This window comes from Nymphalis io, chromosome 2, assembly GCF_905147045.1.
Source record: "Nymphalis io chromosome 2, ilAglIoxx1.1, whole genome shotgun sequence".
Taxonomy (NCBI): domain Eukaryota; kingdom Metazoa; phylum Arthropoda; class Insecta; order Lepidoptera; family Nymphalidae; genus Nymphalis; species Nymphalis io.
Genome location: NC_065889.1, coordinates 14,350,121 through 14,494,299, shown reverse-complemented (window position 1 = coordinate 14,494,299; position 144,179 = coordinate 14,350,121). Strand labels below are relative to the sequence as shown.

Genomic DNA, 144,179 nt, shown 5'->3' with positions numbered 1-144,179 from the left:
ACAACATTAATATTTAGATCCTTAATTTATTCTTCATTATAATTAGATCTCTTCGAAATGTCAAGTCTTTTCGTTAGGTATTTTAAACTCGGGGTTAGAAGTCATTGCTTTTCATGCAATAATATCGCATTGCAAAAATGACAATCGCCGAACACAGTAGATATACTCATCCAGCACGCGATGTTTTCGCTATATTATCGAAGAAAAACAAATTACATAAATCAAAATTGGTCATAGCTGGCTACATATTACGTAAAGTAAAACATGCTTAATACGTAATAATATGAGATTATTAGCTAAAATTATCGCCAGACATGTAAGTACTACATGTTATAATAATAATAATAAGCTAATCATTTGTCGCAACTTTAAATAATAGTAAAATAATGTTAGTAAATTTATAGAGTATGAATAAGTACTGAAATCAATTGTGTTGAAGTTGTTAAACTAAGATAAACATATCGTTGAGTTTACATCTGTAACAGAAAAAGGTATTTTAAGATCAGTCAAAAATATTAAACTATTATTACATGAACAGATTAGCCTCCTATTTAGCGTTTATTTGTCTTCACTTTTTAGTATTAATTAAAATAAATATTCAACTGCCGGCCGCTGAGTTAGATCTTCTCTCTCTCCTCTTGAGGCGACGAGGAGTTTGTCCAACACGAATTTTAAATTTGCAGTTCTGCCAATCCCATTGTGCTTATACTTTGCTCACAGTTTCGGATCGATAATATTACTGTAATTAATTGCCGTGAAATTATATAAAAAACGTATGATATTTATATACAATTCATTTCTAATATTGATTAATAAAAAGAATGTCAGTCAAAAAAAAAAACAATTTGTATAAACAAACTCAGTGCAAACTCTCTCGAAAAGTCTGTGAGGAAGAAATTAATGAATAAAAAGAAACTATTTCAAAGTTATTTCAGCTTAGTACGATGGAATATAAAATATTTTTTTACAGGATTTTCGAAATTAAACTTATTGAATGTATAATACTATTGTAATGTAAATATATGATTTTTTCTAGGTTTCCCAAAAATTAAATGCTTGGACCAAAAATATATGTCTTCGTATATTGTATCTTTGAAATTGTCATTGATATAAAAGTATTGGCCTCTAAAGCGATTCTTATATATGTGGTATATAAATATAGATCTTGACCTGAATATAAATGCGTTCAGACGAATGCCAAAAGATCATTTTATCCTGCAGATAGAGAGGTATTCTCGTTAAGGTCTCACGAACTCGTGGGCGTTGTATCGAATCTTATGAGATCGATATGGAATTATAATATATTTTGGTATAGTTATTATTATTTTGTAATCGCTTACTAAACTAATAAAACGCTCATTGTATACATATTAATGTATTCAATAATACACCAATATACAATAATAATAATATACAATAATAATATGGTGGTAGAGCTATGTGCAAGCTCGTCTGGGTAGGTACCACCCACTCATCAGATATTCTACCGCAAAACAGCAGTACTTGGTATTGTTGTGTTCCGGTTTGAAGGGTGAGTGAGCCAGTGTAATTACAGGCACAAGGGACATAACATCTTAGTTCCCAAGGTTAGTGGCGCATTGGTGATGTAAGCGATGTTTAACATTTCTTACAATGCCAATGTCTAAGGGCGTTTGGTGACCACTTACCATCAGGTGGCCCATATGCTCGTCCGTCTTCCTATTCTATAACCTATTGTTCATAAAAAAGAAGAGATATAAGAGATATCAATACAAAACGAAATTAACTTTTTAACTACTCTTACTGAATGACAAGGAACTGAGATAAAAATGAGATGACTGTCTAAAAGTATTTTAAAATACAGAGAAACAAATTAAAACAAGTACGTTCAAACGTCAGTGAACTCGGCTTACGATATTTAAGGACGTCGTTAACTTTTGAAATGCGTTTGATTCCAACTCTCAACGTCCCATTGGAATACTGAGAACTGATGGAAATGTTTGAACAGACCACTTGTAATTGAACTTTATGCACAAATTTTGTGATTTATATCTTGTTAATGGAAGTTTTACCCTTTACTTTAATTCAAAGTTTCTCTAGTACGAGTAGAAATTAGATTAATGGTAGCTAGTTATTTATAAACTGTAACTAATTCGTCCATACCTCTATAGCCTTTTTTTAACGCAGCAAAAACGGGGTTATGTGGGGCTCGCCGGTGTCCAAGGTGCCGAGTGCGTCCGGAACATCGGAATACCCACTAAAAAACCAGCGGTACCCTTTCCGTCTTAACGAGGAGCGCCACGGGATCGCTTTCGCACGCTACCGTGACGCTCTGATACCTCTTTAGCCTGATTCAACCACAAGAGGACTATAGGCAAATAAACAATTTTGACATCATATTGACACGATATCAGTGTAAGTAACCTACAATATTCATTATGGATTCGTTAAAAAAATGACCTTTTAAATGTCGTCGAAGTTGTTATCGGAACTTTGAAAGTCAAATTAAAGTGAATATAAGTAATTTAGTGGAACAATATTGTATATTTATCACGGTTTCTTGTGCATTGTATAGCAGAGATGTTAGCAAATCGCGTGGAATATGTAAATCTAAGATTTGTTTATTTTTACTTCTTCGATTGGAATATCGAGTAAGTATGTGCGTGTCAGTTCTATCGCCTTATCGATGTTTGTTTGGATGCGCGTCCTTGCTACGGGCATCGACACACATACCGTCCACGCTTCACTGATTAGGGCTATCGTCACACTGGGCGTTGAACGCACTAACGTTGCAGTTCATTGGGCACGATTGCGTTAAGCATAGCGGTTTTCTTTTCCTTCATTTATATGCAAAAGTTAATAATTTTTTGTAATTTGATTATTGTGTAAATTTTTCATATGAATATATTTCGCTTTAACGTCTTATTTGGCATATATATTGTTGGAAGACGGTTACAAATATATAAAATATATTAATCTATTTATTAATTTATAATACTTAGTAGTACGGAGCTCACTTTATCTACTATAATTAAATAAAGATTAATTTTATTTACAGATACATTGATAAGACTCTCGACTACAAGTGGCTCCTTGTGTCAAGAGATAATATATAGATTACGAAGAGTTATAAAGTTAAAATTCATCATTTTTAATCTATATTTTTTCCAATAGCTCAGTTTAGTCATACACTTATTTATTGTAAAAATTTACCGCCCGTTCGGAAAGAAATACCTCAGAACTGAGAGCATCTTGCAAAAAAAACTCAGCGGGTTTTTTTCTACAATTGATGTTTACGGTAAAATTATTAACTTTTTATATTTTATTTGAAAATGCCCGTAATAGTTTCACTCTCAAGGATTTATCATATAAAAAATAATAATCTTTTAACATATACATTTAGCATAAACGTTCGTTAACAATTATCTTTAGTATTACGTACGTCAATACTTTAATTAATTTAATAATTTCAGTAATTAATCTATCAAACGTAGAACAGTATATTATGTGAATATTGTAAATTGGGATTAATTTATAATATAGATTAATTTATGTTTTATATTTAATAAGTTTTATGTAACTCCTGTTAAGAACCTTCGTATAAGAGGGGGTCCAAGGAACATTTTCTTCTACTCACTAGAATTTTTTTTTTTTATAGAATAGGAAGGTGGACGAGCATATGGGCCACCTGATGGTAAGTGGTCACCAAACGCCCTTAGACATTGGCATTGTAAGAAATGTCAACCATCGCTTATAGCCAATGCGCCACCAACCTTGGGAACTAAGATTTTATGTCCCTTGTGTCTGTAATTACACTGGCTCACTCACCCTTCAAACCGGAACACAACAATATCAAGTATTGCTGTTTTGCGGTAGAATATCTGATGAGTGGGTGGTACCTACCCAGACGAGCTTGCACAAAGCCCTACCACCAGAAAATATAAAGAATAAATATTTTTCATTTTTTTTTATAATAATTAAATCCTATGCTAGGTGTTGCCTCTAAAGCCCGATAGACTTTTACATAGTGGAGAGTATATAAAGTGAAAGTTATGTTTTCAAAGAATACCTCAAAAATATGTTTAACTTAAATATTTCGAGGTGCGACAGTCAATATTATTATTACCTATTCGAATGACTCTGTGCTATATTCTAAATGTTGTTTTATTTAAATTATCTCTAAATGGTTTTGTTTAAATTATTGATAACTTTAAATTTACCGTTTGCAAAATTTAATACGTTATTACAGTTCTTGCTTAATTAACCTTCATATAAATGCAACACTGCAAACTAGTGTTTCGCAAGTGAACAATATTTAATAAACATTATATTATGTAGTAAATGGGAATACAAGATACGAAAGTCATACAAATCAATTATAATATTTTATACCGTAATTGTGTTATATTTAGCACTACACTGCTGAAGAGCCGTGTAGCAAAATATCATCCAACATATGTGTTCTTTTACCGCTTAGTACGTAATAATTTTTATATAAGTTGAAATGAAAAAAATTAACAATCAGTTGGGCTGGCCTGGATTTAAAGCCGCAAACTTCGGTTAAGATTGACAACTTCTATCCACTGGGTCACAACATTTACAAAAATATATGTAAAGCTTCCCTGTATTGCATATATAACTCATGCCTGCATTACTATGAAAAGATATAGTTTGGAAATACATATAATGCACAGCCGCGCTGTATGAAGAGAGCCTTACAACATTCGCGCCTTTATGCTTTGCTCCGCAATGAGATTAACGAGGTCACTGAATTCGTATGCATCACTTAAACAAAATGTATCTTCTTAATATATTTTTATTAAAACTCGTGTGACCCGGTGCTTTTGCATGAATTCTAGAATATACTACAATATAAGTAGTACGTCCGAACTTGTTCTTTATAACACCGTACGAACGACGTTAATGTTTGTCATTAGTTGTATCTTATTTGTTAACAGTTTATATTTCCTTCGTTACTTAGGTTATATTGTCAAATGACTTGACACCTCTAAAGGTGTTTGTAAAGGCCTTGAATCAAGTGCGTTTCGATTTTATCGATACTTAATTATAACAAACCCGTAAAATATTAAGACTAGTCTGGATATTATTAGCAATTTCAGATAAGATATTTTGAATTTATTACTGCGATAAATTGTAAAATGTTTTCAAACAGTCGCAACTAGTACATCGGAATGCTGCGTCCTGCACAGGCGTACTTTCACTCGCATCTCGACATGACGTTGTAACGCCAACTGCGCTTGAATACAGATAAAAAAATCGCGGAACAGCAGCGTAAAAACTCAGTTCCTATATCAGTTCACCGTCATATATACGCTACTTTTATGTGAACTTATATTGAACTAATTAATTTTCTAAGCAACATATATTTAACATTGTAATCTGACAACACAGCTCAGTCTATTATATATAATATATACTTTTTATAGCAAGTAAACAAAGAGAATATATATTACTCATCCGTATTAATTTCAATATAATGACACGTGAAATTGCGGTAAGGCACATGTTTTATTAAGATAGCAAGATCATTAATTAACATCGTCCTTCTTAAAATGCAGTTATAATATCATTAATGAAACATTTTATGTGCATTAAGCTTGTCCTACTTCTTAAATGTTCAAAATGACACTTTCGCTACCAATAAAGCTACTAAAAGTAAACAAGATTTGTTCGCGACTTCGCTTGTGTTTATTGTTTAAATGAACATTATTTCGCAGTGAAAACAACTAAATGTGCGTGGGTTATTGGTTTGTAAAACAGTTGAATATCACTGTTAAATCATCATTAGAGTTCAGATGGTCCAGTGGCAATATTACGTAATTCCGCAGCCTCTATTTCCGTCCGAGTCTGAGAGGGTCATACAAAGGGTTTTTGTGGGTAAGAATTCTCTATACCAGGCATGGAGGAAACCAAATATATTTTCAAATATTTATCCTGAGCAACATAAAAGCTAATGTGGATCTTAAGATAAGGTCGAGAGATCTGTTTAATTTATGTACTGATAACCTATCTCGTGTTTAGCAGTAAAGAAAAATATCATAAGGATTCTAATTCCCAGTGGAGAAGCATTGTGAAAGAAGATCCATGATTTGAACCTAAACCTAGCAGGATTTTCACGAGCTCTTACTACAATTACTGTCATTACACTAACGTTTGTGATATTAATCTACTTTGAGTTTCTAGACGTATTCACGCCAGCGTTTTAAATAAAACTTTCATGTGACATAAGTCTGTCGCTCTCAGCTTATAAATCAGCCATTTGTTAACGCTTTCAAATTCACGCATGCATATTCATATACCTTAATTATAGTTCAGCTGATTTCTATTGAAAAATGTTATTCTTAACGGTATTTCAAATAAAAAATACAATAGCGCATAGAAGTTCGAGGCAAGTTTATCAAATTCTTAAGGCATTTTCGGGGTCATGTTTTGTCTCTAATGAAGCGCGAAGGAACGAGTCCCACAAGAGTACAACGAGCAAGGTCGGAGTGACAAGCACAATTTATTTCATTCGACGACAAGGACGTAAGGACATTTTTTGCAAAACCAATACTTTTTACGTCATTGGTGGGCTACCAATGACGTAAAAATGCCACTCGCCGGTGTCGAAGTGCGCCGAGTGCGCTCCGACCATCGGAATTGGTGGGCTACCAATGACGTAAAAATGCCACTCGCCGGTGTCGAAGTGCGCCGAGTGCGCTCCGACCATCGGAATTGGGTATTCCGGATGGCTAAAAAACTAGCGGTACCCTTTCCGTCTTAACGAGGAGCGCCACGGGATTGCTTTTGTATGCTACCGTAAACAACTTTCTGCACTGCCTTTACCTATGATGTTAGCCATATCTTCTATCTATTATATATTTTTGTGTATCTTTATTATTCTTTATTGTATGTCTTTATAATGAAAGGTTCCAAGTCTCTTTATATTTCCTTGAAATATTTACATCATCAGCTGTTATATCTGCTATGTATTTTTATTTCAATTTATTTATCAAAGTATAAGTGAAAGTACAGAATAGTGTAACTTAGCATTGCTTGTCAAAGTTCAAGTGAAAGTCCTCACTAAAGAACGCTAACTTGTTTATTCCTTTTGGGTTTAAAGGGTAAGATTTTCACTTGCGAATTATTCAAACAACTTTCCATTTACAACGATATATTTTACGGACTACCAAGGAGATATGGACTGCAAATGGCAATCCATAATAAAGATAACCCGACCATGGAAATATTAGCCGAATACACTCGCATAGGGATCCAAAATACCAGGAAAATCAATAACATCCCATCTGATACACATCTGACATCTGGAAGATATCTGGCACACAACCATTTGGGCCAATGATGACGTCATCGTTGTAAAGTCGTACTATAATTTGTATAGTCGTCAAATAAGCTTGAAAAAAAATCAGGCACATCAAAGATTACGTAAATCCAAATAATAGAAATGATAAACACGCACGGGCCCCCCTCTGTGGAGATAAGATATATAAATACTTCTTCCGTACTATTTGTACGTAATCTATTCTAATATTATAAATGAGAAAGTAATTCTATCTGTCTCTCTCTGTTAGGCTTTCAAGGCTAAATTACTAAACTGATGATGATGAAATATGTGGAGCAAACTTGAACCGCAAAGAAGGACATATAGTTTTTTTATACTTAACACCTGCCCAAACCCTGACTCGTGGGCAAAGCCGGGGCCGAAAACTAGTCTTTAGTAATGATAGTAAATCCTTCGACCGGCAATTTATTGATGCTACAAATAAGCTATAACAGGCACACCAAGTTCTTTGACCTCTATGGCAATTAGTAGATACTAATGAATGCATTTAGTTACGATATGATATTATTATTATTATTATCATACACATCCACACATGCACACTAAAACGCATAGATACACAAGTATACACTACTACACGTGTATGCGCGCACATAAACAAGAACTTACGTAATCAAATAAACATAATTTCTGTTACATTACAGAAATATCGTATTCATAAATAATTCAACTACGTCACAATGTTAAAAATACATAATAACCGATAACATTATAAAGTCTTTTCTCTGCCAAATATTACTGAGGATAATGTTTTACAAAATTGTAAACAAATTTATTTTGGATAGTTGAAATATGAATCAAAATTTCGCGTATGTAACGGCCCTCCGCGGCGACTTAGTGCGTGCAACGCCGTTTACTTTCGGTGTAGACCTTACATTCTGCGTGTTTTTGACCAAAATATAATAGTTTTATACTATTTATTATCTTATTTAATTAACATTTAAATATTAAGTAACATTTATAAATTGCATAATTATTATTATAATTATTTATTTTATTATGTAAGTATAATTATAATAATGTATATAATATTTTATAAACAATCTTAGCTGAACGCATACTTATGTAAATTTATCCATTCAAATTCTCTTGAGTATTGAAATTGCAAATATTCCAGTGAACGTCGGAGTGTGTACGCCAGTATAGCTTGCAGGAATTCGTTCCCGTTACCCTAACGGGAGCGGAACATAGCATTAACCACTTAATCGGTGGGCCCAGAACAGGGACGCTATTAGAAAAGGTATCAAATATATGTGGTTCGACACGTAACGGCCTCTTAATGTCCCACTGGGCTTAGGCCTCCTGTTCCTGTTGAGGCTCTTGAAGGCTTGGAGCTTATTCCACCACGCAGCTCTAGGACTTTATACTCAAGTGGCAGGTTTGCATACACAAGAAAGTTTCCTCTGAAGATGTTTTCTTTAACCGCCGAGCACGAGATGAATTATAAACACAAAGTTAGCAGTTGAATATACAGTGGTGCCTTGTTTAAAATCGCAATCTTCGGATAAAATTCACGTGTTCTTCCACGGGTCATTTCGACTTAAGAGTTCGACACAAGCGTCTTTAATTAGTTCATACATTTATAACTTATAAGATTAATGTGATTTATAAATTATCGTCCTGGGAAATTGTGTCCTATCTTAGCTATTATTTTTTGTACTGAAAATTTGTAAACAGTTACAAGATATGATAAAAAAAAACAAAAACAAAGCTGCTGCGTTTCTTTCACCTGTTCTTCTCAAGGAAAATACCCTGAGTATTCTATTTTGACAATCAATAAGTAACCCTTACTTACACTACGTTCTATGTTATTGTGAGAAATTTGATTTGATTCGAAAAACAGAATCTCCAACTTTGTTAGTTATATCCCAACGAAACCATTTCCACCCTTCCTTGTTCAGAGCGCAAGTTTTGTAGAACGCATTGGGTTAATACAAAGATTAACTTTACATAGAATGCTCGCATTTACATTTATGCGCAAATACTTAAACTCTAACCTCGATCTAGGATTCCATGTAAGTCATTGAACTCGGAGAGAATTATTTATTCCTATTCGTATTACGTCGCTATGATATTATAATGTTAGTATTATCTGTGAGTAATAACCGTATTTATGTATAACATTTGCTGACAAGTTGAAAGTGATTAATTGCGAATATTGTACTCGTCAACTCACGAGCTTGAAATATTAAAAAAAAAATTAAAACTGACAATTTAAAAAAAAATCAATTTTCATAAACATAACTATTTTACGAGTCGTTTCAATGTATATACAACGACTGGTAAAACAAGCTCGTGTATCATTAATTTAATTATTAGTTGATGAGGAAATATGAATAAATTATAAATAATCGTTTTATATATTGGGTTATATTTCATATTAATTTGTATATAGCAATGACGTAAAACATGTTCTAATAATTGGCCAGGCATTGACTGTCGCTAATTCGCCAATAATATCTATCTGGCGATTCGCGATGAAAATACATTTACATAGAAATTTTATTGAGAAAAATGTTTTTATATCATAAAAAATAGTTTTTGAAAATAATTCCGTAAATAAATTATAATTCTGATTAGTTCTGTATCTTTTAAGAAAATATAGGTATATTATTATAAAATCTGAACTATATACAAAAACTATATACATATTGTAAATAGATAATAAGAAAGGTTTACTTCAAATAGATGACAATAGATAAAAAAATGGCATCGAGTCGTACGAGAAGGTCGGTGGACATTGTGAATGACGGTAAACAGGTTTTAATGAAACATGTTGTTAGACCACTTCACAGCGGATTTTCATCCGTACGGTAGAATGGGGTGAGGTGACCGGCAAATCTCCCAGTGTTTCAAACGCAGTTTATCTCAACAGTTAACTTACACACTGCATGTGCACTAAATTTTATATAGTTTAAAAACGTTTTTATATAAATGTGCTATTTAATGTAAATGCTTATATTTTTGAGTTATATCGAGAGAATTTTCGTACCATTTTTTTATTATTATTTTTATTATCAGTTCTTAAAATTTACGACAAATTGCAAATTATTCAGGAGTCAGGAAATGGGTGATAATTGAGTTCCACAATTTCATTACATTCTTACAAACATGTACTTATATAGGTGTATCGTGTAAAAAAACGTTTGACATCGCGGGTAAACAGATCATTTTAGGTGGGAGGTACCGCTAGAGACATTGATATTGCTAAAGGTAGGCTTGAAGACGATACGGCGTTTAAAATTCCTTCGATCATTAGTGTTCGAAGCGTTTATTCAACTTTAAGGGTCAATGTTTCGTATCTTTGTTAATTTGTCATTATAAGTAATATAAAAATAAGTGCTTGCTTTTGTTTATATTCTATGCGTAATTATTACTGGCATTTGCTTGAAGATTTCTGACATACTAAGATCATACAATATGCGACGCGTGAGTCGAGTCGGAAAAAAGGCACTTGAGTAAAAAAAAATGAATTATTTATTTTTTATTATTACAACTGAAACAGAAAGTGCAGATATACATTGAAATTCTATCGATGTATCTCTGCACTGTAGCGACGTGCTGGAATAAGCTGAGAAACCTTTTTCTTAAGGGACGAAGACACCTTTGTCTACAGTCACTAGTAATTTAATACTAAAATTCGTGTTATTAATATTTTTAAGAACAGGTTAGGCTTTTTTTCCGTAAATAAAAATGTCGAACAACGTCCATGTCGCCGTCTCTCTTCCTATCAAATTATCATAACAGGAATTGTGACAACTATTGTTTAGGGTAAAATAATTACGTAAAAATGTGGTTTCGAATTAAAACACAAAAACTAAAAACGAATACGAAAACACATTATCAAGTAGAAGTAGAAGTAGAAGTAGAAGTACGGCGTAGTTCAAAGAATGTTTTTCAATTTTATATGTAAGTAAACCGAGACATACAGACACACCGTACATAGTAAATAGAGACACAGGACTTGAAAGAATTTTGTGTTTGATATTCATCTCGCGTATCCGCAGTATATAGTAAGAAAAACATGTCGAGAAAACGTACTTGTACGTTAGATTTTAAGAGAGTAACTGCTAATGGAATAATTTACTTTATTTCTCAGAATACATTTCCTAATAGGAATTAGTTTCTTTTTCTAGCAGCTTATAAAATTTAATAGCTTCTATTTGTCTCAGAATCCCGTGTAAAATGATTCATACTATTTTGTCAATTGAATACTTTAACAATACACAAATTTTCCGTGTGTACATAAGAGTATATGACATAAGTAATATTTATCGCAAACACATTTTTAATAAATGAATATTAATGAAAAATAACAAAAGATGAATATTTATAACTAATATATTTGAGTGACGTCATATTTCTATAATATTACAAAATATTATGAAACAATATTACCATTGAATTATTTAACCATTAATGTAAGCCACTTTCTATACGATATTATTATTTTTATAATACGACTACGTTAAATAGTTAAATATCTGCACAGCATCATATTTGTTCGTATTACCATATTATGTAATTATTGGTATTTTTTCCATTTTTGAAATTAAATGTCATAATCACAATTGCGTGTAACGGCAAAATTGTTAGGCGTATTTGCCGTTAAATTGATTGCGAATTGATCTTAGTGACTTTATCGAACAAGTTTTAGAACCAACATACCAGTTATATAATACGTAGGTATACTAAATTGCTACGTTACAACTTTTAATCTGTGATGGAATTAATCTACCTATAAAAATAAATTGAAGTGTATGTCTGCAATTTCAAAATAAATGCCTCTTTTTAAGTTAATAAGCCTATTTGCAAATTACCAAAACATATATTTTTATTTTAGCTTATTTATTTGAATCTCCAACAGTAGTAGATAAGACACACTCAAATCACTTTTTACATTAACAAACAAACAAAAGGGTTGTAACAAAGTAAATTTTTAAACAAATCAACAGTTTATACTACAGAAGAAACATCACATTTTTTTATGAACGATGAGAGCCCGTCTCAACCTTATAAGCTTACCACTGCTTTTTTTTATATTTCCGGGAGGGCAAATGACTACTCCACCTGATGGTAAGTGGTAGCAGAGTCCAACGTGACGACGGCCAGTACAGTCGGGTATTTGATAACTTAAATATTTTTTATCATGTATAATTCGAATAGGCGTTATGTACGTTATAATGGCAGATATTAAAGGATTTTCACCACAAACTGAATTCCGGGTTTGGGCTTAAATAAAGACGTAGAGTAAGACGATAATTTCAGACACATTGTTAAAAAAGATCACACTAAAATTGTCAAATTAAGGGCACTAAGGTCATTAATAACTCGTACAAGAGAAACATTAATTTAATTTCAACATTGTTTGGATTGAATTTAAATTCAACGAAATTAAAATTAAAAACAACTAGTTATGAAAAACCCACCAATGTGGAAGATAAAACAAGAAATGCAGAAAATAATTAAAATAATACTTTATAAGGAGATTCGAGGCCTATCAATCATTATCGAGCCTCAATATGGAACGTTGAAATCAAATATTTTTTTTTATTTTTTATTATTTAATTATGAATAATAATAATAATTCTCAAGGTTTTCAAAGATAAATATAAATAACTGTCGAAATTGCAGAGTAATAGTAATAAGGTTTTCTATCGTTGTCTTATCATTGTATTTTGTGCACAATGCTTGAATAAATTTTGATAGCGTGAAAAAAAATCACAGATGAAGAAGCAGATGATAGTACAGTGCATGGTGGATACCACGGACGCGCAGTGGCTGGGCGGGCGGAAACTGAGGAGAGGCGGGAGAATCTTGTCATTGAACTCGATAGGACGTTAGAGCTCATCGCCAAATGGGGTTCTGATAATCTTGTTGAGTTTAATGCCAAGAAAACACAGGTATGCGCTCTCACAGCGAAAAAGTCACCATTTTACCCTCATCCCTCCCTCTGTGGCACACCGCTGATGATACAAAGCAAAATCGCCATGCTGGGGATGGACGTTCGCTGCGACCTTAGTCCAAGAGATTACATCGAGGCTATTATAAAAACAGCCTCACGGAAACTCGGAGTTCTGAACAAGGTGGGGCGTTTTTTCACGCCACAACAACTGTGCCTGTTATACAAAACACAGGTACGGTCTTGCGTTGAATATTGCTCGCACCTTTGGGATGGCTCCGCTAAGTACCTACTGGAGGCCTTGGACCGGTTGCAGCCACGTACAGTACGCATTATTGGCGACGTAAAGGTCACAATCACCCTTGAACCTTTACAATTGCGTCGCGAGATAGCAGCACTGAGCGCTTTCTATCGACTGTATCACGGCGAGTGCTCTGAGGAATTATTCTCTCTAATTCCTGCTTCCCCATTCCTTCTTAAGTCCACGCGAGCTGGTTCTCGATGTCACCGCCTAACTGGGACATCAATTCCATCGCGCACAAAGAAATTTGGCAACTCCTTTCTTTGTCGCACTACCAAAAAATGGAATTCCTTACCAGCTCACGTGTTCCCCTCCTCTTACAACCCGGGTTCCTTCAAACGAGGCGTGAAGAGGCATCTTGCGGGCCGGCAAGGCGGGAACCGCTAGTACAGAACATTCTTCCCGACTGTACTGGCCGTCGTCTCGTTTGGACTCTACTACCACTTACCATCAGGTGGAGTAGAGTCATTTGCCATCCCGGGGCATAAAAAAAAAAAAAGTATACGTATCTTCATAAGTAAATGCGATGTCGATTGAGATTAATCCTTATATCTACTGATATAATAAGAAATTTGAAAATCATAAAAAGTATATATTTCCCAGTTAGACGTACCTACGTAATCCGTAGCTACGTAATCCGGGGTACGCTATTATGAGATTTGTTAGTAATAAAACCGAAACAGCGCTTATTTTATTTTGCTAATAAATCGTTCTCATTGGTTGGAAAGATATATGTTGACCGTAACCGTCAGATGAAACCCCTGCTGGCAGCTTTGTGCACATTTTAGCGGTACACCTTGCCGCGTTCAATTATAAAGGCACCGTCACATTACTAATAATAAACGCTGTTTACTCCTATCTACGCCTTTTATTGGTCAAGGAAATTTTATGAGTATTGAATTAGAGACTATAAATAAAATACAATGGACATTAGACGATTGTCTCAACAGTTCTATGTAGAAAAAAACTGATATCATAAAATATGATATAATAAAAAACAGTGATTTCTTACGTATGAGCACATTTAGTGTGCTCATATGTAATATTTTGCTTAAATATACTGTCAGTTGTATTTATGTAGGCAGACTAACAATGACATATTATGATGGAATAACATTTAATTACATTTGAACGATGAATCTTATATATATATAAATTAATATTTTTGTTTTGCATGTAGAATTATTAAGTTCGTGTATTGTTGATTTGTATCAGTTGATAATTTGTTGTCATTGTTGTAAAGTTTTGAGAGAATACGAAGTTGGAGAGTTTAATACTCAATTTAATCATGTAACATGATATGTTCCCAACGTTAACAGCCTAAGAAGAAGAAGAATATTTTGATTTTATATGTCGGCTTCTTTTGTGTATTGATTTAGATATACCGATTCTAAATTTTTCATAATTGCAACTTCATTATGCAATTCAATAACAACAAAATTTCTTATTAAAACGTATGAGATTTCTGATTTATTTTTATCGCTCTTAACAGCTCGGCTAAGAGCCGGGATTAACGTCCTACTCAAATTATTATTATTAATAATATTATATCTTTATTCATAATAGAGATTGAACATGTTAGTTAAATTTTACAATTTGGTTTGTACAAATTAATTTAATTCCAATCAGGTGGGTATTTTGGGTTACCTGATATATGCAGGTCAATAATTAAAAAACAAACATACATAAATATTAAAGGCAAAAAATAAACTTTATATGTTTAGTTGACCACTATTTCGCATTTGATGAATCGGCTGAATATCAAATATTTTAATTCAGCCAATTAACCTATGACTATATCTACGGCTCGGTTCGTAAACAGGAAATTTTAATAATGAAATGAAACATTTATATTCGTTACTACAATCAAATCAGTCAAACAAAAATGAATTATTATACAGTTTTATTATGAGAGTGAATCAGACTGAGTCGGCGGCTGGACAAGTTTTGCCGAACAGTTTGGCCAAATTCGGTATAAAATCTCAGCATATTGTTTTATATCAGAAAAATATCAGAGAGTAAACGTTGCAGCTTTAGAGCTGTAGAGAAGATTAGTATTTACTTATTAAAAGAGAAGTCGGTAATGAGTCGACCACTTGTGGTACGTGTCGGCCGTGACCGCGACTCGTCCTCTTACAGTCATACACCTTGTAACGAGTTCTGCTATAAAACCAGCGCTACATTAATAGCAAATAACAGTTTCGCCTTTTTTTTGTTTTAAGTTGTCTAAATCGTATAAATATTTGTGTTATATTTGTGTGTGTCCAGCCCATACATCTAACATATGTATATAACTTATCCCGGAGTGCAGATTTGACGGATTAAGTCAAATATTAAGATGGGCCAAGACCTGAGAAAGCACTCCATCACTGTAAACCTTCATTAAAAAATAGAATATCTGTATAGAATATTTTAAGCTGTGCCTCAAGTTCGTTGTCAAAATAACGATTATTTAAATAAATAATAAACAAAGTTTCTATTTTCACGGTGCAAATGTGGAGTCGGTCGTGGCTCGTTCTGGAACGTAGGAAATGATGCGAATATTTCCTTGTCCACGACTTGTAACTACATACATGCACAATTTCAAGGCGCTCTATAGGCGTAGTTGACAACTAACCATCAATACAGAAACACACACACACCCAGACCCAAATGTCTTAATTATATTTTAAACGAAATTTATAAACGCTATCAATGTGTTAACGCTCTATAATATCCAGTTGGTGCACTGCCAAGATCAGAACATCTGGCGTCTGTTTAAAACCTTTCAGAGCTCTCCATTCATTACTATCGTGAGGTAAACAAGTAAAGTCATTGAGAACAAACATTACGATATATTATAAGATACAATATAAATGTTTATATTCATTTGATTTGTTAAATACAGTAATAGCATCGTGCTTAAAAATTTATGATGGAATCGTACTAGTCAAATTCCAGCCACGGGATCTATTTTCCAATTGCACAGCAAAGATATCACTGCACATTTTATGCGCTTTAGTAAAAGTGTAATAATCAGCCGGCCATGACGACGAAGTCTTCCCGAAACTTGTCGGACATTCCTCGGAAAATATCCTAAGTTAAACCGGATATTATCATGTTATGTTTAATAAAAATACATTTTAAAGAGAAATAATAATAGTTAAAGGCTTTAATTAATTATGTAAGATTAAACAATGTGAACGATGTATTGTCGAACATTCAAGGAATGTTCAACTATTGTCGTGCGTGTACACAAATTGTGTCACCACTCGCTTCGGTTTTGTTTGATTTTAGGAGTTTTTACAATAATTATATGATGATGTCAAAAATGATGATGTACGTCCAAAATAATTTCGTGACATAACATCTTAACTAAGATTTTTAATTTACATAACTAACGAAGACAAAATATTGACGAATTCATATCGAATATTTACTTCGTCTCGTGCAAAACATTCTAGAATTGATTTGTAAACTTCGGTCAAATTAAACCGTGAGACGACATTTTAAAGGCGCATCGAATCGAAGTATTCAGATAACAGGAAACGTTTGAGCTAAAAACTATTTTACAGCAGTATTTCATCTTTTTTTCAATAGTAGACTTAATTAACAATCTTTGTTTACAAAAAAACTCACATATATTTGTATATAGATTGAATTAATATATATCTGTAGTATTCATTTGATTACATTATTATGAATACTAAAAAAAGTAATTTCATCAAATATCTGCTTTATATTCTTGCTTGTACCTGCGATATTTTAATATTAATTAACGTTTTATTGGACACTAAATTTAAAACCGAAAAGATAATCTAATGGATAATGATACTAATTTTTATTATACTCAGTGCAATTTAACAAGTTATATTAAAGTATAGCCGTGCGTTAAAATGTCCTAATCATATTTCGTACCGTATAGTTTTGAATGAATGCTGATTATTTTATAAAGAATAATATAAAAAGTATAGAGATGAATAGGAACCGAGGTGGCTTGGTAAACAAACATCCGAAAGTCGATCAAGAGTTTGATTCTTAGCAAGTACTGACTTTTTATGTGCTTTATGTTTGTTCATGATTCTATTCTTGTACTGAAGTTGTTAAACATTTCAGGCCACTTTTGTACTTACTTGTGTTTCAGTTTTACGGGTGTCAGTGTAACAACAAGCACAAATGTTACTTCTTAGTTTCCAACATTGGTAGCGCATTGACGATGTAAGGAATGCTTAATATTTCTTTCAATGTTAGCTGGTCCGTTTATAAGCCTATCTTATTTCTCTGCCCACCTATTGAAAAAATCTTAAATTGAAAAAAGGTTAACAAATCTGTCCAAGTGTATTAATGAACTGAATAATATTAAGACATCCAAACAAATACACTTGAAGATATTCCTGTAATATAAACACATGAAATATTTCGTTCGAATTTTCTCAGAATGTTCTCGCTATTTCTGCGAGGTGCGTCGAATCAAAATATTGCTTTATTTGAACTGGCCCGAGGATTAGAAAACATGAATAATTAACTGCCTCAAACGCGATATGTCGTCAAGTGTGATCACAGCTTTTAATAGCTTCATACATCAAATTATATAAGCATTTTTTATTTAATTAATGCAGTTTTGTATTGAAACTGTATTTATATAATATCGTATAACATCATCGCCTATTTACAAGTACATAAAAAGGCACGAGCTTAAATTTTTGTTATGTTTTGCTTGGGGAACATAATACATTATGCTTAAATTACGTCGGCTTTACCTAGCTATTGCTTTACCTTGTTTCCCGTTTGTGCAAAAGATTGACGGAGTACGTGAAAATTATATACATCACAGGAACACTTGTTTATTAGACTTGAGTAAATATATATTGAGTATATATATACGTATATGTATATATATGTCAATAAATATGACATACATATGTATCAACTGTCTGACTTGTCGTGTTTTGTTTAAAATTGGAACATTTCATACGACCTTTTTTTACTTCAATGCATTGCGCATTGACAGTGGATTTACTGGTAGGTGGGTAAATACCAGACAGTCAGCAAAGGCATGACCTAACACGTTATTTAAAAAAAATAAGATAAACAGTTAACTGCTATTTCGAATTGTTTTGTTTCAAAATTGCGCAGCAATGAGATCATCGGCGATAAAGAAAACATTCACATATAAATACAGATAATATCCGAATAGATATTTCTAGAGGATATTAAAAAAAATAATCGGTAACTTTGCCGTGTGAAATATGTATTAATAGTGATACAAAGTTTGTCCGTCCGTCCTCTACGAAAAATTACGTGACGTATTGCGCTACGTTAACATATAGTGTTCCTGAGTCAATATTTAAGTAAATTGTTCAAGCTCCTAGGATGTATATATTTTTGTCAATATATTTCAGAAAGACAGAAGACGAATTAAATAAAAATCCACGGTTAAGACATAAATACGCCGCCAACCGGTAGCTACAAATCGAAACAAAGCAGAAGGGCCTATATAAACCACTGCCACTTATAAAAAAAATTGTTTTGTTTTACAATTTTTCGGCTCCTATTGCAATAGATCGTGTGCTATAATATAATAATATAATATAATAATCTTTAAACAATCAAAGGCCGAATTTTACTAATTTATGTCGACTACGATACGTTCCCGATTCAATTCCGATTCAACTTTGAATCATCTGTATTTATTCGGGACCGAACCGATAATATGTTAACATATACCGTTGCGTCAAAACCAAACTTATTTCTTAACTCTTATAACAATAGTCGATAGTTAAATTAAATAACAGGAAAACGGAAAAACGGCAACATTTTGATTCGATTGCGATAAAGTGACAATTTGTTAGTAGAATTTATTTATTAATTTTCAGATTAAACATTCAATGTATTAACGGAGTCAAAAGTTGTATGAAATAAAAACATATGTCATATTTAATGTATATAAAGGGTACTACTTACCATCAGGTGATTCACGTTTACCTTCTAACAATAAATAAATAAAAAAAAAACGAACACAAATGCATATCGTCCATCTTGAAATCATTTATTTAAAAGAGTAAATTTATAATCATATATCCAAATGTTTCGCGTTGAAGTTAATAATTAAACATATGTACATATTAAATGGTGGTAGGGCTTTGTGCAAGCTCGTCTGGTTAGGTACCATTCACTCATCAGATATTCTACCGCAAAACACCAGTACTTGGTATTTTTATGTTCCGGTTTGAAGGGTGAGTGAGCCGGTGTAATTACAGGCACAAGGGACATAACATCTTAGTTCCCAAGGTTGGTGGCGAATTGGCGATGTAAGCGATGGTTAACATTTATTACAATGCCAATGTCAATAGGTGTTAGTGACCAGTTACCATCAGGTGGCCCACATGCACATGCATGTACATATTGTTTTATGAGGTAAACATGATACTTATATGAACACACGAGTTTTACTTGTAGTCATTTAATATTGAAGTTCGTAATAATTCAAGCGCGGAGCTCGTTTTGTAAGAGGATGCGGGCACTTAGTTGCTTGATATGCGTATCTGCTATACTACATATTTCTAAGGTATGAAATGTACGTATAATAAAACAATGATGATGATAGCGTGTCGCTTACGAGTATTTTTGTAATCTTAGCAAGTTGTGCAAACAAAAAGCGTAATATAAAAAAATATTTCCGTCTCTTTCTTATGCTGTGACCTGTGTTAAATGCATATAGATATTGACTAGAGACATTTATATTAAATTGATTATATCTTTTGTTTTCATTTGGCGGTAGGACTTTGTGTATACCCATCCGGGTAGTTACCGTAAATTGGTTTGAAAAGACTGAATATTTGCTTTGAATTTAATTAATACAAGGCCTTGAAACTCTTTCAGAATAATCAAATTTCGAACACTAAAACACATGTAACACACTGGATCGATTGCAATTTTTGTATCGCAAAATAAACAACGAACTTAATGCACTTGTAACTTATAGGAAATACCACAGAATTATATCCCACAACAATATAATGATAGATGTACTCACTTTGAATCACTTACGTGCGCTCAAAGGCTATTTAATTTGTTCCTATGTACATTATACTTTTATCGTATTAACTATTCTATGTTGTTCGCCACCATTGCTAGTCAATCGTGGTTGACAATCACGCGCTGGTCCGGAAGCTAATGGCGCCTCACCTTCCGTGCCTTTTGTAAGTAAATAATGGGTGTCGAGAATTTGTTTATTGTTTAACTCCTACGCTGTCACAAAACGTGACCTTCTCCTTCAGTACATGAATTTAAAGTAACGAGTAAGGCACACAGAAACGCTTACACACGCATGCAACTTTGAAATAATGATACATTTTATCTCCTGGGTTATTCTTATTAGCTCTTAAATTATAATCTACCATCGGTTTTTTGCTTTTATGATTAATTAAAAAGAGTTCTTTATATGATTTTATCTTGTAAAAAGTATTTATTCCTGCTTCCCCCTTCCTTCTTAAGTCTACGCGAGCTGGTTCTCGATGTCACCGCCTAAGTGTGACATCAATTCCATCGCGCACAAAGAAATTTGGCAACTCCTTTCTTTGTCGCACTTCCAAAAAATGAAATTCCTTACCAGCTCACGTGTTCCCCTCCTCTTACAACCCGGGTTCCTTCAAACGAGACGTGAAGAGGCATCTTGCGGGCCGGCAAGGCGAAGGCGGCTAGTGCAGAACGTTTTTCCCGTCTGTACTGGCCGTCGTCGCGTTTGGACTCTACTACCACTTACCATCAGGTGGAGTAGAGACATTTGCCCTCCCGGCGAATATAAAAAAAAATCTACAATATATTTAAAAATCTTATATAACTTAACCACCAACATTAGGTCTATTCCATAAGAACAGACTCGAAACTCACGATGCTGGAATGTAAGAAGGTAATAAGCGACATTGAATTTAATGATTGTATTTAAAGAATACACGCATCTTAAATCAGAATAGCGTATCATAAGTCGGCTTTCAACATTTCACGAGTGAGATACGAAGTGAATTCGTACAGAATAGCACTGCAGGTTTTAATAATGTCGTAAAATTAATTATATTATAAGATTTGTCCTTGTATTTAATTTTATCATTATTACCCGCTAATAAAATCGTCGACGCTTATATTGAGTTTACTGTTAGGGTACTCTAAGTAATCGACGATATAAAACGACTTCCGTTTCACATTTCTCTTCAAAACTTTCGACAAGAGCATTGTTATTTTCGTGTAGTTGGCGAGGAAAGTACAAATTTGGCTTGCAGATACGGAGATTCCGTACTCGTGACTGGAATGCGAATGATCGTTACCGGAATCGAGATCCGAAGGTCGACTGCGAAACTAATCTTGTACATGAGAACCATACTAAAATCTTTTATCGGACTGAGGCGTAGTTTAGAAATTACTCAAACATTCTGAATATTAATAACTATTTATTTTAAATCTTATTCAAGAAATTCAATAAATGTGCGAGATATTTTTAGATGTTTGTTACACAATCGTACAAAAACGGCTAAATAGGTTTGGATCAAATTTAGAATAGAGATAGTAATAGTAGATATAGTCATTAGAACAATTTATTTAATGTAAACATATGATTACAATTTTATATATTTAAGTTTTTATTGCACACAATTTACAATTATAAAATATGAAAATTCAACCATATCGCTTACAGCGATATATTCCAGGCAACAAAAAGCAGAGGAAGGAACAGAAAGCATAGTATGCAAATAAAAATAACTTAAGTAAGAACTTGAGAATAAGATGTAATATTTTATTAGCCCTAGTAAATTCTTATTTAACATTCAGTATTACAATCATCACTCAACAGCGACCGTATTCATAACACCGAAATGCTCTAAAAATCTTTTGCAATGATAATTCTCATTGACCTCCTGAACTCAACCTTGGTTGGACAATTTAGTGTAATTAACGCAAGTGCACAAATGATTATGATTCATGCCTTCCGAGACACGAAGGATACATTGTATGATGAGGTCCAATTGATGCATCCGTAGTTCATCTCGAATGGACCTTTGTAGGAGGGAATTTCTTGTTCGTTTTGTAAGCTTTTCTAATTGAAGTAAAATACTTGAATATATAACTAAAAACGTGAACAGAGAGAGAGAATATCCTACATTGTAATGGATTTAAAACCCGTTAGATAAATCTAATCAAATTGCGTTTTAACTTTAAATTAATTTTAAATGTGCATCTAAAACTGTAGATTTTAATAAAACTTAAAAGTTACTGATAGATTCACAAGGTTTTTTATACACGAAATGTTGAAATTATGATAAATAAATCAAATCTATATTACAAATCTATGCATATATTAAAAGTTTAATAAATTATATTTCTATCGAACTTATATTATGTATTGCCGAAACAATGAAATAAGGAATGGACAACTCCATTCGTTTGAAAAGATTTCCAAAGGATCGCAACTATCTACTATCAAGGATGGATTCTCTAATGCCTCATACAATATCATAAGTCCCAACTTGCTAACTAATATTATTGTTCAAGATCAAAATACATTATGCCAAATGTCATTTTAATTGATCTTTTCATCAATAGATGGCGTTAGATGTATTATACATCGCGCTATAACAATGTTTTTTTGTTAGTACTTAATAAATTTTGTTAAGTTATATAGAGAGAGACCAATTACACTATTTGACTAGCAGTACATACTCGGTGGTTTTATTTTAAAGTCACACAGTACCAATAAATGCGAAATAATTTCGTTTATTTATTGCGCTTTTACGTGATTATATACTACTCCACTGATTATTATGATATTTTGCATACACGTTCCAAGGGATAAAGAAAAGGGCAGGGTGCCTACCATCTACCCTCCTCCTCACACGAGGGCGAAACCGGCGAATCGGACGAAAACTAGTTATTTTATAAAAACAAGTCTTGTTTTTACATTCGTCTATAAATTGTTATTCAATCTGAGTTATATAACGATTAGGCAATGAGCAAAACGCCCAATAAGGCCGCGTCACCACTGACCCGGTTCACTTTCTCAATAAGTCAAACCGGCCGTTACGGAGATGTTTAGTTTAAGCTACTCGACACATCTTCGTTCTATCTATCACGTTTATGAAAAAATAAGTCAATGTTTTTTTCAAAAAAAAGTCGTAAAATTGGATGTGTTGTATTTATTTACGGTTTTATTTGTCTTATTTTTAATAGCGCTGTTATTATTATAATAATATGATGGAGGATCAAAAGTTATTTATCATTAGCATTTATGGATTTACGCTGTTCATAGTGTGTGACATGAGTGTGAGTTGAAAGAGCCTGTTGTAGTAGATACTTTATTATAGATTTCGAAGTTCATGAACTCGATTATACAAAGCATAATTTTTAATAAGTAAAAGTAGCCTATATTATTCCTTGGGGTATAAGCTTTTTTTATACCGAATTTCATCAAAATCGGTTCAGTGACATATCAACATCCATATATAAACATATTCACATTTACAATATTTTTATTATAATACCTTACACTTATACCTAGTATAGAAAATCTTTTCCAATAAATGGATTATCTAATACAAAATAATTGAAATAATTAAATGGCATAAAATTTGAACTTGCGTGTTCTGCTTATCCTGAACAATGACTAACTTTATGAGTAATTTGAATTCGGTTAAATGTTTGTCTTCTATAATAGTGTCTATTATATTCATTGTTGGTACATATGGAAATAAAACTGTAATAGGGCCGTGGACAAACATGACGTAGGTTGTTGATGTTGTGACCAATAAATCTTATGAAAATATTTTCTTACGCTGATTGGTTAAAATATAGAATAAATTCGTCTCGTCAATTTCATGATATTTAGGGATTATTGAGAACCGACCGAACCGAAGATTGCGGTTTCAAACCCAGCCAGGCAAGCACCACTGAATTTACATGTGATTTATAAAGTGGCACTGGCTTGTATTAGATGCAATTCTACCATATCATGTATGATTCGTATTGGAATAGCGTGGTAAAATAAAATGTTCGAAATTTTCTCTTCTTCAAAAAGATTTCGCATGACCAAATTCTTTATTAAGAATTTCACAACATCTTAAATATTATAGTGTTCCATCTTTCGGTCACAAGATGGCGCTACATGTATTTCAAATATTTTTTATAACTTATAAATATATAAGTTCGTTGGCTGTATTATCCTACAAAGTACTATTGTATTTAATATTATTGGTCCAAATAGGTCGTTTTATTAACATATAATAATAATATATTGCCGATTTAGACTCGAAGTATTGAATGCGACTCACTTCAATAGACTTAAATATAACACGCGAACCCACGCCGGAAATGATACCAGATCCCTCAATATCGAGGCTCACATTCAATTTGGTTATTTTAAGAACTAAATAGGATCATTACGACCTAACGTTTTTCCTTAATTTATTACTGCAATAACTGCTATGTAATAAACGAGTTTAACTGGATAACAAAATTATAAATACGATTCTTGACGAGGAACTGTTCTCGTAATGGAGCAATGAAAAAAAAGATCAGAATGTTGCAATAACATTAGATATTTCAATAACCTTTGTGTGTTTTATAAATTTTAATATTCAAATTGCCAACGGCTATAATTATTGGTTCTATTACGCGATGAAAAGAATAAAAATTTAAGTTATTATAGAAAAGCAGACGAGGACCTCGGACCATTCTTGGACCATTATGATAAGTGATCGCTAGCACTTTCCATCTACAAAGATTTTATTACACCGACAATGGGCTGCTAATCATTAGGTCTAAGCCGTTATGTGCCTGTAACTACGCTCGCTCCTCATTTAAACCGGAACACCACAATAAAAGGTATTGCTGTTTGGCTGTAGAATATATGTAGAATGAGTGGTAACGCACCTGGTGGGCAGGCAAATAGCCCTACCACTACTGATAAAACTACGCACTGACGTACATTACATCACTCTCTAAATTAGCCAAATCAAATATCACGTAGATTCGTTTTTCCGTTGCTTTGTAAAAAAAAGAAAAGTCAAAAGCCTGTCAGTTTCCCATTGCTGTTCAAAGGCCTTTCCTTTTGAGAACTTTTTCCACCACGATGCTCAAATAATTGGGTGGTGGATACACATGTGGCAATGTCTTAGCGTTTTCCTTCACCGCCGTGCAAGAGATGAATAAATACAAATTAAGCACATTTAAGACAACCTTCGTTCAAGCTTCATGTGTTCTATCTGAGCCATCTCGGCTCGAAGAAGGAACAACCAACACGCAAACTTCGGCATTTATAATATTAGAAGAAATTGTATTTGAAGTTATTTGATTTTTGTATCAAATTACCGATTTTTAAATCTAATTAATTGAATTGAAATGAATGGTTAGAAAATTTAAATTTTCTACGATATGTTTGGCAGTTAATTTATATGTCTCGCCTTACTATCGATCGACTTTGCACCGAATTGCCAAATATGAGATATTGCGAAGATTTTGAAACGCACGGTGTCGGGTTATTGACCTGGCAGTACGGCAAAAGTGTGCTAACAATCAGTTCACTTTTGCTTGTATCTTTTTTTTATATATATAAAAAGTTAGGTTCTAAAAACTTAAATCTTAATTGGCTTAGAAAATTTAGTATTCATAAAATATGAATAAGATAAAACATAATTAAATTCGAATAATTTATGATATAAAATGTAATAATTATGATTTATTAAAAATGTTTTTAGTTATAAAATTCGATAAAAAATATCTGAAATTAAGTCGATTTTTTAAATAATCGGTATACTGTTTATCGTTCGAATATAATTTAGTTTCTCAACACACAAATTAATATAATATAAGTTATATTATAATGATAATAATTGTTTTCTTTTTTACAATAAATTTATAAAATATTATTATTATTTAATAATTATATTATTATCACTATAATATTCAAAATTATTATCGCATTAATGATAAATGTCCTACCTTTCGAAGTAACGTCGTAAATCCGAATCTCTTTGCCAGAGAGTATAATAGAAAATGACAAATTGCTTAAAAAAAATTGCAATGATTACTCTCATATATTATTGATACTCTTAGAGTAAATATTTAAAACAACACGATTTTAAACAATAACTATCTCACATGCACCTTAAATGAAATATACATAAATATATATTATCCTATTTTATGTACTTGTCTTTATTACAAGGTTTCATTGTCCCCGTAGTTACGGGCTCGTATAAGTCTACTATCGAGAGCATTGCCAATAAAATCCTTAACTTAAATCTGTTTACTTAGTCGCGACGTTTATAACTCGTTAAGAGAATCTTCATAAAACTTTGTCAGGCGTTGGAACTGTTATTGGGTTGTAAATGTTTTAATGTCAAATCACGCCAGTTCTACACTGACGGCCAATACACGAACGCGATTAAACGTTTTTATCGAAATGAAAATTTGGTCAAACGATGGCCAATTTATTGACCAAATTTTGAAGACGAAGTACAATTGTTACAAAACAACTAAAATGTTATTCGTGATTTTATTTGTAAAAACCAGTTTATAAAAGTTCGTTGATCTTTCAAATACCTTCGATTCGGTCGATTACCCGCCACGGGAGCTGTGTCAACCCAAATCACAACCGAGCTAACGCACCCGAATCACCCTCAATGGGATTGGATGCTTTGATATTGAACGCTCGTGTGGAGCGAGCTTTTAACTTGTATACCTACAACATATACAGTTAATATATGAATGTAGGTAGCATTCTGATATTCGAATATTAAAAATACCGTTCAGGATAGGATAGCTTCCTTCCATATATTTGTTATATTTATTTGAATGGAGTGTATTTTATTGAAATGTACAATATTATAACCATAAACTCAGTCCCACTTATGTAAAGTAAGATAACAAATGTCTCTGATCGGCAAAGGCCTCCTTAAGGAGAAGACTTGCAGATGCTCCGATTCGATCTGGGGTGTGTATTCCGTTTTCCTCGTGATGTCAGATTAACGATACTTAATAGTGCTTACCCAGCTTTGAACTCATTGTCTTCGGTTAAGATTTACGTAAATCCAGTAACAATATTGCTTTCTTACGGCTCACATAAAACCTGATGAATATTTTTAATAAAACAGACGTGCTTACTCTATTTTTGTAGTAAAAATTTTTATTAACTTAAAAAAGTAGCGAACTACACAGCGAACACTTTTCAATTATAGAATGTGAAGAAGTTTATGTATTTATGTAGCTAATTTCTGTATCTCAGAGACGTAAATGTACAAATATATAACAAGATACGCGCTAATAAAATAAATAAGTAATTGCAGAAATTATTTTATTTATGCGACTAGTTCCTTAAAAATACTATATACATTTCTATTATATAAGTTAGATAAAAAATAAATTATTATGTGCACATTGCAATTAATACGTTCTATAGTTACCGTTTTTGTATTTTATATTATTTTTAAGGCAATTCATAATCTACAAATATTTTCAAGTCAAAAGTAAAATAAATTCTAATATCAAATTTAGTTGAGTTCAAGTTGCAGCTACACCAACTGAACCAAACTCAAAATAATTATCCAAATTGGTTAATAAACAATCAAATTATACCCAAACACAATATACATACGTAAACATAAATTAAACAAAATATATATATTCAAGTTCAAGCCAATTTAGCATTGTTTGGCGATCGTATATACAATGTTTCGTAACCTTATAATTTAATTGCAATATACATGCGTTGCATAACACGCTCATCCGCTTCATACGAATAACGAGTATATGTTAATAATTCAACAACTTTTATGCAATTTCTAATTTATGACTATTCTGTTTTTCAGGTAAATATTCATTGTCCTTGGGTTACTTCAGTAAGCAATTACTTGGTAAGTATTCTTTAGATGTTTACTTGTTTATTTATATAAAGTATTATATAATAAGAATATAAATATATTATGATAAGATTACGAAAATAACATACACAGTAATATTATCCAATATAGATGTGTACAATAAGTATACATAACTTGCATCAATATAGTTAGTATACTTAAATTATATATATATATATTTTACGATAAAGATAAAAAAATACATACATACTTACCACAAATACACATAAGATGTACACACACATATACTATTATATATACTATTATATAGTATATTTCCTTTTACAGTTGTATTTAATAATTAAATATATGATATAAAATACGTCTTTTATACGTCCTAATCGACTAATATATCAATTTTAAATCACTCGAGTCGTTTGAGTGTAATTAAGTAACAAACATACGAATACATATATAATTTAATTAAGATACAGTTATGTTGAAGTATTATAACTAAAATATACTTCGGTTCATTCTTTCATTTAAGGTATTTGATAGGAATAACAAGGATAAACATATTTTATTGTTAGAGTTTAACAATAAAATATGTTTATCTTGACGGACCGGTTGGCGTGGTTGGTAGATACTTGTCTTTCATGCCGAAGGCTGTGGATTCGATTCCCACCCAGGACAGACATTTGTGTGCATGAACATGTCTGTTTGTCCTGAGTCTGGGTGTAATTATCTACATAAGTATGTATTTACAAAAGAAAAGTAGTTTATGTAGTATATCAGTTGTCTGGTTTCTATAGTACAAACTCTGCTTAATTTGGGATCAGATGAACGTGTGTGAATAATGACCCAGGATATTATTATTATTATTATTATTATTATTATTATAATGCTTTTCAAATTCTAAACGTATTAAAGAAATAAGATTCGAAATTCAAATTGAATTAAACTCAATCCCTAATAACGTAAACTTTATAATTCCATCTTAGAACATAGTATGTGTTTCAACGCCGCTCGTACGCCATATTAGGTTCACCTGTCGGTATGCATCGTTTGGTATGGACCAGTCGCTATTGTCCATAAGCACCATTGTCCATTCACGTGTATAAATTCCAACTGCGGCGTTCTAGTGTTTAAATGGCGATCTAACGTATCGGTATTTGGTGAGTGTTGTTACAGAGAATTGATTTACTTAATTATTCTTAATCAGATAACTAGAACTAGCTTTATAGATCCGTTTCCCATTTAGTCGTTTCTTTGTGCACTTAAATGTGCAGCTTTATTGTAATCGAACGCAAAATCTTGAAAAAATAATTTTTAAAAATCGCAACCTTTATTTCTGTCGATGCATGAGGTCTTTACAAGATATATAAAGTAAAATGACAGCCTGAAAATGGCCTACTGCTTGGATAAACGGCACTCAAGTTGATGGCAACATACTTGCCATCATGTAACATGTTACACAAGATTCCTCACGAATTTCCTTCATCAATGCATTAATTAATTTTGAGTTCAAGCACAAACCTCATTCCTAAAGTACGCACTAGATTTGAACCTGCTATATTCGATTACAGTTCGCATTTCATGTATAAAAACGATACTTTCTGATATTTAATCAAATTAAGAATCGTGGAAACAAAGGGCAGCAATAAAGTCGTTAGACGCTGATGAGATCAATTCATACAATGCGTGTCGTTGACACGAGACGCCCGCGCAGCGCGTTCCATTACCGAGATTTTATAGCGACATAGATTGGCGATGTTGAATTGAGCTTTGATTTTTATTGGAGCTCTCTGTCAAAAGATTTAGTATGATGATTATGACTAAAGAAATATAAAAAGTTGGAACGAATATCAACGTTTTTACGTTGTTACCATATACTGCCTGACGCCAATGCTAGGTGCGTTTATTCTTGATAACTAGGATATTCTTTGTGCCTTTTCTATTGTAATTCAATATTTAAACCTAAATACATTAAGAGTATTTTAGTTTTTAAGTAGAATTAATAATGGTTGGCTTAAACCTATGTAGACGGATTGATACAAAGCCTTACTACCAAGAAAAATATGTTTTCACTTTTATCATGTTGTTACTAAATTTGTATACCTCAGTTTAACTGCCTTTTTAATGATTACTTTGTAAGGCTGCAGATTCCTAGATTCCAATCATAGAAAACCATTGGTATTCTCTGACCCCAGTTTGTGACATCCGTCCAATCCGATGGTGACACTGCTAGAATTAATATTAAATGTTTATATAAATAAATAACTTAGTTACAATGAATACATAATATGTTAATATTTTGAATGTTTATTATTATAATCCATTAAATATTGGGGACATTACGTTGTTTTCAAATGGGAGTGCTATAACTTTTACACAATAAAATATGTTTGCATAATTTTGTTTTATATCGAAGTCCAGTCACGGTTAACACTTGAACGCGACCCATACTATAGGGACAGAAGCATGTGTATTAAAATGACTTTTATGCGTAATACGATAAAGTTTAAAATGCTTTAAATGTTTTATATCAATTTTAGAACACAAATCTGTACTAACGCGACATATAGATGACATAAAGGTCATCGTACCCATTACCATATGGCATTCCTCAATGCTTTAATGTTTTTGTGAATTAGGTGATGGTTTTGTTCGCAAACAGATTATAAGCTTAAGTAAATGTTTGAATATAAAAGTAACATCTGTTATCGACCATCTTCTCTGTGTATACTTAGGATCGTTAGTAAATTTCGAATATAATTCAAGTTGTTTATATTTCTTAAGTGACTTCTATATCATACCATATTAGATCTGTACAGCCGTTAAACGTGTTTAAATAATTTATACAGTAAATTATATGTATACATTAGTCTTTTTACGAAAATTAATAAGCAGACAATACCTCAGATTTCATGTGGAAATACATATAGAATTGCTCGAAGTTGAATTGAAATTTGGCTCTCATCGTTCCCGAAGAAGTTTTACTAAAAACATTGCATATTTTTATAAAGACAATAAACCTTAACATAGCCTCACCCTCACCTTCAGCCCGGCTTTAATGGACATAAACTCCATATTATTTATTAAATCCATCACCATCCATTCCCTTATTAATATAATATATATAATGTATTAACGCGTGTGGACACTATCGCAAAGAAAATCTTTATATACTCCGAAATATGTCTTGCCGGGACTACGTAACGGAATTACATTTTTGATTATTACAATAAGGTATAGTAAAATACGACAGGCCACAACGAATGCACGTAAATATTAAAAATAAAATATCACAAAGCTGTTTTCCATTTAAACATAAAATAGCCGTTAATAACAAAGTAAATAAAAGCAGTACTTTACTTACCCAAAACTATATACTTTAAACATTTAGCCCACATTGTTACTTCGTGGTGGGGCTTCACTCACCTCATATTCTACCGCCATGCAGCAATACTTAGCATTGTTTTCTATCGGTTCGAAGGTCGAAGGTTGGTTGAGTGAGTGTAATTACAGGAACAAGTGACATAATATCTTAGTTCCCAAAGTTGTTGGGGCTTTGGTCACTGCTGCTGGATAGTTAACATATGTATCTGTGTCAATATGGGCGGTAGTCATTTACCATCAGGTTGCCATATAACAGTTAATCTACCTATTCCTCATACAATAAAAACTATATCTTAAATACATTCAAGACAGATATATTTATATCTCGAATGAGAACTTGTAACAATATTAACAAAACTAAAGATGAAAGGAACGTCTGATGTGCTGGGGCCGAATTCTACTAATCTATATCAATGTTAAGCCGAGATGGCGTAGTGGTTAGAACGCGTGAATCTTAACCGATGACCGTGGGTTCAAACCCGGGCAAGCACCACTGAATTTTCACGTGCTTAATTTGTAATTATAATTCATCTCGTGCTTGACGGTGAAGGAAAATATCGTGAGGAAACCTGCATGTGTCTAATTTCATTGAAGTTATGTCCCATGTGTATTCTACCAACCCGCATTCAAGCAGCGTGGCGGAATAAGCTCTAAACCTTCTCCTCAAAAAGGGTGAGGAGGCCTTAGCCCAGCAGTGGGACATTAACAGGCTGTTACTGTTACTGTTTATATCGATTACGATACGTTCCCGATTCAATTCCGATCCAACTTTGAATAATCTATATTTATTCGAATCGGAACCGAACAGATAATATGTTAACTTTTATGGCAATAGTCGGTAATTAAATTAAAGAATAGGAAAACGGATAAATGGCAACTTATCATAGTTGGCCCCCTGTATACTTTCCCATCGGTGATGATTTTATGAGAATTTAAACATAGATAAAATGATCTTTTTCATTTCATTGAATTATTCCTTTGCAATTAAAGCCGTGAACAGCTTTTAGTTTATACACCACCCACCTATCGTGCAAATGTCAAGCTGTAGGTGTTACATTTTTGGCGCTGTACACATTTTTTATATATATAATCCAATACATTAATTTCGAATAATATTATACAAGATTCAATTGCACGACATTGAAATTGTCAATGACTGCGATAAGTGGATTAAAAATCTCTAGAACATTAATTTCTTAATTATTTCTACGTTTACTGTTACGTACTTCTCGTAGGTTATATTCATCCTCGTTATCCCACACATCCATCTTAAGTTTCTTTTGTATGGAAGAGGATGGAAGGATCTTCACTTCTATATAGTTAGAATCACCTTACTTTTTTTATAGAATAGGAAGGCGGACGAGCATATGGGCCACCTGATGGTAAGTGGTCACCAACGCCCATAGACATTGGCAAGTAAGAAACGTTAACCATAGCTTACATCACCAATGCGCCACCAACCTTGGGAACTAAGATGTTATGTCCCTTGTGCCTGTAATTACACTGGCTCACTCACCCTTCAAACCGGAACACAACAATAACCAAGTACTGCTGTTTTGCGGTAGAATATCTGATGAGTGGGTGGTACCTACCCAGACGAGCATGCACAAAGCTCTACCACCAGTGAACTTACTTGCCTGTTGATTGTCAAAAATCTACTACCGGTTCGGAAGAAAACCCTCAGATGAGAAGAACCGGCAGAAGTAAGATTATATTTTGCTTATCAACATTCTTTTAACAATAATGAAACAGTTAAATTTATTAAATAAAACGGTCTGGAGTTCATCGTACCTGTCCAAAGGTGTGCTATCTCTGAAAAATCGATTTTGATTAATAAAATGTTGTAATCATGAATCATTATTAAAAGTAGGTCATGTTTGTGAAGATTGAAGTACACTTGAGTCCCGTTCCCTATCACTATTATCTGCAACTATAAAATGAGCTGCTTTTTTAGAACAATAGACTCTTTATCTGACCTAAAAACCCGTTATAAGAAGAGCAGACTGTTGAATTTATTTATAGCCTTTTTTTATAAATAAATAATATATATTATTAATGTTTTTGTATTTGATAAAAAAATGTTTTGATTAGTAATACTTTATTAATAGTATTTTGATTAATATTTTATTTTATTTTATTAAGAACATCAGCAGTCACTACACTTACTCATGTAATAATAAAAACAAATTTACTTAACATAAAATGTGCGACTCTTCAAGATGGTCACAAAATGCATTTTAAGGTACAATACACATTTTTTTTGTATTACTTATAACAGATTTCATATTTTAGTAAGTCGAGATGGCATAGTGGTTAGAATGCGTGAATCTTAACCGATAATCGTGGGTTCAAACCCGGGCAAGCACCACTGAATTTTCATGTGCTTAATTTGTGTTTATAATTCATCTCGTGCTTGACGGTGAAGAAAAACATCGTGAGGAAACCTGCATGTGTCTGATTTCATTGAAATTCTGCCACATGTGTATTCTACCAACCCGCATTCGAGCAGCGTGGTGGAATAAGCTCCAAACCTTCTCCTCAAAAGGGAGAGGAGGACTTAGCCCAGCAGTGGGACATTAACGGGCTTTTACTGTTACTGTATAACAGATTTTAACATAAACATTATGTTTACAGTATTAACTATTATTATTGTAAACTGCGTAATAAAAACTTTTTCCATTATTGTGTTGTGTATACATTTATGTAAAAATTGTTATAAATTAAGTCAATGAGAAGAAATTGCGCAAAAACAAAAATGGACGTTACCAGAATATATATTTTATAAGATTGTGTAAGACTCGGTGGCTTACATAAACAGGTGACGATATTAATATTTTACTTTAGACTTAAAAATAATTTATCAAAGCTAGAGCGAGACGGACTGATATTTGTTTGAGTGTATTGTACCAAAGGAGTCGTCGACCGTACACAAACAACTTCATACGAAACTGTTCTTAGCACCTAATAATTATACCGCTGATTATTATTTTCTATCTCCTGACATTTTCTTTTTTCTTTCCTTAAAATTAGAAGAGATATAACTTAGCGATAAGCCCGTTTCTGGTACATAATGAGTGTACAGTATAGAGTGTATGGCATTGTCTCATACAAGTAAGTGTTCCAATCAGAACGGTCAGTGAGTTAATATACGCTTGTTCAATGGGTACGACCACTTAACGTAATAATAAAAAGTAAGGAGTTTCTAAGACAATTAAATAGCGATCGACAGTAAAATATTTATTATTCACACATCCATATATGTTTACATCCACGCACACAAACATTCATAATTGCACGTGTAACTGCTTGATGTTTTTTTTTAATATTTATTTTCTGTACTTTAGTTACATATAGAATAATACTTATGTACTTTTGTCCATTGAACTGTAATTATTTACATAGTAGTCATTAATTTTTGGTCATAATGATATTGGTTAGTGTAATGTATGTTAATATTGTCGGTAATAGCAAATAATAATTATATTTGACATGACTTTAGAATAGGACACTTTGGGATCAAAATGTTTATGGCGAATTATTATTATTTTTTCTAAATACAACAGTTAGTAATAAAGAGATAGATATATACAGCGTACGATAGCTAATGCAACTCTCAAAATATCGACTAGATCACAATTTGCCTATTTACTTGTATAAATAAAAGACAAGGTAGCTTAGCTTACTTAGTTACTAGTTCTTTAACTAAGCAAACGAAATCTTGTTGATATTACACGCTTATTTAAAAAGACAAAATGTCCTTGGCGAGATTGACTTATTTATATTATAATCTGTGTTATATATATTTTGTTGGCTTAAAAAAGATAATATCGAAATTATGTTGGGAATTATATTTTTAAGGTCTTTTATCAGGTAAAGACAAGTAGGAAACAATTATAAATATTTGTTTAATTAGGTATTTCATTTTGAAAGTTACTATAAGGAAGCGCTTTATTCATCCAATCTATATTACGAATATATGAATAATAAAATACAAGGAAACAAAAATTTTGTTCACACATGACGTGTTTTTTTATACAAAATTGCACATTTAATTCAAGTTTATTGTTTACGTAAACAAAAGAAATTAGCACGCGCGTCTTAATCTAAATGTATAATAAGTAAGGTTACACTTATTTTTTCTCTTAAATTCATTTAATTATAAAATAAACAAAATACTCTAAAAGTGGCTACTACCACACATTTTCATCGTCCATGCGCTACCAATCACGGCAAAAAGGCAAGGTATTGTTATTTGGCGTTAAAGGAAGGGATAAGGGTGGTAGCATCCTTAACAAGCATAGACACACAATATCGAACAAATATTTTAATATTCTATAGATACAGAATCATTCAAAAAACCAATGTTATTAATTATAACTATTAATTAATTATATGTATAATGTTTATGAAGTGTAATCGTAAGCGTAGCGTACATACTTACAAGGTGAACATTCCGTCATTAAATTTTTTCCAATATATGTTTCAATAGGTCAACATCCAATTAACAATTCACAGCTTTATACAGTTATTTTTTTATCGAATTATATATATATATATATTATATATATATATATATATGTTATAAACATAGTGGGTGATAGAGAAACCTCTATAAAAATACGTAAGGTCCTCTAGAATGATTTCGGCCACGGCCCCCAATCTGCGCCAAACTCTTAGCCAACTGCGCAGGACATATTATAGTACACGAGTATGCGACATATTATAGTACTCTTTTATTGGCCCGAAACCCAATTTTTTTTTTATTAAAAACACATATGTACCAACTTACATGGTAATCAGTTCAACATTACATACATTTTACATAAACAGATGTTGAATTGATTTAAATAATGTCAGATTATAATATTGGTGGTATTTTACTGGTGGTAGGGCTTTGTGCAAGCTCGTCTGGGTAGGTACCACCCACTCATCAGATATTCTACCGCAAAACAGCAATACTTGATATTGTTGTGTTCCGGTTTGAAGGGTGAGTGAGCCAGTGTAATTACAGGCACAAGGGACATAAAATCTTAGTTCCCAAGGTTGGTGGCGCATTGGATATGTAAGCGATGGTTGACATTTCTTACAATGCCAATGTCTAAGAGCGTTGGTGACCACTTACCATCAGGTGGCCCATATGCTCGTCCGCCTTCCTTTTCTATAAAAAAAAAAAAAAAAAAAAAAAAAAAAAAAAAAAAAAAAAAAAAAAAAAAAAAAATTGGCTCGACTAACCGTGAACAGTCGCGTTATATAGTAAGTTTTGCATTAATATAACGATCATGTTTTGCACACGAGAGCGACTTTAACAATGACTAACGTAACGGAACAGCTCAGGTCTAACGCTCAATGTTTTTAATGAATAGAGTAAAGGACCTAAATGTATGTATTTAGTAATTTTTTTTAATCGTTAAATTTTAAAACCTGATTTACGGTGATATACGATTTTGATGCGTTGTTATTTTAAGTTATATACATATATAATAATTATTATAGTGAATTTTGGAAAAACGCATTACGCGTTTCCCCCAAGAGAATTGCTTGCGCATGCTACCACGACGCTCTGACGAACGTAGGGATAAACGAACGTAGGGAACAATTTTGAGAATTTCTAATTCAACTAGCGTCTGTCGTATAGGATTTATTTAAAAATGAATTCGTAGTAAATAAATTGCAATTTTGTAAAACCTTTTTGGTATTAGTTTGTATTTGAATATTTTTATTTCAATTTTTAGTTGCATTATAGACTTTAAAAATAAAATAAACAATGAATACGAGTTTATTTAAATATGCGTATTTTATGTAAATAAACTCGTACACATTGTTTGTTGACGTAAATTTACAAGTCTTTGTATATATTTTTTATTTTTTTTAATAGGAACTCCAACAAGGAATACCCATCACGAGCTTTAAACACAATACACGAGTTATAAGTCTATGTGCTCCCTCAGTTGTAGGAAACCACAGCATCCATCTTAATAACTAAGTAACAGCTAATACAATCAAATTAAAATTAATGACTTTACAAATTAAAAATGATTCTTAAAGAACTGAAATAAAATGCTTTTGGAATCACATTTTTATGGGTTCACAAAACTGCAAAAAAAATGTTTGATGACGTAGTTGTAGGCGTTTAAAGTTTGACGTTCACGTCACAAATTGTCCCACATTGGAAATTAAAAGTACAGTACAGTAACAGCATGTGAATGGCTAAGGATTCCTCTCCCTTTTGAGGAGAAAGCTTGGAGCTTATTCACAAATTAAGCACATGAAAATTCTGTGGCGTTTGTCCGGGTTTGAACCCACGATCGTCAGTTAAGATTCACGCCGCCTAGGCCATTTCGGCTTATATTAAAATTAAAAGTACAATTAATAATTCATTTTATGTATATTGTGTTTATACATAATCCTACTTATTACTTATAGTATAAATGTTGAAGTGAGGACTTAAATATATTACCGATCACAGTCGGACTAGGAAGGCTTGATATTAAGTTTACGAAGCGATACATAAGTGTACTATATATTCGAAATACATACATTTCTTCTTATAATTCACGATCAAGTTACATAGAAAATCCTATAAATATATATTTTAATAAGTTGATGCGTTTTATAAAGTTTAGAGTTTATTTCCTTTTTTAGAGTATTTAAATAAATGCTCGTTTTTAAAAATGTTTTTTTTTTACTATTAATTTATTTTTAATAAATAGGCTCGGAATTCCGTCATCCAACATGGCAAGACCCCGGAAACGTGGAGCGGGAGTGAGGTGGTACTGTTTTTCAAGAAAGGTGATAAAACCCTCTTGAAAAACTACAGACCAATCTCCCTCCTGAGTCACGTGTATAAGCTGTTCTCAAGAGTCGTCACGAACCGTCTCGCCAGACGACTTGACGAGTTCCAGCCCCCAGAGCAAGCCGGCTTTCGATCAGGCTACAGCACCGTGGACCACATCTATACTGTTCGGCAGATTGTGCAGAAGACCGAAGAGTACAATCAGCCGCTGTGTATGGCATTTGTGGACTACTAGAAAGCCTTCGACTCCATCGAAACCTGGGCAGTGCTCGACTCATTGCAGAGATGTCATATCGATTGGAGATATATCGAGGTACTGAGATGTCTGTACAACGCCGCTACAATGACTGTCCACATCCAGGACTGTAAGACGAAGGCGATCCAACTGCGCAGAGGGGTGAGACAGGGGGATGTAATATCCCCGAAACTGTTCACCAACGCGTTGGAAGACGTTTTCAAAACGCTGGATTGGACTAGGTATGGAGTCAATGTAAACGGCGAGTACATCTCATACCTTCGATTTGCCGACGATATCGTCATCATAGCAGAGTCGCTGGAACAACTCACCGAAATGCTGCGTAGCTTTAGCTTAGGCGAGTCTTCCCGGCGTGTCGGTCTCGGTATGAACTTGGACAAGACCAAGGTCATGTTCAATAGGCATGTCGTGCCGGGACCGATATACGTCGAGGGGAAACCTCTCGAAGTTGTTAGTGAATATACCTACCTAGGACAGATAATACAAGTCGGTAGGAACAACTTCGAGAAGGAAGCCGATCGAAGAATTCGCTTGGGATGGGCAGCATTTGGCAACCTTCGTCAAGTCCTCAAGTCGTCAATACCGCAGTGTTTGAAGACGAAAGTCTTCAACCAATGCGTCTTACCTGCCATGACATACGGTGCCGAAACGTGGACACTAACTGCGGGACTAGTCCACAAATTCAAAGTCGCTCAGCGTGCTATGGAGCGAGCTATGCTCGGAGTATCTTTGAAGGATAAGACCAGAAATGAGATTATCCGGAAAAGAACCGGAGTCACCGACATAGCTTGCAAAATTAGCAGGCTGAAGTGGCAGTGGGCTGGTCACGTATGTCGTAGGACCGATGGCCGTTGGAGCAGACGAGTCCTAGAGTGGAGACCGCGAATCGGCAAGCGCAGCGTAGGGCGCCCTCCAGCCAGGTGGACCGACGACCTTTAAGACGAAGGTGGCGGGCACCAACTGGATGCGGAAGGCGGAGGACAGGGAGCTTTGGCGCACCTTGGGAGAGGCCTATGTTCAGCAGTGGACAACGATTGGCTGTTGATTTTGATTGAAATAGGCTCTGTTAAAAAAATATAACATCATACACATTGAATATATTTTATGAATCCGTGTACTATATTAAGAAGTTAAGTTTATAGTTAACTTGTAAGCCTTTACAATGAAACATTTCTTCAATATTTAGAAATAAGAGCGTGTATTTACAATTTACATATTGTATCAAATTTATTTATGTTCTAACTAACGCTATCTCTCTAATTTTTGTATGTAAATTAAATATGACGTAGTGAAGCGTGCTGTTTACTGTATACACATCTGATTGTATATATTTACATAACATGTTATGATTATTACACATTAACTATTATACAAGTGTAAATTTTACTTAATTTATATTTAATATTTATTTATTTATTTGTATTTAGCTATATGCTTACATTATATACATAATGTTACATAAGCTATTGACAAATGTCTGCTATATAATAATAAATAATGACCGCAAACCGCAGTGAAGTCATATCTCATTGTATATAAAATTTTTGCTAGCTGCTACCTGCAGCTTCACTCATCATTCAGAATTGAATTAAATTTAAAAAAAAAAAATAATAAAATGTAGTTTTGCTTTTTCATTTTGTTTTTTTTTTTGTTATAGTATAGGTAAGTGGATGAGCATATGGGCCACCTGATGGTAAGTGGTCACCAATGCCCATAGACATTGGCATTGTAAGAAATGTTAACCATCGCTTTCATCGCCAATGCGCCTCTAACCTTGGGAACTATGATGTTATGTCACTTGTGCCTGTAATTACACTGGCTCACTCACTCTTCAAACCGGAATACAACAATAACAAGTACAGCTATTTTGCGGCAGAATATCTGATGAGTGGGTGGTACCTACCCAGACGAGCCATAGCCCTACCACCAGTAAAATTATAGACAACTAATAAATTAATGTTAAGGATCACTTAACCTTCGACATCGAGTTAAAAAAACACGAATCAATTTATAGAATATGTCTTATGTCAGGGAATATAAGAATTCCTACTGAAACAATGTTAACACTAAAGTCTACCAAAAGAAACATTATTAAAAATAAATCCACTAATTTCCATATTACCTTCAAATATTTTCTTCAAATAACTGTTTGGTTTTATGAAAATTAAGTGCGATTTAAAGAACAATGGGCGTCACGAAGCTCAGAATTATTATTCTGTACGTATAGCACACGCCTCTTTGTAATAATATTTTTAAATCAATACAATCAATGGCTGATATTCTTGACCTGATTAAATAACTTGTTATAAAACTCCTCCTTTTATGTAACGAGAATGCGAGCCGATTGCTTTTAATGTCAAGTGGTAAATTCATCCAACACTCTTATAGATTACTACCACTGCTCGTAGCGGCTTTGCCCGTGAAAGTGTAACAAAACATTACAAAATAGATCGTTTCAACGCGACACGTGTCAAAAGCTACCGTATGTATATTAACTGATCGCAATCACAGATTAAAAAAAACAATATATTATTTTAATTATCTCAGTTTTCATTTTTACTTTTAAAATATTTTTAAAAGTTAAAATGAAAACAAAAAAAAAAATTAAAAAAAAAAGAAATCAACGACACAGTTACTATTTATAGTTGGTTATGTATTATTTTTTTGCGTGAATGTAAATATCTATAGATTGGCACGGTGAAAGCGCTTCACCCACTTACACACATGCGTATGCGCCGGTCGAGCAGCCCTTTACTTTAGGCTGATCGTTCATAAATATATAGCATGAAATAGCGCGACTTAGAGAGAATTTCTGGTAAAAAAGTAACAGCCTGTGAATGTCCCACTGCTGGGTTTAGGCCTCCTCTCCCTTTTTGAGGAGCAGGTTGGGAGCTTATTCCACCAAGTTGCTCCTTGCGGATTGGTGGAATACACATGTGGCAGAATTTCAGTGAAATTAGACACATGCAGGTTTCCTCACGATGTTTTCCTTCACCATGAAGCACGAGATGAATTAAGTCATGGCCAAACATCAAATACATATTTATAATGATAGGATATTATATACGTGTGAATAAAAAAAAATTATAGTCAAAATATACTTTATTCAATTAGTCTCTTAAGAGATAGTCAGAATTGTCTTTTTACAAGATTAATTGAAATGGTAAATTACCAAAATTTTATTATATAAAAAACAAATTAGCAATTGCTTATTTTAAGCGTAAAGCTTGTGTTAGCAGGGACGACAGTAGCCCAAGGATCGAAGGGATCGAACGTGCGACAAATTTTTAGTAACATAATATTTAATAATGTTATGAATTATATTCAGTATGGGCTTTCGTATTTCTGTATCAACACAATAAAGGATATACATATAAAAATAGGTCTTTTTTAATTTTAAGTTTTTTATGTAAGTATATATTTGTCTATTTATTGTTAAACAATTGGTGTGAGTTCTACGAGATTATATTATGATCATATACTAGTATATATTTACGTTTCACTTATCTCAATTTCATCTTAACGTTTAGAGATATGTTATGCTATATTGTATGGACGGTGAGCTCTAAACACGACCTAATTATCAACTTGTTTGACTCCAGAAATTGTCATAAGTCTTAATGATTTCAAAGTAGTTCAGCGAACTACTTCCTGGTACTTTTTATATTGTTACCGCTATCTGCGAGCTTGTTCATACACTCGACTCAATAACACTGACAGTGATAAGCACATTTGATTCAGGATAGATATTGTCTATATATTATGTAAAATTTTACTTTCGAGAATCTGCATTTCTTTTTCTGGTCATTTATTTGTACTGTATTTTATCATAACATTACATTTGTCAATAAGATTAACACGATACGATTAGATTGTCTACCCTTTTTTACTATGTGAAATTTCTTAAATTGCTCTTTAAGTAAATAAAAATCTTTAAACTGAAATAATAACTGACTGACTGACCGATTTAAATTGACAGCCCAAATTACTGGAAAACCGACAAAAGTACCAGCGTTATCGTCTCCATTTGTTCGGGTCACGAGATCGCTTGCGATTGCTGCGATTTAAATCTATAACCATCGTTTACGAATCCCGTGAACTTACCACTGAGCCATCTCGGCTTACATATCGAGCTACAATAACTTATGTACGATAAGTTTTTTGCGTATAAGTTCGCGAAACTATTATGGTATTTAAAATACACATTGTTCTTATGGAAAATTAGCTAAAACCATATTATTTTAAGAATGCAAAAAAAGTTTTTTATTTGTAACTCGATTAAAATGCGAATCAGGAAAATCATGTATTTATAATTGCTATAAAACTTCATTGCCTAAAACTTTTTAAATATTAATATGTTCGGAATGTTTAAATAACAAGTTGAATCATATGTTGACGATTAATTTTTCTCAAACATTGTCATTACAAAATACGAATCAAATCGAGAAAAAGTTTTATTAGTAAACTTTGCAACCCGAGAGCCGTGGTCAAGAGTTCTTTGAACCGCGTCAAAATACACTTAGCAATGAAAGTGAAAGCGTAAACGTCTGACCATTGTTGTTCTCGTAATTACCTAATATATAACGAACTCCTTCGTACCGCGTTCGTATTATATTTGAAAAGAAACGAAACTTCGCTAGCATGATTTAGAAATTTTGAATAAAGCTTCACAGGGCACACTTTCCTCGTATCTGTTCCCAAAAACTGGAAAGGCAACGTAAATGTCAAACGAGTTTTGTACTTATTTATAATATAATACCTAAAATATATACAGTAACAGTAAAAGTATGTGAATATGTGACGCGAAAACAACTGGATGGATTATATTTTAATGAAACATGGAACATTTCGTTTTGGTCTGTGGAATTGTTTTGTTCCTTACTGGGTGAGCATCAACTATGTATTACGCTACGTGTACAAGGGGCACACTCGACACAATCCTGTATGCTACTTGTTCCAGTATCTATAACCGAAGTTGTCCAATTAGCATCAGGTGTTCCATTTACTTCCAGATATAACTAAGAATATAGTCAAAACGACAGCATGCATATTATGCAATATCATTCAAATAATTTCATGGCGAGTTTTTTATAGTTCCGCTTGCCAAACTACTTTTTATTTTAAATCTCGGTAGAATATTTGATTGATTCTTCGAAAAAAGGACAATTATTATATTATATATTACGATAATAATTACGACATTGTTAGTATATAAAGTCGTGTTATATAATAATAAGTTTGCTTAAAATATTCCACTGACAATTTTCACCACAGATAAAATATATCTTAATCTTGTCCGCTACAAGGATAAAATCCAAGTATAAATCGAAGATTCTAAATTAAAATATTTATAAATAATAATAATAATGATGATAATAATAATTAATATTTTATTGACCACAAAAATACAATTACATACAGGAAAAGAAAAGGACATAAATAATATAACATCTCGCAATATAGCACCAATGTATCGGATTTATTTATTTACCATTTTACGACCTGCCGTGTAATCTGCCTAACCTTTTCCATGTAGTTTCAAAAAGCAAAACACTGATGACGCTAATAAATATCAATAATATCAATAAAGGTAATATATCCAGTTTTTTTCAGGCGTGTAAGCCTTAAATTGACAGAAAACTATTACACAAGCGTCATCACGTGATGTAACGTGCTTCAAACGTTAGAAGGGTGACCAAACCCATTGAAATAAATCCAGATAGAAAGTATACCGAACCAATCACTTTTTTCTTCAATTACGTATGTAAAGTAGATGCCACGGGTGAACAAAATAAGTTTTAAACTGCAACCTCTTTGGGCGCGGTGGGAGAAAAATTCAATTTCAGTGCAACGAACTATTTATAATGTTGGAGTATTTTTCTTTTCTGTCACGTATTTCATTTGCAGAAAGCAAATAATGTACGGAATACGTTAATATATGACATATGAAAAAATAAAAACAAATTGATTATAGAAGGCAATCTTGGGACTCATCCCAAGCTGTTTAGCAGACAAGGTATTGTTAAATAATGAGATTCATTATGCATTTGTATGTCATGCTTTGTATGTAATATAAATCTGTAATTATTGAATTAAATTTTTTATTCAATTGAATTTAAATTTGAACATAAAAAAAATATTTTTAATTATATAATATAATATTCATGTATTCACTTATATATTTGTCTTGATTCGTCGTATATTAAATCAATAAAATATATCAAGTGGTGCCATAGTATGGTCACCCTTATATACAGGTGTATGTGCGTAATTTCTTTATGTAATACACAATAAGGCCACGTGTGTGACGGATATGATTGTTTCTTCCTTGTATTGAACGAATTGATTTTCTAATCAATGAGAGTTTTAGAATGATTATATTTATCTACCAAAAAGAACATACCAGATATTGTACCACCTTCATAAGCCAATGTTGAAATATTTCAAGTGTTTCTATAGTATGGTCACCATTATATACTGATTTAGATTTATTGTACAACATTCATAAGACAATGTAGCAGAGACATACCAATATTGATTTCATGGTAGATACCGCATTGTACGTACTATTCAGGTACGCCTTCCTCATTGATAAGGACCAGTTTCCGCCCGCGGTTTCGCTCGCATGGCACGTATCGGTACCCTGTGTCCTTTTCTGTATCCCTTGCGACGTGTATGCAAAATTTCATGATTATCGAATCACTATCGGATTTATAATATTAGTATTCCGAGATGGCCCAGTGGTAAGAACGCGTGAATCTTAACCGATGATCGTGGTTTCAAATTTGTGATTATAATTGATCTCGTGTTTGACGGTGAAGGAAAACATCTGCATGTGTCTAATTTCACTGGAATTCTGCCACATGTGTATTCCACCAACCCACATTGGAGCGGAGTGGTGGAATAAGCAACAATCATTCTCCTCAAACAGGGAAAGGAGGCAGCCCAGTAGGTGGTCATTCACAGGCTTTTACTTAATATTAGTAAGGTTATATTAGATTAAAAGTGATTACGTTTTTTAGAATAACAATTGTTCAGTCTTATAAACGATATAAGATTTTGTATTTTAAAAGCAAAATTATAATATAGTTAATATATGAAAATCTTAAGGTATAAGAGATAAAGTAATGATTTAATATACGAATTAAAATCTCACCCTTCGTCACGTGACGTCTTTGTACGACTGATAGAAATGAGTTTCGTAGCAACGACCTCAAAACGACAGCTTGATTTAAGATAAATCAACTAAAACATATTAGGTCTATAATCGTATAATAAGCAATTTATCGAACAAAATATTGAATGAGAATCGAAAAATAGCTTTGTTTTTGGTTTCGAAGGCGTTAATTAAACACTCAATTATTTAAAAAAAAAAACAGATTGTTTACTGAAATAATAATAGATCGTTAATAAACATTTAACAAGATATTACGACTATAAATCAGTGCGAAGTACGTCATGTGTTTTGTATGTCATGTGTTTTGTATGTCATGCCATGTCGTTTTTAAGTCCCCTTTTGTTATCTTAAGCATAGTAAGTACTCACTATTAGCTCGTTAATGAGCAAGGTCTCCTTCCCATGTTAGGGAAAATAATACAATATTCATTTATGCATTTTTTTATTAATTGTGTGATAATATTATATTTATACTAAATTATATTTAAAGCTTAGTAATACAAATCACACTTACTGATTACTTTCCATTCATTTTCTTGTTACTATTATACTCATTTCGTTGTACTAATGCCCCTACTAAGGGCATAAAAATATAGTAACAAAAAGGTGAAATAAATGTGAAGTAGTTTCTAGGTATGTAAAGGTTTTTCTAAGAGTATTTTTCACTAAGCAGAGGTGGAATATAAAAACAAATTTGTAATAAAGTCCTCGGAGGTTTTATTTTTTGATTCCGCCCAGATATACATATATATACCTATTTATTCAAATACCTATTTTTTCAAATATACACTTATATGTGTATATTTGAAAAAATAGGTATAATCTATAATGTATGATAATGTAGTCAAATATTTGTGCACGTTTTGAAATCAAAGGGAGTAAACCAACCAGCCGCACCATAACACGATATCAATCGGTTAATGTCACAAGATGTTTGCCTCGAGCCTCGATCATACACAAACACAATTGTGTAGATTGATTTAAGATCAGTTTGATAGCGACTGATGATATATAACATGTAGGCGTTCGCGTCACCCACGCGGATACTTGGCCTAAATATTTCATAAACAAATTTAAATATTAACACATAATTACAATATTAAGACGGGTGACAAATGTAATAACATCTTGAATTGAAACATTTCCTTTTTCTTGTTTGCAGGTGAGAGTTGCATAGAGAAGCCACTTGCTACATTATGGCGAAATTATCAACAGTCTACGAAGCCCGACGTGGTGATGAAACTGTCCGTCACCAATTCCGGGCTCAAAGGTTTCACCAAAGAACACGGCCTCACTGAGTACTGGTCCCACCGCATCACGTATTGCGCTAGTCCACCGCACTACCCCAAGCTATTCTGCTGGGTGTACCGCCATGAGGGTAAGAAACTGAAACACGAACTCCGTTGTCACGCTGTCCTTTGCACCAAAGAAACTGTATCAAAGAAAATAACCGATGAACTACAAATCAAACTCAAACAGGCCTTAGTTGAGTTTAAGAAGGATAGAATCTCCAAACAGAATGCAAGGCTGAGCCTCGCTAACAGCGTCTACGAGAATCCCAGTATGCCGCGTAGGAAGATACTACTTAGTGTAGGAGCCATGAACTACAGACCGCCTCTTGAAAGATCAAAATCCGCTCCTAAGCTTGGTGCCATCGAAGAACTCTGTTCTGAGGAAGATGAAGAAGAAGCAGAAATGAATGCAAAGAAGGAATGCCAATTCACAATGGGTCTTACTACATCTCAATCTTTAGATAGACGACGACAAGAGATAAAATCTCCACGTAAGCTGTCATGCCCCGAAGGCGTAATGGACAGAATGCGATTAGATTCCGAAGAAAGTAAAGAAGAATCGACCGATAAATTAATTGACTTACTTGTTCAAGAAAGTAAATTAAATAAGGAATCGGAATCTCAAAGCGAAACTAGTCAACATGATAACGAAAAAGAGGAATCGAGATTAATAACACTGGAGTCTATTGAAGAGACGATCGAATTGAACAATGCTGCTATGTGTCAGGGGAGGAAGAATTTAATTTTAGCTCAGAGTAACTACCTCGTCACTGATAGCGACGATGGCTCGGTTTCTTCAGGGTGCGAGACGGCGAGCACGGTCACCTCATCTGACGCAGAGCCGTCATCGCTTCCTTCACATTTCTCTCAGGAGGAACACAAGGAAACGGATAGTGACGAAGAGAGAGTACCAGTATTTGAGAGAATACGCAATTTCGAAAGTGCGTCGATGAGAAACCACAGGAGCTACACGAACTCCATTCATGCTATTAACGAAGGTAGTGATGCAACGAGTACAGTTACTTCAGATGAAGTAAGTCATGTGCCGATCGGTGAGAAGAACGCTTTCCGTCGACGATCTACGTATCCACCCCTGAGAGCTGACTCCGGTATACTTGATAACTTTGAGGGCAAATTTGATACACTCATCGACAATCTAACCGATGTTGATAGTTTGAACTCGAGCACCGAGACAGAGGTTTTTAAAAACACCGGCGATAACGACAGCGCTTGCAGCGATGAATCTGGCTATTCTGAACTTCTTGATGGCAAAGAGAGTATTATCGGTAACACGATCATGGTTTAAGCGTCTCAGATGAACTTTTCATCGCTTTTAGCAACATTAATGCACGGTTATACTAATTTTATACTAAGATCTAGCATACACTTACTTTGTATTTGTAAATAACAGGGTACGAATGTACTTTATCTAGTTGATATATTATTGATTTAGATATTTGTATATATTGTAATATAGAATATAAAACTTTTATTTTAAGGATATTAAAATATAGGGGGTTTATGTATTAATATTTCTTTATATTTATCTTGGATGACCATTATGTCTTATTCTTCAGATACGCATTTGTAGAATGTTGTTAAATTAAGATGAAATTTTCAATGTATGTAGTTGTTTTATATATAAAAGATTATTAGGTACTTACACATTCCATCATTATACACTTCCCATTTATTATTCGGGTCATTCATTTGTCTGTAGTGCAGAAAATATTAAAACATAATAAATATTACGAAATATATTTTTTGTTTCATTTCCTTATCAGCTAATCTTCTAATTAAAGTTTTATTTTTATGATAGGTATTTAATTTCATAAATGAAGTCTTATATGTTCTAAAGTATTGTATGTTAGGTGATTAAATAAATTGATTGATATTTAATATTTTGTTGAATCTTGATAATAGATCTTGGATTATTTCTTTAATAAATATGCAAGTTTTAACAGCTCCAAGTAAGATTTGTATAAGGAAAATAGATAGTTAAATAAAACATTAATTAATATTTGTTAATAACAGGATGTATAATGATACATATAAAAATGATTAATATGCCTTTATTTATAAATTTAAATAATAGAAAGCGCAGACACTAGACAACTGTTCGTATTAGTAAAATAATAACACAAATTTACTCACCAGAAAGAGCAATGACAAATTGAATGATGTCTTTAATAGTGTTGTGACGCAAATAAGTAAACCACTCAATAGGTCGGGTGTGTCACACTGAATTTCAGTGGTACCCTGCGGTTGATAATGACAAGTAAAATAATAATAACGAAATTAGAATAGGTAAATAATATACGGAATAAACTTGGATAACGTTTGAATTATTGAATAGAAGCACTTGAAAAATAACAGAAACATTATGAGTAACTTACGCGACAGCTTTAAACAAATAAATATCGCATAAGCATTTGATTAATTCAATCATATAGAAGAAAAAAAAATATCTTCCAAACCGGTTTTGGCCACGGTGGTCAATCTCAAGAGAGATTAGCCAACTGCGCAGATATTATATTGCACAAGTGTGTGCGCAAACACAGCTGCACTCTTTATTCCTTAACTCTCTTAATCCGATGGGCACTCAATCCGACACGACTGTAAAGAGTTCAGGCGCATGACCAACCCAATTCCAATTTCCAGACCCCGGTCTGCTATTGAGAATTTTCTGATAGAAACACTCAATAACTTTTTATTGGCTCGACCTGGGAACTGAACCCAGGACCTCCGGGTCAGCGGCTTTATGTCTAGCGACTAGACCAACGAGGCAGTCATAATTTAATGATGTACACAACTGTATTTGTTTGAGTTACGACTTTATTGTCTAATGTCTGCGCGTTATTAGACAACAACCGACATTATACTCAGAATACCTAATGCATTTAACGCATTAATATTCAAACGGAACAGGTTTAGTTCGAATAGTATGAGTATGGGAGAGTAGGACTTTGGACGAGGTTGATATATCTATGTATCACCCGACTGTTGATGCAATTAAGCTAACTTAAAATGAGTCTTTTTAAAATGTTCGCTTACATAAAACAAAATGAAGACAAAATTACAATAAAAAAAAACAGTCCAAAAATATATTTTTTGACCGTGATATTAGGAGTCGAACCACAACAACTTCAGCCTTAAGCCATTAGACCAACGAGACATTGAAACTATGTATCTATAAATGTTAATCGAATATAATTGTTTTGTATTTCTATAAGTGTTATTCGAATATTACACACAACTCGCTAACCAAACCCAAAGATGATACTCGTATAACTATCTATAACCTGCCGGTGACCATTTGATCACGTGTCGGTATATCGTAGTCGTATCGACCGTATATCGTGATATCATGTTATGGTTCTCAACTACATGGCAAAACAGAAATATAACATGCAAGTGCTTGAAATATATGACATGAAACATGTCATATCAATAAATTATGAAAGTAGTAATGGTAGAATCATTTGTTAACTTCGAAAAGATCGCCATTCTGCTGATATTTTTTAAATTTCTGTTTACGTATTATTCATATTATGTACTTCACTAAATGGTAGGACTTTATGCAAGTCCGTTTGGGTAGGTACCATTCCCTTATCAGAAATTCTATCGCTTAACAGCAATACTTAGTACTGTAGGTTTGAAGGGTGAGTGAGCCAGTGGAACTACGGGCATAATGCACTTTAAATCTTTGGTCCCAAGGTTGGTGGTGCACTTTATATCTTTGCCGATTGAAAACACATTTTAATAATTATATTTTTATTGAAAACGCCAAAACTCAAGTGTGTGACTTAATATTTCGCCATTTTCTTCTTTAACCATTTATTTTTAATTCTGGTGCTTTTTGATATGTTTTTTTTTTCAATGTATAAAATAATCACCATAAATTTGATATATTACCTTTTTAATTTTTTCTTCAATGACAATGATATTTTGTAATTACTTTGTTTAAAGTGTGTGTGTATAAATCAGCGGCGTGGCGGAGGGTGCGCTGCGCATTGGGCGGCACTTCCACGAGTGCGGCTTTTCGAAGGTAGCGATAAAAAAATAACTTTTTTAGATATCAATTGTCATAAAATGACATATTCACTTATCAAGTTAAGTGTTATTCAATAAGAGTGCTCTTTGCAATGCCTCAAGTTTATTATACTCAATTGCAAGCAAAAATAATAGGCCGGCAAATTTGGGACCAGCATCGGGTGCCAGTGACCTGTGCTACATCACTGGAATAAATATAGCAATTATATGTAATAATTACATGATGATACATTACACTTATTGCGGAAAACAAAAGAGTTCCCAATTAACTTCATTCTTTGCTCGATAATGGTTTCCGTTTACGAACTGTAAATGTTATGATGTCAAGTTAAAATGTTTAACTATGTTTATCGGCCTTCAGCAGTTTATTGACACTCGTAAGCCTTTGCTTGAATTTAAGCAAATGATTAAAGATTTAGTTAGTGAGATTTTACAACGCCCTGTTAGTTACGACCGGTCTTAAATAAACTTAATTAGAATTATAATAACCTTGATGAAGACAATTGATAAAGCGCTGCAGCTCAGTTATGTATTCAAGCAAATTTTATGATAAATATAATTTTAAACATACATTGGATAGAATGTTCAAATCTAAAAATATTCGGTTTTATCACATAAAGTTCTGGCGTTTTAATTTTTTTAATAACGTGTAATTCCCGTGATGTTTAATGATATCATACGCTTAGATCCAAATCTCATCATCCGAGATAACTGTGGATATGTTTTTTATATAAAGAAGTTATATAAAATATTGAATAATATACGACATCGTTTACAGTATACATATATGTTACCTAAGGCAAAGACCTAAGACAAAACATTGTCTGAAATAATCTGTGCAAGATATGCACTAAGGTATTTTGATACGTATTCCTAAATAATTACAATTATAATATAAATTCGTTATACTTTGGTATTTTATTATTGATGAGTAATAAAAGTTTCTAGTTCTAGTTTCTGGTTCTGGAGTGGAGACCACGCCTTGGCAAACGTAGCGTAGGACGCCCTCCAGCTAGGTGGAGTGACGATATACGCAAGGTGGCTGGCAGCGGTTGGAGATTAAGAGCTGAAAATCGAGCTCAGTGGCGTGCCATTGGAGAGAACTATGTCCAGCAGTGGACGCGAAAAGGGTGATGATGATGAAAAGTTTCGGTGTTAAAACAAATATCGCCTTAGAAATTTAATTCAATTAAAATTTATTGATGATTATTATTACTAGCCGGGATGGCCCAGTGGTAAGAACGCGTGAATCTTAACCGACGATCGTGGATCCAAACCCGAGCAAGTACCACTGAATTTTCATGTGTTTAATTTGTGTTATAATTCATCTCGTGCTTGAAGGTGAAGGAAAACATCGTGAGGAAACCTGCATGTGTGTAATTTCACTGAAATTCTGTCACGTGTGTATTCCACCAGCCCGCATTGGAGCAGCGTGGGGAATAAGCTCCAACACCTTTTCCTTAAAAAAAGGAGAGGAGGCCTTAGCCCAGCTGTGGGACATTCACAGGCTGTTACTACTACTACTAAATTTATTGTTGCCATACATGTAAATGAAGATCGATGAAGGAGAATTCACACGTATTATCTATCCGCACAAAACTTTTACAAAATATAAAGAATGGCAACATTATTATCGGGGCGGCGACTGCCCATACATGTTAATACAATTACAAAAAAAACTATAATTCCATGCAAAATTTCATGAAGTATTTAGACATGGTGATTGCATAAAGGTATCCAGACTCAATAATTAATACCTTATTAAAAAAAAAATTAGTATATCTGTTTCAAATCTATATATAATATGTATGTTTTTATACTTTATAGTAATTTGCCACTAGACATATCAACATTTATAAGGTTCAACGATTCGCCATGACACTTAGTCACAGGCTGGTCAACGTCTGCCGGATTATATCAAATATGAATATTTACATAAGATATCAGTGATTATGAAAATGTTTTTTTTGCATTATTCAAAAATACAAAAGGTGATAAGTGATAATACTGAAACATTTCTGCGTCAGAACGCTACATATGTAAACGTTGCATATAAATTTGACTTTAAATTTTTTCTATCATCATGCTTAAAAAATACTCACTTAAAAACTGTATTTTTGTATCTATTGCCAATTGTTATGTACACAAATAATCTCGAGTACAAGTGTCGAGTGCAGGTTAATTCACAGCAAAATGTGCTTTAATAACTGTAACCGAAATGACATCTGCCGCCAGTTTTAAGTGAATGGGCGACACGCAAGCGGGCCTGCGTGACCCCTTTTAAAATTTGAATATAACAACCATTTTGTAACGAAAGAAGTCTACAAAACAAAATATTATTTTATAATACGAAACAAACATCGATAATTGTCAGGTAGGCACGGTTTTTCCCAATTTTCGAAATAATGGTGTATTGTCCGTGAAATAAAACATACCATCTGGAAATTTACTTTAAAAAAATAACATTTTTATAAAATCAAATACGCACAAACATTTAACATCATCTTTTTTATCACAAATACACTCTATTACCTCTCACACTCCGATGTAATAGAAATCTGATACGATTAGATAGAGAGATCATGTGATCAGCAGTTCTTACAGAATAAAAACTTGGGTACTTCATTATTTAGACGTGTAATATTAAAAACCGATCTTGATATACTATTCTGATGCTTGTATTCTTCAAATGTTATTGTTATTATGATCAACGTCGCATATCACTTTTTGATATTATACGACCGATTTCTGCGGTGTGTCTCGAGTTTGTTCTTAAAGTATATAGAGTATTGCTTTACGTTCTTTCCGAAAAATGTAAATTTAGTAAAGAATTTTTTAAGAGAAAAAACTTGTATTACCTAGTAATTAAGCCCGCTAGATCTTCGGACAGTTATCTAAAAAAACAAAATAAAAACTATCTGAATATTAAATTTAATTTAAATAAAAACCTAAGGATAATGCAATGTGTAGACAATCAAAAAAGAAATTTCAGTACCAAAATAAAACACGTTTGCGATTCCAAAACCAGTCCTCGAAAATCAAATTTAATAAATACAAGTTTAAAACATCCAGTTTAAAAGATATTTTTGAATTTACTTAAAATTTTGTAACACTTACAACGAGTTCTGACTTTGTACTAATACAGTTAAAGTTTGACATTTATATTATTTCTTAAACGAAAAGATAATGTAAAAAAAATTGTATACTATCAAATGTCTATTTGACGCTCTTAGATACAACTATTTTTATTTTAACTAGGACAGCAGATGAGATCACAAAATGTAAAGTGATCATTACCACCATAAACATTGGCACTAAGAAATATTACTAATTCCTTAAACTTTTAATGCACTAAATTACCGAAACACAACCATACAACAATAACTGATGTTTGATATATAGCTGATAAATAGGTGACTTAAGTGAGTCAGCAAAAATCATCCACTGGTATGCCAAAAATAATGCTCATTATTTAATTACGCTTCGCATCAACTTATTCACAAACACACACATGTACATTTAATAATAATGCTCTGTGTAAATATGGAGTGCACTGAATATAATTATTATACAAATTGATCCAAAGGATTGGTCATACAAATTTTACCAACTTATATAAACCTCGCCTTGTTACGTCACGTTGCTTTATTTTATGGGAATATAGGTAAGAGTTCAGGAAATATATCTGACTGTCAATATACTTACTATAAATTTCTTGATGGGTATTTTCCAATAGTCAATTTTACAAAAGGACATTTCGGTTTTTTCTCTATCTTCCTTGTTAACTACTTTAGGCTCACCATGTTTAGGCTCACATGTTTTTGTCAAAGTTGGGGTTTTTTGGTCAAGATAATGTCAGCGGCATCCTTAATATAGGAATTTTCTAGTGTTACTCTCATGTTGTTGGTCCTGCCCATGATATCTTTGATCTCATGTCATCGGACTATGAAAGTGAAGGATAGATGCATCTATGTTTTCGCTTGTCACTTGAGCACAAAACTCGGTTGGTCGGTATCCATTGAGTATAGCGTGGCTGATATCAGCCTGGAATACATCATCATCACCTACCAGAAAAAGTTTCTCGACGTTCAACAACTGCGTTTAAAATTTACAAAAAATATCCATAAATAATGAATCGTTCACCTTTTGCCAAGAGAATACATTTTTTACGTCGGATATGAACTTTACGAAGAGTTCAATTATTTATAATGAAATGACATTTTGGAGTCCTCTGCGGGATTCTTATTCCCATGTATACATTGAACCTTGTCAGAATAAAAAAAAGGTCGGTGGGGTAAACGGCCGAAAGGTTACTTTAATTTAAACCAACGATTAAATATCAGTTAAAAGATAATTGGCATTCAATTTCCGATGTAATTTTTAAGAAATCGACGTTAAATTACCTTCATCCTTGGTCCTGACGGTATAATAGCTTTACATACGGAGTAATGAGCTCAAAACAATAAACAGCAATATGACTCTTATTATCACTACCGTCTTCAGACGAAATCTTGGAATGTCATTATTTTTCTTTACATATTTCTTGTACACAAATGTTCTATTAATAAATTTATGTACAAAAATCGTTGTCCTAACCAAAGTATTTATGTTAATGTGAGTTTATTTATTTACTATGATTTTTGGCTTTAAGACATTTATTTCCTTAAAAAGAACAAAGTCCACGTAAACTAAGGAAGTAACATTAAATATAAAGTTCTATACCATAAATTATAAGTCTACATTTTATGCCAGTAAATAACTTTTTAATCTTTTTTTAATATATTAATTGAATTTGCATTTGGTAATGAATTTTTAAACTGTGCCACTTCAAATAATATAGTTTTTGTGCCATACTTGGTTCGGAATTTACTCAACCGATCCTTATGGAATTTTGTATACACAGTGCATGGAAAGACATCAGGTATCTCACACGTTGGCAAAGCCAAGGGCGGAGAGTATCTCGTAATTAAAAAATATAACAACAGAGTAATTGTTAAAAATAATTTATCTAATTGAGTTTTCTGACGAGCGTGTCGGTGCCAGGAATAGATTTATTATAATTATATTGTCTGTTTTAGTTTAATTTATTTGAGTTGTTATGTTAAATTATATTAGTAGTAAGTCTGTTAAAAATGTTTTTGTAAATGTTGTTGTTTTAGTAGTAAATTTTCTGTTAAAAAATGTGTTTTGCTTATTAAACCTCGCTGTTTTACTATGGTGGATGCTCATGTGCAGAATTTCATCTAATAAATTCGTTTGTTTGACAATATTTTCACGTTGTTAATAATCAAATTACTGAACAATCTCGAAAATAATATAATTTTTTTATAATTCCCTATTAACTCTTAGTATATAAAACCCTTGCTTAAATCTCTCATTGGTCTAGTGGTTAACATGTATACAGATATGAGATTCGAGGTTCGATCCTGGATTGGACCAATAAATGCTATTTATATATTTTTTATAACAATATTATAAGTTTCTTTCTCTTTCGTGTCTCGTTAAACACGTAAAGCATTTAGTCCTGCATTTTATCAATTAGCATTTTATCCACAAGCTGATTAGGAGAATGACGGAATAGAGAACGCAGATATGTTTGCGTGAATAATGTTGCAGTCGAATATCTTCTGCCAACAATGATTGTATTTGGTAAGAATTGTCGCCTAAGCCTCGATGGTATTGCATTGAATAGATTGGATGTCAACTTTCGTCATCATCATTATTACATCAAACACGAGTAAAACATGCTGCAAGTATTTTCCTTAAAATATAAAATATAAATTGTAAATCGTGCAAGGAAAACTTAAATGATTCCTTAGAATTGTTCTTATATTACTTATTTCGAATCGATTTATTTGCGCTCCGACGCTTCGAGAAACTTCAACGAGCTTCAGAGTCGAACGAATAAGTTTCTTTTTAAAGCAAGGAAAAGTTCTTATAAAATGTTATCTAAGACATCGGTGTGAGCTAACTTCGAAATGAGGTTGAATATTGATAGTAAAGTTGTATGTTGTACTCTGTTCCTGATTTTTTTTATGTTATATGTAGGCAGACGAGCATATGGTGGTTTACTGGTGGTAGAGCTTTGTGCAAGCTCGTCTGGGTAGGTACCACCCACTCATCAGATATTCTACCGCAAAACAGCAATACTTGATATTGTTGTGTTCCGGTTTGAAGGGTGAGTGAGCCAGTGTAATTACAGGCACAAGGGACATAAAATCTTAGTTCCCAAGGTTGGTGGCGCATTGGATATGTAAGCGATGGTTGACATTTCTTACAATGCCAATGTCTAAGAGCGTTGGTGACCACTTACCATCAGGTGGCCCATATGCTCGTCCGCCTTCCTATTCAATAAAAAAAAAAAAATATGGGCCACACGATCATAAGTGGTCACCAACGCCCATAGACATTGACACTGTAAGCAATGTTAACCATCGCTTACATTGCCAATGCGCCATCAACCTTGGGAACTAAGATGTTATGTCCCTTGTATCTGTAATAACACTGGCTCACTTACCCTTCAAATCGGAACACAACAACATTGATATTGTATATTGGTATGCATATGTACTGGTGTTTTGCTGTAGAATATCTGATGAGTGGGTGGTACCTACCTGAATATCATAGACCCAACTATATAATGATATCGGTCACTAGATAAGAGCCGACAATCTTCAAACAGCTGAACAGATTCTTTAATTATAGCTAGAAACCCTCTCAGTCAAAGCACCTTTTAAAACAAAAACTAAATCAAAATCGGTTCATCCGCTTAGGAACTACGATATCAAAGATAGACACACACACGTTAAACTTATAACAACACTCTATTTACGTCGACGTTAAAAAATAATCTCACAAATAATGACCGCGTGGAATGGTGGCATCAAAAAAAATAACCTTTATACAGACAGGCTTTTGAATCATCAATAAATAAAATTAACTTGATTTTAACGTTATGTAATTAAAAAAAAAAAGTAAGGAGTTACATGCGAAAGTAACTCCGTCTATGTTTTTTTTTTTTTTTATAGAATAGGAAGGCGGACGAGCATATGGGCCACCTGATGGTAAGTGGTCACCAACGCTCTTAGACATTAGCATTGTAAGAAATGTCAACCATCGCTTACATATCCAATGCGCCACCAACCTTGGGAACTAAGATTTTATGTCCCTTGTGCCTGTAATTACACTGGCTCACTCACCCTTCAAACCGGAACACAACAATATCAAGTATTGCTGTTTTGCGGTAGAATATCTGATGAGTGGGTGGTACCTACCCAGACGAGCTTGCACAAAGCCCTACCACCAGTAAATGTGTGTTATGAATCACTCATTAGATGTTCTACTACTAAATAGCAGAACTTAGTATTGTTGCGTTCCGGTTTGAACGGTTAGTGAGCCAGTGTAACTATAGGCACAAAGGTTCCATTAGTTTCCAAGGTCGATGGTGCAAGTTGATAATGCGCCAATTTCCGCCTAACTTTAAGATACAAAAAAAAAACTCATTTTGCTTTGCACCATTTCTCCATGGATCGCAATTTTGTTTAAACTAACTAAACGACTGTTTAAATAAGCGTGGTTTGTAGAACAATTACATTAAGGAAGATTGATCACTCAATATAATTATTAAGTTACCTAAATAATTGATTTTATTATTTAGTTTATATATATTTAACAGTATATTGTTTGTGATAAAATTAATTATATATTTAGCAACGTTAAGTAATTAAGAGAAGTGTAGGCAAAACCGAGGAGAAGATGGGCTGATGACCTCGCGGAAATAGCAGGGAGCGACTGGCGGAAGGTAGCAGTTCACATGGAAAATTGGAAGAAGCTGAAGAAGGCCTTCAGCCGCGAAGGGGAATACCGCAAAGAAATAATAATAATCAATTAATTATTAATTTAAATTAATAATTTAAAAATATCATGTATAGTGTTATGGGAATTAAAGGCTTTACTATTATTATAAGTACTTAAATAAAAATTCTGTAAAGGTTTCACTACTAGGTGTTTCCTAGCCGTAGAAGAGTATTTGCATACATTTCCGAAAAGGCTTGGAGCTCATTCCAACACGATGCTCCAATAAGGCTCGGTGGTTACAAATGTGGAAGATATTCATGATATACACAGATAACTTAAGAACATCAATTATTAAGCATACAAAATTCACTGATGCTTGCTGAATTTGAACACGTTATCTTCGGTTAAAATTCACGGGATTTCACTACAGGGTTATATCGACATAATTAATGCGATTAATTCCTAAAAAGTACTTGCCATTTCAGAATTGTAATTATCAGCTTGGGGACCAAATATTATTACCTCGATTTCCCCCCTAAGTCAAGCGGTGTGTGACTAGACGGAATTTCCAGGTCGGTTATTATAGGTAAAAAACCTATACGACTTGTCTCATAGAATATTTAAAAAAAATACTACTAGCATGGTAACACAAGTTTTTCGCGATTATTTAGTTTCGGTGTTTAATAAAAAATCGGTTATTAAATAAGGTTATTAAAATTAAGGACATATGTAGAGTTTAGATATAATAACTAGCTTCCCCGCGGCTACGCCCGCGAATAAAGGGGGCAGGTATTGAGTATATATTAAGGGGGTATAAGCTATATCTATTCCAAATTTCATCAAAATCTTTTTAGTATTTGCGAGAAAGAGTAACAAATCCATCCATCTTCACAAATCTTCGCAATTATAATACTCGTATCAGTAAAATCTAAAGTAACGTCTTCAAAAGAATAAAAAGATATAAAATAAATCTCGTCGAGTTTCTTTCGCCGGTTCTTCTCAAGTCTGAGGTGCATATTTCCGAACCGGTGGTTGATTTATGTCAATCAATAAGGAAGTGTAATTTAATAAAGAAATTTGTACAAGAATTTTAGTTTTCCTTTGCAGTTGAAAGACACGGAACTTCATATACTAAGTTGTTCCGCTACGAATATGAGGAAACGTATGCTTGATAACTTATTTTGGTACTAAAAGCTGTTACATATATTTTCATAAAACAGTTTTCCCTTAATCAAGTGTTGGGCTTATAAGTCCCATAGTGTTATAGATACATTATAGCTTTTCTTCATACAGCGCTGCATGATTTATATACCGTGGTGTTGTGGTTCTGTCTCCATAGCGACGACCTGGTTCGATTCCCGGTCAATGAAGCCAAGAATGTTATTGATCCTCTAACAACTACTTACGTTTTAATTATTCCGTATTTTGTAAATCAACTTTTGCTTACGTTACCTATACATTGCTGAAATTTACATACAAAATTAATTGTATTCGATATTATACTTTGATATTTGAAAGTTAGGAATTCCAGTGATTGAGCAATCGTGTAGTTGGTTTAAACGAAATTGCGATCCAATGGGGAAATGAAGCATTAAAATAACTTGTTTATGTTATAGGAATACAGACGGGCAAACGGGCTACCGGATGGTGAGTGGTCACCACCGCCATAGACATTGACTTTAAGAAATATTAATCATCCTTTATATTGCGAATCACTCACCCTTTAAACCGGGACACAGCAATACTGTGTTACGGTAGAATATGTATACAAGTACACATATTCTACCTACATAAAATACCTATACCTACACAAAATAATACGTATATTTTTTTATAACTTAAGTAAATGTAGACACATTTTATTAACCTAAAGCATTACAAAAGTTGTACCAAAATGACTCAATAAAAAATAGAAACATCCACATGCGTTGTTATCAATTAATTATATTCGGTTAACTTAATTATTCAAATAGAACAAAATCAACACTATTTGTTTATGTTCTTACTTAAGTACTATTTAATTTAGGTCCTGCTCCATTGGTCTAGCCACTAGCGGGCTACTTATAAGGCTGTCGATTCCGCGGTCCTGATATCAAACCTGAGGGTACAATTAATTTATGACAGTTACGATACGTTTCCGATTCGATGCCAATCTATTTTCAACTGTTCTATATCTATTGGATCGGAACCAAACTGATTTGATGTCACCACACACCTTAATGTCGAAACCACACTCACTTGTTAGCTCTCATTTCAATAGTTCAACGGATAATCGGCAACGATTACGTTCCTAATCGATTGTCATAAAGATCTTAGTAAAATTAGCCACGGTCGGGCTAATAAATAGTTTTTTACAACAGCACCTGGGCTATCTCCGGCCTTGTGACCCCACACACGTAAGAATATGAGAGCGCATCTCTCAAACAATATAATAATATGTTCCCACTGTTGAAACCATAGCATAGCATTCATCTTATATGTGAAGATATGAAATAAGATTATAGTATAGCAGTAGTCTTGACAGCCGAGATGGCCCAGTGGTAAGAACGCGTGAATCTTAACCGATGATCGTGGGTTCGAACCCGGGCAAACACCTCGGAATTTTCATGTGCTTAATTTGTGATTATAATTCATCTCGTGCATTACACTGAAATTTTCCCACATGTGTATTCCACCAATTCACATTGGAGCAGCGTGGTGAAATAAGCTCCAAACCTTCTCCTCAAAAAGCGAGAGGAGGCTTTAGCCCAGCAGTGGGACATTTACAGGCTGTTACCATACTACTTACCCGTCCCTTCGTCCCACGGGCAGAATAATGGTCTATATTAAGTGTTTATATCGTAATACATATACCTCTATTGGTTTACGCAGCCCATATTAGTAAAGCATGTCACAGTCATGTTATGGTATAGTATGATTTCCTTTTTCTACATCTTCCATTTCCATTCAGCGAATTTTCACAAAAGCGTAATGATTAATACATCTAAATCTTCCTTATGAATCACTCCCTCCCTTGGTGAAAACCGTAACAAAATCGTTTCAGTAGTTTTTAATATTGGTTTAACGCGTTCAGACAGTTGAACGCGTCGTGGACTTTGTTTTATAATGTGTAGTATCTAATCTTATCATATTTTTAATTATGTAAAAAGCAGGTATTAACTATTAGTTCCACTAATAAATTTGACAAATCTCTTAATTGCCGTGTAACATTAATCATTTTCGCAAATCACGAATGAATCATGAATGAGTAACTGTTGGCTGAAAGTTTGTGCTTAATGTATCATACACAATATAACTTCCATTAAAAAATAAACTAACTGTGTAGCGATCATGGGATGTGTCATTCAGATATAATATTGTCAAAAAAAAAAAGATAAATCTAAAAACGGATTTACGCTTTTGGATTTGCTGTTCGAATAATTAAAAATAGTTTTAAATCTGGCTTTAAATATTTTTGGTAACGGACGTTGTTATACACGGATTTAATACAAAACGACGAATTAAACCAGATTGTATCGAATGTAACCGCTTTTTTTTCTGTTCATAAATATAACGATAAATGTGGAAGATGAAATATATTTCTATAAATATTAGTGTAAAGAATCGAATAAGTTTAATGAACTTATCTATTGCATTGATTTTGTATTTAAAGTACTTTTAACGGTTTTTATGTAGTGTAGCAGGAAGGCAGACAGGAAAATGGGTCAGGTGATCGTAAGTGATGATAATATCCGCCATCACTGCCGGAAGTGCGCCGCTAACCATGGGATTTAATAAGATGATGTGTCTATTGAAGCTGTAATTAGACTGGCTCAATCTCTTTCAACACGGCATTACTAAGTATTGATGTTTGTCGATAGAATAACTGCTTCACACCCTTTTTTTTCGATGGTAAAACATATTTACGTGTTTCCCCCACAATGAGGTGGGGGGAATGTGGGACCGGCACTGAAGGCACCGGAATACCCACTACAAAACCAACGGTACCCACTCCATCTTGTCGGCGGACGAAGTTGGCCTCTGCGGGCCTCAAAATCCTATGGGGTTCTCGGGCTACAGAGACAGAGAGAAAAAGTTACTTGTGAGTGTTTGGTGGATTACTGCCGGTGTCGTTCACTACAGCTTTCTAAAATCTGGCCAAATGATTACGGCAGATATCTTTTAACAGCAACTGCAAACCATGAAGGAAGAACTAGCTGCTAAACAACCGAGATTGGTCAATCGCTCAAAGCCACTGCTGCTTCACAACAACGCAAGACCACACACTGCACAACAAACAACCACTAAGTTAGATGAGCTACAGTTTGAATGTCTGTGACATCCACCATACTCCCCGGACCTTGCTCCAACAGATTACTATTTTTTCCGGAATTTGACAACTTCTTACAAGGAAAAAAATTCAACTCCGATGTGGCAGTCCAAACCGCCTTCAAAGAGTTTATTGATTCTCGGCCCTATTGTTTTTTTAGTTAAGGGATCAATGAACTACCTATGAGATGGCAAAAGTGCATAGATAACAACGCTGCATACTTTGATTAATTTAATATATTTTACAAAAAAAAAATGACTTTATATTCCTCCCGTACAAAACGCCAATTTCATATGTAAGGACCTAATATTATTTTAAGCTAACGAGCTCACCTTATAGTCTCATTGTTTTTATATGTATTATTAACAAGCCAAATTTTCAAATATTTTAGTTTTAGCAAAATTTCAATTGCTCAATTAAATAATAATAACTCTCTTTCTGGAAGATAACTTTATGACTCTTGTTTCGTAGTTCTCCTTAGTATTAGATCCCAATATTAATTTTAGAATTTTTTTTACACCTCTTTTGTGTTAGCGTTTAGTTTCCAAGTCGACGAACTTAAAATTTCTGTTAATATAAAAAAAAAAACAAAACATAAGAATTAGCTTTGGATAACATATTAATTAAGTGTTTATCCAATTGCTTAATTATAATGTGGATAAAGTATTTTTATTTTGTATTAGAGTATTCTTTTCGAACTAGTAGCGCCATCTATGAAATATAAGAGTAAGTTATATCTTGATTCACTTTGTCTATTTAAGGTAATTGATCAGCTTAAATTTTGTATTTAATATAAATACATACATTTATATAGACAAATCAATATAATAATATAAAATATTTTTAAGATAATGTGTTAAAGCGCCATCTGTTACCAGAAGCACTAACTATATAACTACTAAATTAAAAGTACCCGAAAGCTAATACCAGCATTTCTCAATAGGTGTCACTAGTAACATTTGTAATACAAAATTCATAGTGAAAAGAAAGTTTATGAAATAATATATTTTGCTTAGACAATTATTGTAAATGCTCTAAATATGTACTTAATAACTTGCTTAACAAATATTATGATATATATTTTTTCTTTATTTAGTTAGTTTTCTGTTTAAGAGTTTATTCGTTAAAACGAATGTGCCACCCTGTAAAATTAACAAGGTAATTAAGTTATTAATTTAGCTATATACTCATAATATTACATAATTCTTTCTATTGTTAAGGTCGAGCTTAACTAATTTCAAAGTATGAAGTTCAGCTAAGATGCTAATTAAGTATGAGTGGGAACACAAGATTTTAATTTAGATTTAAATGACATGTTCTATCTAATAATAGTCCTAATAGATAAATTATTGTTCTTATATATGTTATAAACTTATAAATTTAATAATTATTAATCAAATTTATAGGTATAGTATTGGCTTCTGTTAAGAGTTTTCTAGTATCAGGCCAGAGTTATATAAGGCATGTTTACTTCTTAATAACTTTGCTCTTGCGTCTGATCTGATTGTCGTTCCAGCAGATTACGAGAGTGTGAGAGTGATATGATAAAATTGGGTTAAATTTGAGGTGAACTATGATTTTTTTTAGTATAGGTTGGCAGACGAGCATATGGGCCACCTGATGGTAAGTGGTTATCAACGCCCATAGACATTGGCATTGTAAGAAATGTTAACCATTGCTTACATCGCTAATGCGCCACCAATCTTGTGAATTAAGATGTTATGTCCCTTGTGTCTGTAATTACACTGGCTCACTCACCCTTCAAACCGGAACACAACAATAACAGTGCCGCTGTTTAGTGGTAGAATATCTGATGAGTGGGTGGTACCTACCCAGACGGGCTTGCACAAAGCCCTACCACCAAAAAAATTTTGAAAAAAGATTGGTAGTTATGACACAAGCATAAATAAAAATTGTTTTTCTTTTTAAATCTTATTTAACGTCCTTATCCGTGGCGTCGTGTTTGCGTCAACATTTTTTTTATCACTTGATGCTAAATCTCCTTCGCAATATATAAGACTTTTTACAATATTAATACTTTACCGACCATAAGATCTAAGCTGTTATATGCCTTGTGCCTTAATTACACTGGCTCACTCACGCCTCCAAATTATTTTTGACATGAACTTCTATGCGGCGCAAGCTGTAGAATATTTAATATTTATGTTCTTTAATTTTAAGTTAAAATTATTTTATAGTTTCTGTATGAGTTTTTATCTGTCACAGTTTATTTTTGTTTTTTAAATAAAAAACGGCAATATCAATGTTACATACATATAAACATACGTCTATTTAGGCGGCTTACTTCTTAGCTTACCTGACATAAATTCCTTAAAAAAAATATTTAACAAAACTTGATTTTACGCTTAATATCCATTCCTAGAATAAACGAGCTACCGAATTGCTATTGTTCTATCTCGTCCAAAAATTATTGTACAAGTACGAATTATTACTGTAGCACGGACGAGTTTCATTGTTCGTTCAATTATAAACCTTATGTTTAAGTACATTCACACTATTTTCGCGTGATTAAAGCAATTCTATTATGAAGAATTTCCTAACGATATTTTTAAATCTAAAAACCAACTTTAAATAAAGTTAAATAAAGTCGACTTTGCATTACAAAAACTAAGATAGAAATAATATCGTGTAGTTACTGTTATTTGAATATGAATCGTAACTATTGTTTTTTAAGAGTCAATTTATAATGTTTCGCGCTGGTATAAAGGTATCCAATAAATCTCTAATCAAGCAAGTGCAGCGGCGACAGGTTCGACAATTAGACAAAAGGCCTTCTGCATAAAATGGTAGCTTTTATGGAGGTAAATATTTTGGTTGTCGATAGAAGATACACATTAGCTCAGCAGGTGGTTTTGTTAAAGAATTTTTTATCACTTAGTTTTGTTCAAGTACGTCTGTCACACTCACCTCTGGCCACCTTACACTAAACGCATTCATGTACTTAATCACAAAAAGTAACATGACTCAATTTTATTTTTTGATTAATTGCACTGAAGCTGGTGTGACTGAAAATATATTAGAGCACAGTTCATTTGATATGTTTTTATACTTTTGGAAATTACAGAACGCAGACATTGCGCTGATACTTTATATACCTATTCCTATGTAACATACATAAACAAAAACTAACTACTGTGAGAGTTCTCCTTTTGAGTACAAAGCTTGGTGCTCATTTTACCAATCGTCTGCTCCAATGCGTGGTGGTGATACATGTGTGGCAGTGTTTCTAGTTTTTTTTTATGTACCACCACTGCTGAGCATGAGATTTTACCAAAAAATAATCTCATGAAAGAGTTTTCGTGTAAACACGTGTTCCAATCATTCGGCCATCTTGGCTGGGCTTGGCTAAAGTTTTACACAAGCTTTACATATGACATAAGCTTTTTTTTAACGCTAGAAAAATGCGTGACGGGTTTCCCCACGGGGACAGTGGGGGGGGGGGGGGGGTATTTCGAGCTCGCCGGTGTCCAAGGAACCGATTGCGCCCCGAACATCAGAATACCCACTAAAAAACCAGCGGTACCCTTTCCGTCTTAACGAGGAGCGCCACGGGATCGCTTTCGCATGCTACCGTGACGCTCTGACGGAGATAACATGAGCCTACCTAGCCTATCAAAAAATTATAGCATTAAAAGTCCAATTAAAATTTGTTGAGTCGTCAGTAATTAAAAAATTTAAATTGTAATTTTGTCAAAGAAATCATGCAAGCACATAAAAAAAGCAAAAAAAAAAGATACACAAAGGCACGAACAACGTATCTGTAAGGAATTGATTAGTTGAGAAACAAAAGTATATCGAACTACTCCACGACTAGCTCCTGTCAGTCGCCATCAGCACCACACGCTGCAATACAAAACTCAGGTACAATTATTCCCGCCGCCGCCGTATTGTGCTCCACAATTGTACAAAGCTCTTTATTTCTTTTCGCTTCACTCGGAACAATGTATTCATTTTTTATAACGAAAACGTCAAATGTTTACTTCATTATGTTTATGAAAACTTTGAATGTTCCGAACGTTTCAATGGCTGCTGTCAAGCAATGGTACATCGACGAGCCGTGTTCAAGGTACGTGTCTAATATAACATATTTACGCGTAACTAAAATAACTTTTTTGTCAAGGAAGTGATATCCTATTGTATTGCACATTGCACAGATCGAATGCAAGGGATTGGTTGTACTTTACTTGGTGGTAAGGCTTTGTGCTAGCTCGTCTGGGTAGGTACCACCCACTCATCAGATATTCTACTGTCAAACAGTAGTAATTTGTATTGTTGTGTTCCGGTTTGTAATTACAGGCATAAGATACATAACATCAAGTTATCAATAGTTCCCAAGGTTGGTGGCGCATTGGCGCTGTAAGCGATGGTTTAAATGTCTTACAATGCCAATGTTTATGGGCATTGTTGACCATTCTCCAGGTCTTCCGCCTCGTCCGCCTACCTATTCTATAAAAAAAATGTAAGCCTGTAAGATATCTAAGAATTTAAATGGTGGGGCATTGCATTCATAATAAGGTAAAACTCAAAAATGATGTTACTAAAAAAAGGTCAATCAAAACGATATACTCGTAGTTACGCGGACACGCTCATCCAAGTTATTTACTTGGATTGGCCGCAGTTATTTTATCAGAACAAGATTACGCGTTAATTGTAACTACTTCAATTTAAATAACTTTATGTTATGAGTTCGTACTTTGTTGATATACAATTCGGAATATATATATTTTTAGGGTCAGAGTGGAAATAGCTTTAAAATAAGACAAACTTTTTGCAAACAATGCTTTATACTTTTTAATAAGTAAGATTATTTTTTATTAATTCAATGATGACGATGATGATAAAGATACACAATCGTTTATTAATCAAAGTTAAAACAACATAAAAACAATGGCTGACTACACACAGAACAAGTAAATAACAATAAATGGCTCACGACACCGCCGAGTATCGGGAGCTCCAATTGTCGCAACTGCTGATAAGCTAATGTTTTCCATGGCGAATTACTACTCCTTTTATATGGAAATTTGTAATAAGAATTGGTAGGTATATAGAATTGGTAGGTTGTTTATAGTATATATAGTAAGATGTAACTCATATTGGAGTACTTAAACGTTTTAGACTTTGTTTTTATTTAAGGAAAGAATTAAAAAAAAAATTTAATTTTCTTTTTCATAAGACATGCTGAATATATTAAACTAGTAAAATATTATACGTATAAATTTATCTGAAGTAACTTACATCTGGAAACAAAAAACAAGATCTACGTGTTAAGTGTGAGAGTAATGATTCTTAGACTGTGTGCGGTCCAAAAAACGCGACAATACCATTGTAGTTACGTCGCCGGTTCCGAATTGTTGGAACTGGGTCGCTCGCTCCACTTGCATTTAAGGTTAACGCGGAGATCTCGTTGAATCGGAAAGCTTGTGCCAATATAGGGTGAAGATGGCCTATTTGGGTTTTAATAGATGTACATAGCACTTATTTTTTCTTTAACTAGGTGGGCGTAAGGTACATGGTCACCACTACTCATCGACATTAGCGTTGTAAGGAATTTTAAGCGTCTATTACATCGCCAATGCACCGCCAACCCTGTGAACTAAGATGTTACGTTCCTTGCGCCTGTATTTACACTGGCTCACTCACGCTTCAAGCTTGTAGTTAAATATTACTGCTTAGTGGTAGAATATCTGATGAGTGCATTGGTACCTATCCAGGCAGGCTTGGAAAAAGCCCTAGGGTAATTTAAAATTATATAATAATAATATAAAGAATAAATAAAAGCTTGTTTAATGGTTAAATCATATTTGCAAGTCACCATGATTTGCGTTTGAGGAAACGTCGCGAGTGAGCAGCGTATATTGTATATATAACTATGTATAACTTAATTACCTAAGCAATCTACGACCTGAAGATAATCTAATTCTTAAAATTCCTTCTCACTCTTCTTCTTTTTATACCAATTCTTTCTCTGTCCAAGCAGTTCGCCTATGAAATTCTTTACCACTCCACTCAAGGCGTATTATTTATCTTTATAATTATCAGGGAGTGTTGTTTTAGTATCTACCGCACTTTATTGCCATTTATTATTATAATTATCCTAATTACATTTATTTAATATATTATATATGTATGTTTATGTATATATTATTTATTTATATGTATGTATATCTAGCTATAGTACTGTGTATATATATATTTATTTAAAAAATAAAAATTGAGATGATTAGTACACCTCCTTACCGCTTTATATATTTATTTATTTCATGTTCGTCACCCAAAGGTTGATTAGAAGATATCGCTCTTTTAGCGATAAGACCGCCTTTTGTACAAAATAGTTTTCGTTTCTTTTGTGTTTGTGTTTAAAATGGTTCTGTAACTCTTTTGGTGTACAATAAAGCATATTCTATTCTATTCTATTCTACCTAGTAAAGGGTGTTTTCGAAGATCGTGTTCGAATACTGAAATAGACCGGTAAAATTTTTTTGAGTTTTTCTATGATGGAAAGTACTTTAATGTCCTAGCTGTAGTCTCCGAACTAAAAGAATAAGGAAATACTGTGCATTGTATTTGCGCACACACGTGTGCACTATCAAATCTCCTGCACAGATGGCTATGCTTTGATCCTACCCGTCGTGACCAATTTGGTTCCTTATTTCAGTATTATTAAGCATAAAGAATAAAAAACATACGCATATTTACCTATGTGCAAAAAAACAACTTTGTCGAATTTGGAATTTTCATTTTTCTGTGGGAAGTTGGAATTTCATTTTACTGAAAAGGCGTTACTAATAAACGTTGCTTAACGGTTGTTTAGTTAGACAAAGATTTCGCTCTTTCTGTCATTATCGATTTGACATTCAAAAGAAGAAGACACAGCATTGTTCAACTAATCATCCATTATACAATTTTTATAAATAAGTACGTTTTAATTATTATAAAGATATTAAATTTAATTTAAAAGAAAGGCCGAATAGCAAGATGGCAAGTCACATATACACACATACATGGACACTTTGTGTCTTTCCTCGGCCTCAAGTCTGAGGTGTTTCTTTCCAAACCGGTAATACAATCGATAATCAATAAGAAAGCGTAATGCTTATATATTGAATAATATATAAAGTGCTCCTTAGATCGTCAATGCGACGCTAACTCTGTGACTTTAGATGATTCGCTGTTTTGTTTGATTGTTAAAAGTGGTGTCCACAGAGATGAATCTGAATATGTATGTCTTTGTCGTTTGTAATCATACCGACTTTAGCAAATAATAAATTCAAATATTCCCAACTAATTATGTACAAAATTCCAAAACATTTGTGTGTATAACACATTGTGTTAAAAACTTAAAAGTAATTTAAATTATTGAGTTGTGACCAAATGTTACAAAATAAAAAATCAAACAAAACAATTTCATTATCGAACTCTCTTTTATACAAAGACAAAATAATTATCGTTCGGACAATGATCTTACCGAATGTTTTGACAAGTTTAAGAAAATATTAACATGTGTTCAAGTTGAAAAGGACTTTTTAAAGAAATTTAATTGTTTTTTAACCAAATGTTTTTAAGTGACATAATATTGTTACTAATTACAAGCTTGTTCATTCATTATACACAGCTACACGCTTCAATTTCACATGGATATGATTCACGTGTTCATTCCATTATTATTATATTTTAAAATTTGTAAGAAATTTCAGCAAAGTCGATAATTTCAACAGTTTTAAATTATATAACCAAAAGAATGCGATGTAATGTTTTTCTTATTCATTCATTTTTACAATAATTGTTTGAAACTGTTGTTCCTAATTACATTATCAATACCGTAGATAAATATATTATATATTTTATAGATAATTATTTATTTTTATTAAATGATCGATTCCGACGAAACTTGACAAGGTACCTTTGGTCCTAAGTTAACCAGCTAATAAATAAACAGTACTTTAATTTCATCAATTCTACATTATTACTATAATTTACATTCATTCATAAAAATATCATCAACGTCATTATAAAAATAGTAGTTTAATGAAAACTGCTTTGATTAATATGAACGATGTTCAATCCCTTAAACAAATCAATAAAGCACAACACAAAAATACCATGAGTAGATTAAATAGTACAGTAAGGACTTAAATTTAGGAAGGGGGACAATCAAATGGATGGATAGCAGCTCTGTGAGAACTATGAATTAGTTCGTAGACCGTCAATTCGCCGTCAAGCACGGAGTATAAGACGTTACGCCTATATTATGTTAGTATATGCGTTATTATAGAGTATAGTACGTGAAATTACTATTACCATTTAACCTGTACATGTCTCAATGCTGGAATGAACCCTCCTCTCCGTTACAAGGAGAAGGTTTGAAGCTTATTCCATCAGGTTGCTTTAATGCTGGTTGGTAGATACACATGTGGCAGATATTCTTTCAACACAACCATGAAACCCTCACGACGTTTACCTTTATCGTTGATCAAGGGTTGAATTATAAACATACGAGCAAGAGGTTCTCGTGACCACTGGCATCCATCTCGCCTCGAAAGCACAGTCGTAAGTACTGCGTTTAAATTACTGTTTGGCGATCGAATAAATGGTGAGTGTGTGGTAACTTCTATTTTTTATAATTTTTGCCATTAATATAAGGCGAGATGGCCTAGTGGTTAGAACACGTGAATCTTAACCGATGATCGTGGGTTCAAACCCGGGCAAGTACCACTGAATTTTCATGTGCTTAATTTGTGTTTATAATTCATCTCGTGCTTGAAGGTGATGGAAAACAGTGTAAGGAAATCTGCATGTGTCTAATGTCATTGAAATTCTGCCACATGTGTATTCTACCAACCCGCATTGGAGCCGCGTTTTTTTGAGCAATTTTATAGTTTAACGGATAAATTAGATGATATTTAGCACTAGATAGAAATAGCACTTAATAATGTATGCCAATAGGCATATAAGATGTATACGCTACATTGCTTTTAATTACTCCGCGTCTAGAGAATACATTTTCTGAAGCGTTCTTGCATCGCTACAGTGGTCGCATGCATTCCATACCACGCAATCTCCGAAGCGCAACAGATAGTATGCACGTCATATGCAAAACTAGGCACGGAAATATTTGAAATACAAAAAAAATATGTAGGTGTTAAAAAGCCATTAAAATATCAAATAGACACTTCACACGAGTCAATTAAAGTCGATCAGCAACTCACGATCAGTCGGAAGCGAATTGAAACATTCAAACAGACTCATATAACTACTGTAACTACAGGCACAAGGGACATAACATATTAATAGTCAAGGTTGGTGCCGCATTGGCGATGTAAGTGACGATTAATATTTCTTACAGCGCCAATGTTTATAGGCGTTTGGTGACCATTTTAAATAAGATGGCCGTCCTTCCCAAAAAAAAAAAATATAAGAAATAGCTCACTTCCCGATAACTTCTGTTCTATTTAATTAAATAAACAACTGTTTAGCGAATGGTTAGTTAAACAATGCCATGTCTTCTTCTTCTAAATGTCAAATTAATGATGACAGAAATAGACAAATCACTGCTTATTTAAACAGCCACTTAGCAACATTTAAAAATAAGGTCGACAGTAATAATAATTAGCAAAAATAATAACATATTCATTTTAAACGTTTATTGCAAATAAAAACTACCGAGTACCCTTTACAATTTGTAGTTGTAGTTTCGGATACGACGTGTCCGAAGTGAAAAACTACTTCAAAATAACAATTAATTGTTTTATTTTATAGTAAAAAGGTTGTATGTGTACTACAAATTTGTCTGATGTCGGTGTCAAGTCACGAGAACGTACAAACAATGTTTCACGTACGAGTAAACAACTTCATTTATTAATAACGGATACAATTATAATAACGGGTGTAATTATAATTACGGAACCACAAACTATATTATTGAATAAAAACGATGATGGTTTACGAGTGGTAGGCTGACCTGATATGTAAATGTACAATATATTTTTTGATGGAAAGATTTCGTAGGTTTCCCGTAAAGACAGCGCTAAAGTACTTGTGAATGCCGGGGCCTATATGCCGGTTTGGTGCGCTCCATGGCGCGGTACGGGTGCCCTCATGTGGGTGGACGTTTTCATCGCTCAGAACAAGGCCTTTCTGCGGAATCGACCGAGGTTTATAGGGGTTAGGACTATACGTTGCTTGTCTGTCTCGTTAGCGATCCGCCCTGGGAGCTCCAGGAGACGATCCGCCCCCACATGACGCACGTGCTTATCGAACATGACTGCTTCGGTACTTGCAAGGGACAGTGAGGTGGTAGGTACACCCTCTTGCTAAAAGCGTGGTGCACCACAGAACACGGTGCACCATGCAAACCCTGACGTAGTGTGCTGCGTGGGGGCGCAAGAGGTATTCCCCAGCGGCGACAGCCGTCTCGCTTTCGAGCGTTATTAAGGAATGGTAGGCGTTATTTAAGTCGGATCGTCGGGACGTCACGGTACAAAAGTAATATGAGTGCTGGTTTACTTTTCACCCAGATTATGCGAATTGCAATTTTACCACCATTCCACCCAGTCGTTATTTGTACTGTAGTGTTTTTGATATAGATTTCTATTATATAGTATATAACTACTCATTTAAGTCCAATGAAAATAATTGATATAAAAAAGGTTTGTGTAAACAATGCTATGTCTTTTTAAATATAAAAAAACAACTTTAAAATAAATGCTTGATGTAATAAAACTTATTACAGATCGGAATAATCGGCTCCGTAATAACATACAATTAAAATAAAAAAATATGTGACGTCATAATTGGAATGAACAAATTTCATGCAACTGCATAGACTGTCCAATATAATATTTGTCCCAAAGGGACAAATATTTTCGAAAACCAAAGATAACATTAATAAAACTATACAATACGCCAAAAGTAATATATAACAAAAGACGATACTTCTGTTTGTTTATACTTTATAGCACCTGCACTTTAGGGCCATGACGAAAGCCCAATTGACTTCCACCTTTAATAGAATCATTTACAATATTATATAAATATTAAATCGTGCCATTTACAACTCCATCACTCTTATCATAAGAAACTTATTTATGAAGGTGTAACATTGTTGTCTTTAATACACCTATACCATGTGTTGGGCGAATTTGAACTCTAATTCGTTCGTAATAAAGAGTTTAAGTAAGCAAAATAGATTAGCCGTCTTTCGCCAAAGTGAAACAGTACAAAGGTATTTTTTTATTGCCGACATTCATTTAACCGTAACAACATTTAACTTATGTTGACTTTGAAAGAAAAAAAAATAACAATTTAAATATGTAAGCATTTCTTTTTACCGACCAAACTTTTGTTTATTTTTTATGTAATTTGGATTTCAAGATGAACGAAAAGCGTTTCAAAAATATAAATACGAATATTCAGTAATGTGTTTATTTTATTTATTAGTAAAAGAAAGTCATGAATAATGCGAACATTATTTTTTATTTAAACAAAATGAATTTATAAAAAAACTTAAGAGCTTATTAATGTTAGAATTAATTTTAAATAAATTAATAATAAAATGATTTCAGCTAACGACTCTTACTATTGGTTAACACTTTAAACTCGAATGACACGCAAACCTGCAAATGAAGACGAGAATTTGTAGTGATCGTTGCTGCCAATTAGTTCTTAAAGAACTAATTTACTTTGACTGTCTCGTTTGACTTACTTGTCAAACTTGAGTGGTTAGCTTATAAAACTGCGGGTCTGACTAGTAAAAGGCATTGGATTTTTGTGTCGAGATTTCTCAGTAGTAAACCGAAATTTGGAAATTGGCAGTCGAATAGAGGGTGCATCTAAGCTTGCACCCACATCTGTGCGCTACTATAACCTGCGTTGGTTAGTCTCTTTTATTCACCGTGACCGTAGTCGTGGAGGCTGTATTGACTATCAATGCACCATCAAAAGTATTCGCTTATACTTCAAATGTACTCCACATTCAATAATGAAGGCTAAGAGGACTATTTTTTTTACTTTGTCAGAAATTAATAATATAGTCATATGTTTTTAGAATTAAAACACGGACTAAACCATTTTTTCGCATTTTTACATACGTACTGTGGATAAAAAAGCCGAGAGGGCCCAGTAGTAAGAACACGTGAATCTTAACCGATGATCGTGGGTTCAAACCCGGGCAAGCACCACTGAATTCTCATGTGCTTAATTTGTGATTACAATTCATCTCGTGCTTGACGGTGAAGAAAAACATTGTGCGGAAAACTGCATGTGCCACATGTGTATTTCACCAACCCGCATTGGAGCAGCGTGGTGGAATAAGCTCTAAACCTTCTCCTCAAACAGGGAGAGGAGGCCTTAGCCCAGCAGTGGGACATTCACAGGCTGTCACTTACTGTAACATACGTACTACGTTCGTTAAATTTACAGCGGATTATATATTTTAATCTTAGTCGACAATAAAAATAAATAGTAAAATATTTTTTTTAATATATTTTGGAATATTAGATTTTCGAACAACATATTCAATTAATATTCAGCGCTACGTCGCCTTCGTAGCAACTCGAAAAGATTTCAACGCGTCATTGTTTCATTATAATATGTAATATTATATACAATTGTTGCTATTAATAAGCAATAGAAAATTTTTGAATTTATTTTTTAAAATGCTTTTTATTCTAGGCGACCCAATCAAAATGGAGAGATTTAGCATAGAATCTTTTTAGATTGCTTAGTAAAAGTCACACAAACATATAAATTTGAACAAACTAATATTTATAAGTAAAACAAATATAAAACTAAAATTGAATATTTATTACTTTTCTAACTAATTAATATTCCTAAAGATTTTATATAGACAATAACTTACATAAAAATCATTATAGTGTTTTTAAAAAGTAATTATTAATGGAGATTTTGAATTTCGAAAGCGATTTCTATTATTATATATTACTTATTATACTTAATCCGATACGTAAGAAAAATACTAGTTTTTTTCTATTTCTTTAATTTACTAATGATATAAAATATGAACACATATTTTAATAAAGTGTCAATCAATTAAAGCTACCTGTCCACTTGTATTTGCCCTCGACAACGATTTAACGACTTAGCGGATAACGGATTTTAATGTGGTTTTCTCCATAGTCCGAAAAAAAACTATTTTGATCTTCTAGTTTAAATTGCGTACGTAATAAATATGAAGCATTTCATATACTACATAGATAAGTATATATATCATGTGAGAGCGAATTGAAAAAAAATAAGATTAAAAAATTTGACACATTTCTTACGTTTATAATTAAGAAGCAAAATATATACTTTTAAGATGTATTTTAAGTTGTATCTGATTATTTTTTTAAAACAGTTAATACATTTGCAAAAAAATAACATATATTTTGCCACTTTGATCAAAATAACGCTATTTTTATTTATAGTAATTTTATTGCGAGCTACATTCCTCAACATTTCGGCGCATGCGCAAGCAAAAACCAGCACTAATACACCGTTACCAAGTAAAGGGGGCCACGAGTTGAGTGGTGCAGTGGTCTGTAATATTCCCGGTTCGACGTATAAGAGTTTCACAAGAACAGTGCGTCCACTTGAAAACAAAGAGAGAAAAATGTTTTTTTTTTTTTAATTATTGCTTTCAAACTAACTAACCACTCTTATACAATTGCTTCTAACATACATAGTAGATATATGTACTTAAGTATGTATTGATAAAATACAAAGTTTTGTCACTTTAAATTTAATATTATGTAGGTATGAGTTATATAAACAAAATGTAATTAAATTGTTTTATTATATAAAATTTTATATTATATATTTTTCCTTTAGAAAAACCTTTGTTGTTAATATTATTATTTTTTATATTATTTCACCAATACATGACGTAGAAGGGAGTATTTTTTAATCTTCTTGATTTACCTTATTTTAATGTGCTTATATTTTAATATTGCAAATTTATGAGAATATAGTACTGATTTATATGCTAATAATGTTAAGTTTTTCAATGGACTCGCCCGTCGCGCTCTCTTCGCCAGTGTCCAAGCGTCTACGCTGTCGCGTCGTTGTAAAGTACGAAGTTTTTCGTAATACGCGATATTGCAAGAGCTACATGAGGTACGTTATCGTGCAATTGTAGCTTTGCCTTATGAGGTTTTTCATTATAGCCTTGCCTTTACTATTTTTTGGACTGAAGCAGTGTATAAGCTGTACGAGAGCAGGAATAGAATGATTATTAGAAACTCGTCTCATCTTTGGGAATACTTTTTTTTATAAATAAATCTACATCAAAATAGACAGATTGGATTAAACACAAATATAAATTTAATATGCAATATAAATAATTATAAAATTATAATAGTTTGTTAAACTATATTAAGTTTAAGTAAGTATATAAAGTTTTTTTAGGATGACAACATCTTGCGCAATCATCAAAGTGTGAGTCATGTCGCAGTCTCGTTTTAAGTTACATCTTACAGACCTGGCGGGAGAGTCATTGTACCGGCGCTGTTCAGACATCTTAACACCTCGATGTATCTCCAATAGGTGTGAGATGTCTGCAGTCGAGCACTGCCTAGGTTGTATAGTACGATATAGTCAAAGGCTTACTAGTAATTACAATATACCCTAATAATAATATTAATCTATTAACATACCAATGTATTTAAAGAGGAAAAGAGTAAATTTATTGAGCAATTAAATTTTATGTATATGGTGAATAATTATTTAGTCCAAAAAACTCTAAGTTTTTAGGAGAAGGTACTGCCAATTGACATGGGCATTGCAAGAAATATTAACAATCCCTTTCACCTCCAATGTGCCACCAATCGAGTTCCTAACTAAGACAAAGCGATATAACCCCTTGTCTCAATAGTTACACCCACCCTTCAAACCGACACACAACAATACAAAGTATTGCTGCTTGGCAGCAGAATGTATGATAAGTGGCTTGTATCTACCTAGACCTAGGGGTTGCACAAAGCAAATTATTACTTATTATTAATATTAGTTTAATAAAAGTTATAAAGTTTGTTAATTTTAATTGTTTATATTGCTGAATTGATAATTATATATAGTCAAAATGTTGATGTTCAGAATTAAATTTCATAGATATCTTATCGAAATCGCCTACTTTTATTTGCTCTATCCGTGAAAAATTGCTTAAATATGCAAATACATAGAAATGTTCCAAATATACTTGATTTATCGCGAAGAAAAAACTGGCACAGTTTAGATGAAACCGTTTTATTAAGCGAGTTTGGAAGGAATGATAACACCAATAAATTAAATATGCCGTTGATTCTGATTGATATATTGAAATTTAAATTCAATGTACTTTGATTATATATTAAATTTTTGTTTAGCACACATGTGATGTCCTCCTAACCCGACACACGGGTGCAATTCTGTTCACTTATATAAGTTGTCAACCGAAGAGAGTTTAGGCGCAATAACAAAGGATTTACTTGCTTTTCGAGGCACGGGACTGTTAACACTGTCAACACTCAATCTTTGAGCTATTATTGAGAATTTCTAGACTAAAAAACATACTAACTTTTATTGGTGAGACCGCGGGCTTAAGCTCATTACGTCTAGATTTGCAGCATTTTAAACTACTTCACGAACGAGCCAGTAATACTATCCATATGTATATATATACTAGTCAGTTATGTGTACTAGTAATTTTTACTTTTTGGATCTGTCATTGGTATTAATTAAAAAATATAAATAAAGTTCTTATATGTGATTTAGCTACTTATAGTAATGCATAGATACTATACTTCTGAATGTATATTATAAAGTAGCAAGTAACGAAGCAAAATAAATAGCGAAACAAGAAAATGAATTTACATAATAAAAAATAAAATTTCAAAACTGCACAAGGACGTCTTTAAAAATATTATTTATTAAATTATGAATGAAATAAAACAAATTTTCAAGTCACTTTAATGCCTTTTTGATAGCAGAAGCGAGTATAACTCTAACTACGTAATATTTACTCATCAAGGCTCTATTCGTGTGTTTGGAGCGCTATTTCATACGGCTTTAAATTACAATAACTATTAATTGTATTAGGGAAATATCAAACCAACTATGATTGACATAAACAAGAGTTATTTTCATTAACGGTTATAAAATTATCACGAGCAGATCATTAATCGTGTGAACAAAACATAGGACCGATTAGATGTACGAGATATAGTGAACAAAGTGATCGCGAAACAAAGACAAAAATCGCGGACTTACAGATCGATGTCAGTGGGTCGACGACGGATCATTAGACGCCGAATTCTATGAGACATTCAATCTGGCTTACGTTATGAGTTACTAGTTATATATTCTATATTTTAATATATATATATTTTTTGTAAATTTACAACTATGTGAAAGAATTAGACTTCGCTTTGTGATGTAAATTCGACACAACACAAAACACAAACAAATAAAAAATCGGCAGACGGAGAAGAAAATGGTACTCAGCTGCTTTGATTTTGATATATATATATATGTATAGGCAGTGTATCAGTGCTGGTCTAGTGGCTTTTATAACATCGTATGGGTCGAGTAATAATTTATTGAACAGATAAACACAATCATTTTGTAAACTATATCAAGAAAATCCCATTACCAGTTAGGAATATACTTCCGTACTTGACTGCCTGCCAAGCGTTGGAAAGCATAAAGCCTGAACCTATTCTTGAGGTCTCCTCGATCGTTCCAGACTCCCATTGTGTGAATTAAGATGAACAATTAAAATGTTTTAATCAGGTAAAAATTAGAAAGGATATAAATAATATGATTCGTTTTACGCTACGCTGAAAAAAAAATATATCAAGCTCTTCTATTTATATATATATATATATATATATATATATATATATATATATATATATATATATATATATATATATATATATATCTTAAAGCATAGATTCAATGTAAACACATAGAATCTATTTTATAAGAAGTCCATCTATCTTGATAATGAACGGCTTCTGCACCATGTGCTGATGTACGGGTTAATACAACGGCTCGCTACAACATATAATTACCGGGTGGTCAGTTTGACATCGATAACTTATGCCCGATATTATGTTTATATAGCATAGGGATTAAACGTAATGTTCTATATTTTTGCATATATTTAAAACTTTTCCTTGAATTGCCAGTACTTAATTGTTATATTTTATATTAAATCTAATTAAATGTATACACTAACGTAATAAAAAGCATAATATTCTAAAACGTTTTATTTAAATAAAAAAATATATATTCAAATAAAAATAAATACATAAATGCGAGATATGGTAACAAAAACCACTATTACACTATTATATACTATAAAAAAATAAGAAGACTGCTGCTGCGTTATTTTAATTAAGTCAAACCATAATTTGACAACAGGTTGAAGTAAATAAAGGTTTTGTCTCAACTTGTCGATATAAAAAATAGGTAGAACGTACATGTCTATAGGGCAAAGACCTCTTCTTCTCTTAAGGGTTCGCAGGAGCTTGACAGTGCAAACTCTAACGTGTGTCTGTAATCGCGTAAATCCATTTGTTTGCGCTATGACTGAGAATACAGAGAACTGTGTTAGTGTACACACTTGTGTTTTGTGTAGTGTATTGACAGCCGTTACTAAAATTGGTCAAGAGGACATCCAGTTTCCAAGATATGAAATTAAAAAATAGAGCTACTTACCACCAAAAAAGTGAACATAGAAAGTATTCATTTATGATAAAAAAGTTTACTTCGATTTAATTTGCTAATTAAACTGTATTCATTGCATCTAAATGTGCTCATTAATTGGACGTTCGATTTGCTTAACCAATGAATATGAATTTTTGGTATTTAGATAAAGTCGTAAAATGTGAAAGTATTTAATTTTCTGTTACGGTTTAAATCATCTAGCTTGTAACCCAACTTCATTTTAACCTACCGCGAGACATACGTATATATAACTCTAATTATATATTATTCGTTATATTGAGGCTTAAGTCGCGAACATACCTTTTTTTTATTATTTAAACGCCCTACTTGTGCTTATATTTTTATTATGAACGCTATTGACCAAAGAAATTATGTATTTATACCAAAAGGTCGAATATATGTCAGAAGGCATTCCATAACAGTCAATATTTAAGCAAAGAGAAATACGTTCAGCTACGCTAGTCGCTAGCTACGACTTCAAAAACAATACACAAATAGTTTACACAGATAAATTACATTAACAATATCGTTATGAATAGTGAATATTTGGAAATAATAAATCTTATACTAATCATCATCATCATAGGCCTCTGCATCTTTGACAGATGATTTAAGCGGCATCGCGAAGGCACTTGCGTTCATGACTGAAAAGACCAATGCGAGAGAGGATCCTTCGGCCGCACTTCCGACAAGTGTATGCGCCCCCAGATGAGCGGGGGCTTGAAGCCCGCTCATGACGCCTAGTGCGTTTTTCTTTTAGTAATTTAAACCAGTCATTGTCATGCTTTGATTGACCTTCGTGAATAAGGCGTCGCCACTTGGCACGGTCCTCTGCCAGTTCCTCCCATCGATTGCTAGGGATGTTAAACGCAACCATATCACGCTTAGCGCAATCTTTGTAACGGAGCATAGGTCGCCCAACAGACCTTTTTGCATTCACAAACTTTCCCAGTAGTATTTGCCTTGGAAGACGAGTCTGCTCCATTCGATGCACGTGTCCCAGCCACCGTAACCGTTTTTTTTTGAGAATGGCCATGATGCTAGGCAGCTGTGCCTCGCCTAGAACAGACCAGTTTGTCACGCGATCCTGCCATGTGATGCCCAGAATGTTCCGAAGGCAGCGCAAGTGAAATGTGTTTAGTCGGCGTTCTTGTTTTGCGTACGTTGTCCACGTTTCTGCTCCATACAAGAGTGTGCTTAGGACACATGATTGGTAAACAAGCATTTTCGTTTTTACCGTAAGGTGTCTGTTATCCCAAGCCCTTGTACAGAGCCTCCCGAACGTAGAGGCTGCTTTGCCGATGCGGAAGTCGATCTCTGCATCAAGCGAGAGAATGCTCGACAAATACGACCCAAGGTAGCAAAATTTGTTAACCACCTGTAAAGGTGCGCCGTTAAGCAAGATGACTGGTTGCTCTAAAAATCCTTGCGCTAAAATAAAGGTCTTCTTGCAGTTTATGGACATTGAAAAGAGGTCGCACGCTCTGGCAAATTTGTCCATTAGCCTCTGGAGTTGAGCTTGGTCATGAGCAACGAAGGCAGCGTCGTCAGCGAAGAGGAGACTATCTACAAATAGGTCCTCCCTGTGGCGTTTGGACTTGAGCATTGAGATGTTGTACAGCCTACCATCGGTTCGCGTGTGTAAGTGGACGCCTTGCTGTTCATCTCCAAAAGCAACCTTCAGAAGCACCGAGAAGAGTATTCCGAACAAGGTGGGGGCCAGTGCACAACCTTGACGAACACCACGGCGTACTTCGAATGGCGTTGATGTGTTGCCATTGTGCAGGACGGTGACTTCCATATCTTCGTGGAACGATTGCACCATCCTTAGGAGTTTGGGGGGGCCATCCAATTCTGACAAGAACCGAGTACAACCCCTCTCTGCTCACGGAGTCAAAAGCCTTGTTTAGGTCTACAAATGCAATGATTAGGGGGGTATGTTGCTCCCTACACTTTTCTTGTAGCAGTCTGAGTGAAAATATCATGTCGACAGTTGACCGTTGGGACCTAAAACCACATTGTGCCTCAGGGTATACGCGGTCGGTGAGCCTTTGTAGTTTGCCTAAAATGGCCCTAGCAAAGGCTTTACCGACGATGCTAAGAAGAGATATTCCGCGGTAACAGTTGCAGTCGCCACGATCGCCTTTGCCTTTATAAAGAGTGACGATGTTAGCATCTCGCATATCCCGAGGGACGTAGTTTTCTTCCCAGCACTTAGCCAGGTGGTTATGAAGAATGGGCAAGAGGCACTCAAGCTTGACGACTTCGGTGACAACGTCATCTTTTCGCATTTGAGCTTCTTGACGGCCAGATAAAGTTCCTCTACTGTGGGTGCAACGCCTAGCTCGTGCCAAGTTGCCAGATTCGGGGCAAGCTCCACTGCTTCTGGCTGAATATCCACTGGGCACGAGTAGAGCCCCTTGTAGTATTCTACCCATCTTGCCATCTGACGGGTGCTGTCTGTATAACAGAACCGTCAGTTTCCTTGAGAGGTGCCGTCTTTTTTGGAGTAGGTCCAAGAGCACTTTTGATGCCCGCGTACACCCCGCCAATATCCCCCGCGTTTGCACACGCTTGGATGCTTTGGCAAAGCTCTATCCAATACGCATTTACAAAGAAACGCGTGCTACACTGGAGTGAGGCTTTTGCCTTTGTGAGATCTTCACGCGTCGCATCGCAAGAGTTAAGGCGAAAATTTAAAGCGGTTTGGCGTTTTGAGTCAATCAAGGGAAGTAAGTGCTCCTCGTTTTCTTGAAACCAGTCGTAAGATTTTGCTTTTTGATAGCCAAAAACCTTGCCTGCAGTGTCAGTGAGAAGAGACTTGACTTTTTCCCATTCGACTCGCGCTGATGCCGTACTGTCCCAAGTTGCAACTTCTTCGCGGACGAGTTCCCCAAATGACTCCACTACTTCCATGTCACGAGTCTTGAAAGGATTTATCTTTTTCCGACCAAGTGGCTTGGAAGAATGGACTCTCCTAGGGGCAAGTCGGACTTTAGTAGCAACGAGGCTGTGAACTAAACAAAATTTCATCCAACGTTTGTATATTTGCATCATATATACTTGAATATAAATAACTTGGAGCGCATTATGAAACAGAAAGCTGGCAACTGCTTTCACAATAAAAATTAATGTATAAATAAAATTAAGTTTTATTTTTGTCACCATTTTGGAAACCAATTATTAACAGGTATTCCCCTAACATAAGCTTCTTCCTCTAATTCTCTCCAACGTGCGAGGTACAAGACTTAAATTTTGGGCATACTCTTAATTTAGATTTATACCTAACTTTGAGTGAGCTTCAAGCCGTAACACAACAATACTAACTATTGCTGTTTGGCCGTAGAATTTATGATGAGAGGATGGTGCCTACCCCCACGGGCTGACACAAAGCCTTTCCAAATATCAATAGCTTTCCAATATTTCCTAATTTATACATTTATAAATATGAAAAATAAAATAAATACTTTAATATATATTTGATATAAAAGTACATATCAAACGGTGCACTTTTTTGTATTGCTGTATAAAGATTTCACATAATTATATTGATCATGTGCATGAAAGATTCATGTACAACAATAATCTAAATTTACCGCATTTGATACAGCTAAGCATAGTTAGATTAACATAGACATTTTTTAAAACTGCAACGAGCGATGAAACGAAACGTTTTTGTATAGTAACAGCCTGAAAGCCCCACCATCTTGTATTTCTTTTTAGGAGAAAGTTTGCAGTTTATTTTACGAAGCTGCTCCAACGCAACGGATACATATGTAGCAGAATTTCAGCTAGGCACATGCAAGTTTCCTCACGATGTTGTCGTTCACCATCAAGAACGAGATGATATTTAAAAACAAATTAAACACATAAAAATTCAGTAGTGTTTGCCTGGATTTGAACCCGCTGTCTTCGATTAACTAAGCCATCTCCGTTCTCAACCGTTTCATAGGTTCTTGTGAACTCCGTTAATGTTAATATTTTGCCATAACTCTTTTCTTCTTTACATTCAATTTTTATTGGTGTTATATTGTTTTACTCACATTTCTGCCTCGTTAGTCTAGTGGCTAAATATGAAGCCGCTGACCCGGAGGTCCCGGGTTCAATTCTCACGTCGGTCATAAAATTTTCAGTAGCAGCCTAGAGTTTGGAAGTTGAAAGTGTGTACACTTCCGTACCTCGGAAAGTACGTAAAGCCGTTGGTCCTGCGCCTGAACTCTTTCCGGTCGTGTCGGATTGCCGTCCGATCGGATAACGAGAGCTAGGGAATAGAGAGTGCATCTGTGTTTGCGCACACACTTGTGCACTATAATATCTCCCGCGTAGTTGGCTAATCTGTCTTGAGATTGGCCGCCGTGGCCGAAATCGACCTGGAGGACATTATTATTACCCACATTTAATATAATAATTTACTACAACAGAAAGCCTTTTTTGACTGACAAAAGAATATCTGCATCATATCAGTACAATTATCTAGGATATTATTGATTACGTGACTCTTGTAGTAAAATTATATATTTCAATAAATTAAAATTAGAATTATACAAGACCTTATCACGAACAGCTTGAGGCAGCTTCATCGTTTAAAAATAATCGTGTGACGTAATCGAAATATATGCAAATTATAAATTAGTATCATCTTTACAACCGTTAACACAAATAAATTCTTAAGTAAAGTCACTATAAATTGGACCGGTCTTAATGAATTTCCTTCACGGCTCCATATGATGCGGAATATTGACAAATGACCCGAGAAACGTGTTATACTTTGACGAGCTATCAATAATAGTTTATTGTAAAATACGACTTCGTTAGTCAATTATTTTTATGTGTGAACCGAATATTGAAATTCTTTACTATCTCGTTAAGCTTTCTACTGATAAATAAAAAAAATGTCAAAAATTATATTCAATATGTGAACATATTTATTGGTAATTATTGAAGTTAATCAAATATATTTTGGTGGTGACAATATGGCTTATGCAATTAGCATTACACGGTGCTGGTTCTTAACAAAACTTTTTGTCTCGATACATTTATTTATTTAGGATCACCAACATGGCATACAGTAATAACTACAAATTAAAATATTACAAACTAATAGATCTAAGGGTAAAAGTTGCCATACTTATACCCTTAGACCTATTTAAGGGTTCCAAGGCATGTATCCCTGATATGGTTTACTTGTTTTTATAATTCATCTCCTGTTATATTGTGTTTATAATTCGACGGTAAAGGAAAACATCGTCAGGAAATGTGTCGTATGAAAATCTATTGCGAACGTAACGAAACAAAAAAAAGATTAATCTTAAGATTCATCTTTTTTTTGTTTAAAATAAAAATGATAAAAAACAATTTATTGCATAAAATAAATAATATTATAAATAATAACTATTGCTTATTCTTATAAAATAATATATTAAATTTGTTTTCACTAACCCGCATAGCAGCAGTGTGTAAAATAAGCTTTAACTCTTGTCTTTATTAGAAAAGGAGGCCTTTGCTTAGTAATGGGATATCTGCGTGTGACTATATTTTATTTTACTTTAGACAAAATAAAATGCGGTTTCATATTAATTGCGTTGCACCTTTTTTTTTAACGTATTACGAGTTTCCCCCACGGAAACAGTGGGGAGGTATGTGGGGCTCGCCGGTGTCCAAGGCGCCTAATGCGCTCCAAACATCGGAATACCCACTAAAAAACCAGCGGTACCCTTTCCGTCTTAACGAGGAGCACCACGGGATCACTTTCGCATGCTACTGTGACGCTCTGAAATTGCGTCGCACCCGCGGCAACTCATATATAAAAAAAATCGGATGAAAAAAGTAAAATATATACGATTTTTGGAAATAATAAAATGCATCACATTTAAAATGCAAATTTCATTTTGAAAAGAAAGCGAATAATTTTAAACTAGAAAACGAAAGTTGACATTTGACAATTAAGATGCGGCTTTCAAGTTATCCTTTCTGTTTTGACTTTCCCGTTATGGCCTCCTGAGGTATAATAAAACAATACTCTCGATGTATAATAAAACAATTTCTTAGAACCAGTAAAATATACCAAAACGAAACGGTTTTTTTTATCAACTGCTGATAGGCAGTCCGGCCGCAAAACAGAGGATGTCTATGGTTGCCTGTGACCAGTTCTTGGCAAGAAACAATTGATAATCTGTATTTCTAGTACAAAAGTAATATAGTTTTTTTTTACAAAAACAAAAATTTTAAAAAATGTTGGAATTTGGCTTGAAATAAAAATGTAACAACGTCCAATACCAAAACAATTTAGATTGGACCACCTTGGAACTGTACTGTACCCAAAGCAAAGAGAATCATCAAAACTTTAATGAAAAGTTATAGCCGAACATACATAAAGTATATGATATGATATATCAAGAATTGACGACCCCTTCTTTTTCAAGTCAGTTAATCATTGTAGTGACTTGAACCGTTATTTTCTGAATATCTAGTTTGCAGAAGCGATTTGATTATCATTTTTAGAATTTATTATTATATTTATCAGCTACTGATATATTCATGCCGGTTTTTCTCATTAGAATCTATATTCCGAACCAGTGGTAGATTTAAATTTCATATATCTTGTATTATAACGAATCAAAAGTGCCCGCAAGAATATATTTTTGATATTGATAAAATCCTTCCGATAGCTAGTATATTTGTTATTCTTAAATTCTTAAGGTATTTATCATATATAGCCTAATTATTTTTACAACGTTTCATTATCAGAAAAATAGCTAATTAAACATGCAAATTATTTTTATTGCAAGAATAAAAATGTATAATTGTAAGTACAATAACATTTTTGCATATTTAAATATGCTTCATAATCAAATATAATAGACTACTGTTGTTTACGGTACCATTTGACATGCTTTGCGAGGAATTTTCCGATCACCATTCATATTATAGGCAAGTAACACGGACGGAGGAAAAGTAAATTAAGAGATTGTATCGTTCAATTTATTATGTAAAAAGTACAAATCGACGTAACAATGGAACATATATATTAAAAATTGGTATAAAATGTCGTACCATGTGAAGTTTCTTATATTAGTTACCCGAACCGTTCACACGAATTAAAGCTTACAAAGATATGTTTTTAAATATAGAGAGAAAGTTAAGCAAATATATTAATATAATCATCAGTGCGATAAGCGACGTGTACTCCCGTACACAGCCCACGCAGTGCTAACGCCTTACGATACGCCACCATTGTTTTCGTTACTTCAATTTACTGGTCTTAAACTATTAAACGATTACACGTGCACATTTTTTGTATAATTTTTAAACAGACAATTTTGAAATGTATTGCAAGGATTTATTAATTATTCAATCTTGAAGCAGTTACTTGGAACATGATGTCCACCCGACCAATTTCGACCGCGGCGGATAATCTCAAGAGATATAAGCCAACGGCGCAGGAGATATAGTACATAGTAGTGACATTACTTTAATTCTGACATATACCTGATGGTGCGCAGCGCAGAACATGTTTGCGCAGCTTTTGTACGTGGAGTACCAGCAAGAGCTCAAGACAGCGCGCTTTTGTGTGACAACGCATATTAATTTGCCGCGCTGCTACAATGCGGGGTAGTGCTCCCTCGCGCATACTCATTCCTGCTCGCTATCTTTTCTGCTTCCATCTTGCACTTATGCCTTAATTAATTTAAAACTAAAATATTAATCTATGAAATGTTATGGAACTATAAAAAATATTTTTTTTATTCGTTATAAGATGGCAGATTGGCAAATGGGCTAACAGATGGTACTGGTAAGTAAGTAAGTAAGTAAGTAGTCACCCCTGTAGACATTGCTCTTAGAAATAGTACCATCTCTTATATTGCCTATGCCACCACCCTTCAAACCAAAATACAACAATACTTAATATTACTGTATTGCGGTAGAATATAGAATATGTTTAGTGGGTGCTACCTACCCAGACAAAGCACAAAGTCCTACCAAGTATATATCTTTATATATATATTAAATATATTAAATTAATTATTAATATGTATTTCAATTTTACGCTTTCATTATAATAATTTATTATGCAAAGGTATGTATGTATGTATGTATGTAGATAAAGGTATTCCTTCCCATTTTATTTATTGAATATTATATTTCGATTCATTTATTTTCTCGAACAACGTCGGTTTGGAGTTTTATAGTTATTGTCGTAATTTAAATCAGATTTTAAAATAAATAATTAATTATGGCTTATGATCATGTAAAAAGTATTTTATAAAACAATTTTCCTTGTTTAGTAGAAATTGTATAAGATGGCTTCCGTAACATCACACATAATGTGGTTAATAAACATTTTAAATACTTAAGTTTTTAATTATAATGAGATATATTTTACAAATTATAAATGTTTCCATAATATTCTTTTCTATTAATTTTCAGTACAAATAGCGATAAGCTAATACTTTTGTAAGTTAATAAAAAATGTGTTGCAACTTCGCCTTAACCCACGAATATCGCTTACAACGGTACCGTGGTGACGTTGACTTTATGCGCACATTTTAGTACAATTTATAGTACAACGCTCTGTCACTATACCGTAAATATTATCGAGAATTTTCGCCCGTAACTTTATTAATATAAAGATCATAATAGCTTGTATTATATTGTACAGCTAAAGTTGTAAATTTGAGTTAGGAGGGATAAATAAGTACCTTCTAAATATTGTTAATTCACTATTTTATTTGTCATTACTTAAGTTAAATTGCTTCGGTTTTAGGTTTTATTGGTAACTCGTTAATATGACGTATGAAAATATAACTTAATAACTTATCTCATTTTTTAAGTATCTGCGTTTTTCCTGTTGTAAAATTTATAAAGAAAAGTCTCTTAATAAATTTATGATAAATAGTTCGAAATATAAACATATATTTGATATGTATATAAATAATAACGGATTATTGCCTGCATAATTATTATTTAAAATGATTAATGATATAATATATAGAGCTTAGAGAATACAGAGGCTAAACATTTAAAATGGTATTATTATAGCGATGTGTAAAGCACTAGGTAGATTTCAAAGCTAATACCCTGGACCAATGTCTAGAATTCTTGTTTTTGTGTTACGACTCTTTAAAGTGCTCGTATGTATATTTTTGCTTTCTTACGAAAACTAATTATACAGTATTAATTTTCAACAAGATGTCGCGACTCCGTTGAACAATGTTTCCATATGTAGTGTCATATTAGGGTAAAAACTTGACGAATATTTAATTTCTCGGTAAAATGTGCTTAAAGGTCAAACAAAATCTAAATACAACTTGAGTAATAATAATTTGTACAAATAACATATATATTATCGTATATCAGAATTTCCATGACAATTAATTATCTTATCATAAGCCGAGGAGGACCTTGCGAGGCCTCAAGAGGTCCCATAAAGAAAACCATCGCGTGTCCCACTTACCAACTCGCTTACCAATGGAACGTTACATCCAATTCAAACTAATTTGACTTTTGTTCTTCAAGAAATAAGTGTCACTTTAGGTGAAAGTAAAAATTGTAGGTCTGTAGGCCTGTCGTACTGTGAATGTGTGTGTGCCGTGTTTACGTGAGGTGGTGTGCGTGTACGCATCGGAGATAGTATGCCGCAGGGCTGGTCAATCTAAAGAGAAATGCGTCGCTATAAAATAAATTTATTTTATTTGTATTGTACGGTCAAACGTACAGTATTATATTATTTAAGAAACTATCTGCCTAACCCGACTTCGTACGGGTGAAATAAGAATATTATGCTTATAATCCAGCCATTAAGGAGAAATTCACAGACATATACAGAAGAATTATATTATATATAAAGGTATATTATTAAATGAATATTCATCGTTTAATTCCCGGCGCGGTGCGCACAAGCGTGCACGAAAACCTATAGATAATTGTTCTTTTATTATTCACTTCCATATGTAATAATTTATTTCCTTTAAGATTATAACGTTCATTAAATATTAACTTCAATCATCAGTTAATCATTTTTAGTGTATCATTATAACAAAATTTGATTCGTCCAATATCAATTAGAGTTTTAAATTGCAGTGTATTTAAAATTATTTTACATAACTTTGTAATTATCACAGTTGAAAAAAATCAACTGTTGCTACGCTCTCAATAGCATAGCGGGCCGTAGCTTGCGCGCCCCGTAGCCAGTGGTGGTAAAATTTTGGTGGGAGTGAGTGGGGTGCGCGCGCGCCGGCAGTCGACCGACTACACGCGGCGCACGCGCCCGCCTTCCCGGAGTGAAGTGAAGTGAAAGACATTAACCCTCAACACTCGATCAGTGACCGCTGACCAGCGAAAAAAAAACAGTGTACGTTGTGTCTTTGCTCCTTCCCAAAAAACGGGACGATGAGTTCTCTGGAAATGTCATTGGCATAAATAAAGTGACGTGTTTGTGTTGGAGTACCATTGAGTGGACCTGGACGAGTTTTTTTTATTTCTATTTCTTTACCCCCCCTTGTAAATATTCGTGAGAATATTTTTTTTTTTTTTCATCGTTCTTTTATTTTTGCCAATTACATGACTCCTGCTCTTTTATATCTAACAGTTATATTTACTAACCGCATGAACTATGTCGATACGAATCAGTAGTTAGTATATGGAAATGGCTTTTCCCGTAAATCGTGTTAGTTTTTGGGCTGATAGTGCGAAGGTCGTTCGACGAGTTTTTTTACAGTTTTAACGGCGATCCCGCACCGCTGTGGCACGAATTATCTTTTGTTTTTATTAAAGTAAAAAAAATAAGTAAATATATAAATATTATTGAATACAATTTTAAACCAATGTATGGGCTTGTTTAGATTTGAGTACCTCTTATCTATATATACATCTTTAGCTACTTTCGTATTCTTATTCAACTTATTTTTTATTATACCTGCCTTTTATAGATTTCAACTACATATATATATCTACCAATATATTTCCTATAGTTTCTATGTACTATACATATAATTGTTTCTAGGTAAGTACATCGTAAGCTCGCCCTAGTCTAGACCCAGGGCCTTTAGTAAAGCGTCCTCTTATTTTTTAGTCTTAACCCCACCCTTCGGCCTATCTTCTTGCCATCCCGGACTAGAAGCCAGTGAAGTGGAACATTGAGGAGTGGACTGAGTGTATCATGTTGTTGTGGATTTGACACACATTATACCGCTGCTACCGTCTTGTTTAAAAATTTCAGGTGAGTCAAAAGTTTTATCATGTCATTGACCTATTTACATTTGTAAGATTCGGTATCGAGATACATAAGTATTTAAGATGAGTCATTTGCTGTTTTTTTTTATTATTACGAACGTATTTTTTTATAAATAATAAAAACGAGCGGTCGTCAACCTACCATTTTGATTTGAATATTTTTATATATAATACGCTTTTATTATTTGATCCAGTCTTTATTAATTAGGATATTTTGTTTTTACAATTGAGACGTATCCTTTAAAGATCTCACATCATATCTATTTGACATATTGAGTTTATTCAAAAATATACATTCTTGTGAAATATAAATAAATAATATAAAAATAAATATACAACATTTGTCTCAGTATTTGTAGGAGATTTATAAATTTGTTAAAATGAAAGTTATTTTTCAACAACTTATTTTTTTGAGAATTTATAAAAGGTATTTTATACTTTTACCAAATTCAACAAACGCATACAATTTGTTCTCTGTCAACGAATATATCGTTTTATGGCTGACTGTACATTCTGAATACTAAGCCTGGCATTCCTTTGCAGTCACATATATAATATTGTAATACAAAGAATTATAGATATATTATATTTTGGTTATTTTTATTATATGATAGTTAATCATCATCATCCTTTTGTCGTCCACTGTTGGACATAGGCCTCTCCATTCGCTGCCAGCCACTTGGCGTAATTCATCAGTACAAAAAATTTAACCGATGAGCGTGTCTGAAGTTTTGCACAACAATATTAATTCGAATTATTCTGGTTAATAAACATAAATATACAAAAAATAATTATGTGCAAATTCGCTTATTTTCTATATAAGGAACCCCAGGTATATAGGGCGTTAAATACTTAAATACGAACATCGTATACATCACAAAGTGTCGGCTTTTCATGATTTTCAATAGGGAAAGGATATGCTGTGATAAAATCTGCTTTAATCAAGTACACTATTAATTCAATCTAAATCTACGAACAACGGTTCGTGATGCAGAAATACCGACAAGTATTGTAGTATTTACTCGTTTTTTTGAATAGAATACATAGTCAACTAGAGTTTACGACTCGCCTATCGACGAATTTTAATTGATATAGAATATTTGACGAACATATTTGCACAAAGTATAGGCGCCGGCCGAACGCGACGCCGTCATATATCACTACAATATAACCGTAGTGTATATAAGCAGCCTTGAACACTCTTTTAGTATTATTTGGTAAAATAACGATACGGTTGTTGACCCCACTAGTTATTCTATTCAGGTGAGTGACCTTATATAGAATATATTTTGCACTATTACAAAACCAGACAGGATTGGTCTAATTAATTAGATAACACGCGTCGTATGTATTATTGGTAGGTGTACTACTTCATTCGGGTCTATAACATACTTATTAGTTTGAAATGTATATTTTACTAAAATTATCCGCAACTTCGTTCGATTGGAATCAATTCGATTAGACATAAATATCAAAATTTTATAAAAAAAATCAGACCACGTACTTACGTATATAGAACGAGCAGAAGTCTTATTGAAAAAAAAAACATATTTATAATAAATAAAAAATACCATGTTACATATTTTATTTTATCCAAACAATGTCAATTTAAATAGTTGATTTAAAATGTGTTTTAATTTAATTAAAATAAAATACACGTCACCAAAATAGAGTGACACGTAACACAAAGTTCACACCTTTAAAAGCGAAACCGTTGGCAACTTTATTCATATAATACACGTAGAATGACATTTCAATAGTTGTAAGAGCCTACTTCGATAATTTATATTTTGTTTTTTTTTATGGATAAATTGTCGATTTTTTATTTAAATAAATAAAACAGTTTGTGGTATTGGCCATATTTTAATGGAATGAAATAAGAAGTATATATTGTAATTAAGTAATTATAATATGTGTAATAATCGAAACACATTTATTTAATATATCAAAGCGTTCGTTAAATTAAAGATAATTAAAAAATATATTTCTAATAGAATCTTTCAGTGGCAAATATTTACTTACGGCTTAAGAATTTATTTCTCAAAAAAAGAATACAATTCACTTTAAATATTTGAGAAAACAATATTAACACTTAAATATTATATATACAACACAAGTTATTAGGTTTTTCTCTCAGAAAATTCTCAGTAGCAGCCCGGAGTGTGGCAGTTGGAAGTGTGTACACTCCAGTGCCTCGGATAGCACGTAAAGCCGTTGGTCCTGCGCGTGAACTCTTTCCGGTCGTGTCGGATTGCCGTCCCATCGGATTATGAGAGTTAGGGAATAGAGAGTGCACCTGTGTTTGCGCACACACTAATGGCTAATCTCTCTTGAGATTGGCCGCCGTGGACGAAATCGGTCTGGAGAACATTTTTATTATGACAAAACCAAGATGCAATATTACGTATCGTTTGTGTTATAGCGATTAGATAGCAATTGATGTTATTGTCTTTAGCTAATTTACAAATTAAAAATTGTATAAGAAAAATACAATAATGAAATAATCTAGAATATTATGTATTTAAAAAAATGAAACAGTTGTGAAATAGTTACTATTACGTACATAAATTTAAATAAGCAACTTCCCACCGATAATTTTTGCATACAGATGTAAGTAAGTAAAGAGGTGATATTGACAGGTTTATTCAGTACATAACAGTAACAGCCTGTTAATGTCCCACTGCTGGGCTAAGGCCTCCTCACCCTTTTTCAGGAGAAGGTATGAGCTTATTCCACAGGTTGATAGAATACACATCTGGCATAATTTCAATTAAATTAGAAACACATGCAGGTTTTCTCACGAATTTTTCACCGTCAAGCACGAGATGAATTATAAACACAAATTAAGCACATGAAAATTCAGTGGTGCTTGCTCGGGTTCGAACCCACGATCATCTGTTAAAATTCACGTGTTCTGACCACAAGACTAACATTATATAAAAAATATAATATAATAATAATATATAAATAATAATATAAATTTGAGTACCGCTATTAATAATGCAATTTAAAAATGAAAATACGTGATTATCAAAATGTATTCTATAATGAATATATAACTCTTTTACTTATTAAGCAACCTAAACAATTAATGTCTTAAAAAATATAAAATTCTCCAATTAAATAAAATCCCTCGTCTGGGTAAATAGCACCCATGAATCCACTTATTATTCTACCGTCAAACATTGTATTTCAGTTTCAACAGTAAATGAGCCAGTGTAATTTCATTCACTAGCGATAAAATATCTTAGTTCTTATTAATTGACGTTATAACAATGAGTTAATATTTTTAAAGGTACCATTCGGTGGTGACCACTTACCTTTGGTGATAAGCAAAGCATGATTGTGTTGATGTAGCGTTTACATTATTAATAACACCTATCATATATTTGTTTTTATTTAGTATTTCTAATATACATCCAAATATTCTTTTTTATTAACTATACATGACAAAGTTGTCAGTGATCAAGCAGATCCCATATATTTAAACAAGGATCAGTAAAAGGCTAACCATAAAGCTATGATTCTAATGTCATCTTGTTTGCTTAAAAAAAACCGGGTGTAATTTTCTTAGTAAAATAATTTCAACATGTTGTCAAAATCAATTTGACTATTCAACCCAAAATCAGTGGTGGAGGTCGCGATGACACATCGATCCTTCAACTTAGTAACCTCATTAGTAAAATCTTAGTGAGTCAGATAAGAGGATCGCGGTGAAGCAACACAGTGGGCGGCACACGGAAGGCGTGCTATTGTTTTTGATACGAGACATTTCTGTTAAAATTTAAGTATTATTCGCTCAAAATATTCAAGCAATAATAAACTTAAGTGTTAAGAAATTATGAGCTATATTGGTATATACAAATACATTTTTAGAGTCGTCTTTGTAAGACTGTATTGATTATTTGAGATACAATTTTAATGGAATTTAGTGATAAGTAAAATTTTGTATAGGTTTCAAAAACGCATAAAATGAAACCACAATAAAAATATGACTAAATATATATATAAAATTTATACTATGAAATTAACTTAGCTAATTATTGTCTTACTAATATAGTAAAATACGAAAGTTTTTATGTTTGAATGTTTTGAATATTTTAAAATGTTCAATTGAACATTTTAAAAATGATTAATAACAAATTAATCATTTTATATAAAAAATTATTAATTTGTTATTAAAAACAACCTGATTATATCTCAAAATATTAAAAGTTTAACTAAAATTCTCGCAAAACGTGTGTTACTATAAATATTTAAAACCAAAACGAAACTTATTGATAACTAACTAACATGCGAATACAGACGAAACAGTAGGTTTGTTTTGCTTTATATTTATTAAAGGTATCAATTAGTGGCTCTCATCCGAGTGTGATCTCGTTCTAATTAGAGCAAAGATAATATTCAATTTTTCCTTGAACGTCTAATTACAGTCCCCTGGCCACGAACTGACCGAGATTCTACGTGAAGCGGTGAAATATGCTCACAAAACGAATACTGGGTCGTTTCAACGGATTATGATAATTTAATTAATTTCAAACGGCACTGAGCGTTACGAACCCTCTCCTCTCTTGATTATTTCGCACAAGACAAGTATATAACGTGTCTTATTTATTAACACGGATACGAAAGCCGAGATGGCCCTGTGGTAAGAACGCGTGAATCTTAACCGATGATCGTGGGTTCAAACCCGGGCAAGCACCACTGAATTTTCATGTGCTTAATTTGTGATTATAATTCATCTCGTGCTTTACGGTGAAGGAAAACATCGTGAGGAAACCTGCATGTGTCTAATTTCACTGAAATTCTGCCACATGTGAATTCTACCAACCCGCATTGGAGCAGCGTGGTGGAATAAGCTCCAAACCTTCTCCTCAAAAAGAGGAGAGGAGGCCTTTAGCCCAGCAGTGGGACATTCACAGGCTGTTACGGTATACGTTATTGGTGGTAAGGCTTTGGCTTCTGGGTAAATACGGCCCACTCACCAGGTATTCCACCGCCAAGCAGCAATACTTTATGTTGCTATTTTCCAGTTCGAATGGTAATGAAGACAATCTAATTCCAGGCTGATAGGATATAATAATTACGACGGTGTAATATTTCATACAATGCCAGACAATGGCATGGTTGAAAATGATCACTTATTATGTAAATTTGTGTTTGCCTAGAACGTTAAAACCAAATTAAATCTAATCAATAAATATTATTAATAAATTGATTAGTCTTACATAATAAAAGAAAATAAAAAATTATATTCAATGTTTCATTTTTACAAATCGCAATTCATTTTATAAACATAATCCATTCGCAAATACCGCAATGAATCGATACACAAAGCGTACGCTACGCTGAAAACCTAGTGCAATAGAAACGCTAGAGCCTAGACCCAGTGGCTAGGTCTAACAGTGACACACATAGTGGCAACTTTCACTCGCAAGCCGCAGATGCGGCGGCAATGACCACGCGACGGTAATGTCAAGTGCGTAAACAGTTTTCACTGGACGGCGGGCGCACTGAATTTACGATTGATACATTTTTTCGGCGCAGTTTTGAATGATTCGTCGTCGCACTATGTTATTTGATCAAATTTTATTTGAAACTCGATTATAATATTGGTTTTTCTTGAACAAAATATATGTTGGAGAAAGTATATAAGATATTTAATCACGACATTCTGTTTAGTCTTTTTATATATATTCTTAGAAGCGTCATTAAATTATTTAAAGTTTCTCTCGTTCTTTTCCTGTATTTCTCAGCGTTTGATCATTAATTATTTCAATTAAGATATTTTTCCTCGCAGTATAAAATTAGGAATATCTGTATGGTCAGCATAAAAATTTCAAACAAATAAATAACTAATTAATTTTCATTCGAGTAAAATAAACTTACAAAGATAAGAATGCAAATACATTGACTAAAACAATAAATAATGTATGTAAATAATGCTTAGCGAAGATTTAAGATTTGACTTAAGCACTGTAAATAGTGGTATTTCCGATAGATCACTGGTGAGGTGGCTTCTGAAAGGTGTTGGTCAACTTGAGACATGATTCATTGAATTTTGTAACGTCTCCGAGACGACCGCTTTCCGAGGCTACGGATCAGAGGTTATAACAATTAGATTTGAGGTGACAGTTTATGTAAGTTAAAATTATGTCTAAGAAGTCATAACTTTACATAATAATAATACTACTATTTTTAGTATTATTTTTTTTCAATAATTCAGTATTTTATATTATATGCGTATTGGATTAATGTTGACGAAAATATAATGTCACTAAATTAAATTTATCTGTGACTTCAGAAGCGAATTTGTGTGTGCACCGAAACTTATTGTGAATATCATCATTACCACTTGATAGTTTTCACATAATACCTCTATATATGCATATATATTTGATTTTGTCGCCTGTATCATTACGGTTATATTACAAAATACGCATGTAGAGCTTGATATAATAATTTCTAAACAACACTAGACAAATAGTTCAATAACTCGAGACGGGTGCTAGCTAATGAATAGCTGAAGTTATTCGCGAGACTGAGACACATGTACAGGCGTATCACGCAACGGGTGCGGCGCGCATGCGCGTGCGACGGACATTGGCCACCGGTGAAAGCGATCAGCTGACGATACTAACCTTTCGCCTTGATTGAGTTTCAAATTGTTAGAACATAGTACTATTATATTATAAACAGACTTTAGTTAAATCTTTTTACTATTAAAAGTATAATTTGATTCTTAATTTTATTAATGTACAACAATTAACAACAAAAATATAAAAAACTAAAGTAAACTAAAATAAATTTTAACTGTAATTCACTTTTTATGCATTTATATTTTATTCGATTTATGAAATTAAATTCATCTTGTGTTGATTAAAAAAATAATAGTAAATAAACAATCCAAGTATGTGTTCGATAAAAACGTAAAAAAAAATAGTTTCAAATTAATTTTAGTTATTTTAAGAATCATTAATTATTGTAAAATTTAGAAATTGCAAAAAAAATAATAAAAGAAAATTCAAATATTAATTGTTAATGCCCTCAATCAATTTCAAATTTGAAATTAATTCCAATCAAATTATTTTGCGATTATTCGATAGAGCAATCTAAATTGCACTTTAACCCATTGATATAAGTATCACATTAGATTTACAATATTAAGCGTATACCGTCTGAGAACATGTTGTCACGTTGACGAAGAGAAAGCTGTAGCAAGATCCGTTCCGACCATCCATATACATAGTAATATACTTGTAAAGGAAAATTCTTGCAAATATACCTAATTACAGAATAAATAGTATTGTTTAGAAACTTTTAGACGTAACGTGAGTTGTGACTTACCTTGTTTTATGGTATATACATTTTTGGATGTTAGAAGTTTTCAATACATAAAAAAAAATTCTGTAAGTATATATAAAGTAATATTTATATGTTTTGTTATTCTTAGTACATATGTTTTCCTTTTCTTTGCACAAAAATTTCACTACAGTATAATTCATTGCTCGTCGTTATTATGAGTGAGAATCTTATTGTTAAAAAGTCTAATTGATATTTTAGTACATTAGACTCTGTTGCTACAACCAGATTGAGGCTATAAGAGGCTAATTTGTTCCGATGGCATTATTATTAAAATTAAAATAAACGTAGTACTAATTTACTAAAGTTCCTTAACTTATTTTTTAACCAGAAATATTTTTGCAAAAAGTGACATTTTATTTTAAAATTTGTTGATTCCATAATATTTGTTTATTTTAAATGACATTAATATTATTATAAATATTTACTTTTAGTTCGAAGACTATGAATGGAACGCGTTGAATTCTAATACATGTAGATGAAGACAATATTCTCATCGAGTGTATTTCATGTATTCAAAGGATCTGTATACTATAAAAAAAGCATATATTATAGTTTTTAAACAAATAAAGATAAAATGATAACATGGACAAATATATAAAATTAACTGTTGTTTTTACTAAAAAAAATATATTGGTTTGTAAATTACATCTTACTTTTAAATTGATTGTTCCTACTATTTTCCAAAAAACATATCACAATATTTTATAAAAATAATATTGTGTAATAAAAAAAAATTGATAAAAATAATTCTATACGTGATAATTTTTCCAACGAATCAAAAATTATAGATAGGTACATAAAAATATGTGATGTAACATTAAAAATGGTAACTGACTTGAAGAATTAAAGAGCACATGACGCACCGAACAATAAGGTTCAAAACACATGTTACCAAAATACTCCAGCTTTCCCATCGCGTGAGGCTTTCTCCAGATAAAGGACCGCGACAGATGTCCCGCGAACCCTTCAATCAGTCAATATTTGAATTCAATTTGGTAAAAAAGAACATGTGCTCACTTTTGTGGGAATATTTTCGGGTACCTGAGCTATTACGCACTACTTACGAAAACTCCTCACTACTTACGAAGTTATTTTTACTATTAATATCAATGGACGTAACATCGTGATCTAGAATGATATTCGTAATTTTACTACGAACTTAAATGAGCGGTCATTATTATAGTGCAATTGATATTATTATTTGGTTAAATTATTTCGGTTTCACTAACGTCACTTAGCGAGGAATCTTTGACACGTTTCTGGATATTTACAGTAATCACAATAACATGACACATGACACGGGACATGTTTTTAAAAGATTGTTATAAAGGAGTCAAAATACATTCACATGGGTATACTAAACAAAATCAAACACAGCTTAGTCATAACTCGATCAAAATATAAAAAAACCTTTAAATAACGAACGAAAACTTGCTTCAATTCAGAAGTAGTTAAAAAAGAAAGAATAAAATTTTTTATAACCATTAAAGTTAAGCATGTCTATAAAATATACAAAGAGATTGTAATCAATATTTTCACAAGCAACTTCGCACTCCATAATCCTTCACCATTATGTCAAATAAATTCAAAAACCAGTCAAAACATTTGTGGCGTTTTAAATTAAGTGTGTTGCGCTACTCGACACAATCTTGTAAAGATTAATCGATTCTCGATGAATGAAAGAGTTTGTATTGATATTATTTATAAGTAACAGTACATAACCTTACTGCTGACCAAAGGACTGATTTTCTTTTTCTATCCACTGAGTTATCTAGGCTTCTATTATTTATAAAAGCATTTAATCCTTAGATCTATAACGAGTCTCTTTGCTTTATTATACATCTTAGCCTGCCTCAAATCAATAAGGCGGTCACCGTGATGCAAAGTTGCTATTTCCTCTTTGTCACATTGGCACCACTTATACCATAACAAAGCAATGTTTTTTAGATGTAGTAGGCGTAAGCAATGTGGTAAGCGTGTGGTACTTCATTATTAAAATCATTGTTATAGAGGCCTTAATTATTGAAGTTGCATTTATTAATGAACATAAATGTATGTAATATATATATATATATATATATATATATATATATATATATATATATATATATATATGTAGTTGGTAGGGCTTTGTGCAAGCTCATCTGGGTAGGTACCACCCACTCATCAGATATTCTACCGCAAAACAGCAGTACTTGGTATTGTTGTGTACCGGTTTGAAGATTGAGTGAGCCAGTGTAATTACACTGGACATAAAATCTTAGTTCCCAAGGTTGGTGGCGCATTGGCTATGTAAGCGATGGTTGACATTTCTTACAATGAAAATGTCTAAGGGCGTTGGTGACCACTTACCGTTCCTATTCTATAAAAAAAAATATAGCTTATTGTACTACCTTCCAACTGTTAGCAAAACTGTTTTTAACAATCACTTTTAAGCGATTTATTTATTCATGTAGACACCAAGACATTTTCTATTGAGAAAGGCCAAAAAACATTATCTTAACTGGTTAATAATCCATCATTAGATAACCTAAATACTGCCGTCCTATTAACCTGTAGTATCGTATTACGAACACGTGTTTATCAGACCTATTTCCGGACCGTTCGAGTCGGATGTAGGTGTTTTTTTGTTGATGGGAACTAGGTAACAAAGGGGTTGAGAAGTATATTTATAAAAAGGATATTATTTATTATACTAAACTATGATTTACTACAATCATATTAAAAGTTTTTTTTTAAACATAGACATATAATTAAACATATAACTCGGAAGTCCAATATTATAAACAAATGCTAAACACGTTAAAATATCCACTAGTTGAAATAGTAAACATTATAAATGTATTATTTTAAATCGAATTATAAAATAAACATATAAATGTAATAGTATGTAATACTTCCTTGTAAAAACCTTGAACTTCAAGCATTCCGACTTACGTAATAAAGTGAAGGTTTCAATTCGCTCAAGTGAATGACTCCTGCACTGTACTCGTATATATCTTATTTGGAAATAACTTTGGAACATATTTTTTTTAAAAAGGAGAGTAGTATTATAAATGCGACAGTAACTCATGTTTGTCTGTTCACCGATTAAAACTGATTGTAATAGAATTTGTCAAATTGGTAGCTTGGGTACTGGCTAAAAGTAATAAAATAAAAATGACCCTATGCCGAACCATCGTAAACAACTCATATGCAGGTTCCATGGGAGTAGAGAAAGATAACGCGATACGAGGGAAAGGGATGGAAGGGGCAACGTCCTGATTTGTCAATAAACTTGACCCACATTTCATTGAGAGCGAGTCTCACAGGAATCTTGACTTAGGACTCGGGCAGACGCGATTGATTCTTAAAGATAAGATGATAAATTATTTATATTTTATACAAAAAAATTGCCAATAGAATTATATGAATCGTTTTTTTGACGATTATAATAAACGTTAAATGAATAAAGTTTAGTTTAAAAATAGAAAATAGAGAGAGACAGGAACAACTAGTGTTATATATGTAGCTAAATTAAAAAACTAATAAATAACATTCGTTATTGAATTAATAAAACTGCCGTTTGACGCGGTAATAATCCTTTACGTCGCCTCGGTCTGACCGCTTCTTTATCTTCTAAAGGTCCTTGTCCGGTGTAACGGAGTTGGGACCACGATTTTGTGATCACGAAACCTTAGTCATTTTCCGAAACATTAATTGTTTAGATTTCATATAAAATAAATAGAGAGACAGAAATCAAACAAAAAATACAAATGACTTTTAAATTAAAATTTCATTGAAAGAAAAATAATATGTATATAAGAAAATCTATATGTATTAATGTATGTATTTGAGGTATGTGTATGTGTAGTATTTCTATTAAAGTCATCTAAATATAATCTAATTTACTGATAGTAGAGCTTTGTGCAAGCTCATCAGATATTCTACCGCAAAACAGCAGTACTTTTTATTGTTGTCTTCCGGTTTGAAGGGCGAGTGCGCCAGTGTAATTACAGGCACAAGGGACATAACATCTTAGTTCCCAAGGTTGGTTGCGCATTGATGATGTAAGCGATGGTTAACATTTCTTACAATGCCAATGTTTATGGAACACTTAAAATCAGGTGGCCCATCCGCCTTCCTGTTCTATAAAAAAAACACGGATTGAATCTACGTCAATAGTATTTATTACTTAACCCTAGTCTGCTATAACGGTGCAGGAGGCCACGCGTACCACGTGGACTCGTAGGATGAACCGGTTAAATATAATCGTCTTGTGGATTCAAATAATATACTTTAACGCTACCGGGTCTCAAGTCAGCTATTATTTTATAACTTTTTGAATTATCCGTAGCAATCAAAAATTATAAATGAAATAAATGTATTTTTTTATTAAATGAATTTTTTAATTATATTTACGTAAAATAAATGGATATCTTTTTTCTCTTAAATTAATTCTTTGAATAATAAGAAGAAGAGGCCTCCTCTCCTTTCAAGAAGGTTTAGGGCTTATTTCACCACGCTGCTTCAATACACATGTGACGGTTTTTTCTACCAATGCATGCTGGTTTCCCCACCGAGTGCGAGATGTATTATAAACATAAATTAAGTACTTGAAAATTCAGTGCTTACCTGGGTTTAATCATCGATTTCTAGCCACTGGACTTTTTCGTCCCATATTAAATATATTTAAAATCAAATTATTTATGAAAAGAAAACGTAACAATCAAAGGTTGCTTAGATCATAGTAGCTAGCATATTACACAAATTGTCGTTTAATTAAAGAAAAAATGTTATAAATAATTCGTAAACAACGTTATTGCGAATTTATTAGAAGTGTCCCGTTGATTTGCAATTACTATTCGAATTCCATTCTAATTAAAGCAGGATACATGTCGCTCGTAATGTGCTTACAGCATTTATAGACTTGAAAACGCTCTACTAGACTCTACTGCTTAATATGAATGGTGTCTTATTAATGAAACATTTTATTATTATTTGTTTAGTCATTATGAAACATATCAATTACTTTATTTAAAATGAAATATTTTGTTCACGATGACTTAGCATTGATATACAATTGCCTATTTCTTTACTAAAACTTAAGGAATAATTGAATATTCACGGATATTATTAAAAATTAAACTGAGATTTTTGTTGGTTATTTTTTAAGAGAATAATCTTTCCATATAAATTATTGTGGAGCTTTTTTTGTTATGTGAGTTAAACAAACCACATTCCGGATCATACGGCGATTGAAATCATGACAAATTGTTATATAGAATACATATGAAGAACCCTACAATTATGTAGAGCTTGGATTATTTGTGAGATAAGTAAGAATGACAATGAGATTAATTATATCGCAAAAGAAAACTTATAAAATATTTATTCTTCCCTATAATTATGGATTCTACTATAGACAGAGTTGGTCATACAAAATAGCACTTCCCGATGTAAGAATTTTATTTTTGATAAGCGATTTTATTTTTCTTAAATAGTTTTCTGTTAACTATTGTTACATTCTTAGTTTAAAAAAGACTTAAGGTAAAATAGTTCTTGTTTTCATTTGTATAATATAAGCTACTATGGTTTAAGGCGAATTGATTTGTTATCACGCCTCGAAGTCCTGTTCTATATGGCAGCGCACGTGTCGGGCATTGAACGGCCTTGTTGAACGGCGCGCACCACTACGTCACTAACTGTAATCTGTCGGACGTTGTACCTGCTTGGTATGGAAATAAACATGCGCTATTTATAGCGCCTACTTCGATTCTGTCATTACTTATGTCAAATTGATTCGCTATATTGTGATATCTAGGGATTAGATTTTTTTTTTTACTTTACTTCAAGTATAATTTATAAAATTGCGAATTTGTTTTTTTTTTCTTAAACCAATACGACTATCAGATATAGATAAAATATAAATTAATTTATTTAATTTTTATATAAAATATATTCATATAATCCTTTAAGTAATTGTTAATATATTCCCTAAAATGTTGCTACTTAATTAACTAAAATCAAAATACAAGAACCAAAATTAAGCTAAGTTACTAATTAGTCTGAAAGCAGTAACAAGCATGACGGCGATTGTGTCTTTTATTTTGTAGTCAACCGAGCGTTCAATTCAAGTAACTACGTCACTTAACTGTAACACTAGTAACCATTATTAACATTACAATTGTCACAGGTCTGGTCCCACCGTTAGATGTGACAAAAATATCACGCCTATATTTTCGCTATAGCTAATTTTACTATTTGTGGTTTTTATGATTATAGTTTGAAAATATATGCAGCTTTTATTATGAGAAGGACCTAGAAAGTCCATGAAGGACTGAAATGATAGTAAGTTTGGCTTTCTTAGGTGAAGTTTAAAGAAAATGTATTTCCAATTTGATTTCTATTATCTATAAAATATTTCTAGATTATTTGGATATATGGCTTGTCTCGCTTGGCTTGTTTCGTGAATTTAATGGGTTGGACTATTGCGTTTTTTATCGCAAAAAGTAGCATACCTTTGTTTGTATTATTTAAAAATAGCTAGTTAGATAATGACCTTCAAATAACAAACTATGGCGCAATCAAAAAAAATTGACAAATGATTGATGTTGAAATATTATGAAACACTTCAAAACTATTCTAAAGAATGGAAAAAATTTCTAAACATTTTCCTGATTAAATAGAATCGTCGGAACAAACTTCATGTAATTGAAATAAGTAAAACACTGCAACATGGGTTATTGTATGGCCTTGTTTGTGATCGGCCAACCGTGTGGCCAGTTAGCCTCTACGTCACTGGCTAACTGTACTGCACGTGGGCATAACGAGTATCTTATGATTATACTTTGATTTTATGTAGAAAATTATGTTTTATATTTAACGAATTGAAAAAAAATAATAATTATTATTTAGTGTACAAACAGTAAATAATCCATTTGCGAGAATAATAAAAGACGTAATTATAATCTTACTTATAAGATTTAAAGTAATATCAAAATTGAGATACATAATTTCGATTATTAATATGTATGTTCAATGATCTTATTACAAAACTTATCTAGTTACAAAAAAAAATAAGGAAGTCCTAGTCAAAGGCATTTTTAACGAGGAGATTGTGCAGAATAAATGGGAGAACGTGGTGGAATATTGTTTGGAGTTTTTTCATCAAGCTGTCGGTGCGGATTGGGTGATAGAATCGACAAAGTACTATACAATACAAAGAAATAATTAAATACACTTGATGAGTAGAATCATAAATTATCATTGAAAGATATCACTCAAAATTGTTACGAAAATTATGTTGTTTGATTACAGAACTCTAAAACTTAGTAATAACGATTTAGCAAATTTTTGTTCAGTTATGAATTCGCAGATTGTTTGAAATCGTTGTGAAATAGTCAGATTTAGGCATAGTCAATATTTTGTAACTTAACAATACAAGCTATTTCTGTGACGCTCTATTAAACAATGAAATAAATATTTTTTAGTTTAACTTAACAATAATAAGTAACATTTTTATATTTATATTATTTCTAATATCGTTAATTAAAACATCAAACAAACATTTGATAGAAATACATATTACTTTAGAAAAATACATAGAGAAAAAAATATTGTGATTAATTATTATAATCTCAAACAGTTAAAAAAGTTTCAAAGACTTCGTTCGAGTCGAGTAATTTTTTTATGAAATTATCACTTTATTTATCATCGGCTGTAATAAACAATACAATTCACCTACTTCTTATAAGTCATGCGAACTTAAATTAACCGCTTCTACGTGAATCGGTGGCAATTCTTAGAGACGTTTCACTTTTTGAGCTCCCTCCACCCCTCTCTCACGACCGCGAAACCTCCTTTCAAAGTCAAGTACAACGTGATGCGCGGCCATTAAAATGACGCTTTGTACTGTTGACCTATTCTGTTTACGCCGAAAAGTGGTGAATTAGTGGCGTTAAATTACACGCACTAGTAAAATTCGAAATTTGATTTTTTTTTGTTTTACAGGTAATCAAAATATATAGTTACAACGGATTTCTTACTGACTGAAATATAACTATTATTTTTTAATTTTTACCTTTTTAATTTACTAACCTACTTAATGCTTAGCAGATCTCGTTTCGAGAGAGAATAGTGAGGTCGTGCGAAATTTGCGACATACATATTTTCATGCGATATATTTTTTAAATTTACTTTTACTTTATATAAAAATATCCTGAAGATGACTGAATTAATAATAAAAAAACTTTCGTTTTAATGCGTCAAGCGTGACTCGGTCAGATCAGAGACATCCGCGTCTACAGGATGCTGACCAAATGTGACCTAAATATCTTAACATGGAATTCCATTGAAACCTATCAAGTTTTGAGTTTGCGTATATATATTTTTATCTTGCGGCTTCGTTGAGTGGGTAACGTTTTGTTTTCGAGATATTTTACATAATTTTCATTATTTGAGTATAAAAATCGTTCCTAATTTTAATATTACAAAGGTTAATATATTTTTTTTAAAACAAGTTTTTATTTAATCTTAAATAAATAAAATTTAGTATACTCAATACACGAACAATTGATTGATGATTTGATTGAATTTTAACTCTAAAATTATAATGATGAGATCATTATAAGCCCTTTCGAGTACAGCAAAATAGTATGAATATACTAAACTTCAAAAAAAGCCGAGATGGCCCAGTTGTAAGAACGCGTGAACCTCAACCGATGATCGTGGGTTCTAAACCAGGCAAGCACCACTGAATTTTCATGTGCTTTGTGATTATAATTTATCTCGTACTGTACGGCGAAAGGAAAACATTTTGAGAAAACCTGCATGTGTCTAATTTCAATGAAATTCTGCCACATGTGTATTCCACCAATCCGCACTGGAGCAGCGTGGCGGAATAAGCTCCAAGCCTTCTCCTCAAAAAGGGAGAGGAGGCCTTAGCCCAGCAGTGGGACATTCACAGGCTGTTACTGTTACTGATGCTACTAAACTTTTTTGTCATCAGCACTCAAGCAAGTATTAACAAAATATCAGTTAAAAAATTTGAAACAAACAAGCTAGTAAAGAGTTAACTAAATCTTTATTTAGCTTATATTTATTTTAGTTTAGTAGTAGTAAAGACGCTTAATAACTTAAGTGTCTTTAGCGTCGTCTAGGTAACATTCACGAGATTTTCTATTAAATAATAATCAATGGAAACGTTGCTATGTTTTTGTTTGAAAGGTTAATAAGCCATCGTAATAACAGACAGACACAAGATAACTTACAATTTTTATTCCGTGCATGACAGCTAATCGTTTATATAACATAATATTTAAAAATATTATATAATACTTATTTTAAAGGAATATTTTGAAAGTTAAGAAGTAATGAGTTTTCAGGATCAATCCAAATATCAATAGGTCCAAATAACACCGAACGATTCACGCATGTTACAAATTTAAAGGAAAAATTTACAAAATGAAAAATATTATTTATTCAAGAACGCTTCAATAAGCACATTTTAATACCACGTTAGAGGATTAAATTAATGTAAGGCTACAAGTTCGAAATCAAGGCTGTACTGAGAAGAACAAGACAAACAAGAAATTCGGTAGTTACTCTTTTTCTCAAGCAAAATACATAGTTAACTACATATGTACAATTAATGTTGTACGTTCTGAATGGAAATCAAATAATACTATCCACTTCAAATAATACTTGTACTTACTAATAAACGACTACATAAAGACGACATACAACGACGCCTGCGCAGTGAACTTCTATAACCCCTCAATAAGAATGATTTTGTTGCTGACGCTTAAATACTTAAATGCATTAACAAAAACCAATTCAACCCCGGTACGGTTGAATCTTACTACACGAGTTGAAATGTTCACCACATTGATACTCATTCGTAGCCCCTAAGCATGATAAATTAAAATATTTTTTAATTTAATTCATTAATAAATTATTCATAATCCAAGGAGATGTAGGTATATAACTTATATACTATAACGTATATAATAATTAAATTACACGTCAATAGTTATTAATGAAAACAATTTATATTTTAAATCAAAATCAGAAACAATAAATTCGAACTGCAATGAATTATATATTCGATGTTAAAGATAGGAGGTCCATCTGGTTCTGAAAAATGTATTGGGGTCAGCGTACCGTTACCCGGGAGTCAAACCTGTTCCTTCTTTCGGCAGGACACGAAATAGACATAACGTGTGCTATGTGTAAACGAATATTTTTAAAAACAAATACTTTTAAAAGATAAATAACATTTTGTAGAATGAGACATAAAATGTCTCTTGCAATATAACATAAATATTATTACTTGTTAGCTAATAATAATCTGTTAGAAATTTAATTGTGCTATTTATAATTGATTTAAAATTAATTACATTGCAATCTTATATATTGTGAATAAGTAGTTTTAAATTGGTTTAATGTTGTCACTTCTTTTTAATATCTTTCTTTCTTGATGATTCTAATACTGTTAAAATAACTCGACAGGCGATAAACTGCTATCGACTCGTGATTCGTTTATTAAATTCTATTTTGAATGTTAAAAGAAAAAGTTATCAAAAACATTTAATAACATCACTGTTGTGCTACTTCTGGTTCTATAATTTCGTAAGTTCTAGAACAAAAAAATAAATTCAAGGAATAAATATTTCAATGTATAAAAAAACAGCTGTAAATTTTAAAGGTCATTCCAAATTCTTCACAGACAGTTGGTCTGTTATTTACAATAAAAAAAATTACTAAAAAATCACAATATTATTCAAACAAGCTAAGAGAATCGTTAGGTATCTAGCGCGTGACAGGTGACACGCATAGCGGGCTCACCTCGTAAACCTACTTTAAAGTATTTTTGTTACGGATTCTTTTATGCAAATCTTAAATACCTCTATTCCTCTATAGCTTATATTGAATAACTAATGATTGAACTCAGTGCGAACAACGGGCAGTTATCTTTCTGCAGGAAAAAACGCTATTTTATATGAGTGGTGCACAGGCCCGAACCTCCAAGAGATACTAGGCACTTGATACTGTTGGCTGGTGGGCTTATAGGCCTAGACAGAAATCTGGGGCTGGTGGATCAGAACCAATGGTAATAAAATTTAACAATGACTCAGTCTGAACCACAATAAAGACATATGAACGGGATATACCGGAAAAAATTGACGCAAAATGCTTTGAACGACTATGTAGCTATAAATATTCAAAAAGGGCCTTACAGACACTTTTAAATTGTTAATATACAAGTTATTTCGCCTCCAGGCTATTTAATTACAATATCAGAAATTGTGAACGAATATGAATTATGAATAAAAAAAAAGATCCGTTAAGTTACATTTTGACGGGTTAAGTCGGGTGTTTATCTTTGCTTATCTTTTCTTACTATAAATAAGTGTAATTTTTATTTATTATTTAACATAAGAATTATTTACATTGAAACTGAAATATATACAAGTAAATTAAATTAAAAATATTTACTGGATAAACCGTGACCGCATGGAATAGTGGCAAAAAGGCTAGTAGTATTTTCCTTTGAACCGCAAACAGTTATATGTTAAAATATATCGAAAATAAACTGACAAGAAGTTCAGAGAATTAGTCTTTTTCAACAATCAATTTACATTTAAATGTATATGTATATCCTGTTTATTTTATCAGCTTCATAGGATAACAGAATATATGCTATCCTCTTCGTATATTATATTTTTTAATGCAAACTAACATATGTGATACTTTCTCTCCCGCAAAAGGTTGACATCTTTTTATTCTTGCCCTATTTATTAAACAAGATATTGAATAAAACATTATAATAATCATGATAAGAACGAAAAAAATATCATTTATAAAGTTCAAAATTAAGAGCTACCGTTTTATAGTAACCTTATAATTAAACTTTAATGAAGTGATAACTATGTTAATGGAAAACAAAAATTACGAATAGTAAAAACAGATATCACAAAATTATCGAGAATTTCATGTGTATTAACTTTTGTTCCAAATAAACAAAACAGGTACACAGATTAAAATTTGAGGTAGGCTTTTTTGGGTAGCATATTTGAAGGATGAGTGAAGGATGACGGTGGTGACGAAGATGACGTCTTCTTGACTGATTTCTGCCATGTCCACAGTTCTCAAAATAGACTAGCCAACTGTGTATGACATATTATATATAAGTGTACAAGTGTCTGCATATATTAATGTATATATAAATTGTAATCTCGGCCAAATATAAGAGTTTTGCGTGAGGTTTAATTTAATAACGCCGGTCGAATCACGACAGTTAGATAAATATCTCCAATGTTAAAATAAGCTACTTCACGCTCATCAACTACACTCATGCGTATGTCTGTCACAATGAACATAATCAAAGGTATCGCGGATAAACATTTATTATACGTTCTGAAAAAGTAACTACTACATTGTTGTTTTATATTTTACTATATAAATTTAATCTGCCGAGATAACCCAGGGGAACTTGTATCTAGACTTAAGGTTGGTTCAAATCTGGATCTGAATTTTTTATGTGGTATTCATCATTTATTTATTTCTGGGCATTGATATACATCTGGTAGAACAAAGTATGAGAATCTGCTTGTGTCGAGTAAAACTGTAATATATGACGTGTATTCACCGACCATATTGAAGCTGCATGGTGGGAGCTTCCAAAACTTAATATGAGAATAGGCCTTTCCCAGCTTTCAATACAGTAAATTCGATATATCTATTTCGTATTGGTCAATAATAACATAACATAAGCCGAGATGGCCCAGTGGTAAGAACACGTGAATCTTAACCGATGATCGTGGGTTCAAACCCGGACAAGCACCACTGAATTTTCGTGTGCTTAATTTGTTATTATAATTCATGCTTGCATGCTTGACGGTGAAGGAAAAAATCGTGAGGAAACCTGCATCAGTCTAATTTCATTGAAATTATGTCACATGTGTGTTCTACTAACCCGCATTGGAGCAGCGTGGTGGAATAAGCTCTAAACCTTCTCCTCAAAAAGGGAGAGGAGGCCTTAGCCCAGCAGTGGAATATTAACAGGCCGTTACTGTACTGTACTGTAAATATACTTATTTAGTATTAGTAAATAAAATAACATATAATAATTAATACGATTTTTTTTTCGCTTTTACAATTAATTAACATTTAAATTAAAGGGGTAAAAATCAAATTACGCATATTAATCGTTACTCCGTCAAAATGAATTGACGAATTGAAGTGGTTTAACGTCAAAACGTCAGAAGTAATTAATAAGAGTATGGGCGATATACATCTATTCAATATATTATTGAAATATTTAATATTTATTTATTATTGTCGATTAAAAATTTAAAAGATTAAAAATATTGACATTTAATGTGACTGACGTTTTTTAATTAACGTTTAATGTTTTTTTATTAAATTCCTACTTAATTAACAGTAACATTAGGTAAAGGCTACCCTACTCTTGGGTATAAGGTTTGTCGCTGCGCGTTGTTTTATATATATACATCTGGTATAATTTTTATCAACACAAGCAGATTACCTTACAGTAACAGCCTGTTAATGTCCCACTGCTGGGCTAAGGCCTCCTCTCCATTTTGAGGAGAAGGTTTAGAGCTTATTCCACCACGCTGCTCCAATGCGGGTTGGTAGAATACATATGTGACATAATTTCAATGAAATTAGACACATGCAGGTTTCCTCACGATGTTTTCCTTCACCGTCAAGCACGAGATGAATTTTAATCACAAATTAAGCACATGAAAATTCAGTGGTGCTTACCCGGGTTCGAACCCACGATCATCGGTTAAGATTCACGCGTTCTAACCTCTAACCACTCGGCCATCTCGGCAGATTACCTTACAACGTTTTAATTCAATGCACCGCTTAGAACAAATTAAATATGAGCACATATTAATTAATCCATGCAAACTTTACTAAGTAAAGTCGGTGATAGCTCTTGCAATTGCGGATTTGAACCCCGATTTAACTGTTGGTAGGGCTTTGTGCAAGCTCGTCTGGGTAGTTACCACCCAATCATCAGATGTTTTACCGCTAAACAGCAGTATTTGGTATTGTTGTGTTCTGGTTTGAAGGGTGAGTGCGCCAGTGTAATTACAGGCACAAAGGACATAGCATCTTAATTCCCAAGGATGGTGGTGCATTGGCGATGTAAGCGATGGTTAACATTTCTTACAATGCCAATGTTTATGGGCGTTGGTGACCACTTACCATCAGGTGGCCCATATTCTCATCCACCTGTACTATAAAAAAATTAAAAAAAGATTTACATTCAAGATCCACATGTTTCATCTACTGGACAGTCTCAAATATCTAATAATAATTTGACGTGAAATGAAAGTAAAATTAATTGGGACTTTTGTCATTATAAATTTATATAACTGGAACACATCATCACTCACAATGCGAACTCTTAATTGTACGAGACTCGGAGAGAATCCGTTACGCTATTAAATTAAACTTTTGACAGATAAAAGCGAGCCGATAACTTTAATGAATGACAAGTCGCAGACGACGGTCAAACTGATCTTTAAGTTGCTTAACACGTCTTGCTTGCTCTAAATACTGATTATATATAAGATACATGTTTTAAAAATAATTCTCATTTTAATTAATAGTGTCATGAAAATATTAAAGTGGATAATTATTCGAATTTTAAACTCAATTTTTAACCCGACTTACTGAAACGTTATTTTGATGATGTCCTGGTATGTATGATATGGAAATTCCGCGTTTTTATAAATGTTATCTTAATATTGTCTTTTGAAAATAAGTCATAAAATATCCGTCACTACATTTAATCGTAATACTTTGTATTGTATTGAAATTACACGCTTTAAAAAACTTATAAGTAATGCTTATGTATTGAATAAAGAAATTTGAATATGAATAAATTTTATATAAAAAAACGTTATAAAAACGTGTTTTATTTTTCAACACAACACTATAAACTACTTGACAATGAAACGCTTTAAAAAAATTGTACACTAAAAATATATTTTTTAAGAATATTCGCATAACTAATCGAAAAAAAAAAATTAAATATACTTTAGCTAAGTAATTATCATGATGCGTTGATAAATGAGTCGTTTAAATGAAATATTTAATTTCATATATTATTCTAGCCGACTTACTATTTATTTGATATTAAAAGGCTCGTTAAAACGATTGCTTTAGTATATAATATACGTTATTTATCAAACTTCGGCATTTGTTCTTGACATTTCGGTAGCAACGCACCTGTCGGACGACAAGCTGATTTTATTTATCAATATTATTATATCATATCACACCAACTTATTAACTATCTAATATTTTTATTAATTCAAATTTTTCTGTCAAATATAATAATAACTTAAATATTTATTAAAATAAATAAAACAATTAAAAGCCGTGTGAATGTCCCACTGCTTGGCTAAAGTCTCCTATCCCTTTAGTTTGGTTTGAAGCTTGTTCCACCACGTTACATGCAATGCAGGTTGATGTGCATGTGGCAGAATTTTGATAAAATTAGTTGTTTATATGAGACACATGTAAAAAAACCACTGAGACATCTCGGTTTTATATATTACTAAACGTAAATCATTACGGTTTTGGACCTCAGCCAACAGTGGAAAATTTAAATGCTGTTATATAGGTCAATGATAGATATATAAGTCAGCAGTTTAATTCAATAAATGCTGTTACATAGACAGATAAATATATTTTATAATAGTTTAGGAGGTAAAGAAACATCTTGACTTTTATATATTACTATTATGAATACTTCGCATATAACAAATAACAGAAATGAATTGTAAACGTAATAAAGTTGTCAATAGTTATATATTATATAATTATAGGCCTCAATAGTTCAACGGTATACTGGCTCGCGATGTAAGTTACGGGTTCAATCCACACCCCTGGGGCTAATAATATTTAGTATTGCAGACTTTGTTATTATTTAACAAAAATAAACAACAGTCGTTTATATGTTGTTTGTCTTGTTTTAATACATAGTATAAGTTTAAAGCTATAGATATATTAGTAATTATGTATGCCTACCTGGTGAGTTAAATTAATTTTGTGAATTAGGTTACATTTATAAAATACGAGCCATCAAAATTCGCGAATGCAGGTATTTGAATAACGTCACAACACGTTTAAAACGTGTTTTTATATATATGATTCTTAAGTAAATATAAGAAAGGATGGCTAATTCAAATATTACTTGTTCTTTTAAGAAACACTTCGCTGTCAAAAACAATAATAATATTGTATTATTTAGTAGTAAAAATGTATTTTTTCACCGTCCTTCATAAGTACGAGGATAGTTCGTTAAATTTTCGCGTTAAATAATCCCTCATTATGTTTTTTCTGTTCGATTTTTTTTAAATTTCAAGCCTGTATATAATTAATATATTTGCGTAAAATGTTTTTTTTTCCGTACGATGTTATCGAATGTTTCGGAAGGTGTTCACAGATGTTAATGGTCGCCGTTTATTCCGTGGTACCACCTGTCTCGAGTCAAGGTTCAACTTTGAGCAAAGGTGTTGAATCAACATATAAATATAAATGTGTAGGACTTGAGTATCGGGACGATGGATTATATTTTTTTATCATATGACTTCTAATAAATATATTTTTATTATTCGAAGGTTTAATAAATAAAAAACCGAAGCACACAGCAGAGACAAACGTAAATTTCGGTGAATCAGAAATGTTTCGCTCAAACGTTACATATGACAATATACTAAGGCTTTGGCTGAGAGTAAAATATAATTAAAAATAATAATATTTAATAATAGTAACAGCCTGTAAATGTCCCACTGCTGGGCTAAGGCCTCCTCTCCCTATTTGAGGAGAAGGTTTGGAGCTTATTCCACAATATTTAATAATGAAGTATAAAAATATGATGGATTGACTGAGATTTAAATAAATAAATTTTTATCGCTCGTTACATAAATATCAATAAAACTTATATTATTTTTCTCATTTTGATAAGAGATTTGTCTTTCAATAATTAATAAATTGCCCTTGATTACTAAAGATTTATTTTCATTATATTTATCCAGTGGTAATATTTATGCATAAAGGATTGCTAGGGTTTAAGGAGTTTATATATAGCTTAAACAGAAATTTGACTTTCATATTCCATGCAATTTGCTAATAGCTCTGCTGTGTTATGTACTACAAACAGTTCTTGATTAATATATCTTCATTTACAACAAAACGCTATTCCACTTAACTACTTATATACATTTTAATTACACTTCTAAAGACCAATAACAACTTCGCTGGCATTCAAAACGCCATTTTTTCGCGAATCCATAATGAATATCATAGGTTATTCAAGATCTCGACCAATGATATCGTGTCAATTCAAAGTCAAAGTTGTTTATCTGTCTTTGCTTATTTTGTGAATGGAATAGACTATGGCTTCATCTGTTTCCGTGTAGTTTAAGTTACTTCTTATATTTTGATAAATTACGTGTCGGTAACTCCGATAACTTGTAATATCATATCAAATACAACGTAGCGGTTTTTACTTGCAGATCATCAAGAAAAATAAAATATTGACACAAGAATCTAATTTAGAATAAAGTAAATGGTAAATATATATAATATTTATATTTTAGTTTAATAAACTGTAGAATATTATATGACGTCGAGACAAACAAAGTCGCGATCACAATTCTTATATGAACGAAATATTGTATTAATAATTTCCGTTACAAGTATTTTACCTCCGTACGACAGTAAATGTTAAATTAATTATATATGATACAAGCTTGTTAATCTCAAGCAGCTCGACCTTTGGTTTATCTGTCGCAGTAACGGTAACCGCTCACCGCTACCACCATTTCGCGCACTCACCGTTAGCGATAGCACTTCATTACTAACGTAATTGTTGTATTTCGACATTGTTCTCACGATTATCTCGTATTCATCTGTATCGGATGATAATTGTTTTGTTTGTGGATAATTTAATGGCTGGTTAACTTATCTTTGGTTTCTGAAGCGTCTTTTTAATATCGGATTAACTAATTTGGGTTACACTGAATGATTATTGGTCGGTGGCAGGCGATGACGTGATGGGTGACCAATGAGCTTTCAACTTTCAAATTAGTTATTTCTGACTTTGATCATCGTTTCAAATGACGATAAATAACAGCTTACAAATATTTAGCATCATACGAGACTTTTTTATGTAGTGTCAGACTACTTCTCTCTTTTATATGTATGTATACATAAGATCAATGTGTGCGTTTGTAATTTTAAATTTAATTTTTATAAAATATGCTGCCATATTATTATATAAGTTCACTGACATACGTAAAAGAATATCGATTTTCCGTGCCAAAAATATTATATTTGGTATATATATTTGTAGGTTTGCTAACAATTACAATTTAAATTTATTTGATTTAAACTTGACGCATATATAAATAATACTTTTAATAAAACACAATTAGTTTCAAATAACGGAAATATTGACAGTTAATATTTATCGTCCACAAGCTCGCTCAATAAAATATATTGTTTAATACGCAAGTACAGAATTTATACAATACTGGGTCGGACTATCGGAGCCTTTCCCTGTTGTACTAATGTAGGCTATAAAGCAGGAAGCTTTTAACTAAAAGCCCCTCTTAAGACAGAGTTGGCCTAGAATCCAGTCTGATAGACACTTAACCATGGTATATAAGAATGTTTTAATGCAATTATATACATTAGTATATATTTTTTATTTTATTTATTGACTTCACCGTTAGTCTATTGGCTAGATTATAAAGTTGCAGAAGGTAAGGTCCCTGGCTCGAGCTAAGGATTGAGCCAATAAAAGTTATTGAGTCTGTCTGATATCTGTCAAGAAATTTGTAGCATCGAAAAAAAGAAATTGGCAATGTTAACCTTCCGCACTTCGGTAAGCCCGTAAAGCCATTTGTGGTGTGTCTGAATTTTCTATTCTATTATTCTATATACCAACGTATAAAGCGATACAAAACATTGCTGTACGACGTTCGAATAATATGTGTAGTGCGTAAACACAACCTGCTTCTATTAATTAAAAATCTTGTTAATTATTATTATTATTCACATACGTACGTTATTTTATATTAATTAAATATCTATAGTGAATATGTTTTAGTGAAATTAAATAATCAAAATTGGCCCTGATACTAAGTTTATTGAATAAAACCTAAGGTTTTTATGTTACGATCACAATAGTACCACAGGATATAAGATTAATTATACTCCGAGTGGGATTAGGTTCCCATACATAAAACAAACTAAATGAACATAAAGGGCATTTTTCAACTACATTCAATGTTCACATGAATGAAGAGGAATGGCTTGTTAATATTAATATTAAGGTTGCAGTATCTCGACCCAGTAACCGCACTGACGGCAATTAGTCTATGAGGATGAAAGATCACATCTCAATCACTCGGCCCAGCCTCCGTCCCACATACAAAGATAACAACTTCTTTTTGGCCTGAATTGACGGATGGGTCTGCTATGTCGACGTTTTATTATGAGTACTTATTTCGTCAAATAACAAATAAATAACAGGTGCGATTAAAACAATCTACAACATTTTTTTGTTATATATGTTATAGGTAGGCGGACGGGCAAATGGGCCACCTGATGTTAAGTGGTCACTGCCCATAGACATTCGCGATGTAAGAAACAAGTGCAGTCAAGCCATTTACAATAATTTAGCTTAAATGATTCAATTTATTTCAAAGTCTTAAAAAGGCAGACCTTTTTGTGGTCTTTTGAAATTGATAGTAAACGGTCATCCTCGCTAATAAATAAAGTAAAGAAAAAAAAGAAGGAAAACATTCCTTATATGGCAATGAGTACTTACCACCGATTTGATAAAAATTAATATAACATAATTCTATTACAGAACCAATGAATAAGGTTTTTAAATGGTAAGCTTGTGTTTGTAACTTCCTTTGTCACACTCATCCATCATTCAAGTTACAACTTTGAATTTGCAATTTGAATTTTCAAATTGCCTTGAATAAAGTATATTTGGATTTTTCATTAAAAATAATCAAGATCTCACAAAAATACATACATCATATAGTAAATTAGTGATCAGAAAAGCTCTTTAATATACAAAAGTATAAAAAACACAGAAATAATACAATAAAATAATTAAGGTAACTGATTTATAATAAATCTAGAAATGATGCTGAAATTTGGTGGCTATAATATTAAGATACCTTAATATAGATAAAACTTAGAGAGAAATATCAAGAAATAGATCGAATAATATCGACCTGCATACTGTCGGCATATAATCGAGCCATCTTATTGCTTCGCTACTCATGCGTTTGAGATAAATTCGACACGTTTCTCAGTAGGCAAGAAGATTTTTTTTAATTAAATTTTCAACAGTTTGTAAAAAATATACAAGAATAATGAAATCAGAATTATTTACAAATACAAATTACTTAAAAAATAATGATTACACAAGACAGTAGCTAATGAAATATCTAAGAAAGCACGCGAAGCCTCTCTGCAGTTGTATTTAACTGTTCTCCCATCGAACTGTGAGAACTGTAACTAATACTTGATATTTTCTCAAAATGTCTTCTTATTCAATTTCAATTTTATAAAACCTTATAAATTTAACGTAAAAACAACCGCTTTAAATCTGTGCATATTGAGTTTTGTATCTCGTTGATGTCTTTTATACTAACTTAATATTCTTCAACACAATACATGTTCTTCAGCACGATGTAATGTCACTGAAGTTGTGCTTTATTTATCATTAATATGTTTAAATACCTAATCGATCGAAAACGTAGTATACTTTAACATACTCGAACTTAATTATTTATTGAAAGTAATGAAATTAAAAATTATAATAAAAAAAAAAAAATAAAGTTTTAAAATTTTGATACGCTCTAATGTGTATACTTCCTGTATGACATATATATTGAAAATTTATGTAATTTCTAACAGAGCGGTATTTATACTCAAAATGTTTTTTTTTATATGTAATCATCGTCGACACTATGCTTAATCATTATAATTTTAGTCAAGAGAGTAAGTTTTGAATGCTTTTAATTCCATGTAATTTAAAAGATTATCTCGATTATTTGGTGGTTTATGCAACTTTATCTGGGTAGGTACCACCCACTCATCATATATTCTACTGGCATAAAATTTAGTTCCCAATGTAGGTAGCGCGTTTGCGATGTTAGGGATGGTTTTGGGCGATGGTAGCCACTTACCATTAGGGTGCCCATTTGCCAGCCTATATAAGTATTATATATGATACAAAATAATAAACTCGTACAAAACCGCGGGAAGAGATACGCAATAAATAAGTGAAACTCATTCCGATAAAAAGAGCAAAACAGTTTACTCAAAACCTCGTAGAAAAGCGAGCGAAAAGAAAATCGTATTAGCAACCGAGTGCGATATATAAAAGTTGTCAACTCACAAAACTAGGTTTTAACATACTATGTTGGCCAAATTTGAACCTTAGTGCCTTGATTTTAGGGCTTTACTTTGCAATTTCTATTTACTAAGTGAGAGTGTATGATATACTTACGTTTAATGGCAATGTGTGTTCGTTTATTATCAATAGAATGTCAAATTTAATAAACGTACGTTTAAGTAAAAGTAGAAGTTCCAATGGTACTTTACACGACCTGCGACACATTTTACTTCAGGCACAAGGGACATAATATTTTAGTACCCAAAGATGATGGCGCATTGGCAATGTCTATACTCAGTGTTAGCCTCTCATCATCAGGTGGCCCATTTGCTTGTCCGCATACCTATATAATTAAAAAAAATAATCTCAAAGAGAGATATACATTTTAAACTATACCTTGAACACTTTCAGATAATCCGGAATACCTACTAATTCTATTTATAAAATATTGTTAAAAATCTTCTGAGCATAATATTTACACATTGTGCCTATTTTGTATTTTATATAAATATGTATTTTGTATTTAATTATTTTTATTTAAGTCGTCATTTTTGTAATTCACGACAGTACCTATATCTATTAAGTCCTTTCATAAAATATATTTATTGATAACAGTATATTTTCTTTTCTATTTTTGCCCGAAATCGCGTTAAGGGTCAATTAGGAGTATTTAAAGAGCTAGTTTCATAGATCATTTTGTCTAAATTAAGTTGCGAAAACAATTCTAGTACGTAGCAATTAGTTTAAAAAATTATTAAAATGTTATTTTACTTATCAGAATTTCCATAATGAAAACATTTGGCATTTTATTTTAAGGTACAAAACTCTCGGGGCGGGAGCAATGCCGGAAAATAATATAAGGTCAGAACTCTATTATTATATATGTATTTATGTATCGTTTAAATATGTTATATTAAGATTTGCCGAATTGTGGATTACATTGTTTATTAATTTATTTATTTTAAATCTCGATTTAAGTCGAAACTTTAATTTACAAATAAGTCAAAAGTAATTATTGCTCACTGGTTAGGTACTGATTTATCAGCTATTGTAAACGTATTGTTGTATTTAAATTTCAATTGTGAGGAAGTCAATGTTATAACGACCACAAGAGACATGACATCTGAGAATTCGATGTTAGTGGGTTTTTTTTTAGTATAGGTTGTCGGACGAGCATATGGGCCACGTGATGGAAAGTGATCACCAACGCCCATAGATATTGGCATTGTAAGAAATGTTAACCATCGCTTACATCGCCAATGCGCCACCAATATTGAGAGATGTCATGTCTCTTGTGCCTGTAATTACACTGGCATAGTCACCCTTCAAACCGGATCACAACAATACCAAGTAGTGCTGTTTTGCGGTAGAATATCTGATGAGTGGGTGGTACCTACCACCACTGCTTGGCTAAGGCCTTCTATACGTTAAAGGAGAGGGTTTGGACCTTAGTCGCTAGGCGCTGGTCGGCCTTCCTGTAATAATATATAAATACAAGTTCACTGTCAACCTCACTCATCGGCACCGCTAAACAACAATAGTTAGTACCTTCTGTTTTCGTTTGAAAAATGAGCTAGACAGGGTAATAACAGGTACATAAAACCTTCTCTTAGTTCAAATGGGTCTACCATTGGAACTGAGGGTCACATTTACAATATAAAGAATGTTTATTACTGCTTAATAACGCCAATTTTTCTAGGAATAGTGGTTGCTTACTACCGACGCTAGTTTGAAACTTTTGTTGAAACAAAACGAACAAACCTTACTTATTTAAATAATATATTATATTAAACTGATTCACATATAAGTGAAACAAACTGCAATGTATGTGTAAATGATTACACGTAAAATATCAATAGCTTATCACAATACGTAACCGCGTGTTACCTTTTTGACGGTAAAAAACTTAAAAGCTATCTCATTTCTCATTCCTCGGAGGATTCCCAAGGTCAAGCCAGGGGTCGACAACCCGTCCCGTTAGTTCCCGGGCTATCCCGTAAAAAAGGACAATGACCGCTCACGGAGCCGCTTTTTTGAGCATTGTGCATTTGGTAATGATTTTTTTGTGGGATGAACTTATAAATTTTTTTAACACTTCAGTTTCCTTTAATGCTGTTATTGATTTTTTCTAGATTTTGAAATAATCCGACTTCATTATTAAAAACTTTAATTTTATTTACCCAGTAAATTAGAATTTGAATTTATTTCCATACAACCGATTTGATTTTAAATATTGCCAACACTATTGACGGTAACACCTTTGTATACTTATGTCGTGATGTGTCAAACAAAAGAATCAGCCAACAAAAGCTGTTTCTTAAAACATTTTAACAAATTTAATTTATTTAAAAATCAATACAATAAAATTTTTCATATTTTAATGTTTGTATTGTTGTATTTTAATACATATTTAAATACAACATACATTTAATTATGTATAATTGGAATTGCCATTTTATGCAGTACTATGAGGTCCTTATTTTATACATTCCGTATCGTGTCATGTATTCATTTTTATTTTACTTTTATTGATTATATTTTAGTCATAGATTAACGAATACGAAAAGTTAACTATTATATTATTATATACAATAAAGTACGAATAATATATAGCAACCAATTAATTATGCTATATATGTATTATGCACGTTTAAAATATATATATATAAAAGCCGAGATGGCCCAGTGGTAAGAACATGTGAATCTTAACCGATGATCGTGGGTTCAAACCCGGGCAAGCACCACTGAATTTTCATGTGCTTAATTTGTGATTATAATTCATCTCGTGCTTTACGGTGAAGGAAAACATCGTGAGGAAACCTGCATGTGTCTAATTTCACTGAAATTCTGCCACATGTGTATTCCACCAACCCGCATTAGAGCAGCGTGGTGGAATAAGCTCCAAACCTTCTCCTCAAAAAGAGGAGAGGAGGCCTTTAGCCCAGCAGTGGGACATTCACAGGCTGTTACGGTTACGGAAGACTAGTTAAGTCACGGACGCTCTACGATACATAAAAATAGTTTTCAATAAGGTATTTATTCATTAAGCAAAATTTAAAACCTGCAATATATTATAACATAAGTGCCGCTGATTTATAGCTAGAGAAAAATGCATTATTTTCAAAAACAATATAGACGAGTATAATATAAGTAATTATTTTAACATATGAAATATTATTCTGTGACAGCTTTAATTGTTTTACTATCCTTTACGATCGTTCCGGTAACAATAAATAATGTTTGTTTTATGGAAATGAGGTGCCAAGGCCGTTGTGTGAGAATGTGTTGAGCTTATTTGCATTCGGATGCACATTCGTGCAAGCAGAGAGGTATCAATTAGAGAGCGAAGCGTCATGCTGAAAAATATGGCACGTGACATGAAGTTAAAATATTTAAAAGTATATTTTTATTGAGAACAAATGTATAGTCCTATGTTTTGTCTCTTTTAAAGGATTTTGAAAGGAAGATGGTGTTGTTTGAAAATGATTATCACCTCAAAATATAATACTATATGTACATAAATACCAAAACATTTACATTCATGCTGAAATAAATTTACAATTATAATACAATATGAAATACGCAACAAGAACATATTTTATTATAATTTATATAAACACGTAAAATAATAGAAAAAGCATATAATTTTTACATAAAAATGTGCGCATATATATATATATTTATGGATAAGTTACTCTTTACTCCAGATCCTACGTAGTTATGAGTGCGCGATCACGTCTCCCCAAACCCGTTGATAACGGTACAGCGATTGTTTGCTTTGAACAATTACCAGGATCACAGATACCGAGGCCTTTTGTTCTTCAATTACTTCAGTCGGCTTTATGCAAATTGTCTTTAAAAGTTATAAAAGGGATGTTTTCTGTAATAAAATGCCGACCCTATTGTCACATAAACTTTTAAGGTAGTCTTGTAAATAGTTTGGTGTCATATTGAAATATTTGTTTTAGTATAATAAATAAATCAATACGAAGAAAGTTCTTTTTATTAAATTATTTCTTACAGGTTATTTTGTTTGCATTTCATTTGTTTCATTCTAATTATGTTTTTGACCTTCGTGTGTTTTCAAAATTGATAAGATTTTAAAAAAGAACTTGAATAATACATTTTATGTATTGCAATTAAGATAATATCCTATATATTGTCCAAAATTATAAGCTACTGTATGCCGAGTTTATGATTAATCCATTCATTAAATTTCACGTGATGCGTGTACAAAATAACTTAAAAGGTTATTTTAAAAACGGTGTTTGTAGCGGTCACGTCTCACTTAGTTTATAATCTATCATTATTTTATTAAATGTGTACAATATAGATGATTACCGCATTTGGGCTTGAACTACTAGGATTAATTTTTAACATACTCACAATTGATCTTACAATAATATCATCGCGCTGCGGGTTTCTTTACAATAATTACCATTACCAAGCACGAAATAAGTTACAAAATCAAATTAAGTACATGAAATCAAACCAGCATTCATCGGTTAATATTAACGTGTTGTAACTACTGAGCCATTTCGTTTAAATACATTTTAAAAATTGAAACTTAAGGTAATAACTAAACATTGAATTATATATACTGCAATAAACCCTTAACATTATTTTAGGCCCGTAACGGTACAAGTAGTTATGCCGACTTTATTAGGCAATTAGGATCATAGATACCGCCTTTTTGTCATGACAATTTTTGCAATCTATATCAACCGTACGGCTATCACCATAAAGGTGAGATTCCTTTGATGTATTGAGAATTTTTACAGCTTTGCTACGAAATGTATTGTTTTGTTTTTAGAATTAGTTTTCGGGTAATGTTAAATGATAGATCTCCCATTTTGTGTCAAGTTACAGTGCAGTCACGTTGTGCGCAGGTGAAAAGATGGAATTTTGTTTTTCGATTTGTGTTCTTATATTTTGATTTTGTGATGAATTGGATTGGAGTGAGGTTCTGTATTTTTTTATTTTATTTTATTAAAATATTACATTATATTATACTGTTATAATATGGATACGACGCTCTTCTTTTCAAGCATTATATTTTTCAAGAAACATTTATGACAGTTTTATTATATGCACAGATAATAATTAATAAAATTAATTCCCTTGCACATAAGGTTCATTTAAGTTTAAGAACCTCCTTTGAGCGTGAAAACACTTGGATCAGAAGAACTCGCTCATTGATTACAAAAATACAGTACCTAATAATATTTTGTCTGCAAGTGAATACTATTATTAAATAACGTAAAAATAAAACTAAAGTTAATAAGTTAAGAAAAAAATAATGTCGCTGAAGCATATATTTATTAGAACAAGATAAATATGTTTTGTATGTGTGAATGTGAATACGCTCGTGTGAGTGAGTGTGCGTGTGTTAGCGTGTGTGCAAGTGTGCATATGTACTTATATATTTTTTATAAACTTTTCTACTCTTTCAACAGAGCCTTTTATATACCTGGTAGTAGAGCTTTGTGCAGGCCCGTCTGGGTAGGTACCACCCTACATCAGATATTCTGCAGCTAAGCAGCAATACAGCAGTATTACTGCGTTCCGGTTTGAAGGGTGAGTTAGCTAGTGTAAGTACAGGCACAATGGACATAACATCTCAGTTCTCAAGGTCGGTGGTGCATTGGCGAGGTAAGTAATGGTTATAATTTCTTTTCTATGGTGGTGACCACTTACCATCAAGTGGCCCATTTGCTTGTCCGCATGTCTATTGCATAAAAAAACTATATTATTAAATCAGATAATAGCTTTTCGGTACTAAGTAAAAATGATAATGTCTCAAGGTTGTTTTCAGACATATTCTCAAGAGAGACTAGCCAACTCCTCATATAATATTATTAAGTGCACGTATTCCTTCACTTTTAAAGCTTTAAGCGCTATGGCACGGGAGTGTTACTATTGAGAATTTCGTGACAGAACAACGCAATAATTTTCTAATGATCCGAACCGGGATCGAACCCTGAACCTCGGGATCTTAAGCCACAGCTATGAGTTTGTTACTACATTAATTAGTCGGTTAATAAAAAATCCCAGTAGCAAGTACATTATAAAACAATCGATGAAATGTTATATAATTTTTTTAACTTTGAATAATCATGACGTTGATGTTCCGTTACAACTCAGGTATTTAATATATAAACATTATAATTAGAGAAAAAAACTTGTTCTAGCTTTAAATTAACAGTTATACAAATATTAAAAAGCCTTAATAAAATATTTAGATTTAAAAACGAATTACTTATATTTTTCTGTTATTCATTACGCTGAACGTATGTTTAATTATTACTTAACTGTAAAAATATATTAGTATATATGTATGTATGTTTGGATATGCTAGTGATATTTATTATAAAGTAGTCAAATTTTCAGATTTAGAATAAAACCGACTTTACTGTGTCTATTATGTATTAACTTAAAAAAAAAATAAAAATCTTTATTTTATATCTTTAATAAATAACAATTATATTAATACATTATTGCGACTCATCTCATCATCTCATTCCATCTCATAAATGCTTGTAAAATTAATTTTTAGTCAACTTTATGTATATGCATGAAAGTATATTTATTTTATGCTTGAACGATACTATGTGAAATTAAGGCACTTGAACAGCTTGAAACATGCCGACGGACACAGGCTTATCATGATCAAACAAGTAGTACGCATTGAACACAAATAAAATCGTGAGAAACATTAAGCCGGAAATATGCTAAATTATTGTTTTGATTAATAAATAATAATATAAATTAATATTTACATTAGTATTTTTTCTTACATAAACAATAACAAAGGATTTATTTAAAAAGAGAAGTTGGTTTTCTGTTATCAATAAATTGTGTTAATTGCTAATAGATTCAATTCACGCCATTAATATGTTCTCCGATTCGAAACCGTTAATTCAATCTAAATATCTTTATTTAATTATAATATTAGTCATAAAGTAACTGAAAAAGTCATTAAAAATATTTATAACTCATATGTCTTGTGTGGTCCATACTCTTCGACAAGGCTTCAAGCCACGTGACCTAATGACCAATATGCCAACGCCAACCCCACCAACGAATTCTTAAAAAATCCTATCACGAATTTAATTTTTGGGCCAACCCACACTCGCGCCCGCATCGAAAATTTGTCGCCTGTTGAGCGAGATAGCAAGTAAAACGTAGGCGACGCAAACGAGAGTGAAAGAGAGGGGTGAACGGAACAGGGCCAGCTAACGGTACCCACACGGAAGTGTGTCAGTGGCGTAAAGTGAGCTCCTAAACGGTAGGTCGTAAGAGCCACTATTAATTTTCAATCTTGAATGTAAGTAGTAAGATTCAAAGTCGCTTAATTGTGATCAAGTTTTCGATTTTCACGGCGCTGATTCACTACAATGGCGGCTGATGTCTACAGAACTAAGCTAACCTACCTCAAGGCTAGGGAGATGTTACAGATTGGACTACGTACATAAGGATACATATTACCGTTTAATTTTTAGTAACTAACCTAAATACCTTGTTATAAAAACATTGATCATATGATAACATCCATCGATTTGAAATAATGAGAATGTTCAGCACAATTGCTAATATACGACATAAAAAAAAACTAACAAGAACAGCTTAAAAATTATTTTAAGCTTGAATGTAAAAAATAATTTTAAACTTAACCTAAAATGTAAAAATTACTACTAAGATGAGACATTCTAAGATTTACAAATAAAAGAGTTCAACGAGAGCTTAAGACATCATTCGTAGTATTTTAAACGGTTGCACGGTTATGAAATTTAAAATAAAAATATTATTACGCTTTTAAAATCAAATAAGGAACTCGCGTCATTTCGTAAAATCTACTTATTCGGTCATGTGTCATAGGTTAACAGCTGTCCTCATAGTATATAATTAATATTTGTATTCATAGTAAACTGATAGATTCGAACTTATCACAAAAAACATTTATTTTTAGTTCTTTCTTCAATTTTATGTCGCGTAACTTACAAGTCAATTTGAACTATCGAGGTGAAATACGTGCAAAAATACGTATGTACTTGTGATTATTTACTCGTAGGACATTAAGTGATCGTATATTTAAATCACTCTTTATTCTTCATTGACAAAATCGTTATGCGCTTGGCGAAATACTTAAATACTATATATTTTGGACTTTAACTGTCCTCTCCAGAGAGGCAGATCGCTGCAGATATGCATTTAAACCATTTAAAAAAAATCTTTTAGTGCGACATTCGAGCCCTGTTATAAAATCGAAAAGCATTTATGTACTTTTATATAATTTAATATAATATATATATATATATATAATTATATGAATTATAACATATCACCTTTAAACTTACTCAAAGTCAAATTTATATTCGAATTTCAAATCTGTTTTTCTGTTTGAGCTTTGAATTGCAAAATGTATCTCTAAAATATTTTCAAGCTTATAATAATATATCGATGTATTATTATAATCGACCGATCGCAAATTTTCATTATTATGTGCATTTTTACAAGAATAACCTAAATTCGCTTCCGCTTTCAATTCAGCGACAAAAATTTAATATATCATAAATCAATTTGAATAGAATACTTAAAGCACAAGTCACAGAAATCATCCTGTTCCCGCTATAAAAATATTCGCTTCTATTTATCTTACAAATTGTTTTGTTAAAAATAACGTAAATATTTACAAATCGGGTACATACTTTACGCTCTTTGTGTACATCGTAGTCAGTTAAAAAAACCAGGTTAAGTGTAATATTTTAGTCTAGGTGTGCTGTCCCCTAGCGCTTAGCACTTTCACTGACGAGGCCCATCAGAGCGGATAATGTGATCAAGACTTTCCCGCGAATTCGGATCATCATTGATTATTATAGGCATCGGATGAAATACGCGTTTTACTTGAATGTATCAAGGCGGGCAAACACCGTCGCGGTTGTGCACGCGAACATTTAAGAATATAACGGACGGATTGACTTGACTAAATTGATGATTTTTGCGTGATAAATTTGTACGTTTACGCGGTTTATGTTTGTGTTCTCTCGAAAACGTAAATTACTATATTTATTTTTCTTGGTGATAGATCAGGACAAGCAACTTTTCCAAATACATTCCGTTTGATTATGGGATTCGAAGGAACACTTAAAATTCTAAACAAGCAAAAAACGTTTTAATATTGTGAAGTGTTATGACTTGGGCTATGCGTCAAAAATTAATTCAATCTGGCTATTGTCTTTTTTATTATTATAAATATATCGTAGAAATTATCTAGAGTCCGTAAGTAAGGAATCTCGTATAATTTTTTATTTTTTTAAGTTATAGTTTAATAGTTTTTTTTTTAATTTATTAACATGACGGATTACATAATTTTTACGGTCATATAAATTGAAAATCGAATTCAGCCAGCCTCTCGTTTCGATTTTATTTTAAAATTACAAATAGCAACGCTGATTTTTGTTTCAAGCTGTATATATACGTTTGACAGTGAATTTAATTAAAAGAAGTAAACTATTTTAAATAACTTTTTATATTTCATAGTCATCATCAAAAGATAAAGAAAAAAAGAATTTGAATCGACTGTTTGCTTTCACTTTGTCTGAAAATTGACAATACAAATTTAAATTGGAATTCAAATCCAATTCTATATTAACAAAGATAAATTACAGATAAAATATATAAGAATTCTATATCAGGCGCTCGTATTTTGTGAATGTAATTGATTAAGAAAGTTGTGTAACTCACAAAATAGTTATTTACTTTAAATTAACTATGCACTAAAGCATGATATAAAAATAATGTATCATTTAGCCTATACTTATGGCAATTCAGATGTATAAATGTCAAAATACAAACTGTCAAATGTGTAATTTCATATTAGTCATTCATTCACTATCGTCGTTTCTACTAATTATTAGCTTTTAATTACGTATCGGGGGTCAAAGTTGCTCACGTCCGTAGGTCTCACCAAAGTCAGGTTCAGGTCCCTCATTACCCTACACGTGGCCCCTGGGTAGTGCTAATTGAGCAACATATTCTAGTATTACCACCCTGCGAACAAAGCCGCACCGCCATAGCGATTTGTCGAGCTAGATCCACCTTGTCGCGCAACATATCGTGTTCCGGTGCGAAGTTCGCAGTGGCTTACCATGGGGGATTGGGTCTGTATAGTTGTGCTCTGCATTTAGTGACAGGTTCTGACCGCAATCGCAGTGACGCCGGGCGGTTCAATCTGGAGGGCAGCGGGATCCGAAGCACGGTGCACCGCTGGCCGACCGCAGTTAGTAGAGGGCCCAATTAGTAGGTTCGCCATCTATGAAAGGCTGCCCCGCCAACTTGCGAAAAATCCTGGGATGGCTTCCATCGTGCTGGTTGGCGACCAGAGAGAGGTCCCGGTGGTGATTCCTAGGGGGGTTCGAGCGTCCCCGCGGTCTCCAGTTGAGTCTACCATTCCCGTCTCTGCGGTGAAAGTCACAATGTCCAAAATGCGGCACCTCGTACAACTTCCATTTCCCCATACCTATTCACACCCACACGCAATGGTTTGTAAAAACAGAATGAAGAAAGATTTACACCACTGCACTTTTTCAGTGCATCTCTCAAATATACGAGGTTTGCACTCTAATCTCTTTGCGGTCCACCACCACCTTGAAACCGCCAAGCCGCACTTGCTCTTTCTCACGGAGACACAAATTACCAGTCCAGCAGATGTAGCGTACTTACAGTATCCCGGATATTCACTCGAACACAACTTCAAACCTCGTGCTGGCGTCTGTATGTACACTCGTAATGAGGTCTGCTGCCGGCGTATCCGAAACTTGAGGTACCCGATTTTTCGGTAATGTGGTGCGTATCGGATACAGGTTTGGAGCAGATTATATTCGCCTGCGTCTATAGGTCGCACAGTGCTGACCAGGAGACAACTCGGATGTTTGAGTATCTCAGCGTGATGGCTGATGCCGTCCAACGTCGTTACCCGACTTCTCAAATGGAGTTTTTGGGGGATTTCAACGCACACCACCAAGATTGGCTATTCCCATACCAGAACACCGACCACGCCGGGAGAGAGGCGCTCAAATTCGCAATATCCCTAGATCTCTCTCAGCTGGAACATGAAGCAACTCGGGTGCCGGACGTGGACTGTCATACACCTAATTGTCTGGACCTTCTGCTGACTACCGACCCTGACCGATTTTCAGTGTCAGTTGCGGCTCCGTTGGGCACTTCTGATCATTGTGTGGTCAAGTCGGTCTACAACTTCCACCCTCTGGACTCTGGTCCCACTGGAACCAAACGGGTGTGGCGATACAAGTCGGCAGATTGGGACGAGATGCGACACTTTTTTGCGTCCTATCCTTGGCGGCAGATATGCTTCTCTTCCAATGATCCCTCGAGCTGCGAACAAGCAATATCTGAAGTAATATGTCAGGCTATGTAGTTCTTTATTCCATATGCTGTCGTATCATTAGATGGCAAGATCCCTAGGTGGTACAACGCTGAGTACGCCGAAGCTGAGGCCCAGAAAAACACAGCGTTTGTAGCGTGGGCAGTAGCCCGCACCACCAAAGCTCCGGACATTGCAACTAAGAAGAGAGCCTTTAACTCTGCTGCCAAGTCCTACAAGGTCCTCAAGAAGGTTCGTTTCAACCGAACTAGACGTCTTGGAGCCAAATAACCTTCCTATCCCCGTGGTAGTAAAGCATTCTGGTCCCTGTAAAAGTCGGTGGAGACGAACTTCTGTCGTATATCGCTATCTCCACTGCTGAAGCCTGACGGATCCCTGGCTTTTACGGCAACAGAAAAGGCTAACCTATTAGCGGCTCCGTTTGCCGAAAATTCACGTTTCGATGTGGGAAGTGCCTCACCACCAAACATACCACCTTGCGACTCAATTATGCCAGAGATACGAATTCACCAAAGAGAGGTTATAAAAATTCTGCGCACCTTGAATGTGAATAAGGCCGGTGGCCCTGATGGGATTCCAGCAATACTCTTGAGGAATTGTGCACTTGAGTTGTCCCCTATTCTAACACGCTTGTACCATCTCTCTCTTAAATCCGCTCAAGTCCCTAAGGCTTGGAAGATTGCAAACGTACAACCAGTACCTAAGAAGAATAGCCGTTCGGAGCCGGCCAATTACAGACCGTGTATTGAATAACAAACTCCAGGCGTACCTCGAAGAAAACGATCACCTATCGGACCAGCAGTACGGCTTTCGACGGAATCGATCAACAGGAGATCTCTTAGTGTACGCTACTCACATCTGGGGAAAGGCCATGGACAAGTACGGTGAAGCGTTAGACCGGGTCCAAGCTTCCTAGCTACGTGATACCTGTTGGCCTATGCAACTGGATATCAGATTGAATGAAATGATTGAATGATGATGATGATTGAATGAAATTTGAAATGATCGTCCACTCAGGAGTGGACGATCATTTCGGGTTGTCCTAGATGGCTTCTCGTCTGATCTAATGGCGATTAATGCCGGTGTTCCTCAGGGATCAATTCTCTCCGCTACACTCTTCCTGCTACATATAAACGATCTGCGGAAACCCGGTATCTTTGGATACGCAGACGACAGCACTGTAACGAAGAGATACATATCCGGTCTCCCGAGCTAAAGCAGCAGAAACTCGTGAGCAAAGGGAGGCCTTGGTAGAACACATCAATTTGACATTGGAAGAGGTATCGACTTGGGGCGATGATAACCAAGTCAAATTTAATCCTACCAAGACTCAAGCGTGATTGTTCACCGCCAAGAGGAGTCCATTCCACCTGACTCCGACTTTCCGAGGTGTATCTGTACCCATCACCGACAGTATAGAGCTTTTAGGAGTTACATTAACATCCAAACTCAACTTTGGACAATACATTGAATCCAAAGCTAAAACTGCTGGCAAAAAACTTGGCATCCTCAATAAGGTCAAGCAGTACTTCACACCGGAACAGCTTTTGACTCTATATCAAGCCCAAGCCAGATCGTGCATGGAGTACTGCAGCCATTTATGGGACGGCTCTGCTAAGTACCAGCTTGAAGCTTTGAATTCAGTGGATCGTCGTGCTAGAAGGCTCATTGGCGACCAGACACTGGTCACAAAACTCCAGACCATCGTCGTAAGGTTGCCTGTCTGTCGGTATTCTACAAGATATATTTCAGAGAGTGTGCTCAGGAACTATTGAATTTGGTTCCCCCGTCACCTTTTTACCATAGAACTGCGAGGCATCGAAAAGATCAGCATCCGTACGTAGTTGACATATTTAAGACACGTACGAAACGATTTGCTTCCTCGTTTCTGATACGCACCGCCAAGGTCTGGAATACCCTCCCGACCTCCGTTTTCCCCACCACCTACAATGTGGGCCCTTCAACCTTCAAGTCTAGAGTGAATAGGCATCTTCTAGGCAAGCGCGCTCCATCTTAGACTGTATCTCACTTTCCATCAGGTGTGATAACAGTCAAGCGCTAGCCTATACATTTAAAAAAAAAAAACGTATTTTTACGCACTTTACCAAGCAATTGTTATTAAATTAGGTTATACTAGCATTTAATGATGAAATGTACAAAATTTTTGTTTTCATTTCCTGACTATTAAAGTGTATAAAGCAACGTTTAGGTAATAAGCTAATATGTTTATAATTAAAATCGGACCACTGAAATAACCATGTAACAAACTTGCAATCGTAAGTTAAAAGAGAAAATTGCATCAATATTTTTAATTTTTATTTCAATTAACGACTGCATAAGAATATACAAGTTTCGTATTCTTTATATAGAAAATATAGAACAAATTTTATTATTAAATGACATAAATATCATCTCTGTACAATCTGGCGTACATGTTCATACAATTTTAGGCCATGTTGTTTTGGTATTACAGTTTGATTTGTTAAATATCTATCTTGTCAATGATCAATAAATAAGTTACTCGTGTATACATCTTAATTTCTACTTCCGTTTTTATTCAGTGAGTCAATCCATAATTTATAACACTCATAAAATAGTAATAAGTGATACTTAAATTATTTGATTTTGAAATAAGTTTTTATATCCGAAATTTCGAAACAACGTAAAACGTCAAACGTATAAAAATATACTTTTGTCTCGCTTGGCTTAGGTTTCGGCGATCGCATCTGTTTTATAGATTTTATAATAATTCATGAAACCATCGTTATGTAGTAAACTTACAATAAACTTGAATTTTGAGTCTTAATTCAAACCCGAGCATTGTTAAACATGTAAAAATGTGATAACCTTCAATCTATCCTTTGATACGATTGTGATGAAAATTCGGTGAGTCGTTCTGTGAGCCGGAAGGTGTCTAACCTTCGAAAAATCAAGATTTTATCTCCGCATCTTTATCCTACAATATTATTGTTTTGTGTAGACGCGTGGTCTACTCGAGCGATCTCGGGACCGGTAGTTCATTTATAAGAAATATCCCGATAGATTGTACATCTATGACAGACATACATACTTATAAATCATCAGTGATCATAATATTAAGCCGATTCTAATAGATTTTACAATATTTTATTAAACTTATGAACTATATAAAAATAATTTAAAACAGTTAAATTATTAGAATTAATAATAAAAATTCAATTTTTACATATTTTTCTCAAGAAAAAATACATTTTCACTGCAGTCGCGTTTGGAACGCAATCGATTCCATTTAAATTTTTTTTCCAATTTCGCCACTCGCTACGGGCCAACGACCCGCGCAATCGCCTTTATGAACTAAACGATTTACGAAAAACACCCCAAGGCCGATTCGGAAGCCGAGACAAATCTTTATTATAAGCGAACTTATTTTTTACACAGATTGCAAATTATTGCGTGCCGCTATTAATATTGCGACAGTGTGCGTGTTACAACTACACACAATAAACTGGACTAGGCAACGTCGATTACAACGGGAGGTGTACATTTATTTGACAATAGTTTTAATATGTGAAATGAACCATGATTAGTTAAAAAGATTCTGTATGCTACGATTATTTATATAATGTTAATACTTTTTTGTTTTTTTCGTATAAAAAAATTGCTTAATATATTATGTAAAACTTTGTTATGTAAATGTAAAAATTACAAAACAAAACCGATAAGTTTTGGTATATATCGATAATACACTTATAATATATAAGTACGTATATGATAGACATAGTCATAAAAATTGTTGCATTTTAATCACGAGATCATTTATAAATATACTGTCGGTGATAATTCTAAATCCATTATTAGGCAGCGTAATTAAAATAACTACTGATGTAACACCTTAAGTCCGATCGTTGGTTGTGCATTGACAGTGTTAGTTTATGTTTCTTGAAGTGACAGTTTACATGGCGAAGATACTACCACTAAGTACTACTAAGAATACTATTAAGTAAAAACTAACCATCAGAAGAAATAGCAGCTCGTCTACTTTAAAAAAAAATTGTCACTATGTACTTTAAGAATATGTAAAATAAAATAATTAGCTTGTTTCCGTAGACCATGAAATTATATTTTTCTTTTCAAATAAATCACAAAACTCGTATTTTGTTTAACACAAAATTAGTACATCTTTCTTTTCTGTAAAACGATATGCATTAATAGCCTTGAAATTAACAAAAAACAGAGGTGTGTTTCAATGAACTCTTCAGGCAATGTAGCAAATTTACATCCGAAACATGCCGGTTTCCTCACGAGCCTATCCTTTGCGTGAAATAAATTACGATCACAAGTAAGCGCATGATAACCCAAGAGTTCTTTTAGATTTGAACTATAATCTTCGGTTAAATAAATCAACTACTTTGTAACACAAAAAACACAAATAATCATCAGCAAAACATTTTTAAAGAAATAGTTAAAACGTATAATATTTTCTTATAAATTACATCTTATTAAACAATTTATGCATTTGAAATTTACGTATTAATCTTAATCTATTTTCACTACTGTTTAGCTGTTACAAAGAACACGGTCAGCTAACTCGAATAACTCGGTTAATTGTGCATGTTTAGATATACTCGTGAAGTGGATCGCTGAATGCATCGCGCATACGGCTATCCGTCTGCTCATCGATAGCAATCTGCTTAATTAACTATACAAATAGTATTTCTTTATTAACATTAAAAACTTGAACGTTAAGTCCTAATTCAACTGTAATGTTTGACACGCTAATTCATTAGAAAGATATTAAATGCTACTTTTTATATGCTATTTTTTACCCTGATTAATCAGGGCTAAAGGACTTATTTAAATAAGTTGTACGAATTCCATGCAAAAGAAGCGATGCTATATACATAGCGGGAATGTAATTACAGCTAAAGTTAGATATTTCATTATATTTTGAGAAAATAGGCGTGACTTTTAATATATAGAACAGTATCGTTTCATCTCTAATTCTTATCAGCTTGACAATGATTATGTTTGACAAAATATAACTTACAAAATTGGGCTATTTTGCAAGGAAATAACGTAAATCAGTCTCTTAGTATGCGAATGAAATAAAACTAGTAAGCAGTCACTATCGTAGCAACACCGATAGCTAGTGAAGCGGAGCGGCGCGCGCGCCGGCAAAATGGAAACGATTATTTAGCGCCAATATCTTGATTTCGTATTCGACTAACCTACATATAAATTACAACATTAATAATATACGTGTTTTCCTTTACAGACAGCGCGGCAGGGTGGCGGCGTCCAAGTATGGCGGTGGCGGGGTGTCTCTTGGCTCTGGCGTTGCGGTGAGGCGCGGCATGAAGTGTACGGGCGTGGCAGGTGGCGGGCCCGGCGGCGACGAGCTACTTCTGGGCGCTTGTTGGCTCGATCCGAAGCTGGACACCTCTTCTCCGCCCTGCCACGAGCTCCTCGATTCACTACTAGCGCCCCCTCCGCTCGCAGAGCTTAAGCCTCTCCCTCCTTTCACCGGCTACACCGGTCATCTGTCCATCAACGGCATCTCAGGCCACCACTTTCATGCCATCGCGCAACGTCTTCCAGAGGAGAATAACAATTACCCCACGCAAAGCGGATACGGTACAGACCACGACGTCGTCTCATCATCAACATGTGCGGCTGAATCCGAGCCTCCAGATTTAGAAGACGTGAAACCGTTTCCTCTTGACGTGCCTGATACAAAGCCGTTTCCTGAATCATCGGTGCCGAGCGTTGCTGACTCTTGTGCTAAGTCTTGTTCACCACCCACAAAAATATTCGACGATAACACCAAACAAGATATGTATGACATAAGCTCTATAGAAGATATTGCGGCGATAATCGGATCCGCTATTGCCGATACGACGGTTCCATCTCAACCAGAGGACCCAGAGAGAAATGATTCTAGAGACAGCTGGATGGACATCGACGCATGGATAGCTGGCGCTTACAGTCAACATGGAGATAAAATAGTACCGCAAGATTTATCCGAGTTCGGCCTTCCAAGTTCCCCACCACCATCACAATCCAGTCACCAGTCTAGCTTAGATTATCCATGCAAATCTAGCCAAGATTTCACAAAAACTCAGGAATTTATTCAAAAGAATTTGGGACAAGCGGGTTCAACGCTTCAATCACTTTTGTCGCATAGCTACATGCCGTTGCTCCAAAATAGATTACAAAACGGTCCCCCGGTTAAACAAGAAGCGCCAAGCTCGACAAGTTACGGCATGGACGTGATATCGACATCATCACCTCCCGGCAACGCTGTGTCGACTACTGATGGAGTCGGCGGCCTTCTCAACGGTCGTTACGCACCCCATTATGCTCTTGGTCTAAAACCAGACGGCCTTTGTAGTCCAGAAAGACTATTAGGCTATCCTCACGCTCACACGACGACAGTAACTCCATCAAATAAGAGCAAGCGAAGTCGAGCGAAGGCAAAACAATCTAGTAACGGAGGCAGTCTTCACGGAAGTTCACTAGCATTTGCATCTGCCACATCAGCCGAGTTGAGTGGTCTACTTGGCAAGGAGAAACCGGTTCATCGTTGTGGAATTTGTAACAGGGGGTTCTTGAACAAATCTAATATAAAGGTACATCTTCGCACGCACACGGGCGAAAAACCTTTCAGATGCGATGTGTGTGCGAAAGCCTTTCGTCAGAAAGCGCATTTGATTAAGCACCAACAAATCCACAAGCGGATCGGGCGGGACTAGGAGCAGTCGGCTCCTACATCGCCAGCTCAAAATGAAGCATTTCTATAGCTCGTAGTTGTGTGCGTGAGTGTTGTGTGGACGAACATATACGTGTGTGGTGCCTCTTTAGAATCTCATGTTAGGTTATTTGTATATGATTTCTATTACATCGGCATCATTGTCTTTTAACTTAGTTAAGAACGATGTTCACGTATTATAACCCTGTAGATTAACACTCCTCCTAAGGACAAGTGCAATGTTAACTAGTTTTAAGTTCTTCAAATTTATTTTGATGTAGATAATATTGTTTATATTATCATAACGTAGCGAATGTTTATTTGACGTCTTGTAATCGTTCATTACAGTGTTTAGTCTTTCACGAGCGATTTCTTTAGCTCGTTCGTTTATTGTACGTTTATAAATCATTATCTCGCACATGACAGATAATAGTCGATTCTCCACGGAACGTGAGCACAGTAATGTGTACTCGCGACTTTCCCCATTATTAATAATTGTCTTCGTTTGTGTGAATACTTACTCCGATTACCTATTTATAGTCAAACTAATGATTAGCTTTATAATGTATAGTTTTAGGTACTTGTATAATGAAGAGACAAAGCAAATGAGGCTAATCTAACAGCGATTCTTACTATTACGATATTTTATAGCATTCTTATATTTAACTTTACTAACGCGAAAACCCCAAATCGTATTTTAACACGTCACAAGTATAACATTATTAATTAATTGCTAACAATTATTATTATTCGGAAGAAGTAACGCAATGTTTAAACAGATAGGCCATATTAACTGTACGAAGGTACAAACAAAATTTAAAAGAATCTTTTTTTACCGTGGTTAGGTTTCGTTCTGTAAATTTGGTTTCAATGTAATGATTTTAGTACCGTAACGAAAAGTCTAAAAGACTAAAATTAAGAGTGAAAGTTAAGTAACAATACCATCAATTTGAATGTCAGATATCTAATCAATAAATTAAAAAATTAATAAATAATACATTTAAATTTTTAAGAGACTTCTTCCAACATTATTAAGTTAACACAATTTCATTTTCCTCACTAATCGTAATTGCATGCTAAATTATAATAATTCATAATATTTAATAAACTACAATGACACATCATCTATTAAAATTCCGACAAAATCCCGAAATCGTGAAAAAACGCTAAGAATCCTTCGCGGTGCGCAGGCGCACGCGAGCGGAACTCGACGCGTCCGGGAAGCGGATGGAGAAAAACTCAACCCGATGTTCTAATAACAGCGATCCGTTGTTGCGTAATATTTACTATGAAGGGCTCATGTAATATGAGTTACTGAATAACATAATATTCAAAGCGATAATAAAATAAAATATTTTCGTAACATTCACAAATAGCGCTGAACATTTCTCATTCAGTTTTCCATATATTTTGTAACATATTTAAATACTAGCATTGATTTATTTAGTTGTTACATTGTAGTTGACGTCAAAGAAGTTATTAAGAATATTTTCAGATGAATAAAAGGTAATGTATTCTTAAATAATGAACGAATAAGTTTCCTATATTTATTATCATATTTTTTTATTAACTAAACCTTTTCTAGTGCCGGTTCATTTAAGATAAATATGGTAATTTTTAATATATAAATACTTAAGAGCAAAAATTAAACAAATATCGACTCCAATAAATCCAAGGCTTCCATATTACATTATATACTTGAGAAATATCCATGACAAGCAAGATTTTATATATTTATAACCTTACAAACATTCCATTATATACATTTCATAAATATAATTAATTATTTTAAACATTGCGAGCGTCTGCAAATGAAGCTTAGGGCGATACAGGACGAAATCCTTACGGCCCTAAATAGGCGATTAAGCCGTGCTACTCACTGTGGGCTAAACGCGCGGTTGTGAAACGCTTATAAAAATACATAATACAGTGTGAAGGTGATTTATAATTTTAAAATAATTGTATAAAAATGTTATATGAATTTGATCTATTTCAATAAATTATTAATATTAGATTTTCGTGTTTCACACGCAGCGTTTCCTACAGCGTTTGTAGACGTAATAAAGTACCTTTTTTAGAATTAAGTGACATAGTTTCTAAGTATTTATTTGTAACTATAATTTTGTAATTTTATTGTAAATCCTTCTGTCCATTCTAGCGTATCTAAGAAAATCGATGTACTATCAAATGAGTAAGATTTTGTGCCTTCGGATGACGTTTTGATAACATTTATTGCAATCTGTTTAAATTGTATATGTTAAGAAATTTATTTGATAGTGTATTGATTCACTTTAACGATAATCGCGTATTTCATAAGGAAAAATGTTATATTTTCGAGAGGTTTTTTTCATTATAAGTAAATTGTAAATTAATGTAAAATAAATGGAGATTTTTTTGTTAATGATAAACTGTTGTCCATCATTTCACCAAACCTTAAAACACTTTCAAAATCAATACATAATGAGCTCGTATCAAATATCTCACTAAAAGTTTAAGAAGTGTGTCACACGAGACATCAGATCAAACAAAGGTGCGAACGACGAAGAGAAAGATTCACGGTTCACACAGTCGGCGATTCCCGAGCGTCTCGGAAGAAAGTCGGATGTGAAAATAGCCATAATGTACACACAACGAATTGCCTTTTCGCGACAGGTGCAGGGCACACAGAGAAAACGAGCGCACACAAGCTCATATATAAACGAGACCTTGCACGCACGCGTATAGATAGAGATAGAAAAAATTGTCATCATTATTTTTGTTACCAATAACAATTTCGAAAAAAAATTATAATTTGATCTGTGACTTTCTTGCCGTCGATTGTATTAATAAAATCTAAAGCTTGATAAATTACTGAATAAAAAAATTTTAATGAGAGACCGATATATTAGTTTTATGTTCAATGATTATGAAAACTCAGACAGAATTGCTTAGTACCAACTTAAAGATTTATGCGCAATTGACTCAGTACTTTTAATCGATTTATATAATTTATTCGTATAATTACAAATAGAATAAAATGAACTGTAGATTATTTTTTGTTTCTTTGAGCGTCTGTCGGGTTTTTAAATTGGTCTTATATTTTATGTTATTTTAATTAAACTATGAAGATTATAACTTTATAAGCTTCATCTTCATCATCATATCAGCGGCAAGACGTCCACTGCTGGACAAAGACCTCCCCCAAGGATTTCCACGTTGGCCGATCTTGCGCTGCCCGCATCCAACGGCTTCCCGCGACGCAGGGCTGCCGGGGACTAGGGGCCGTGGTTTAGTTGCGCGAATCATTGAGGGGATATGCCATAATCGCCATGCTTAGCAGACGGGTTGGCGATCGCAGTAAGTTAGTCATAATACTCAGAGAGACGCTGCTGCCCGTTCTCTGGTGTATATTCCCTCGGGTCGACTTCTACGCCCCCCACGGGATGAGATGGGGTGGTGATATTCGTCGCCGTCACCACACGGCTAGTAGTAGCTTATAAGCTTAAAGTAATGTAATATCCTTAATTGTCTACTATGACAGAGCACTATAGAACTATACATGTGAATATATGCAAACTCTCTGTTCCCTAACCGTCATAATCCGATAAGATGGCAATCCGACACGACCGGAGTAAGATCTAGGCTGTTAGAGCGTATATACATAGAAATATTTCAAACCTCACTTATACAATTCATCAAAATACCAACGATGCGATGATTTATATAATGTTGTTAATATTGATAACGAAATTGACATTTAATTAGGCAGAAATAGTTCTATAGATTATATTAACTTGAACATATTTATTTACTTTTTTATGACACCATTATTATGAACTCCGTAGCGGTGTGAACGGCGTAAAAAGTGTCATTATAAATGTGAAAGTGAATTTGTTTGTTTGATTGTCCTGATTTGACGTTTCAATCGTTAGTCAAGAAATTTGACAAATGGGTTGTCTAAACCGAGGAATGATATTATAAATCGATATATTTATTACATTAAATTTATATACCGCAAACGACTATCAAAAAATATAAATGAAAATTTATAGGTAAAAAGTAATATAAAAGATCTGGCAAATCATCGTTTAACTGTTTATGCTGACGCTACCTGCCGCCGAGATTCTTTCTCCAACCCACTTACTGTGATTTCACCGAGCGACGCATGCGCGGAGCAAGCACGTATGCTACGAACTTACACCTTTTCATAACACCATGTATATTAAGAATTATACTTTTTCAACATTACTAATATTCTTATTTAATATTGAGCAAAATATTAAATAAGTCTTGTACATGTATATATATTTCTTGTATCTTGGAAACGGTTCTAAACATTTGGGTTATATTTTTTTAATCAGAATAGGTTTTTTCTTTTATGTTTGTCTATATAGAATATCTGACAAAAAGCTAATTTTCACAATTTTTTTTAAACTAATTAATCATTATCAGAAGCCAGCGAAGCACAGTCGCCTAGTTACTTATTAATAAAAAGAGAGAAAGTGGGAATAACACATTATAAATTTAAAAAGTTTTAAGTTTGAATTGTCCGATTTAATTCGTAAATATGATAAATATTATATATTATGTTAAATAAAACAGCAATAAGTTATTTATTTTTTTTAACGATACAAAACATAAGATTTTACAGTGATGTTTAGAATGTAATAAAAAAGATATACATATTATTTTTCTTTTTAACTAATTTTCGGTGTAACATTTATAACATCGGACAGTACTTACAGTAAAATATTTTTAAAAGGGAGGTTTATGACCCTCGTCTAGAATTACCTTTATTTTATATTCATTTAATATGATTATTATAATTAGTTTATCACACTAA

General features: G+C 33.1%; 2 protein-coding genes across 3 annotated transcripts in view; both read left to right on the top strand.

Annotated features, from left to right (window-relative positions):
- Positions 1–49,046, top strand: part of LOC126776497 (uncharacterized) — a 65,451-nt gene extending 16,405 nt beyond the window's left edge. The window contains exons 2-3 of one of the 2 annotated variants that reach the window (XM_050499079.1): positions 28,380–28,424; positions 47,157–49,046. In XM_050499079.1, the coding sequence (XP_050355036.1) occupies positions 28,380–28,424; positions 47,157–48,592 (1,481 nt within the window). In that variant the 3' untranslated portion in view covers positions 48,593–49,046. The remainder of the gene's footprint in view (positions 1–28,379; positions 28,425–47,156) is intronic. The other variant, XM_050499070.1, reaches the window with a different exon arrangement.
- Positions 49,047–92,329: 43,283 nt separating this feature from the next.
- Positions 92,330–139,361, top strand: LOC126776653 (ichor). Its single transcript, XM_050499281.1, has 3 exons — positions 92,330–92,393; positions 122,043–122,087; positions 137,885–139,361. Exons 2-3 carry the CDS (start codon positions 122,068–122,070, stop codon positions 139,359–139,361), a joined length of 1,497 nt encoding a protein of 498 aa, XP_050355238.1. The 5' UTR covers positions 92,330–92,393; positions 122,043–122,067.
- The last annotated feature ends 4,818 nt before the right edge of the window (positions 139,362–144,179 follow it).

Coding starts and splice junctions, on each gene's coding strand:
- LOC126776653 (XM_050499281.1), top strand. CDS start 122,068: ATGCCGGAAAATAATATAAG. Junction 122,088..137,884: donor ATGCCGGAAAATAATATAAG/GTCAGAACTCTA, acceptor TTTCCTTTACAG/ACAGCGCGGCAGGGTGGCGG.